General features: G+C 34.7%; 1 long non-coding RNA gene across 1 annotated transcript; it reads left to right on the top strand.

Annotated features, from left to right (window-relative positions):
* Positions 1-31,650: 31,650 nt before the first annotated feature.
* Positions 31,651-127,937, top strand: LOC129528263 (uncharacterized). The gene is made up of 3 exons (XR_008673495.2): positions 31,651-31,878; positions 48,493-48,626; positions 127,834-127,937. It is a non-coding gene; the product is annotated as an uncharacterized lncRNA (long non-coding RNA).
* Positions 127,938-144,179: the final 16,242 nt, after the last annotated feature.

The following is a 144,179-nucleotide window of genomic DNA, read 5'->3' as shown; positions in this document are numbered from 1 at the left end:
CGGTTTCCCTCCTATCAAGCCCTTAAGGAACTAAATCTAAGTTCATGAGGCTGGGATCCTGACACTGTACCTTCTCATTCCTAATTTTCTCTTCTAGAAGAGTGGGTCCTATGTAATCAACTCCAATCCACTGGTTGGTTGTTACCTATTGAGCACAACCGGTTTTGAAGCTCAGTGAAAGAAAGAATGATTCTATGTTTTGTATATATTATTGTATCCTTAGTGCATTTTACAGTGTTTGACAAGTAATAGAGACTGAAGAAATGAGTCACTGAATGCGTGCATAAATGGTAGTGCCTGGTAATTTTGTCATGGGCAGCCTTAAATCTGTGCCTCCCCTGCTATATAGAATCTCCTTGAACATCATTATCTGTGTGAATCTATGTATTTGTTTTCACTTTGTAGGTTCAAAGTCTTCCCTCAGCTCCCACTGAGTGATTATTCAATATATGGCCTTATAATTCCCTACTCCGTTTAATGTTTAGGACATTGTTTAAGCTGACATACAGGAAAATATTATGTCTCAGGTTGAAAATTAAATCTATGATTTCCCCAGGGAACTTGTGATTTTTCTCCTTAGGGATAATGACAATATTATCATTCACCATGTGAACACTTTGTTTCTATTTGAATCATCACTTAGTAGGAACAATTTCCAGCATCTTGTTGTAACACTCTTATTATTGACTTTCCATTTTAATTTTACATGCTGTTACTCTGCTATTTTATTATTTTGTTCACACGTATTTATTTTATTGTTTGCTCTCCTTTAAACAACTTTAAATTATCTGTGGAATATAGCAGGGAAAATAAAATGGAAAGTGCCTCATAATTTCTAGCATGTAGTAAGCACCCAATAAATGTTGGTTCCATTCCCTTCCCTCCCCCTACTATTATTTTCACTAATAATCTGTTCTCAAACAATATTTCCAGCTTATTTTCTAAACCTCTTCATGTGAATATGACACAAAATGTCTCATTTCTGACAATATATTGACCTATATCATTCCATAGACTCAGTCTGACAAATTCCAAAGGTCTAAAATATTAGGAGAATCAACTGAGGTAGCCATATATGACAAAATGTTTTCTCTTTGTACATCAGTGTAATTATAACAAAGGTTAAACATTCATTTTAACAAATCACTGATAACAAGGCTTAATTACTAATTGACAGGCCAGTCCATAAGAATTTGGAAGTCAAAGGTAGTATTGGTGTACTACACCCTGCATGGTTAGTGACTCTGCTCTGACTTGTGTTATCAAGTCCTTGGCTGGGAAAAATTAGGACAGCTCTCTCAAATTCCGTGGGAGTCTATGAAACTTCCAGTACTATCATGGCTGTACTTCGCCTCTCGCTGTTGTTAGCAATGTCACCATCCTCTGCAGCCTCATCCAAAGCATTGTATTATATCACATATGGCAGTTCCATGGAAAACCTACCAGTTTTCACCACTGGGTGTTCTAGATCACCAGGGAGAGTTCACAGAAATCCCTGAAGGAATGCCCTTCCTGCTACCTGGAATTTCAGTAGAGATGGCAGGGAATGCTTGCTTTCTTTGACTAGAAAGTCCTCCATGAACTATTTTTATTTTTAATAAATAGTTTTATCGAAGTCTGTGTCATTTTAAAACTGCACATATTTCTTTTTCTTTTCCTTTTTTTCTTTTTTTTTTTTTTTGAGATGGAGTCTCGCTCTGTCACCAGGCTGGAGTGCAGTGGTGCGATCTCAGCTCACTGTAATCTCTGGGTTCAAGCGATTCTCCTGCCTAAGCCTCCCGAGTAGCTGAGACTACAGGTGCGTGCCACCATGCCCAGCAAATTTTTGCATTTTTAGTAGAGATGGGGTTTCACCATGTTGGCCAGGCTGGTCTTGAATTCCTGACCTCAGGTGATCTGCCTGCCTCTGCCTCCGAAAGTGCTGGGATTATAGGCATGAGCCACCACGCCCGGTCAACTGCACATCTTTCATGTACAGAATTTGATGCGTTTGGACTGCATAGTCAGGTGAGTGCAGATATTTTCTGAAGTGACCTGATGTTTTCCCACGGGAAGGCAAGAAAAGAATAGGGCAAAGCTTACTCTGGTTTAGTCACCAAAGTCTTTATTCTAGTTTTTCCATTACCTATTCATTATCTTCTCAGAAATATCATCTTACCTTCCTTATTTGTTATGATCCTACTTGATGAAGGGGTCCTAATTCTTTTTTGTGTATGTGTGTATATTTTATATATACTCTTCACCTGTTATTGTCCATATATTATGCTAAACTCTCATTTTTTATTATACCAGCCTTCAATATTTGATAGGCAAGATGTTTTACATAAAGAGTACAGACATTAAGTATACAGTTTGAAGAGCATTAGTAATTCTATTACCCCAGAAAACTCTTTAATTTCCTTTTCTATGAATTTATTCATGTTGCAGCATACATTCAGAGTTTGCCCCCTGCCCCCACCATTTTTTTTTGTTTTTTTGCTATGTAGAACTCGAATAGATAAATATGGAAAAATATGTTTATTCATTTTCCAGCTGATGGACATTTGGTAGGCTTCCAGTTTGAAGCTATTGTAATAAAGTTACTATAAACATTCCAACGCAAGATTTTTTTGTGAATCTGTGATTTTCTTTCCTTGGATATGTACCTAGCTTTAAGAATTGCTGGGCTATATGGTATGTGTGTGTGTTTAAATTTAAAAGAACTCCTAATATTTTCCCCGAGAAAACTTTAAAGGGTTACACTGCAGGCAGCAATGTAAGAGATGTATGTTTGCTTCACACTCTTTCTAAGACCTGGTATTTTCAGCCATTTAATTTTAGCTATTCTAATAAAGATATATTGGTATTTCCTTGCAGCTTCCTGTGAATGACTTTGTGCAACATTTTTGAAGGGTGGGAGAGCTTAGTGGTCATTCGTGTATCATTTATTTGAAATATTTGTTCAGATATTAACTCATTTTAAATTTGATAGGTGTTCTGCACATCTTCTGGATGTGAGACCTTTATCAGATATATGTATTGCACATGTGTCTCCAGGTTGTGTCTTGCGGCTTCATTTTTTTAGCAATGTCTTTGATGAGAAAAAGTTTTCATTTAAGGCTGGACGCAGTGGCTCACATCTGTAATCCCAGCACTTTGAGAGGCTGAGAAGGGAGGTTGGCTTGAGCCCAGGAGTTTGAGACAAGCTGGGCAACATAGTGAGACCTAATCTCTATAAAAAAATACAAAAATTACCTGGGTGTATGGAATAAATATTCATAAACTGAATTCTATCTAGATATGTAGATAAAATTTTTTTCCCAGCAGGTAATAATGTGATTTCTTTTCTCCCAGGAAATAACCAACCCTAGATATGTAGATAAAATTCAGTTTATGAATATTTGTCTTTACAATTAGTTCCCTTTGTGTTCTTCTTGAGAATCTTTATGTCTCCTTATTACAAGATTTTTCTTCACCTGTAATCCTCACAACTCTGTCAGGTAGACAGATTTCATTTTAAATTCTACATCGATTCAAGATATAAAGGTATCTGTCAAAGTAATCCAAAAGGAAAATCTCAATAAAAAATACCAAAATATGAATGCTTTCAAAACTCTGAATGTTCAGAGTTTAAAAATACTCTAAACTAATATGATTTTTTTCAATATTTGTATAGAGATAGAGTGTCACTATATTGCCCAGGCTGACCTTGAACTCCTAGCTTCAAGTAGTCCTCCCACCTTAGCCTGCCAAAGTGAGGGGACAAATATGAGCCTCACTCAGCCTCTAAATTAATATTATTAATAAATGTAAAGTATACTAAGAGAAATAGAAAAAAGAACCACTGCTACTAGTTACATTTTTATGAGTATTTTAAAGTTTTCTTATAATTATTTTTGAAATTTTTATGAGGTAGTATTGTTTCTTGAGGTTGTTTTGATACTTACTGATTGATTTATTTAATTGCTTAACATTTTTATAATTTGTTTCTATGGGTGCACGGATAGAGGCAGATAATTTAGAGATAAAAAGTATCATATTAGAAATTAAAAGCAGTTTACTAAAATCAACTTTAGGGTTATAGATTAGGTTTGCATATGTCAAACTTAACATCTAGGCACACCTACACACAAATACATCTATTTCTTTGGTTCTTATGAAAAAAACACGCTCAAAATCAAATGCTAGTCTTTCAGAAAAATATGTTGTTAATTTAATTTGTGACCAATTTTAAAAACTCTTCCTTCTTTGTAAGACAAAATAATATTATAAATAATTCTTTTCAACTGAAATAATACCTGAGACAGAATTAGAATGTTAACATTTTTCTTCTAGTAATAAATTAACAGAAAGATAATAAGATTAAACGGTATTATAAAATGGTGTTAATATCATAAATGGTTATTATACAATACTGTATTTTATTCAACTTCAAAAAATCTTTACCATCTTCCCTTTCTTGCTTTAAAAATCTTGGGATTTATTAATGTATAATGGTTACATTTTTTTCATTTTAGTTCTCTTTGTATATTTATGGTTGATAATAGTTTTAGTGACTCCTGGATAGGGTTTTCCCAGCAGGTAATAATGTGATTATTTTTTTTTCTGCCGGGAAATAACCAACGCTAGGTCACCATTACTTAAATAAATAAGTGATTATATGGCTAAAGGGGAAAAAGAGATATGTGTTAAGAAGGGAAATTTTAATTTTTAATGATTGAAACATATTTTCTTAAGCTAATACAAAATGCTTTACATTTGCCACCTTTTTATTGAAAGTACATTAGCCTAAGTTCACTGCTGAGTATGTACCTAATGGAAGGAATAAATCTCTGAACACCACTGAGAGTACAAATTTGGTTTTGACTGGTGCAATATCTCAAGGTTAATAGGTAGAAAAGATATAATTTAATGCTAACCCTTCTATGTTGTTGTGTTGTATGGAGACATGAATTTTGGAATAAAAATTATCATTACATCGCTATTCTATTTATCGTTTCAAGTTTGTCAAAGTACATGATAATTTAAGTGATAAAATTAATTTTCCGTAGAGTCTAGATAAAAATGGAATTATTTGGAACTATCTGAGAATTCATTTTATCAGTGTCACAGAATTTAGTGTACTTCCTTGAACTAAAAGCTCAATTAATGCTGTATCTCCCCTTTATGATTCCAATATCCCTAGGGGCTAATATTGACATGTAATTTGCATAATTTAAAAACAATATAATATCAATAGTTTGTGATGTTAAGGCATCATAATTGTGAATATACTGATTGCCTTTACCTTTCTTTAAACTGTGTGTGGGGGGAGTGAAAAAAATAGATTGACTTTAAAAAGTAATTGTAAAGTGACTGTAAAGGGTCATAAAGAGCACTACTAAAATGCTGTACCACAGGTGTGCTTTAGGGAGTGATTTGTCTTTGGGCTCCAAACTAAACGATACATTTGACAGATCCTGTATACTAGTCTATTCAGAGAGGAACAATCTCAAGTGTGTTTTAGGATTTCGGACCTCTACCCTAGTGAACGCCATACTACAAACAGAATCAGCAAGCACTGACTTGGTGCCCTGGTGCATTATTCATGTGAATATTCTGAAAGAATTCTTACTCTGGTTTCCCGCTGTACGTTAACCAGTATCCTTCAGATGCTAAAACTGGTCCTTACTACTGCAGTCGAATGAGTTGAGAATCTTGCACTACAGGGTACCTGAATTACCCAAGTGATCCCGGGTTGGGGTGCAATGGACACGCTGAGGAAATGAAGCTCCTAGTTAACCTTTTTCCACAAGAAAATATCCACCATCATTTTTCTATACATTAGCTTTTTACATAAGGTTGTACACAAAGAAAAAATTCCAGTGTTATTTTTGAAAAGGGTAGAAACACTTCTTCAGAGCATTGACTAAAGAAGCATACAACAATACACAGAGCAAACAACTAACACATCATGAAGTATTGAAAAAGCCAAGCACTGATTCCTCTTACCTGCATATTTCGAAGTACATCGAAGATTACTGTACAGTTTCAAAAGAACATGTTTTCTAGTTTCTATCTCCAAATATAAAAATTATTTAAGTTTAGTAAAAATTGCCATCATGACCAGATATTATTCATATTAAATACAATTTAATAACCTGCGTTTTGTATAAAATTGCCATTTTTGTAAGTTAAAAATGAGAGGATGTTGACAGTTTTATATGGTTGATTCGAATACAGCTTTCTATGTTCAAGAACAGAGGTAAAATATGCACAGGAAGGAAAGTTATTCCAAATTGAGATAGTGAGAAACATTTGGGGAAAGATTCATCCATAAAATGACACATAGTGTCACAGCTATCCTTTATTTAGTGTGGTTCCTTAAATACGAGTGTGTTTCTGGGGTGACGGTTAGACAGCAAGAGAGGATGCCAGCAAAACTGAAAGCTAAACAGGAAGTCCAGCCTGATCATCACGGAGGTTTAGAAGGGAATCATAATGGACGGAAGATGAGACCAGGTTATGAGGTCCTAGAAAGACAGCAGACACATTAGGCTAGATGTGGTAGGAGAGAGAGCACTGGTGGAAGCTTTTTGATCCTACAATTTCAGACGCAGGTCCTGAGCACGTATGTAATTTTATTTTGTACAAGGGCACATATATAGTTTGGAAAATTAAAAGGAGGTTATGCAAATGCGTATAAATGTATACATAAGTACTATGTGTTCATCATCACCTTAACTTATAAACTTGTCAGCTCCATAAATGAAACAATTCGCTGGAGATATATCACAAACTTATCTCTGACAAAGACACCAGAATAAATATTTTCTTCTGAGTCTTTATTTTCAGAGGCTTGATATACCTTTAAAAACCATGCCTTCTTTTTTATCTCCTTACTGTAAAATGTTGAGATTCATCTTGAGATTCTTCATATTCAGTATTGTTTTTCATCCAGTCATAAAATGATATAAAATGTATGTATTGGACACAAAGTTTGCTAAGGTAAATAACATAAAAGGGAAGAATTAATGATAACAGCCTAACATTCAAAGGAGCAAACTTTTTCAATATGAATTTCGCAAAAACGAGGAAAGCAGTCTTAGAGCAGGAAGGTACATTTTTCTTAATTTTACAAATGTTCAATGCTAAGTGATTCAATAACAAGACTATTTTAAGGGAGACATTGAAGCTTCCTCAAGCCACTATTTTTTTAAACAAGAAAATAAGAACTCCTTTAACAAAACACACACACACAAACTGTTAATTTAAGTTGATATAAATAAATTTAAGTCAGATAATACAGGGAACGTATCTGACATCTTTTAGCTCTCACATTAAATTACTATATATATTTATGAAAAATCAAAGGTGATACTCTCATTATATGTTACATATTGCACAATTTATCTTTCTTATATTTCCGATTATTTATTTCCCTCTGTTAGCTTTAAATATTAAGACTATATGACTTTCTTATTATTTATTTTTCTGTTTCCTTAACTCCTACCCCATTCTATGTAAAATTCCTCTTCAGGTTTTACCAATGATTCAATAAAAGGGTAATAAAATTTTAAATGGATATTTTTGTGTATGAAAATCAAAAAGGAATAAGTAAACAAATAAAATAAACATTACTGACATTTAAAATTTTGTCAACAGGTGGCAGGTTTCATTTTTTCTTCTTTGGTGTGGTATATTCTTATGAATAAGTGAACATCCAAATAAATGAACATTACAGATATGCTGTGTCTCTAATAATTTGTTTAAAACTACCATGTACATGCATTCAACAGATTTCCCTGCTATCTCCCCTTACATTAGAAAAACTAACAGTGTTAGTAAAACTTGCTCCTATTTCTTGCTTTTGACACTAATGGGAGTTTTCAGTAAAGACTTCAGGTCCAATTGATGCATGAGCCTAGTAACTCTCCTTAATTGTGTTTGTAAATTCAATAGCTATTATAGAAAGAGACATTCCTGGCTGCACTTTACAAAAATTATTATACCTACTAGGTCATACTTTATTCATTCTTCAGTTCTATGTGTTTTAAAACTGTCTGGTGTTAAGAGTAACTCAGAAATGTATACTTGTCTCTCACCAACTTTGGGAGGTTTTGTTCTATCGTACGTTCCTCTGATAATTCAATGCATTTTGTCTAAATGTAACATAATGGTGTTCAGAGACGACTAAAAAGAATGGAACAGATTCTTTTTATATAAAAACATAGTATTAGAAATAAAATTATTTTGGAATTTTTTGAAATGTGTTCTTAATTGTAAGAAATAGAAAGGTGTTAGAGTTGCAAATTTATATAAATAATATTTTATATGAAACACTGACATTTTTTCCAACATTGGGGAACATTTTAAGTTGCAGATCCTCCAAAATCATTCTCACTGTCTAAATGTGTATCACATAATCCAAACTGAAATATAGACTTAAGAAAAAAGCATTTGTAATCTCGCTGTGTTAGAGAAGCATTGGCCACGTTGTGTAAACATTCACTTATTTTTGTGAATGCCTTGGTTGACGCTTCCTGGCAACTTCTACTAAGGCACTCATTGCCCCTTACCCTACTTGCCCTGTAGGAGGATCACCGATGTTGTTCTCTCAGCTTTTTATGATGAGCATTCGGAAATGCCTGATTACACCTTATAAGGCAAGCCGCAATGGAAGAAATGAGGAAGACTGGTCAACCTCAAGGCTTTTCTATTTCCCCAAATATATCATGCTTTGATTTCTACATCATGACACAAGGAAATCTGCTAAGCAGATTTTCTTTCAGAATTCAAAATTATAAGTAGCACTGATAATGGGATCATAAGATTGAAGCTCAGAGAAGCAGGAAAGAGAGAACAAAGAAGTGAGGTAGGGGGAGGGCTCGGTGGCTCACACCTATAATCCCAGCACTTTGGAAAGCCAAGGCAGGTGCAACACTTAAGGCCAGGAGTTTGAGACCAGCCTGGCCAACATGGCGAGACCCTGTCTCTAATTAAAATACAAAAGTGAGCCAGGCAAGGTGGTGTGTGCCTGTAGTCCCAGCTACTCGGTGGGCTGAGGCAGGAGAATTGCTTGAGCCTGGGAGGTGGTGGTTGCAGTGAGCCAAGATCAAGTCACTGCACTCCAGCCTATGTGACAGAGTGAGACTCTGTCTAAAAAAAAAAAAAAAAAAAAAAAAGTGAGATAGGGAAAAAGGGGATCTTATAAGAGAGTTTGTTACAGAACTAGCCACAGCATCAACACAAACGATCTGTTATTGCCAGGCTTCTACAGAGAGACTACAAGAAGGTACTCAGTGAGATGTGACAAGAGTGTAGCTGACTGCACATAAGATGAAGCATTGTTTATTTTTGCCAGTGGGTGACACAAGAGAGTAAGAGCAGCAATAGCACCAGCGTTCTCGTCAGTAGCAACAGATATAGGAAAAATAGCAACCCATCTCTGTGACAACACAAGTTGGATTTACCCTTCATAAGCCTACTCTGGCCAGAAAACAAAGATGCAAAAATCTGGACTGATACATAAACTGAATATGGCTCAAATTACTATTTGTATACATCAAATCCACTTTTACATTCAGGATATTAAAGTTTTACCAGAAAATAAGATGCCCTGAAGTTTTCCCTGAGAAGGGAAGAAAGATCCAGTTCTTACGTGTTGTTGCTAGTTGCAATCAAGGGCCGGCAAACTAGGCCCATGGCCTAGTCCAGCCCATGAGTCTGTTTTGTATGTTTCTAGATGATACCATTTATGTACTTAAAAATTGAAGAAAAAAAGAGAAAAATCTGTGATATATATATGCTAGGTTTCCTATAAAACTGAAAATACTGTATCTATATCTGTTTACAAAATGTTTGCCAGCCCCTTTTCTAAAACACTGTAAAAGGGGTTAGCAAACTAAGCCATTGCCCCCCATTACTGCAACTAGAGCAGAGACTATGTTTAATTCTTATCCTGTCTTTTTTTTCTACACACCCTTCAGCTGGTCTGAGTTGCTTGCCTTGTGGGGTGGCCTAGAGCTTTATTCCTGAGAGTCTGATAACAGGTTTTCTATATAAAAGAATCACTTTAAGGGAAGGAGAAGATTCTTTGTCCATTGTCTTCCGTGGTTACACATGAATTGGGAATTGGATAGGACTTAACGTAAATCAGGCCCAGTTTTCATTGCCTAATAGTGAAGATTTGGAAGCTTGGGGTCATTTTAGGGGGTGAATATTCACATTTGTTTGTTTTTCAGATTTGAAGTTTCTGGCTAATATTTTTTTTTCAATCATTTATTGAGATTTTGAAATATTTATATCTCGTCAGTTTTAAAATATAAAGCCAAGTTTCCTGACTAATTACAGTCTACAAATGTGATAATTTTCCTTTTCTTTTACCCAACAGGTTCTGTGCTCTGTCTTTCCTCTAGCCCTCAGCTTAATACGTTGTGACCAAGGCAATTCAAGGAATTGTCCCAGGTAAGGAGAAACTATTCTTAATATAGACTTTTCCAGCCTTCTTACATTCTCTGTTTGGAAGAGAATAATTAGCAAGTAGCATGGGAGAAAAGTAGAACTCAAATCCTATCGATATTTATTTTTTTGGTAAAGATAATTTTTTAATATGGTCTCCCCTAGAACAAACCAAAATTTGGGATATAAAATGTGGCTTTTGATTGCTTTTCTCTACAACATTGAGTTCCATATGTTTGGGTCTTTCCCTTTAGGAATATTATCAGCTGTTACTAATGGAAATCAAGGTAATAGTGATTTAAACAAACAAAGAAAAATTTATTTTTCCTACCTGATAATTGTGTAGGTTGGTCCTAGCTGGCTTGTACCCCACCCTTCAGGTATGTCTCAATATACATGTTGACATTTTACCTTAACAGCATTGCCTTAGCCAGGTGCAGTGCCTCAAGCCTGTAATTCCAGCACCGGAGGCCCAGGCATGAGGATCACTTGAGGTCAGGAGTTTGAGATCAGCCTGGGCAACATAGCAAGACCCCATCTCTAGGGAAAAAAAACTTTATTTTAGTTAGGGGGGTATGGTGTTGCAAGCCTATAGTCCTAGCTCTTCAAGAGGCTGAAGTGGGAGCATTGCTTGAAATCAAGGGTTCAGGGCTGCAGTCAGCTATGATCACACCACCACACTCTAGCCTGGGTGACAGAATGAGACCTTGTCTCTAGAAAAAAAAAAAAAAAGAGTATTGCTTTATTATGAAAATTGACACACATGATCACATTCCAAAACAGGAAATTGAGGTGTATGAGACAGAAATACTTATTTTTACCTAGATACAACTAAAATTGTTCCCAGAAGCCCCCAAAAGATTACCTCTTACATATCAATTGCTTAAGTCACATCACTTAAAAGTCACAATTATACTGTTCTTTTACAGGGGAGGAGAACTGGTGGAATGAGTACCTGGCAAAAGGAAAGCAGTTGTCATGACTGGCCAAGACTAAAGGTAATTTACTGCCTAAGACAGGGTTAGAGGCTAGCCTAAAAATTTGGAATATTGTTACTAAGAAACAAAGAGTGAGCCAGGTACGGTGGCTCACACCTGTAATCCCAGGACTTTGGGAGGCTGAGGTGGGTGGATTACTAGGTCAGAAGTTCGAGACCAGCCTGGCCAACATTGGTGAAACCCTGGCTCTACTAAAAATACAAAAATTAGCTGGGTGTGGTGGTGGGGGCCTGTAATCTCAGCTACTCAGGAGGCTAAGGCAGGGGAATCGCTTGAACCCAGGAGGCAGAGGTTACAGTGAGCCAAGATCATGCCACTGCACTCCAGCCTGGGCAATAGAGTGAGACACCGTCTCAAAAAAAAAAAAGAATTAACGAGTGAATGTCTGTTCTGTAGGGTCTGAATCAGCAAAAAATTCCATTCTGAGTTCACTGGGTTTATCTCTTGATATGTAAACATAATGTCTTCAAAGTAGATAAATCCCATTTATGTTTTGTCAAAGCCTTCCTGGTAAGACAAGAGTCATAGTGTAAAATCAGAAATAGATTGACAGTTAAAACTGAGAAACAAATTTATTATTGTAGCCATTATTGCTCTTTATCTGATGTACTAAGTCTCATTGATTTAGTGGTTGAACAACCAAACGATATCATGAATTTAAAAAAATGAGTGTTTCTCATTTCAGTTTTTTTTCAAAATATTATACCAATTACTATGTCTTAATGACTTCCAAGTGACAGGCACTATAACTTTAAACTGAGAATTGTATTTGAGGATAATTAATTTAAGAGCTTAGTTAATTTTTCATCATTAGCACATCCTTTGAATTGTTTCCTTAATATGAAGAAAATGAACTTATTGATCTTATATTGTCACCTGGATACCTTTATGATTATTACATAAAACTCTCTGAGTAACATTTCTGAACATGGAACTACATTACATGCAACAATTAAAATCTGACCTTGGCTTCACCACCCTTAGACTTTGTGCAGAGTTTTTCTAGGATAGACTCATGCCATATTTTAAGAGATATGTTTAGACATAGACTCAGTTTGTGTTTGATATTTTAAGGCAATTACATGTTAAAAATATATATTTTAAAAGTTTTTTAATAGAATAATTATACTTTTAATGAATTATATGAAGATACATAAACTTAATGACTGCTTTCAGAATGTTTTCCAAATGTCTTCAAGTAACACTTGAATAATGTTTAAAATTCTTTCATATGTTATATAATTTTCTCCTCCTGATATTTACATGTGTCTGAAACATGTAACTGAAGTGTATTATTTAGAAATATTTAATTTGTTGATGATGCTAATATATACTATGGTTAAATTCATATAGGGTGGCAGAAAGCCACATAAAATGGATACAGTATTAAAGTTTATCTTAGTGGATAAATGTTAGCATTTTAACAAATAATTTTATCTAAACTCTGCCTTGATTTTTATTAAGTAACATTTAGATAGCTGCTATTTCCTCAAGTTGTACTCACATTAATAGTATTTGTGTAGTGGTTAATTTTGTGTCAAATGACTGAGTTAAGGGATGCCTGGATAGGTGATAAAGCACTATTTCTGGATAGGCCTGTGGTGGTTTCTAAAAGAGAGTAGCTTTTGAATTAGTAACTGAATAAAGGAGAATCAGAATATCTGTCTTCACCTATGTGGGTGGCCATTATCATAGGCAGAAAAAGAGAGAGTTTTCTGTCTCTCTTCTTAAGCTGGGACTTTCATCTTCTCTTCCTCTCAGACACTGAAGCTCCTTTCAAGGGCCTTTGTACTTCAGGACAGCATGAGCACCTCTATCTCTCTCTTTGGCCTTGGACTGGAAATTATATCATTGGCTTCCCTGTTTCTTAGACTTTCAGGTGCTCCAGCTTGCAGATGGCATTTTGTGGGATTTTTTTTTTTTTCGGCTTTCATAATGACATGAGCCATTCCCAAAATAAATGTCCTCATATATCTAAATCTATATCCTAGTTTTCGTTTCTCTGAAGAACCCTAATATAATTTGTCACATGGAGACTGTTTTAGTTTATTCCTGTTCTGTAACAAAATACCCGAGACTAGATAACTTTTAAACAACCGAAATTTGCTTTTCGCAAATCTGGAGGCTGTATAGTCAAAGATTAAGTTCCAGGAGAGCTCTCTTCCTGGCTCTTGCAGACAGTCACTTTCTCACCATGAAAAGAAAGAAAAAGAGGAGAAGAGAAGAGAGAATCAATCTTCCCCTTCTATAAGGCATAGTCCTATGGACTTAGGACTCCATTCTCTCCTTGACCTCACTTAATTACCTCCTAAAAACACAATCTCCAGATATAGTCAGATTAGGGGTTAGGGCTTCAATATACGAAGTGTTGGGGAGGAGGAAAAACATGAACAAAAATAATTTGAACATATTCTAATCATTTTTAAATTCAGTTGCATAAGCATATGATGTGAAATATATTTAATTATAGCCAAAAAAAAAAAAAAAACTTGTCGAGGGTTTTTCTCTGATACTGAGAAACAGATTCAATATCTATGGGCCTGAGTTTAATCTCTAGTAAATTAGGGAAATGGAAAGATCTTAACCCATTTTACAAACATTTGGACCACATTTTCTGAAATAATTTTGAAAACCTCTTTGCCCACCTGTATATTGTCAGATTAATATCTAAAACATTTAAAAGTTTTAACAGTTGAAAACAAAATAGTTTCTTCCAGTTTTAAAACTGTATAGGCATAAACAATATTACTAAAATATTGATATAAATATTGGTTCTGCATATTTATTTTATTTCATTTGAGAAAATTGTCTACAAGGTTATCTAGTCAGCAAAGCCAGTCCCAACTGTAAAATATGATCAATAAATCAAACTTATTTAAGACAGAAATTAAATTTTACATTCAAATAAATATATTAATAGGTGTTCTCATGACAATTATCTCATCTCTGAATTCTAACATAGTGAAAAGAAGGAAAGAAGAGAGGAGGGAAGGAAAAGACTATGTCATAAGTTTGTCACTTGGAGGGAAAAACAAGCCTGCTTTATAATATTAATGACACAAACCTTTTTTCTTTTTTTCTTTTTTTGCTGTATGTAACTTGTCATCAGGGTTTACATATTCACAATTGATTCAGCCCTTTTTTTTGTGTTCATTCATAAGGTTTTATTCCTAGGGATGTAAGGACCATTGTAAAATGTCCCATGAAGGACATTATGTCTTTCTTTTATGAGGTGAGAGACAGATATAGTGAAAGAAAATTACATCAAAACTATGACATGTCATCTCATCTCATTCAAAATGGCTTTTATTCAAAAGATGAGCAATAACAAGCATTGGTGAGGATGTGGGGAAAGAGGAACGCTCACACACTGTTGGCAGGAATATAAATTAATACAACCTTTATTAAGAACAGCATGGAGGTTCCTTTAGAGCTACCATATGCTTGAGCAACCCTACCACTGGATATATAGAAAGGAAATCAATATATTGAAGAGATACAATAGCAAAGATATGTGTCAACATAAAGAGTTGAACTCGGTAAAATATTTGAAGAAATTTTCTGAACCAATGACCCCTGACACAGCCCTCTGGAGATCCTGAGAACATATTGGGGGAAATTCAGCCCCCAATATTTCACATGGATCCTTTTCTATTTTCCCTAAGTGTTGGCTGGTCTGAGAAATAAAAGGAAAGAGTACAAAAGAGAGAAATTTTAAAGCTGGTTGTTCGCGGGAGACATCACATGTCTGCAGGTTCCATGATGCCCCCAAACCACAAAACCAGCAAGTTTTTATTAGTGATTTTCAAAAGGGGAGGGAGTATACGAATAGGGTGTGGATCACAGAGATCACATTCTTCACAAGGTAATAAAATATCACAAGGCAAATGGAGGCAGGGCAAGATCACAGGACCGGGGCAAAATTAAAATTGCTAATGAAGTTTCAGGCACACATTGTCACAGATAACAACTTATCAGGAGACAGGGTTTGAGAGCAGACAACCGGTCTGACTAAAATTTATTAGGTGGGAATTTCCTCTTCCTAATAAGCCTGGGAGCGCTACGGGAGACCGGGGCTTATTCCATCCCTAATCTACAACTGTAAAAGACAGACGTTCCCAAAGCAGCCATTTCAGAGGCTTCCCTTAGGAACACATTCTCTTTCTCAGGGCTGTTCCTTGCTGAGAAAAAGAATTCAGCAACATTTCTCCTATTTGCTTTCGAAAGAAGAGACATATGGCTCTGTTCTGCCTGGACCACTGGCAGCCAGACTTTAAGGTTATCTCCCTTGTTCCCTGAACATCGCTGTTATCCTGTTCTTTTTTCAAGGTGCCCAGATTTCATGTTGTTTAAACAATTTGTACAGTTAACGCATTCACCACAGGGTCCTGAGGCGACATTCATCCTCAGCTTAGGAAGATGACGGGATTAAGAGATTAAAGTAAAGACAGGCACAGGAAATCACAAGAGTATTGATTGGGGAAGTGATAAATGTCCATCAAATCTTCACAATTTATGTTCAGAGATTGCAGTAAATACAGATGTAAGAAATTATAAAAGTATTAATTTGGGGAACTAATAAATGTCCATGAAATCTTCACAATTTATGTTCTTCTGCCATGGCTTCAGCCGGTCCCTCCCTTCAGGATCCCTGACTTCCTGCAACATAACATGCACCCATGGTGGTCAGAATACAGCTTAGTTTTATACATTTTAGGGAGACATAAGACATCAATCAATACATGTCAGATGTCCATTAGTTCAGACTGGAAAGTCTGCACAGCTAGAAGCAGCAGTTACCAGGTTATAGGCAGATTCAAATGTTCTGATTAGCACTTTGTTGAAAGAGTTATTATTTAAAGACTTGGTATCAGTAGAAAGAAATATCTTGGTTATGATAAGGGGTTGTGGAGACCAAGGTTTTATCATGGAGTTGTAGCCTCCAGGTAGCAAGCTTCAGAGAGATAGAGAATAGAATGATGGTTGCCAGAGGCTAAGAATGGTACTGGGGAGATGAGATAAAAAAGGTTTGTCTAATGGCTACAAAAATACAGTTAGATCTGTTAAAAGAAAACCTTCAGCTGAATTAAACTTAAAGGAGTTTAACTGAGAAATGAACGATTCACAAATTGGACAGCCCCCAGAATCACATCAGATTTGAGAGACTCCAGGGATGCCTCCTGGTCAGAATAAATTTATAGACAAAAAAAGGGAAGTGACATACAGAAATCAGAAGTGAGGTACAGAAATAGTTGGATTGGTTACAGGTTGGCCTTTGCCTTATTTGAACACAGTTTGAACACTTTAGCAGTCTATGAGTGATTGAAGTATGACTGCTGGGATTGGCCAAGACTCAGCTATTGTTACAGGCGCATACTCCTAAGTTAGGTTTTCAGTCTCGTCTGCCTATTAAATCAGCTTGCAGTTCATCCTCAAGGACTCAAATAAAGAAGTATGGGGTCCTTCTCAGGCCATACTGTGTTTGCTTTAACAGGTCAAATGAATAAGTCCTGGCATTCAGTAGCACAATAATAGGGTGACTATAGTTAACAATAATTTATTATGTATTGAAAACAAACTAAAACAGTAGAATTGGAATGTTTCTAACACAAGGAATTAATAAAGATTTCAAGTGATGGATATCCTAATTACCCCGATTTGATTGTTACACATTGTGTTCCTATATCAAAACATCACATGTACCCTATAAATATATACAACAATTATGTACCCATAAAAATTTAAAAATTGAAAAAAATTAAAAATACATTGAAAGGAGAGGCCATAGAAATAAAGAACTGGCAGAACACAGGTAACTTCCTGGGTAGACTAATTTTTGAAAAAGAGAATATCTGAAAGGTAGTGATCTAATAATAGATTTCCTTACATTTATCTGAGCCCATTTACCTATTGGATGTCTTCTTGTACCGTGCTTTGTATTCAAAACCCAATATAAAGATGCCTGATATAAAGAACATTTTCTAGCATTAAATTCAAACAGTTGTCTTCATTCTTCCTTCTATGGTTTGTAATATCCATATTTACTAATAGTATCCTGAATGTACATATTAGGTTGGTGCAAAAGTAATTGTGGTTTTTGCAATTTAAAAGTAAATACTTAAAAGCCAATCATAACTGTATGGTTCCCCCATGCCTAAATCTTACCTCTGGGACAATATGATGAGAGCCTATGATGCTACACATAATATCAGAAGCAAGAAATGCCAAAACCAAGAATCTGGGAATTTGTGTAGAAAAGAGACTCTTGTCTCCCTCCCTTTCTGAGAGTCTCCTTAAAGAAGGGATGGATGGGTAGGATCCTGAGTTTTCACTCTAAGTCCTTTGGAATGTAAATAAATCTCTTCAGTAAAAAGAAAAGACCCATCCTCTTCAGCTTTATAGCCCCAGGGATTTCTCCTCTTTCCTGGATCTTAGTCCCTTGAAATGCAATCATCTCGCCCTGGGGGTCTCCAGTTTATTCAGCCTAGGTATGTGTCCTACTAAGTAACATTTGACTCTTGGGTAGATAGAGGAAAGTTGATTAATCTTTTGAATCGAAGCAATTAGTTTCACCAGTAGAAAAACAAAGGACTGTAGTTCTAATCCTCATGGTATCAGCAAAGTAAAAGGTTCATGAGGGTGAAGAAACCAAAGAGTCTCTATTTCCAAGACTCAGAAGGCTGAGTCTTTTTTACAAGAACATTAAGAAATCTAGGAAAGATTTATTTTCCCACACATATATTTGGGGCCTACTGTTACTAATCTGATGTGTAATATCTCATTTAATTTTTAAAGCCATTTTATGAAATTGGCACCTCTTAAATAATAGGGAAACAAAGCGGTTTTGGAAAGTAACCTGCCCAAAATTGAACCATTAAATAGTAGTATCATTCAGATAAACATTTCATCTGCTTTCTGAAACTATAACTGCTTACATGCTTATGTATTCCTGCATTATGAGATTAAACATTAATAGTGCATGATCAGTGGCCATTAGTGAAATATATGCGTGTGCGTGTGTGTGTGTGTATATATATATATATAAAGATATTAAGTGAAATACACACACACACACACACATATATTAGCAAAGCTAATAAGCGATGGTGTAATTATAAAAGACTGATTTTTATATTTTCCACAGAAGAAATATCATGAGAAACAAAGTAAATGTTAAGAAATTAGGTGAAGGCCTGGCATATATTTATGTACCTTAGTGTAGAAAGAAAGTGGAAGTGTAGAATATGACAGGTGCTGGAAATTAGAACTTGTGCAGCCATTTTGAAAGTATCTGACAATGCTTATTCAAATTAAACATTGACATGTGCAATGACCCAACTGAGGGAAACCTGTGAGGTTTCACTTGGGTTCATAAGAGGGCATGGATGAGGCTGTTCACAGAAGTAGTGTTTGTAGCAGCTGGGAGTTTGCGGGTGCAATTTAAGCAAGCATTCCTGAGAGAAAGAATAAGTAAAAAGTGATAGATACTCTGCAATACTGCTGTCAAAAGCAGACTAGTTGTATACACGTACACTTAGTTACCTCTTTAAAACAAAGCTGTGAGTAGAAAAATAAGATAACACAGACAATAAATGACTTTTCTCAAGTCCACCTGAAAGAAGTTAGAACTTTTGCTCCAAATCATGAGATTCTTCAATAGTCCCTTTCCTTATTCAAATAAATAGCTGCTTTTATTTTTAAATTGAACCCTTTGTTTTACCTCTCATGCTAGTGAGAGACAGGACTAGCTGGATTTCCTAGGCCGACTAAGAATCCCTAAGCCTAGCTGGGAAGGTGACCTCTTCCACCTTTAAACACGGGGCTTGCAATTTATCTCACATCTGACCAATCAGATAGTAAAGAGAGCTCACTAAAATGCTAATTAGGCAAAAGCAGGAGGTAAAGAAATAGCCAATCATCTATTTCCTGAGAGCACAGTGGGAGGGACAAGGATCAGCATATAAACCCAGGCATTTGAGCCAGCAAGGGCAACACCCTTTGGGTCGCCTCCCTTTGTATGGGAGCTCTGTTTTCACTCTATTAAATCTTGCAACTGCACTCTTCTGGTCTGTGTTTGTTATGGCTCAAGCTGGGCTTTCACTGCCGTCTGTCCACCACTGCTGCTGGCTGCCGTCGCAGACCCGCCACTGACTTCCATCCCTCCGGATCCAGCAGGGTGTCCGCTGCACTCCTGATCCAGTGAGGTGCCCATTGCTGCTCCCGATCGGGCTAAAGGCTTGCCATTGTTCCTGCATGGCTAAGTGCCTGGGTTTGTCCTAATCAAGCTGAACACTAGTCACTGGGTTCCATGGTTCTCTTCCGTGACCCACGCCTTCTAATAGAGCTATAACACTCACCACATGGTCCAAAATTCCATTCCTTGGAATCCGTGAGGCCAAGAACCCCAGGTCAGAGAACACGAGGCTTGCCACCATCTTGGAAGTGGCCTGCTGCCATCTTGGAAGCAGCCACCACCATATTGGGAGCTCTGGGAGCAAGGACCCCCCCAGTAACACTAGCAAGGACAGTTTCAAAGATCCATATACCTGAAACACAGAAAAAAGTCAATGAGCTAATGCAATGATATTTTAAATATATATTTAAAATAAAATCATGAGCTGAAACAGTTTCAGATTGCCAAATTAGATTCACACACTATACAAAGAGTATATTCATAATCTGATGTGTTTTGCTGTGATACATTAAATCAAGAGTTATCCCAGAAATGTGTAGGGGGAAAAGAAAGATCTTTTTTTTTTTTTTTTTTTTTTTTTTTTTTTTTTTTTTAACATGCATTGCTTTACTGATCATGTCAGGACTTGTGATTTGTACATTAGGACTGCCTGATCTTAAAACTCAGGACAAAATATAAAACTGTTTCAACTCCCTCACAAATTAGTTTTGATTTCATGTCTTTATAATTTATTTTCAATGTTTTCTTATTTTTTTAAGGTAACATTTTTACTGCCTATCTTCTTATTTTCAAAGTTTGTAGTTTCTTCCAGAAATTAAATTGTGTCGTGGAAAGACTGTTGGATCATCTAAGAAAATGACATTAATGAGTAGGCACCACAGAACATTGGCTGAACGATCATTTTAAAGGGACTTTATTTAGTGTACATCACAAAACATAGATGTGTTCTTACCTTATTATATGCGTTATGTCTTCCTGGAGTGGCATAACAACATAGGACCTCATGTCTTCCACTTAGTATTGGATGATACACTCACCACTAGATTATATAATTGCTATGTAAAACAGCTAAATTCACAAATAAAAGATCTCCTTTTCAAATTAAAACCAATATGCAAAATAACATCAAATAGAATCAATATTCAAAGTCACACAAAAAATATTTTAAGTTCAAATTATATGAGGAACTTCTAGTTACTATGGTCATTAATTAAATCTCCATTTATAAATGCTTCCTATTTAATGCATACAGACTACCCATACACAAACAGATGCACCCACACAATGTCTTACAAAGATATTGCCCTCATTCCATACATCTTTGGCTATGAATTTTTTTTTTTTTTTTTTTGAGACAGGAACTGGCTCTGTTACCTAGGCTGGAGTGCAACAGTGTGATCTCAGCTCACTGCAACCTCCACCCTGCAGGCTCAAGCGATTCTCCCACCTCAGCCTGCTGTGTAGTTGGGACTACAGGCACATGCTATCATGTCCAGGGAATTTTTTTTTTTTTTTTAGAGGCAGGATTTCACTATGTTGCCCAGGCTGGTCTCGAACTTCTGAGCTCATGCAATCTACCCACCTTGGCCTCCCAAAGTGCTGGGTTGCTGTCAATTTCATGGGCTATTCAGCTGATGGTTTATTTTGGCAATTCATACGATTTTTCTAACATTTACTAGCATTGAAGGAGCAAGAGCCAAACAGGAATGATTTTTTTCCAAAATCTTTCAATTCAATTAAATTTATTTAGAGGGGGCATGTTCATTCATTATGATAGGCCAGAGATCTTCAAAACCAATGACTTGGTGAAATAACTAGTTTTTCATAGTCTTTTACCAGAATATGTGGCAATTTGCCTCCTACTGCTTTCTTTTCAGGTCCACAACACTTTAATTCCCTAGAAAATCTAAACCCACTTATGAGATTATTTGTCACAATTTTACAATTAGGATCTTGATTGATTAAATGAAAGAAAGCAAAATAGTTTAACTTGGAATTGAAAACATTTGTAATATTTTAAGTTCTAATCTTTTTTTTTTTTTGAGATGGAGTCTTGCTTTGTCACCCAGGTGGGAGTGCGGTGGTGTGATCTCGGCTCACTGCAAGCTTCACCTCCCGGGTTCAAATTATTCTCCTGCCTCAGCCTCCCGAGTAGCTGGGACTACAGACACCCGCCACCACACCCAGCTAATTTTTTTTTTTTGTATTTTTAGTAGAGGTGGGGTTTCACTGTGTTAGCCAGGATGGTCTTGATCTCCTGACCTTGTGATCCACCCGCCTCGGCCTCCCAAAGTGCTGGGATTACACTAATCCATTTTTAAAATAGTCATTTTGCAATTGCCTGCAAAGTCTTGGAAAAGATTTGCTTAGCTGATGAGAAAAAGATATTTTCAAAATATCACATAAAGTATTAACCCTGAGCGGGTAGTAAAACGCACATTTATTATTTTTCCTTTTATGACTCCCTCTATTACATTCCAATGGGTTCGTCTTGCCTGCTGCACAGAAAAGTCAAAACACTGAGACAGTGGTTTCACAGCAGAGAAAGGGCTGAATTATCACAAGGTGGCCAAGTGGAAGGATGAGAGATATTTCTCAAATCCACTTCTCCAAAAACTCAGAGGATAAAGTTTGTGAAGGATAATTTGGCAGGCAGGGGGCTAGAAAATGGGTGCTGCTGGGGATAAAATTATAAGAATGTCACAACTACCTCTATGTGCTGATTTAGAGTCTGGGTGGGGGCCACAGGACTGGTTGAGTAAGGAGTCATGGGTTCAGATGGAGTCAGTTGGTTGCCAGAATGCAAGTTTGAAAAACATCTCAAAAGACAAATCTTAGGTTCTACAATTGTTGTGTTATCTATAGGCATAATGACAACGTTTCAAATCTTGTGACTTCTGGCTGCATGACTCCTGAGATGTAAGCAAGGTAGGGAATAATGGCTGGTTATCACTTAACTATGCATAGGTCTTAGTAGAATTCAGGCCCCTCCTGAAATTCAAACCATGTAGCCTTTTGTTAGTTTTACAAAGATGGTTTTTGTCCCTAAATGAGGAGAGGTGATAGTTTTGGGAAGAGAGTATTATCATTTTCACTTTAAGGTTAAAGTAGAAACTAAATTCCTCTCACGGTTAGGTTGGCTTATCCACAGGGGAGTTAGCTGGTGAGGTGAGAAGCAAGACAGAATCAGCAGTGTTAGATTTCTCTCACTATTATAATTTGGCAAAGGAATTTTTACTTCTTAAAATGTACACATATTGACATTTACCTCAATATTAGGAGGGTTATTAGATTGGTAGTGATCTATCTGTAATCACTGTTCTGCTTCCTATCTTCCTAATACTATGATTATAAAACGTATACTTACTGAAATAATTTATATGTGTGTAAATATATCTATATATATGTGTATGTGTATATATATGTATTATATACACTATATATAGAGTACATTCTCACTATATATTGTAATATATATACATATTATATATATATATATATATATATACACACACATACACACACATATATATAGTGTATTACTGGGTTGTTGAATTACTTTTTACATCTCGATTCCATATTTGTAGTTCTGTGAATCACATATCTAAATTGATTGTTTAGTTTTCCACTGTGGCTTTTTTTTTTTTTTTTTTTTTTGTGGAATCCATTCACTTTATAGGGGAAAGAAAGAATTAGAAAGAATTCAGGTGATCCTATAGAAGCCCTTTTTTAAGTGGATCTCTGGGTAAATAGATAAAACATTTGCTAAAGTGCAGAGATCATAAATACAAAATGTACACTGTTAGGTGGCCCTGGCTATAACATTACTCATATTATATCCATACTTTATGGACTTAAGAGGCACACCATCCTTCAAAATGTTGTATAAGCTGTATACATTTCCAGGGTACCAAATGGAAATGTTCCATAAAATTCCTGTCTTGTGTGCCCTTACCTCATTAAACCTCACTTGGAACTTTCTCTCCCCTGAGATACTGAGCCAGAGGACACCTACCAGAGGGGGTGGGGAGGGACAATGAGGCTCAGATCTCCTCACTTTTTCTCTTTATCCTCAAAAAGACTAGGAAAGCTTGAGTTGGGTGTTGTGGATCCTGTGAGTTTGATGGAACTATCTTGTACATTCTAAAGTCCACAAGAAAATAATAAAATAAATGCAGAGAGTTTTTAAAAAAGTGTGGTGATTGGAGAATTTAATTTGCCTGAAATAAAAGTAGGCTGTAAAGTACTATGTTTTGGCATAGATTTAAATAAATAGGCAAGTGGATATCTGGGCAAAATGGACAATTTATAAATAGATTCAACTGTATGCAAGTGTGAAATACATGACAAAAACATGTATACTAATGTAGTAGAAGCTAAATATGACATTTTATAAATTGTTTAAAACTGTGACTCAAGAAAAAAAATAAAGATGTACCACTACTACGCATCAAACAAAAAAATACTCAAGATGGGTTAGAAAATTAAGTGTAAAAAAATTAAGGAATCAAGTCATTAAAAAATAGAAGGAAATCTAGGAGATAACATGTACGTTTTTCAAATGTGAATATTTTCTTAACAAGAAATCTAGAAAACTCCAAAGAAAAATTACAGTTAAATTGGTTATGTGAAAAGATGCCTTAAGTCATATCATGTGTTCTCATTTTTCTTTCTATTTTATGTTCTTCGCAGCTAGATTCCCCATTCCTTGTGAAGGGATCATATTTTCTATAGCTTGTAAAAATCTTCATGCTTAGTAAGTTTTCTGTACATTCTAGGGAAGAATAACATGTTTGTGAAACAAAAGAGGGGAATTTTTATGCAAAAGAAGGCAATAGGTATGTCAAAACAGTTTTACAGCTATTAACATACATAATGATATATGATAGTACATAAAAACAACAAGTAAATTAATAACAATAATATCAAATGCATTATTTTTTGGATATGGCTGTATGTTGTGTTTAAATGTTCTCACTGTTGTTCATTTACTTCCATGACAAATTAAATCAGATTAACTACACATTTGTGAAAGACTAAATCCAAACAAGTAATAAAATTGATTTTGTTCGGCCTACTGAAGTAGGAAGGGGACCCTAGATCTGAAGATCAGCAGGAGTTTGCAGAGTGGTTTTGCTTTAGATTTTTCTGGGAAGGAGAAGACAAGTTATAGGTAAGGTAATTTTGAGTTGAGATTGTTTGACAATGAGGAAAATCATCTCACTCTATCAGCTGAAGAGGAAATGTTTATTTCTGTGTCTAGTCAATTTCAATGCTTATCTCTGTGTCTAGTTAGGACAACGAGTCCCAATCTCAGCTGATCAAGCATGAGACAAAGAATGAAAAGTTGTAGGGTCTGTGCTTGACCTTATCATCAGTTTTAGGAGAAGGGAAAAGGGCTGACTGTGTTTGGTCTCATCACAGGAAAGCTTTAAAGGAGTCATCTGTGAGTTTTGAGGAGTGGAAGAGTGGACAATGGAGGTTGAGTGTATTCTAAGTCATATGGGATGAATGGTTCTTTGCAGCAAGCCATTTCTGGAACACAAAAGAGGTGGAGAGATAGGGCCTTAGGAAAATTTGGGATTTCCTAACCATTCTTGTTTTCCAGAAATACAGGCTCAGCTGAAATTCATTATTGTCACATTCTATGAAAGAAAGTGACTCTGGGAGATATCATAAAGCCTTCTCATTCCTATTCGCATAGTCTGCAACTTAAATTCTTAAGTAACAGTGAGAAAGAAAAAATAACCTTTTATGTATAACCAGAAAAAAAAAAGGCATGGATGTAAATATGTGTTTTCCTAATACCATGTCTTTCATTATTTGCCTTTTTCATTTCTAAGCATCCCTAAGAACTTAATCTTTTCTTGAGGGAATCAAAAGATTCATTGTAATGACCTTTATCTGCCACAATTCTTAAGGAAATACATTTTATGGGGCTACATTTCTCTAATTTACTACTCTGTAGACATTAATTATTGTTTGTCTTTTTTTTAGTAGTTTCTTGATAAGTAATGTGATTAATTTTCCAGATGTGTAATAACTGTGAGTTATGCAATACACACACACACACACACACACACACCCCTGTATAAATGTAACTTGATATGGAGACATATAGTTAGAGTGGAAAGACTATTTCTTGGAAGAGATCAATATGTGGGTGATTGCCTAATCAGAGTTTATGTAAGACCTTTATTATCACACGCTCTCTAGAATGTATAATGAAACATCAGTGTAATATATTTGATACATCTGACTTATCACATAAAGGTGACAACAGCCATAAAGCAAATATCACACATAGAACGAAACATTTATTATCTTCTGAAATAACACAGCACCATGTGTTTACAAGGAAAAATAAATATATTCCCTTTATGATTGGTTTAAAACAAGTCACATTTTACTTGTTTTAATTTAACACCTCTTTGTGAGCACAATTGAGCTGCCATATCTCTAAAGAATTAAATAATGGATCAAGAAATTGCTGCTTCAAAGATTATGTGTTTACTTAATGCTGTGAGCAAAATCTTTATAGAATGAAAGTGTTCTGAGGATTATTGGTAGGGTAGTAGAAAGGTCACTAGATTGGGTGGAAGGATTTTGAAGTTTAAGTCTTTTCTGAATACCAGGTTTCTCATTTGCATAATATGATAAAAGCTACCTATCTATCCGTGTTGTTTTGAAAATTAAATAAATTAGTATGCTGTAATTCAATGGATCTAGGACACTGTCAATTGTAATTAGGGACTATCATTTATGTTTACTAAGAAAGAAAATGTGTCCCATAAAATATGAAGAAAGATTTCCTTACAGCTTTGAATTTTTATTTTATATATGAAAAACTCTTTTAGACTAGTTTTAATAAATCCTCTAACAATGAATATATTATTTTTTGTTTCTATAATTTTCTGAATACACTGAGATTTTTTTTCGTTTCAATGTGAAGCATAACGTACTATTTTAAAGGCAATTTCAATGACAAATTACTTCAACATACACTTCAACATAACTAATTTAAATAAAGCACATAATTTAATTGATTTGTCGACAATGTGAATGACAAAGACCAGATTTGGGCACATGCAATCAATGGGAACTACACCTGAGACAGCCCCCTGAGCAAGAGGAATTGTTAGGCATTAACAATTTTAGAAGTGATCCAGTTTCAGAGAGAATAAAATGGGTTTGCTGATATGCAAAATGTGGAATACTAAATACAGCTCTAAGAAATTACTAAGGAGTCAGTTCTAGGTGTGATATGGGCACGCAACTTTGAGCAAAGAACTTTAAGAATCATAACAATATCTAACTTAAATATTTATTGTAAGAATGATGTAGCATACTTTTATAATATTCATTTAGGGTATTTTCCATATGTTGTGCCATTAGTCCCTTGCTCCTCCTCCTAAAGGGCTTGCATTACATGCATTTATATTATTTGTTTTACAAATGAGGAAACTGAGCCACAAAAGCGGTAGGTGACTGATGACTCCATGCAGATACTAGATGGCAAAAAACAAGATTTGAACAAATATTGAAAAAGGATACAAATGAAGGCAATACTAGCTTCCATTTGACAGCAGAGTTCATTTTATTTCTGAAGTATCACAGTTGTCTTTAAACTGTATGTTAAATTATCCAAAATCTAGTATTGCAGAAAAAAAAATTGTGCTACAGTAGAAGCACATTGTCTATAGGACACCCTTGCAGTTTATCTGATTCTATGAGTTATTCTACAACTCTGAAAAGGAGTGTCTAGAGGTCAGTCCTGCAGTTTGTAGTTCTAATTATATGAATTACTCTATAACTCTGCAAATTACTGTAGAAAACTTTTAGCAATACAAAACAGTTCTCGTCTATAGACATGAAAATTCTGCCCTGCCCAATACAGGTTCAAAAGCCATCATTCCTCAATTGGAGAAGAAGCTAATTTTGCCTCCATATATACACCATTTTAATACTTGTGCTCTATAAATGTGCCTTTTATTTAGATTCTTATTTGAACCAATTATAAAATCCACCTCCACCTCGAGTTAAATAAAATATTCAACACATGTTTATTTCTATATCTTCATGTGAATTAATTTTTAGAATATTGTCTTTTAACACTAATGAGTAAAATATACTACTTTCATTTATTTATTGAACAAATAAATCCATGGATTTCTATATATTGCTTAAATCTATATTTAATTTATACCACATCTCAAATATGATTATGATAACAATTTGCCCAAGGGTTGATGTGGGTTAGGAACATGCAGTACAAATATAGTTTCCCACCAACTTTGTGACCCTGAAAACAAATACTGTACTTGCGAAACTCACAGCTAAGTTTTGCTGTTTATAACATTTACACGCTCAGTGGTAAAATGTGTACAATCCCCACAGGTCAACAATTTGCTTCTATCACACCTTGACCAGGCTTACTTCTTTACAGATGCATATAATTATTTGTATCTTTAAAATTAGTAGCACTGGTAATCCAAGTATCTTGAGCTGCATTAACACTATATTTTAGAAACAATAAAATAATAAAACATGTCACTGTGGATTATTATTACCAAGTTTAGGCAATTCTCATGCTTCTAATGACAACCTTGTTAAACATATAAAATAAAAACATTTAAATTTCAATTATCTGTGTTTTTTTTTTACTGAAAATGAGTGTTAAGCTTTAGCACATCATTGATTAAGACCTTTCTTCTTTTTAATTATTTTGTATTGGTAAATAACAATTGTATATATTTATTGGGTACAATGTAATGTTTCGCTATACACACACACATACACACACATATATAGTTATGTAATGTGGAATAATTAATTTAAGCTAATTAACATATCAATCACCTAACTTTTTGTGGTGAGACATTTGAAATTTACTCCCTTAACAAAAAACGTTTCTTTTTGACTCGTCCCTGTGATTTCAAGTTAATTGAATCACTATCACTTAGCTATCTGCTGAATTCAATCTAAACTCCAAAGCTAGTAAAAGGTGAGAGTGAGAAACCTGTTGTCTTTAGCACTAGAATGTAAGTTAATTATATTTAAAACAAAAATATTTAATTAAAAGAATATGAGATAATATTTAGGCTATATTGAAATTAATGAGTAAGCAAATTGCTATCATGGAATAAATAGCTATTTCTAGAGTTAGTATGGTAGCTAACATAAATGTATTTACTAATAAAAGATTTGGAGGCCCATTAGGTTCTCTGACACCTTGCCTGTCTTCTATATTTAAATCTTAATTTCCTGCAAGCAAACTCTTTGGATTGATTACAACAAGCACTTATAAGCAACATGCTGAAGAAGGTATAGGTGCAGAAAAGTGTGATACCTTTCCTCACTCATCATAAAGATCATGGCTGACACTGCTATTCAAAAGACAGGTTAGCAAAAGAAAACATAACAAATTGATTTAATCAAAGTTTTAGGTGACGTGGGAGCCTTCAGGTATGAAGATCCAAAGGACCAGTGAAAACAACCTATTTTTATGCTAGTTTTAATGAAAAACATACAGCTGTGTATAAATGGGATTGGACAAAAAAAGTTATGACCTAATGGTAACAGAATGAGGGGGAATGTCCAGCAGGGCCTCTCTGTTCAGATTCTTCTTGGCCTGTCTGTGCAGTTTTTAAAATTTTAGGTATGGGTCAGGACATTTATGAGGTTTTAGAATATCCTTTATAAATGAGGGTCATAGGACCTACCATCAGACAAGATAGGTCAGTGAATTTCTTTACGGCCAGTTCTTATACAGAAAGACGGCGGGAGGTTAGAGTGATGATTACAGGTTTTATGGCTGGCTTTGTGGTAGAGGGGATAGGTTCTAGTTTCTGTGACCTACCATGGGGAAGAGGAATTCTGGTTTCTGTGATTTGCTTCAGAGGAGAAAGAGGGCAAGAGACAGAAGACAGTAGAAGGTCAGAGAGAATTTCCCTCTGAGGGTTCTTCTGAGGCCTTCCAGTCTTTCAGTTCAAAGAACTCAGCATTTCAAAGGGTATCCTTTTTTGAGCCCCAGCAAAGAAAAAAATGTATCTTCATTTTGCACTCCCTCTTTTTTCTTTCTTTCTTTTTCTTTCTTTCTTTCTTTCTTTCTCTTTTTCTTTCTTTCTTTCTTTCTTCTCTTTCTGTCTTTTTCTCTTTCCTTCTCTTTCTTCTTTCTCTCTTTATTTCTTCTTTCTTTCCTTTCTTCCTTCCTTTCTTTCTTTCTTTCCTTTTTTCTTTCCTTTCCCCGTTTTCTTTCTTTTTCTTTTCTTTTCTTTTTCTTTGCCCCATGTGGCCAATTTCTTAATCCCTTTCCCAATTGCCCCATTTAATGGAGTTGAGTAGTTATCAAAGGAAGAATGCAAATTAAGGTACAAAATTTTCTTGCTGAATTCTATGCAGACATATATTTAAAAGGTAATTTACCTCTGATTTATCATTCTAAGACCATCGCATGTTTAGTGATCTCATAATGTATTAATTTGTTATATTTTACATTATCATGCCATGTAGAAAACAAGAATGCCATATATACATATATGTACACACCACACACATACATATGCACACCTATTTCATTTATGAAGCTTGATAATGTTCTTCAGTTGTAAGATTCAGATTTGATCAACTTACCTAAATCCCATATTTAATAAATTCTATATTACCTCTCTTATTCCTGGACTCCTATAATGAGTTCCCATGTTTTAAGAAACAGGAAAAAACCATTTTGTGCTGGACTCTAATAGTCTATGAAAAGTATCTGTCTGATCCTGCATATATTTGGAAGAGAAGTATATTTATGTGAAATATTAAAGCTACCCCCAAAGTAACAACATATCTATCTGCTTCCCGTATAAAATTAAGCCCATTTTCATTTTTAAAAATATAAATTGCTAAATCTTGAGGAAAAAATATATTCAGGAAAAATACATTTTATTTAAACAGATAATTTCTTAAATCCCCGAGCTTCTGAGAAAATAGTTTCAAATAAAAAGGTAGACAAAGGATATTTTAAGGTGAGGAAACACAAGAATGTATTGTTGTTCCTCAGTATGATATAATAAAAATATCTGTAACTGACTTATCTCTATATTGTCTTCCCCAGTATCCATGCTGTTTGAATGCTTAAATACCCTTCCCTCTCTTCTGAAAAGGCAATTTCAAAACTTCTTATATACAAACAAACTATTTTTCCCTTTTTATAACCTTTCACATGTGCAAAAAATATTGCCTTTCCTAATCTCTTTGATCCGGAAAAGTCATAACCAAGCACATCAGATAGTACCTGTTCATTTTGCATAGAGAAGGTATAAGTAAAGCAACATTTCATAGGGTCACTTATAATCTTATAAAATGATACATTCATTATATTGAAAAGTGTACATTCAGCCTTGTAGTTCTCATTTTAAAAAATATTTTATTTACTACATTGTCACATTAGTTAAGAGGTGAAGTACTTGAATAACGTGCTATCAGAGGAAACATTTTTGATGACTATCACTGTTTTGACATTGCAATAAGAACTGTTATATAAAACTAAGGCACAGGCTCATCCTGAATGCTTGGAGCTAATTCATCATCAACAGTAAACACTCGAAAAACAAATACATACAACTAAAAGGGCAAGACTAAGTCTTCTGATAAATTTTACCAGTAACTTCAGAGATAAAAGAATTCATCAGTAACTTTTGATGTTATAAGTAAGGGGCACTGAGTTTCCAAAAACAAGCGGATATGGATTCACTGTGTCTCATCCAAATTTCAATTTAGATTCCCACGTGTTGTCCGAGGGACCCGGTGGGAGGTAATTGAATCATGGGGGCAGGTCTTTCCCATGCTGTTCTCGTGATAGTGAATACGTTTTTTGAGATGTGTTTTTTTTTTTTTTTTTTTCTGAGACAGAGTCTCGCTGTCGCCCAGGCTGCAGTGCAGTGGCGCGATCTCGGCTCACTGCAGGCTCCGCCCCCCAGGGTTCATGCCATTCTCCTGCCTCAGCTTCCCGAGTAGCTGGGACTACAGGCGCCCGGCACCATGCCCGGCTAATTTTTTGTATTTTTAGTAGAGACGGGGTTTCACCGTGTTAGCCAGGATGGTCTCAATCGCCTGACCTCGTGATCCGCCCACCTTGGCCTGATGTGTTGGTTTTATAAAGGGGAGTTTCTCTGCACAAGCTGTCTCTCTTTGCCTGCCGCCATCCACGTAGTAAACGTGACTTGATCCTCCTTGCCTTCCGCCATGATTGTAAGGCCTCCCCAGCCACATGGAACTGTAAGTCCATTAAACCTCTTTCTTTTGTAAAATGCCCAGTCTCGGGTATGTCTTTATCAGTAGCACGGAAATGGACTAATACACACACACACACTCACACACACAAACACACAAACAAAACAAAACAAACAAACAAAAACCCCTAATTCATGATATGGGAAATGTACTCCTTACCACGGATGGAGAATAACTCAAGGATTACTGTGTTTTAAGTTACTCTATTATGGCCTAACAGCCCGAAAGCTCATTTATCAGGAATGTGTTATAGTAGCCTATTTAAACGTATCCAAATGATAGATACTCTGTTTCTGTTTTTAGAGTAAATGGATGACTGTAATAGTGAAAATTACATCTCTTGCTTCAAAGTCTTCTGGGAAAATGAGCTATCACAAGTCTTTAAAGCTGTCTATTCCTTATGGCTTCCTTATCCCTCAAAATTTATTTTATTAAAGGTCTAAGCAGCTTTAAAATGTTAAAAATGATATTTTATAAACATAATACCGGTGCAAGAGTAAAGATATGTGTTTTTGGTAATTAAGACATGATCATGTTTAAAAGATAATTTGAATGAATATAGAATAAGTGATTAGAGCTTCATGGATGTGGGAGAAAAATTTCTATGATAATAATACTATTTACATTGAAATTATGATAATGAAAGTTTCACATTTTAATAGTTATTATAAATATTAACTATATAATATGGTTCTATAAGCATATGTGTATATACTCATTAATCATTATGAAAATATTAAATTTGCTACTTACAGAATGAACTATTCTTCTTCTATAATGGTCAATCTTTTAAAGAAATTATTATTTATTGGTAAACAACACTTTGTAGTCACCAAAATCTAAATATTGAACAGTAATAAATGATGTCTAGCACCTACAGAAAACTTCTTGTAAGAACTGCAAAATTTTACACCTAATTTGACTCAAGTTAATTTTATTGTATGTTTACATAGGAGAATATCAATGTGTATATAAGTGTTCTGATACCAATACGTGCATTTCAATAGATACTCTAAGACTTATTTATTTATAAGTACAAATATAATACTTTTAAGAAGCTTACTTTTTCTTTGAACATAAAATAGTAAAAGCACATGAACTATTTAGCAATAAAATGAATAAAAGAAAATGCAATAGCTTTGTTTAGCAATTAAGTGATTAATTTTTGATTAAGTTTTAGAGACAGTAATGGCTATTACTCTAGCAGAAAAATAAATTATTTTGACCTGTAATGTACTAAAAATGCTTCTTAGAAGAGAGTGTATTTTAGCTTTGACTTAAAAAGCATACTGCTTGAATGCATGTGAATATTCTTAGATAAATGTAAAATCTAAGCATCAATAGCCATTCAAACTTGTCACATATATCATGCAAAAAGGAATCATGAACATTGAGTAAAGTTGTCAAGTTATAACCAAACATTCTTGCATGCAGAATGCATGTCTCTTTTTCTTTCTGCACCAGCATCTAAAGCATCATTCATGGTGTTTTAATGTGTTTTATTTCTTGGATTTTAGTTTTCCCTTGGGGGGAGAAGGGAAATTTTCCATTTGATTCATGCAGTTGTTCAAAGTAACTGATAGACAATGACACACACGATGACATTCATGTCCCTAAGTATCATTTATTCACTTGTAAAGTGTATAAGAAATTCATTTTAAAAGCTCTGTGATGTAACTTCATCTATTTATTTCTGGTTATAAAGTAATTACTCAAATTCCAGATAAGTTTCTACCTTAACTTTTCTCAGAATATGTACCAGCTAGGAATTTATTCCGTTTGCTTGGTGAAATGGGTCTCATAGGTCAGGAATTATTTTTATTCTGCTGATGCTGTTGTTTTCTCTCTGGATTTCTGAAACCATGTAATATGTCCTCGTTTATCACTGGTTTTTTTTTCTCTTATTGTGTTTAGGAGACACATCTATGATGTTTCATATAGGAGCAGTTTGCTTATTTTCATTACTGCATAATATTCTACTGTTTGAATAAATCATAATCTATTTATGCAATCTGTTATTAATCAACATTTAGGTTGCTTTTAATTATTTTGTTGCTATTGGTTTTGCAAATAGGGTGCACAGATATGCACAATTCTACTGGAAACATACCCAAAGTGGAATTTTTGCATATATTGTAGATATGTGGTCTGAATTAGTATATGCTCAATTATTTCCTAGACAAATTGAGGCAATCTCTACATTCCTACAAGTAGGTACAAGCATTGCAAGTATTCTACTAGTTTTTGTTTTTGTTTTTTGTTTTTTTTTTACAACACACTATAAATAGACTTTTAAATTTGATCCCTTTGGTGCAGTGGTAGCTAATCAAAGTTGTGCTTATGTACTGATGAAGCTCAGCATGATTTTTATTATTTTATTGTATTATTATTGTTGTTGTTATAGAGACGGGTCCTACTATGTTGCCTAGGCTGGTCTCAAACTCCTGGGCTTAAGCAATCAGTTTGCCTCAGCCTTCCGAAGTGTTGGGATTACAGGTGTGAGCCACTGCGCCAGGCCTGAAACTGAGAATCTTTTTACCTTCTTAATAAAGACTTTGTTATTTCTTTAGTGAAGTGAGCATTTAAGTATATGCCTATCCTGTGGTGTGTGGTTATTTGCATTTTATTCTATTGACTTAGTGATATTTTCAGTGTATTCTAGATTTGTCTTTTGTCTACTATATGAATGGCAAAAATTGACTCTCCTTCTCTCTGCTTTGCACTTTTCACTTCCTATTGGAGTCTTTTGGTGAACAGAAGTTTATAATTTTAATGTCATATAACTTATCAATATATTCTTTTTTATATTGGGCCTTTTGCCAAAATCTGCATGTATTATTTTCTGTCTCTTTTCCTTTCTGCACCTGCATCTAAGGCATTATTCATGGTGTTTTATTGTTGTTTTATTTCTTGGATTTTAGTTTTCCCTTTATAGTTTCTTCTATAATATTTTGAGGAAAGAATAATGCAGCCTTAGGAATTTGCTATCTTGGTAGAAAATTGAAAAAAAATAACATTCATTTTAGAAAATTAACATGGATTGTTCATCTGTTCTGTACCAGGTTCAGGAATAAATGTTGAGGAAGTGTCTTTATTTCAAAATATACCTTCATATAAATGTACTTATAGAAAAAGACATATACAAAGAAAAAATAATGACACAAGTGCAATAAAGATGTTTGCATGTGTGGGGCTGTAGAAGAACACCATTTAGCCAAACTTTTTGAGGTTGGGATGTTTGAAAAACTTTCTAGAAGGTAAGACTCCTCTTGACTTTAGACTTCATGACACTTCTAGATGTTAGTCTTCAAGCTGAAGAAGCATTGGTGAGGAAGCAAGTAGAAAATTGGCTGGAGTTGTCAAATACCAAGGCAAATGCAGAAAACTGAGCCCTGGAACATCAAATATTAGGCTTGATTCTTTTAATTTCTGTTAAGAATACATAAGTTTTCAATAGATATAATTAGTCTAAGTGTACTAAGATTCAACAGAAATAGTATTAGGGCGAATAAGAATCACTTAATTTCTAAATCCTTGTTTATCCATTTATTTTAGCCATTAGAAACTATTACTGAGGTAGTTGTACAGACTTTTACAAATCCTATTCAGTTTGACTTTCTCTGGAGCATATGCCCATTGTACATATAATTGTTTGCATTGCTCAGTCCCTAATTAAGAGGTAGCCATAATGAATTTTCACTGGCATTTAACTGATAACAGGGTAATACATGAAAGAAGAAGGAGCAGAAGAATTCACATTCTTGCTACTAGAATGCCTGACTATTAGCGTTGAGGCTATGATTTGGGGAATCTCATTAGCAATAATGGCGCATTATATTCCCTAAGTAAAAGCTGCTAATCAGTCACCCAGTTAATTACAAAGCTTCCTTTTAGAGTAATTAGTGAGAAATAGCCTCTCATTTTTAGTAAAAATGACTCAAGAAAGATAAACTATATTCTGTGAGTCTGCTTGTTACTCCGTCTCTTCCTGCTACTTTGATTTTATCCAAAATATCCCTTAACAAAATAAATATACACTCCAATTAAATTGTAAAATTTTAAAGAATCATGACATGTTCTAACTTACACCTAGTTCTCTCATAAACATATATAAATACCTTAATTTTTATATTTTCAATTTTAAGGAATACAATGAAAGCAGAAATTTTAGTGTTATCACAGTGATTGAGAAAGGCTGAAAGATGTTAGTTCAGAAGAACAAAAACTGTTAGAAATATGGTTGTGAACTTCACTTTAGAACAAAAATTGGATTTGAAAAGACATCAAAAACATATATGAACACACCAGGGGTTGATTGTGTTCTCTACAATCTTCAGAAAAACATCAAAGAAAATCTAACAAGCAACTTCAAAAGCCTGTTAGTCTCACTGCAAGCTGCAGTTCAGGGAGAAAGAGCCTGTTAAAGGCCTTATTGAGGAAAATGACAGTATCCACAGAGAACATGAAGAGATTGACCTATAAACAATTTCTTGAAAAATGTCACCAAAGATAACACAAATTTCACCTAGAAATTAAAATGACACCAAAGTGTACTGTAGTTGCAAAAGGTATAAAACAGAAACAAGAAATATAAACAGTTAAAGAGGGACTCAGTTCATTTAAATGGTGTTTATAAAAGATATGAGAGATTTAATATATGTTAACAAAGAAACAGGAGAGTGATTACAAATATTTAATTTAAACTTTTTGAAACAAACAAGATAAAAATAATTCTGATTTGAATTATAAAGATTTGTTGAATAAACATAAACTCATTGGTCTTTTCTATGATTCAGAAACTAAAAATGTAAAAGCATGCCAGGATTTCAAGGAAGACAGAACCTAAGTTATTTCTTGATGATGTTTTTAATTTTTTAAAAAATATTTTAACGATAAAAATAGGCACATGGCATTTCTTTTTAAAGAAATCGAAGGAACATACACAGTATAAGGAAAAGCATACATAAACAGTGTCAGACTTTTTTCTTGCCCTGAAATAACTCATACTAACATGTTAGTGAACATTATTTCATAAACAACCTAAGCAAAAACACATATACGTGATGAAGTCATTTTGTTAATACTATTGATGTGCCTTATCATTTGTTGAAAACATGATGGATTAGATGCTCTGGCATCTTGGTCAGATACCTTTTTTAAGATTCCAGAACTTTTCTCCAGACTGTCAGAGGTGTTGCATTATCATGGCTTAGAGCTGAGTACATCCCCAGGAATTGCTTTCCTTTTAAAGAAGCTCTTTTGCTCAAGGATTTACCCACTCTCCAAGCAAGAACTTCCCACATTCACATCTTTGATGTGTATGTAAGACTCTCACCTCAATTTGGCATATATCTAAAGGGCCTTCCAGGCTAAAAACTTCACACTGAGTCAACTGAGCCTTCAGTTGTTATTATATCATGAGGGATTTTTTTTAATATCCAATTCTTCTTTCTTCACTCATAAAGCACTTTTTTGGTTTCCTGAGAACAATGTCTGATCACCACCACCATGCAAACCTCTGCTTCAGAGAATGTTTCCTAGGCAATGTGCCCAGTAACACTCTACTACCAAGGGCAGTCCTCAGAACAGATTCTAAAGAAGCTCATGCATTGGTGAGGTCATATATCAGGGTTTTGAAATATTTGAGGAAAGAGAAAATTGAATTGAACGACTGGTGTTATACGATATTTATTAATTAGAAAAAATGTTGAGAAGACAAGGAGCATTAATCACCAATATAAGGCAAAGTTAGGAGGGGTCCTTACTAGCATATAAAAAGATGCTAATATCCTGCAGTTGTTGGGAAGAAAAAGATGAAGATCAGGCCTGGAACATAATAATAGGTGTCAGAGCTCTAGAAAATATTGGCTTCTCCACTTTGACAAGCCTGTTATTTCAAGGTCAGGGCTATGATTGAGACATATTGGGATTCTGGGGCAAGAAATAGGTCACCAATTTCAAGACACGTAAAAATCTTGACCTCTCCCCTCAAATATTCTGAAGCTCTGTGGCCTACAAAGATAGTCCACTTCTTGGAAAATGTCTATTGTTTTCCCTTTGTTGAAGGACGATGTAAATATTTTTGCCTTGCAAGAAAGCATTTGCCTGCCTCAGGCAGTAGCCCCACATCTTATTCTAATCACAAGACCAATAGCCGCTGTTAAACTACAGGAGATACCACCATAAATGTGCTGGATGCTGGAAGAAAGAAAATACTGCTGGGAATAGCTGCAGAAGTTACACAATATGTATCAACAGGAGACAGAGGAGAATGTACAGGGCTGAACCTTAGGGTACTGGATTGGGAGAAGGGGTAATCAAACATAAAGTTAGGTAAGGCAGAGTTTATTGATATGAAAATGCTCACCTGAATATGAAGTAGAATGTAATAGAATGTAATCTTCTGACAAGGAGCCTGGCAGATGGTTCTAACTTGTCAGTAGGATGGCTCTTAGAAACTTGGGGAAGTGATTGCAACTACAGATTGAAAAATAAATGCTATGATTTCCATAGCAGACGGTGAAAGAAAAAGGTCAAAATTCTCACAGAAGGTAACACGTTAGAGTGAATACATGATATAAGTTAGCAACACTAGTAACCAATTTTATTCTGTGGAAGGCCCACAGAGCATGTTATGTGGAGAGCCACTTATCAGATTTCTGGGCAACACACTAGTGAGAGATGCACTAGTGTTGTTGAAAATCCCAATGTTGATGTCTTCTATAAGCTACAATTGTTGATAGGAGATGTGCTTAAAAACTAGATTGTCTGATAATAATGACAACAATAGGACCTCAAAACAGTTGAAGGCAGATTTAGTGGAATTAAACTATCAGAAGCCAGGCAGAAACAAATACGTATTAAAGGGAAAAGCCAGAATTGCAGCTAATGGGGGAAGGATGTGGCCCACATAGAAAGAATCATGGAGAAGGTCCCTTGGCGTTCCTAGGGATAAGATAGAGACATAATCAATGAGAATTTCTCAATCTTAACTAATCAGAAGAAATCAAGGGTGGAAATCCCAATAGAAATCCTTATACCTTGCCAAGTTTCCAGATCTGAGCTAGTGTTCAGAAACAGAGGCCGCCGAGTGAAAGAAAATCTTGATCATGAGAAGAAAGAAATTGCAATGCCACTCAGTCCTTCCCACAAAGGACCTAGAAACATTTACCTGGATCCATACATGAGGAAAAGGAGTGCACGCAGATGTCTCAAGGGCTACTGAATATGGTGCCCAAGTTGACATTGATAACTAGAGACCTGAAAGGCCATATGGCCTCTGTGAGAATGCGCATGTAGTAAGGATAATATATGGAATTCTGGCACAGGTTCATCTCATAGTACGTTCCATAGGTGCACACACCCATCCAGTGGCCATTTCTCTGGTACATGAATTAGTACTTATAATGGGGTAACTTGGTAATTGGTAAATCTCCACGATGTTCCTTAGCCTGTGGTTAAGAAGAAGTCCAAGGAGACATTTCTAAAACTGCCAGTACCATAGCCAATAGAGTAAATTTTAAAAAATACTACATTTTATGTAGAATGACATATGTTAGTGCCACATACTTAAAGACCTAAAGGATGAGGTAAGAAGATGATGAAAGATGCTATGTTCAACTGCAAACTCTACATTCTGGTAACCCCAGTTACAGCTGTGTTACCTGATGGAGTATTTTGCTCCAGCAGATTTATGCTGCATTAGATGGATAGGATACTCACTAAGCTAGTGGATACATTTTTCAGAAATAGTTTGTCTTTACCTGGGGTAGACAATAGTATATATTTATGGTCTTACCACTGGGCTATGTTACTTTTCCTATTATTTGTCGTAATTCCAGTTCAGAGTGACATGGGACAATAGACATTCTACTGAGTATTACATTGGCGTATTGATAACATCATTGTAATGATACTGGATGAACAAGATATGGCAAGTGTGTTGAATGACTGTTAAGACACACACAGTCCAGAGAGAGGCCATTAAAAACTGTATGAAGACATAAGGCCTGCCTCATTGGTGACGTTTTTAGGATTAGAATAGTCTGAGGCATTCCAGAAAGTCATCTACAAGGTAAAGGAAAAATTATGCCATCCACACCTCTAACACGAAGAAGGAAGGACAATGCTTGGGATACTTCTCCAGTCTCATGAGGCAGAATATTCCACACTTGAGAATATGATTCTGAATTTACTGAATTAAGTGAAATATTTCCAAAGGGATAGCAGAAATGGACACTGCAGTGGGTCCAGGCTATGAAGCAAGCAGCCCTACCACTTGGGCCATGCGACCCAGCTTACTCTATGGTATAATTGTCTATGGTGGGAAAAGATGTCATACAGAGTTTACAGAAAGTCCCATTGGAAGAATGAAGGTTCAACAACAGTACGGTTCGACTAAAATATCTTACCTTGCAGAAGAGAATTATTCAACTTTCAAAAAGCAAATTCTGGCACTGTAGAGATGGAATGCTAAGCCATGGGGCATCAGGTGATCATACAGCCTAAATGACCTATCATGAACTAAATCATAAGGTTGAACAAGCCCAACCATGACCCACTGGAAAATGGAAGTGATGCATCTGGAATTAGATGCAAGCAGTTCCAGAGGCCACAAGTAAGCTGAGTGGCTGTAAATGGACCCAACAGCAGGGGCTCCTGTTCATCAATGCTGGGCTATCGTCACTACCAGGAAAACAACCAGGCACCAGATGGCATGAAGAAACAGATGAGTTCATTTTTAAATGTATATGGAAAGGAAGAGGAATCAGAATAGCCAAAAAGAAACTGTGAATAATAACTATGAAATAGTTATGACTATTCATATGACTATGAATAAAACTATGAAAGTTGGAAGAATTATACTAGATTATTTTAAAACCGATTGTAAAGCTATAGTACAAGTCACTGTGATATTAGAGTAAAATTTACATGGATAATTGCAACAAAATAGAAAGTCTAGAACTATAACAGTGGGCAATTGAATTTTAACAAATGTTCAAATGAAACTCAAGGGAAAAATAATTTTGTTATCAACAAATATTGCTGAAACAGTTGAATAGTCATATGCAAATTAATGAATGAATAACTAAATAAAACAAACTTCAACCTCTACCTCACACCACATAATTGTGTATATTATATACAGTTCAATCAGAAGTGGTCACATACTTAAGTATATAGCTAAAATTATAAAACTGATAGAAGTAAATGATAATTTTTTAGTGATCTTGTGTTTGGCAAAGACTTTTTAAGTAGGACACAAAAACCATAAACTGTTAAGCAAATGTCAATAAATTATGTTCCATCAAAATTAAAAGCAAATAGTCTTCAAAAAACACTGTTATGAAAATGAAAAGGCAAGCTGCAGACTGGGAGAATGCATTCGAAAAGCATATATCCACCAAAGGACTTTATCTAGAAAATATAAAGAGCTCTGAGAACCCATTGATGAGAAGTTTAATAACTTAATGAAAAATAGGCAAAAGATGTAAATAGACACTGTTCAAAGAGGATGTAAAGAGAGCAAATATATATATAAATCAATCTTAATATCTCTAGTCATTAAGGTAAGGCAAGCAAAACAACTACACACCCACCAGCATGGCTGAAATTTAAAAGATTGACCCTACCAAATGTTTATAAAGATGTGATACAACCTGAACTTTCATTTACTGCTAGTGCACACAACAAATTTGGATACAGTTTCATAGTTTTTTTAAAGTTAAACACCTACCCCATATCCCAGCTATTTCACTCCTAGGTATTTACCCAAAACAAATGTTATAAGTAGCTTTACTTGTATTAGTGAAAACCTGGGGGGAAATCCAATGTCCATCCCAGGGAGGACAGACTAACAATTGGTAAGGCTGCTTTAAAACCAAATACTTTGGTTGGGCGTGGAGGCTCATGCCTATAATCCCAGCACTTTGGGAGGCCAAGGTGGGCGGATCACCTGAGGTCAGGAGTTCAAGACCAACCTGGTCAACATGGTGAAACCTCGTCTCTACTAAAAATACAAAAATTTGATGGGCTTGGTAGCACGTGCCTGTAATCCCAGCTACTTGGGAGGCTGAGGCATGAGAATTGCTTGAACCCAGGAGGCAGAGGTTGCAGTGAGCTGAGATCATGCCACTGCACTCCAGCCTGGGTGACAGAGCGAGACTCCCTCTCGAAACAACAACAACAACAAAACAAATACTTTTAATCAATAAAAGGAAAATATTAACTATCAGTGATTGGAGACTGTACTGGGAATTGGGGAACAGGTAATATTTCCTAGGCAGCTGCAGGGAAGTATTACAAAAGAGCAACAGGAAATTTGTTGGGGTGGGGGGCATGAATGTTACCCTGATGATGGTAATAATCTCAAGGATATATATATACGTCAACATGTCCAAACTCATCCAATTGTACAATTTAAATGTGTTCAGTTATTGTATGTTAATTATACCTGAATAAAGCTGCTAAAATAACAACAGATTTTTCCACATTGCCTTTCATAAAGTATGTGACTACCACTTATTTTCTCGTTTGCCTTGTGAAAATTAGTTTTTCTAACATTAATTTATCTTGCAGAGTGTAAAGAATGCTTTTTTCTCATCTAAAGAATTTTAAAAATCCATAAGCAGGAAATAGATATGAAAAGACCCAATGTGTTCCAGGAGCTTTATATGTTTTAGTATGGCCCATGCACAATGAGAAGTTGAGGTCAATTGAGTTCAACATATATTCGTTAAGTGCCAGTTGTGTGCTGATAATTCTATCAGAAGCCAGGATAAGAATAGGAGTAAAAACGTTTTTAGTTTTACAGTTATCTACTATGTATCTAAATAACATATTAAGGATATGGCACACATACCTCCAATTCCACTAGTACCTTTATGCAATGAGTGCTAAAACCATGAGAAAGCCATAGAGCTTGCCTGGGCTGGACTAATAGAGAAATTCTTTCTTGAAGAGATAAGATCCGACTCTAAATATGAAGCAGGATTAACATTCACTAACTAGCTGACAGAATAAATGGTTTTATAAGCAAAGCAACATTTTACATAGGCCCCAAAGACCATAGTGTATCTTTTCACCTGAAGTAACTTTAGCAATTTTTAATAATATCATTCAAATTTTTATTAACCTACCTGTATGATTCCTTAAAGCATACATTGAAAAGGTTAGACATTGCTGGGCGCAGTGGCTCACACCTGTAATCCCAGCACTTTGGGAGGCCGAGGTGGGCGGATCACCTGAGGTCCGGAGTTCAAGACCAGCCTGACCAACATGGAGAAACCCCGTCTCTACTAAAAATACAAAATTAGTCAGGCATAGTGGCACACGCCTATAATCCCAGCTACTTGGAAGGCTGAGGCAGGATAATTGCTTGAACCCAGGAGGTGGAGGTTGCAGAGAGCTGAAATCACACCATTGCACTCCAAACTGGGCAACAAGGGCGCAACGCCATCTCAAAATAAAATAAAATAAAAGAAAGAAAAGGTTAGACTTCATCAGAAACACTTCCAGGACAGACTGGTACATGAATGTTATCATTCACATTATGATACTATCATTGAACTCTCAGCTGAGAGGGGCTTGATACCATATCTCAAACTAACTTTCCTTAGTGTGCATATCAATAGCCTGGTATAAACAAAAATGTACAGTAACTCTACACAGAAAGTATAAAACTTTATTGAAGAAAATTTAAAGGAAGCTAAATAAATGGAGAATATTTTTTGTTTATAGATTGAAAGACTAGAAGTTTATGTTCTTTTTAAATTGATCTATGAAACTCCAATGAAAACTCCAACATTTTCGGGGAGTAGGAATTGACAAGTTGATTCATAATTTATATTGAAATGCAAAAGGCCGAGGATAGCTAAGATATTACAAAGAAAGAACAAGGTAAGATACTAAGAGTGATATTAGGGCCATGGTTTTACCATTGGGACACTGGGGCAAAAATAAACCAATGGAATCTTTGAAAAGAATCGAGAGCCCAAAAGCAGACCTACCCACATAGGGCAATTATATTTATGTCCAAAAAGTAATGACATTTCAGATCAATATGAAAAAGAAATAACTTTCAATAAATACTTCTAGGACAACTGGGTACTCATATACAAAAAAGCCCAGTACTTAAGGCAATCTACCAAAATCTGTTCCAGGTGGAAAGTAGATCTACTTGTGAAAGGAAAAATAATAAATCTTACAGATGTTGTAAGTTAGAATAATACATAAAAATTTTCAGGACAGGAAAATAATTTTTAAATTGGACAAACAAAATAGTTTATCACAAAGAAAAATATCAGTAAACTTGAATACTTTAAAAATAAGAAATTTCTTCATCACGAAAAATAAAACAAGCTGTGGAATGGAATGGAAGAATATATTTTAATACATGTATTTAACAAGTTCATTTATCCAAAGCATATAAAGACTCCTGCAAATCAGTGTGAGAAAGACACTCAACCCAACAGAAAAAAATGAGCAAGCAACTTGAATCATCAGCTTTACTGAAGAAGACATTGAAATTGTCCAATGTCATTTATAAAAGGCAAAATTAGAATCACAGAATGACTGAATTTAAAGGTATGAGCAATACTAAGTTGTGAAGAGTGTGTGGATGTGATGGTTACTTTCATATGTAAACTTGACTAGGTTAAGGGGTGCCCAGACAGGTGGTAAAACTGTATTTCCAGGCGTGTCTGGGAGGGACAGAAGACATTAGCATTATAATCACTGGACTGAATAAAGATCTGCCCTCATTAATGAGGAAAGGAGAATTCACTCACTATTCTAAAGCTGGGATATGTGTCTTCTTCTGCGCTGAGACACTGGGGCATGTCCTGTGGCCTTCAGACTCTGGGACTTAAACCATCAGCTCCCTGTTCTCAGGCCACTGAACTCAGACAAATTACACCACTGGTTTTTCTGGGTCCTTGGCTTGCAGGTGGCAGATTGTAGACTTCTCAGCCTCCATAATTGGGTGAGCCAATTCCCATGATAAATTCCCTCTTATCTATCTATCCATCCGTCTGTCTGTCTGTCTGTCTATCTATCTATCTATCTATCTATCTATCTATCTATCTACCTACCTACCTACCTACCTACCTACCTACCTACCTACCTATCTATCCTATTGTTTTTTTTTTCTCTGGAGAACCCTGACGAATACAGGGTGAATAGGAACTATCCTGTAATACTCAAGTGAGAGTATATTCCTAGATACAGACATACTTCTCAAGGAGAATTCTTTTGTGGAACCATAATATAATTTAACACAAATATACATGCATGTATACTTAAAAACTATATAAAACTACCAAATTTTTAGATCAGTAATAATTGATATATGTTCAACATAAGACATTTAACTATACCATATTCATCTATTGTCTAAGATGACTGTTTAATCTCCAGAAGCATATTTTTATTTTATTATATTTTTATTGTTACAGGGATAGGGTCTTGCTGTGTTGCCAAGGCTGGTGTCAAACTCTTGAGCTCAAGTGGTCTATTATATATCCACACACACTCTTCTTGGTACACTTAAAATACATTCACTATTTGCTCAGAGAGACAACACCAAAGTCGCATTTAGCTGTTTTATAAAGCTGAAACTCTAGGTAGAGAGTGGCACTTCACAGCATGGTGATCTGTACATCATTTGATAAAGATATAGTTCTTCATATTCTAAAAGGTGAATTATGTGACTGTAAAATGCTCAGGATGTTATAGTAAAGGTAGCACAGCATGTGTAAGGCAAAAACTACTATCAGTGGGGGAAAATAAAGGAGGGGGATTAGAAGACAAACGAGTCACTGGAGCACAGGTGTGATCAACTCTCAGGGGAGGGATTGAGAGCACTTCTTTCTCTTCCCCTCTCTAAGCTTCTCACACTGGGTGACTCTGCTTTGCTTTCTTGAAGGTTTGACCTTTTCCATGATCTCCCATTGGCACGACTTAAGCGGACACGGGGCTGTGCAGTCCCTAGAAGCTGTGGGTCTTGTAGTTGGCTTCCTTCTGTGCTTGGAGGTTGATGATTATGAAAATATAGAGAATAGGCTTGTAGCTTCTTTGGCATCATATGTCATCCAAAACTTATCAGGCTTTTGATGTACTGTGAATGTAATGTATAGGAAAACTAGACGTATAAAAGTCTTTGGTCATTTCCTTAATAGCTTATGAGTGTATATTAGGCTGAGTGTGACCCCACATATATGTCTGCATCCCAACCCCTGGAACCTATAAATGTACTTTATATGACAAAGAGTGAAATTACTCTATATGAAAAAACATGTGATTAAGGATCTTGAAAGGAGAACATTATCCTATATAATTCACATATGCCCCAAATGTAATCATGTACATTCTTATAAAGCATGGCAGAGGGAGATTAGATGCAAACAGAAAGTAGAAGGTACACAGAGGAGAGGGTGATTGCACATTGAAGGCAGGAATTAAAGTGATGTGGCCACAGGCCAAGGAATGCCAAGAAGTGCCAGGCAGTCCCTATAATTCAGAAGATGCAAGCAATGGTTTCTCCCTCAGAACCTTCCAGAGGGAGCAGGTTCCTGCCAACGTTTAAATTTTGGACTTAAGGCCTCTAAGACTGTGAGAGAATTAGTTTCTGTGATTTCAAACCACTGAAGTTGTGGTCATTTGTTGTGGAGTGTTCTAGGCAATGAATACCACACTTAAGTCTTTTTCTTATCATCCTCGTCTCAACCTATGTTCCTACCCAAAAGGCTTGGGTAGGAACCCAGTAATGTTAATGTGATCTTTTTTTTGCTGGGTGACATTTTTGGCACAGTTTGTAGCCACAATCTCATCTCTGACTCTGAGTGAAGCTTGAAAAACATTGTTTACTATAAATTTTAATGAAAATGGAAGCTTCTGAAGGTGCAGTTTGCATTTTCAATCTTGCAAAGCTCTAAATTATTGGACTCATGACGATCATGAGCTGTACATCACACTCAGAGCAGGACTGCACTCACATTTCATTAATGCATGCAGACCAGCGAGCTGTAACCTGGATTTATCTCTCCATAAGTTTGTTTCCAGAAAGTGACTAGAATTGGCCAAATTAATCAACAGTGGAATTTTTTTCTTCACTTTCCTGTGGTTGTCTTTGTTGCCATACATACTGCTTTCAAAGTAAGGTGGACATTAGTTGAACATTTTGGGCCTGCAAAGAGTCATGAAACTTACAACCGGTGATACCTAAGTTAGCTCTGCCTCTTCTCTACTAAGTTAGTGCCACATAACACTAAGTTTAGTGCTCATGACACCAAGTTTAGTTTTTGTCATGAGTAGCATTCTGCCTCCAAGTTTCAAATTCTGTATGATTAAAAGTTAACCTTACTTATAAATGACATGAAATCCAAAATTTCAGTAGATTGAAGTAGGTAGAAGGTTGCTTGCCTCTATGCCTAGGTGTTTCTAGCCTAAACTTAGTGTCCGCCTCAGGGTTGAAGTCAGCTGCTCTGGCTACAGCCAGTTAGAATCATGGGACTGCCTATGCAACAATGGAAAGACATGGAAGGGGCATTGTTATATTTGAAGCCCTTTTGAGAAATAACGCACAAGGCGTCCAACTCTCAACCATCGATTATAACTTAGTTGCCATATCTGCTGATAAGGGAAGTCAAGAAATAGTGTTTCTTTCGTTTGGATATGTTCCCAGATGTATAATTTTTGTTGCTTTTGGGGAAAAAAAGAAATAAAGAGGACAAGATCATGGAGGTGGGAAGGATTGGTAGCTGGCATTTTTGCTTCAATAGATAATATCTTTAGCAAAAAGAGTTTTTTTCTGATATTGTCACCAGCTCCTACTAGATGTCCTTTGCTGCTTGTTTTATGTATTCCTATGCTTATATGTTGCTACCTGGAATTGCAACATGTTTTAAAATATCACCAAGTTTAGGGCAATGTTTATCAGATATAAAGGCTGCTATATATTTATGCCTTGCACTCCCCTGTGGCAGTGGAAGTGTGAAGAGCTAGATATAAATAAATATTCATGAGTGCCTCGGCAGACAAAATATATGACAAAAGTAAAGTGTGATTATAGTTTGAAAATATGCATGTAATGAAGACACAGCAATGACAAATGTCCATGGTTGAGTAAATATGAAGCCGAACAAATTGATTTAATAGAAAATATGAGAAAATATGTTGAGTACTTGAATGTTAGAATCACAGTATTAATGGATTTTTGACATAGCTATGACATTTTTTACTGATGGTGGAAGATACTGTCTTCCATTTTGTCTGTCAAGAAGGGAAAGTTTGACAGTATAAAGTAAGTTTGCAATGAAAGCTAACAATCAGGCTTTAGGCCATACCAATAGCAACTGATTGAGCTCTTAGGTGTTAACTTCAAGACAAACAAATGTATGTCCCTAAAGGGGGTCAGAAAATTTAGATCATTCCCAAGAAAAGCCATTATTTCTCACATCAAAAAAACTGCAAGCATGCAGAACCAATGGATGTAAGAACAATTTTGTCTGCTCCTTGCTCTTTTGAGCCCAAAATATATGGGTCTTCGTTTTTAGATTGCAATGGCCAAAATAAGAAATTGATATGATTGTCACCTTGCAGGCAACAGAGGAAACTTGAAATCTGTAAGTGTGATAAAAATTGCAAGTACTGTTGACTCAGATGTACTGAGAGGTTCACATTATCACTGCCAAGTCTGCTACGTTGCCTACAAAGGAATCCACACACCAACACCGGTAAGTCCATTATTAAGATGGGATCCTGGCACAGACAGAATATATTTGATTTGGTTCATCAGTGCTCAGTAACTGAAGTAAAAAGGAATTGACACATAACAGATGGATGGAGATAAATTGGTATTACAGTGGTTAGTGTGCTGACTTAGTAACTAGATTGCTATGGAACAAATTCTAGTTTTACCACTTTCTCATGTTGTTAACTTGGGCAAGAAACAACCAGTATAAATCTTTTTCCTCATAAGGAAAAATAACAAGTTTTCCTAGCACCATTTACCTGATAGAATTTCATAAGGAGAAAATAAGCTAACTCAATTAAAGCAATCTATACAATACCTGGCACTTAAAATTCAATAAAAGTTCATATATATATATACATATACATATATTAATTACAAGTTAGGTGGTGTGTAGGTTAAATAAAATGATAACATCTTTTCTACTCAATTATGGTTTTTCAGTCATAAATATAATTGTCATGTTTGTCATTATTTTCAAAACAATGATAGGAAGAAATAAATTATACTTTTAAGTAGCTCCATTACAACACATAATTATTTTCCACCATTACTTCATGAATCTCTCTTGTTTAATAACAATTCAACTTCCAAACTTTCTTATATTTTCTTTTTCAGTACAAAAAAATTAGAGCATGCACATGACTCTAATTCATACTTCTGAATGTTTATGTTTCATTCTGTTTTTATTCTGTTATTGCTTTGGTTTCACTCTGTCAGCAAATTGAAACAGAAAAAGTAATGGAATATTTTTGGAATCTGTGTGTCACTAATGTATCAGATTATTTTCAATTAAAAATATATTTATCTTTAAAGTCTGATACTTATTTTGGAATGTATTCATTTAAATTTTAATCACAAGTTAATTTTACTTGACGATTTCAAACAGTCTTTTTTTTTTTTTTGAGATGGAGTCTTGCTCTGTTGCCCAGGCTGGAGTGCAGTGGCGCAATCTCGGCTCACTGCAGTCTCTGTCTGCCAGGTTCAATTCTCCTGCCTCAGCCTCCCGAGTAGCTGGGACTACAGGCGTGTGCCACCATGCCTGGCTAATTTTTTTTTTTTTGTATTTTTAGTAGAGATGTGGTTTCACCATGCTGGCCTGGCTGGTCTCGAACTCCTGACCTCGTGATCCGCCCGCCTTGGCCTCCCAAAGTGCTGAGATTACAGGCGTGAGCCACCGCACCTGGCTACATGACAGTTTCAAACTAAAGTTGCTCTCTTTTATAATTATTCCAACTTTTTTTTCAATTTAATGACGCCTGACTTTTAAGTGGCGGATAACTGTTTTCAAACATGCCCTTCAGGATGCATTAAAACAGAAAACAGCAAGACCTTTACATATTTATTTAAAAATTCTAATAAAATGACTAATTTTATTTTTTGTTTTATTTGTATTTTTTTAAAGTTTATTTTAGGTTCTGGAGTACATGTGCAGGTTTGTTACATAGGTAAACTTGGGTCATGGGGGTTTGCTGTACAGATGATTTCATCATCCAGGTACTAAGCCTAGTACCTAATGGTTATTTTTTCTGCTCCTCTCCCTCCTCCTACCTTCCACCCTCAAGTTATCTCCAGTGTCTGTTGTTCTCTTCTTTGTGTTCATGTGTTCTCATCATTTAGCTCCCACTTATAGGTGAGGACATGCAGTATTTGGTTTTCTGTTCCTGTGTCAGTTTGCTAAGGATAGTGGCTTCCAGGTCCATCCATGTTCCGACAAAGACATGATCTTTTTCTCTGTTATGGCTGCATGGTATTCCCCGGTGTGTGTACCACATTTTCTTTATCCGATCTGTCATTGATGGTCATTTAGGTTTATCCCATGTCTTTGCCATTGTGAATAGTGCTGCAGTGAACATTCATGTGCATATGTCTTTATGGTAGAGTGATTTCTAGTCCTCTCGGTATATACCCAATAATGGGGTTGCTGGGTCAAATGATAGATCATTTTTGAGCTCTTTGAGGAATCACCATCCTGCTTTCCACAATGGTTGAACTAATTTCCACTCCCATCAGCAGTGTATAAATGTTCCCTTTTCTCCATAACGTCACCAGCATCTGTTATTTTTGACTTTCTGATAATAGAAATGGCTAACTTTACGTTATTGAATTTTACTGCTCCGCAGCCATCTTTCCTTGTCCAGATTTTTGACACTTTTACTTAGTGCCTGGTGATATTGGGAAGCTAATTAGAAACACATGATTCAGTTTTCTTATCTGTAAAATGGAGATAAGATAATACTAGTATCCACCTTAAAGCATTTCTATAATATATACACAAATTAATAAGAATAAGGAACTTAAATAAATGACTGCAAAATAGTGAACAATTATTAGATATTGCTCATTACAATTATTACAACGTGACAGGTACATTGCTAAAAGGATCACCTTTTAAATATCATTTTACAAATTGAGAATTAGGATTAAAAATGCTAAATGATATTCTCAAGGTCTTACAGTTAATCAGTTCTAAGATCTGGTTTCAAATTTATCCTTTGCCATCATAAACAGTGATTATCTTCAAAATTATTTGAGTTATTTCTTTCTATTTATATATTAAAATCCATAGAAGGTTCAGGTGGGAAACAAATTTTTAATAACTTATTTTAATATCTTTAAACAAGAACTATTGCCTAAAAGGGGGATATTTACATATTAAATTTAACTAAGATAATTCATATTAGAACTTTATCAGTAAAATAAGTAGTAAAATAATTTCTCCATGCTACAGTGTAATCTTTTTCAGGAATTTGAATGGCAGTGCAGTCAAAGTAAATAGGAAAAATTTTAAACTGCCCTTTAAAAGCCATGCATAATGACCTAGATACATGGGAATTCATTAAGAAAATCCTCACACAAAATTATTTATATTAATGATTATCAAATGTTGTTCTCTGGCAAATTGAGTTTCCTTGGAGACATTCTCAATTAAATACTAGCTAATCTCAGACACATCTTTTTTTAATGTGCATTATTTGTTTTAGCTTAATGGTCAGTTATGTAAAAACATGTTTGTTATGGTATTTTAAACACTATAATATTAATTTTGAGATTTTTTTTTACTTGTACATCTTGTGCAGTTCATCTCCAATGTTTGTATTATTTGGAGGCAACAGAGATTAGGAATACAATTGGTGATCATAAGGTGTATTAGGGTTTTCCAGAAAGATAGAACCAACAGAATGTATGAGAAGGGATTTATTAGTTTAAATTAACAATACTTAAAAACTTATATAAAGCCAATAGGTCTTATGTTACGAGATAAAGTAATAAGATAGGAGAAAACCAAAGATATTTGCTTAATATATGTGTATATATGCACAAATACATTCTTAACAAAATAGGGAGGAAATACTCATGACAATTACAGTCCTCAGTTATGTAACTGCTCACATGGTCATAGCTGGTATTGATAACTACCTTCTTATACTACCCATTCTGCATTCCATTTGCCTTGAGCAAGCACTTGGTTCTTTACTTGTCTTGGTGGCCCAAACCTTCATTCCTGAAATGCTGGACCTTTCCTAGTTCTGTCTTGATTGAATTGTTGTAGTTTCTCCCATTGACTTTAATCATAATGTGTGGTAACACTAAGTGATACCCTACGGGATTTCCTGTATTCCAGATATACTCTTACTCACCTTTATTGTGGAGTAATAGTCCAATGTCCCCTTGGTATTGTGAATCAATCTCCCCTGCCAACATCATAGTTCCCTTCTTAGCCGATTGTCTCAGAGGCATGAAAAGCCTTAAGTGCCCAGGTGCTAGTTGTAGGTTCCAGTGCAATGGAATCATTGTTGTGTCTCCTAGTAGAAGCATTTCTCCCTCTGGAACTGAGACCTCTAAGCCAACAGAACATAATAAGGTAACAGGAAGCAAACATTTTGCTAGTGGATCACTAGGGATAATGTGAGTAGTGTTACTCACATTTCAACTCCTTGATTCCTGGACCCAAGATTTCTGGATATGGGGGAAATAGTATCATATATTGAATACTGATGTAGAACTTATACTGCCTTCTGTTTATGAAGACTCTTTAAAGGTTGTATATGAAAGAGAATCTTGCACCAGGCCTGCAAAATATTGTCACCTAGGAGGTGCTATAATTGTAACTTAAAAGGATAATTCTTTGATTCTGTCAAGCCAGCTGCATCAGGATGATGGGGAGCATGGTAAGAACAGTGAATTGCATGAGTATAAGCCCACTGCCACAACTCTTTGGCCATTAAATGTGGGATACCATGATAGTGGATAAGGCTTCCATAAGTCTATGATGGTAATTTTTGCAGAAGCATTGTGTGGAGAGAAGGCAAATTCACATTCAGTGTGTCTATGCCAGTAAGGACAAAACACTGCCCCTTCAATGATGGAAGCAGTCCAATAAAATAAACCTGCCATCAGGTAGGTGGCGATCACTCTAAGGAATGGAGCCATATCAAAATTCAATGTTGGTCTCTACTGCTGGGAGATTAGGCACTCAGAAGTGGCCATAGCCAGGTCAGCTTTGGTGAGTGGAAGTCCATGTTGCTGAGCCCACGCACAATCTGTATTCCTGCTACAATGGCCACTTTGTTCATGAGCCTATTGGGTGATTACAAGGGTGGCTGGGGAAGGAGGCCGAGTTGTACCCACAGAAAGTGTTAGTTTAGGAAATTGATTATCAAAATCCTCCTCTACTATGGTCACCCTTTGGGGAGCAATCACATGAGACACAAATATCTTTACATATTTTGCCCACTGAGAGAGGTCTATCCACATACCTCTTCCTCAAATTTCTTTGTCACAAATTTTCCAATCTTGTTCCTTCTGAGTCTTTGATCATCTAGCCAAACCATTGGCTACAGACAATAAATCAATATAATCACATTTCTGGCCATTTTTCCTTCCAAGTAAAATGTGCTACGAGGTCTTGCCCATTGGGAAGATTTCTCTTCACTACTGTCCTTCAAAGATGTCCCAGAGAGAGAATGTAGTTCTCTGATTGTTCACGCTTAGGTCTCTGCATATCATGCAGAATCATCTGTAAACCAGGCCTTTGTCTTTTCTTCCTCTGTCAACTGATTATCAGGAACTCTCCATGAAGCCACTGGGAGAAAAAAAGGCAATATAGCAGGAATAGAAACTGGGTATTCAGGCCACTTCTTCATGTAATTTACCTGTGCTTTCCAGACCTGATCAGGCCCGATCACATATATACCACTTCTATGTGATGACAGAATGCTGCTGTGCACGCCCAACTTTATGGTTTGGTGGGTCAGATAACTTTCAGTTCATGATAGGCAGCTCAGGTTGCATGGTAACTTGGTGGCCCACAATCAAGAATTCAGTTTCTACTAAGGCTCAGTAGCAGGCCAAGAGCTGTTTCTCAACAGGAGAATAGTTATCTGTGAATGGTGGCAGGGCCTTGCTTCAAAATCCTAAAGAGCTCCATTGTGATTGACCTATAGGGGCCTGCCAAAGGCTCCAAACAGCATTCCAACCTATGAATGACGTCTCAAGTACCGTTAACAACTGCTGGATCATATGGCCCAAGGGCATAGCAGCTTGCACAGCAGCCTGGACCTGTTGCATAGCTTTCTCCTGTTCTGGCTCCACTCAAAACTAGCAGCTTTTTGGGTCACTCAGTAAATTGGCAGTAGTAATACACTCGAATTAGGAAAGTGTTGCCTCCAAAATCCAAGTAGGCCCAATAGACATTGTGCTTCTTTCTTGTTTGTAGGCGATGACAGATGCAACAACATGTCTTTCACCATAAAAGTGATATCACCACAGGCACTGCACCACGGGACCCCTAGATATTTTACTAAGGTAGAAAGTTCCTGAATTTTAGTGTGATTTATTTCTCACCTTCTGACATGCAGATGTTTTACTAATAAGTTCAAGGTGGTTGCTATTTCTTGCACACTAGGTCTAACCAGCATAATAATAGCCACATAATAGACCAGTATGATACCTCGTAAAAAAAAAAAAAAAAAAAGATGGTCAGGAATTTGCAGAATCAAGATTAAAAATTTAGTTCATAGGGGCAGAGTAAACTGTGACACAGGGCTGAACATTTAGTACACCACGAAGTATAGGTCAGTGAAGTGTATGGCTGGCCTTGCCAGCTGAAAGCAAATTGCTTCAAGTGGGCTTTATGAACATGTATGGAGAAGAAAGCATTTGCCAGATCAATAGCTGCATAGCAGGTACCACAGGATGTGTTAATTTGCCGAAGCGATGAAATCACATCTGGTACACCCACCGAAATTGGAGCCACCACTTGGTTAAACTTAGGATAATCCACTGTCATTCTCCAAGATCCATTTTTCTTCTGCATAGGCCTAATAGGAGAGTAGAATGGCAATGTGTTCTAAATCACCACCCCTGCATCTTTCAAGCCCTTGATAATGTCTAATTTCTGAAATCTTTCCAGGGATACAATATTGTTTTTGATTTACTATTTTCCTAGGTAGAGGTAGCTCTAAGGGCTTTTATTTGTCGTTTCCTACCATAATAACCCTCACTTCACAGGTTAGGAGGCCAATGTGGGGATTCTGCTAGCTTCTAGGTATGCCTATTTCAATTATGCATCTGGAACTTGGGAAATAACCACAAGATGGGTCCAGGGACCCACTAGACACACTGTAAGTTGGGACCGAGCTAAAACTTCTCTGATCATATGACCTTCATAAGCCCCACTCTCTGTGGAGGGCCACAGTGATGTTTCCGTTCTCCTGGAATCAATGATAGTTCAGACCCAGCGTCCAGTAATCCCTGAAAGGTCATATTATTTTCCCTTCCCCACTGCACAGTTACCAAGGTAAAAGGCCAGAGGTTCCTTTGGGGAAGGATGGGGAGAGACTAACAGCATAAAATGTCACTAGTGTATTAGAGTCCTTCCTTAAAGGGATCCATCCTCCCCTTCATTCAAGGAGTTCACGGTCTGTAAACTGGCTCAAGTCTGGAAATTAAGAGGCTGCGATTCTGTTTTTATGGGTTGACTTAGATTTTTATTCCCTAGACCTGGAAGTTTTCTGCTTATACAGATCAAGTTAGAATGTAATAGGCTTCTCATCTGTTTTACTTCTAGGAACACCAGGATTATTTCATCAACAACATAAGTTTACACAAGTCAGGCTATTCTGATTGTTGCTTTGTCTCTGTTGCCCATTACAGTAACAATGTCTGCCTTGCCTTTGGTAATTGAGTCTGCCAGTTGGCAACTTCTACTTTGGGGTACAATTATTTCTATTGCATTTAAATTTTCCAAATGAGTTACTGAAGTTTCTTCTGTAAGATCTGGCATACAGAGAAGAGCAATTACAAAACTCTTCTGGAATGCTGGTGCTCCTCTCACAAATTCATTTCTCAAAGTGCTACCGAAAGATGTTATCTTCTGAACCCTTGCAGTGTGAGTAGGTTTTACATGGCAAATCCACTCTAGCATTCCGATTTTCCTAAGCCTTTGAATCCCTACCCTTACATTAAACCAAGGGAGATCAGACATCTCCAACCCACTCCCAACGAGCCATCTTTTGATCTGTGTTTCATCCAACCAACCAAACTATTGGTGCTTTTTTTTCTTAACTCCCTGAGCTGCAACATTAAATGCATAGCAGGCCCATATCAATAAATTTGACCTAATCCAACTTTTATGGGTTTTTTTTCCACCATTATCCCATACCCTTAATATCCATTTCTGCAAGTGTTCCCTAGATTCCTGTTTATATACATTAAGAAGATCAAGTAGTTCTTTTGAAACTTAGTGCACCTCTTCATGGGTCACATTTTGTACCTCACATTTAGGAATCTGCTGGGACTCAGTCTAGTTATATGTGCAGAAGTCAAGGGAGTTGTTGGTGGGGTATGTCCTAAGGAGAATAAGCATTGTCTTTCCTGACAACTGCTTCAGGGGAGACCATTACTCTTTCATCAGGCAATGCAGGCTTAACTCACTCAGAGGTAGAAAAGCCAATACCACTGGGGCTGAGGGTGAGGGCACTGCTGCTACTAAGACCACTTCCCCTGACAAAAAAGACTCATCAGAATTCAGGAGCTCAATGTCCCCAGCTTCCTCAAGTCAAGTCCCCCCTGACACATCACCATTCCAGCTCACAGGATCCCATTCTTTCCCAATCGATGCCCCCACTTCAACAGTACACACCCTGCAAGGCTGAGAGTTCACATTTTGTTGTAAATCAGCCAATTGCAAGGTGAGGACTTGTATTTGATTTTAAGCAATTTCAACCCTGTGGCTACAGGAGAGAATATTCTCCTTCAGGGCACATTAGAATCTTCTAGGCTATTCATGTGCATCTGGAGCTGAGGATTCCAATTCCTGAGCTCATCCATTTCTTTCACCACATTCTCCAGCAATGTTAGGAGCAACCAACCAATGTCATTATATCCCTTGGTTTTCCACAAATGTTCGAAAGAATCCTGCAGAATCATCAAGTTCCTTGTGTCTCATAAGTGGTGAATTAGGAGTATCAGGTGAATTTATTTTGTGTATCTCTAGAAACAGTTAATGCCATGGATTATCAGTGTTCTCTATACAATTAGAAGTAGAGTCCTTAGCATTTTTAGGAAGAATCAGATTAGAAAGCCAAAGATATGCCAAAACCAGCTAAGAAAATTTATTCTTAAATTTCTAGAACTACTCCTCATACCCAAATAGGATCTGTAGGAAAGGATTTATTAGCTTGAATTGGCTCACACAATCACAGAGTCAGAGCAGACCCACAATAGGCCCTCTGCAAGTTGGATAACAAGAGAAGACAGTAGCCTGGCTCAGCCCAGAAGCCTCAGAATCAAGGAAGCTAGTGAAGCCTCCAACCTGAGACTAAAAGCCTGAGAGTCCCCAGGAGGCTGCTGGTGCAAGTCCCAGAGTCCAAAAGCCAAAGAGCCTAGAGTTTGATGTCTAAAGGCAGGAGGAAAAAAAGGCATCCCACTCTGGGAGGGAGAGAGACAGAGCAGAGAGTAAGAAATTTTCTGTTTTCCTATCGGTTTGTTTCAGCCAGGTCCCCAACCAACTGATCAGTGCCTGCCCTTATCAAGAGCAAGTCTTCCTCTCTCAGTCCACTAACTCACACGTTAGTCTTCTCTGGAAATACCCTCACAGGCATGCTCAGAAATAATGCTTCACCAGCCATGTAAGCATCCCTTAATTCAGTCACTTTGACAACTAAAAATTAACCAACATGTAAGTGTAGCTGGGGGGTTTACTAGCTGTGAAACTTTGAGTAAGTTGATTAACCTCTGGAACCCTAAATTCCTTACTCTGAAAAATGGGATCAATAAATGTAATGATTAAATAAGATAACATATTAGGAGGTGATATGGTTTAGTTGTGTCTCCACCAAATCTCACCTTGAATTGTAATAATCCCCACGTGTCAAGGACAAGGCCAGGTGGAGGTAATTGAATCACGGAGTGAGGTTTCCTCATACTGTTCATGTGATAGTAAATAAGTCTTACAAGATCTGAGATCTGATAGTTTTTTAAATGGTAGTTTCCCTACACAAGCTCTGTCTTGCCAGCCATGTAAGACGTGTTTTTGCTCATTCTTAATCTTCTGACATGATTGTGAGGCATGTGGAACTGTGAGTCCATTAAACCTCTTTCCTTTATAAACCACCCAGGCTTGGGTATGTCTTTATCAGCAGCATGAGAACAGACAGATGCAGGCAGTTTCTTGGTATATACTATAAATTTACCACTCAAATACCTGATTAAGGACATGCTTCTTCTATGATATATTCGGTTTAAATTCTTACAAATATGAAAGTATAGTAAGCAGAACAATGTCCCCCCTCCAAGATTCTTATGTTCTAACACCCAGAATTTGTAAATATAGTTTCTTATAAGGTAAACACTCTGTAAATGCGATTAAGAATCTTACAATGAAGTCATCTTGGATTTTCCAGGTGGATCCAATGTAATCCAAGGGTCCTTATTCAGAAAACAGTATGCTGGATGATCCAGGTGGACTCAGTGTAATCACATATGCCCTAAAAAAAGAAAGAGGAAGGAAGGAGAGTCAGAAAAAGAGATGTGATGATAGAAGCAAAAATCAGAATGAAGGCTGGGCACGGTGGCTCATGCCTGTAATCCCAGTACTTTAGGGGGCTGAGGTGGGCAGATCACCTGAGGCTAGGAGTTCAAGACCAGCCTAGCCTGGTCAATATGGTGAAACTCCATCTCTACTAAAAATACAAAAATTAGTTGGGCATGGTGGTGCATGCCTGTAGTCCCAGCTCCTCCGGAGGCTGAGGCAGAATTGCTTGAACCCGGGAGGCAGAGGTTGAAGTGAGCCGAAATTGTGCCACTGCACTCCAGCCTTGGCAACAGAGTGAGACTCCATCTCAAAAAAAAAAAAAAAAAAAAAAATCAGAGTGAGGTAAGGTGGTTTTGGAGATAGAGGAAGGGGCCACATGAGGAATACAGACAACCTCTAGAAACTGGAATAGGCAAGAAAATGGATTCTCTCCTAGAGCATTCATAAGAAAAAGTGGCCCTGCAAACACCATGATGTTAGCCCTCAAAACATCACACATTTCTGCATAACCATCCAGAGGAAAGAAAAAAGTCACCTAAAATAGATTTGTGGTGATGCTGCCATGTCTTTAATGAAGACTTCATTGTATTATTATTATTGGGAGCAATTTGTTTCCTTTGTGTCTAAGTTTGTTTGATAAATTATAGGGTGCCGAGTTAAATTTAATTTCAAATAAATGATGAATAATATTTTAGTATAAGTATACTCTATACAATATTTAGGACATACATATTCTAAAAAGAGATTGTGATTTTCAGAAATTTAAATTTAACTTGGCATCTTGTATTTTTATTTGTTAAATCTGGCAACTATATTTTTGTCAAAACCTTCTGCTTGCAGGCTTTATTCTGGGACTTAGCTTTGCATAATGAAAGTGTCCATTAAATTATTTTGTCAAATGAGAGAACAGTCTTTTTCCAAATATGAATTATGCACAAAAATACATAAGAATACTTGTAAAAGCATCATTATTACTAGATTTTGAAACATCCTTCACTCTTGTCATTAATTGTGAAAGTATCAATAGTAATAGTAGTAGAAACAATAGTGTTGGTAACAGAAATATTATGTCTCATTTTAAAACACTAGTAATTAAAAACTGCTAGTAATTCAAATTAGAAAAAAGTTCCATCTCTCCTCTTGGAAGATCTGTAATAGTGTGTTTAAGGATACTTTGTGATTAACACTTAATGTCTTTAGAAATAGTTACCATTCACAAGAGTTTGCCAGGTTTTCCTCAATGGTCTATAACAAAAATAGATAAATTGTATGCTGGGTTTTAAAGCAGAAAGCAATCCTCATTCATCATTAAATGAATCATCAAATATATTATTTCTGTTAAATCATCAAATTAATCACCAAAACTATTTATCAAAATCATTTTATTATTCCAAATGATTTTAAACTCACACCTAATTTATAAAATCATTTTATATCATTTAAATAGCAGTTTTAACTTATGTGAGACATTATAAAATTTTTTTTGTATAGAAGAGTTCAACTGCATTATAAAAAGTGAAAAATGCTACTTAAAATGGACTTTTTAGATGAAATTCTATTAAATATGTTGGGTAAACCTTTTAAATGTACTGAAGATACAACATAATCATATTTAGGTTAATCGCTTATTAAATTTCTTATGAAAAAATTTTTGTAGTAATGCTGCTTATAGTCATGCTTCTGTCTCTATTTATACCTATCTACTCTGTAAACACCTCAAATAGTAGATAATTATTAATTAATTTTTAAATGTAGTCAGTTACTTCACAAGGGAAAGACTAGGCTTAGGTTCATATTTATTATTAGCTTTATGAAAGCTATATGCCAAAGTTTATTATATATGTATAAAACGATTGCTAATATGTGGCCAATATAATCATTTTAAACTGTCTTGCATTGTCCATTATTTAACTTAGTCATATTGTCATTCAAATAAAACCAAACAGAATGGTAATTCAGTTGAAACTTATGCTATAAAGTTTCCATCAACTAAAATCTCTTTGCTCTGATATAAGCTTTTATAAAACCCTTAAATGAACATTTGCTCCCATTTGCTTCACATACTTAATAATTTCATGTCTAACTTCCTGATATGATGCACTTTATAATTTCATATCTAACTTCCTGATATGATGCTCCTTACATCCATCTCATTGAACTATAAAATAAATAAGAAGCATCCTTCTGGAAGCCTGGGGAAGACCTCTGTTTTGTTTATTGTAACAATGTGTCTACCACATGGGGATCACTGAGTACATCTGAAACCTGTTAATCCAGGTGTTATCCACACCTTTCAGAATTGCATCAATTTATGTAATCTGCCATGTTTATATATCTTATAAACTATCCACACCTTTCAGAATTGCATCAATTTGTGTAATCTGCCATGTTTATATGTCTTATAAACTACAGATATACCAAGTAATATAGGGTTTATGCAGCATCAAAATAAATCATTGCAAGGACACATGCTTTTCAGATAGTAAATTTGAATTGTATATTTTCCAACTTGCAGTTTATCTGTAAGGCGTATAATGTTCCAAATTAGGAAAAGTGAAAGTTCTATACAGGTTGCTGTAGAGAACCTGTATCTGTATCAGGCATCCAGTTGCTCTTAATGGCCAATTCCAAGACCTAGATCACATTTCCAGAAAGAAGTTGAATTGAATCACGTGGTGCTTTGTTCAGCAGCTAATTCTACTCAAGGCTTCAGTGATCCATTATTCTTTTTGTGTAAGATTGTTGAAAAGGGCTGTATAATCAGATGATATTCTGTGCATCACAGATTCAGATACAGTGCATCTATCTTTGAAGGCAGCTTTAGCAAACACTATGCTATATGTTGCATGTTAATCAAGGCAGCGAGAAGTCATTGTTATCTTTTATTAACTTAGCAATGAATGAATCTAAATACACATAGTCGTTGACTTACAATGGTTTAACTTAAAAATTTTTTGGCTTTTTAATGCTACAAATGTGATATGAATTCAGTAGAATTCATACTTTGAATTTTGATCTTTCCCTGAGCTAGCAAGATCAGTATAATACTCTCCCTTCATGCTGGACAGTAGCACTGAGCCACAGCTCCCAGTAAGCCACACCACCACGAAGGTAAACACTCCTTTCCAGGTTTTTTTTTGGATATTGTGGTTTGTGTTTTTGCATTCCATTATGTCTACAAAACGCCCATTTTGACTCAGGATATTTTCAATTTGGGATGAATTTATGCAGACATAACCCCTACCATAGACAGAAGAGCATCTGTGTGTTTGTGTGTGTGTATGTGTCTGTGCAAATATTTCAAATCTTATTTATAAATCCTTCATTTTATCACTAGAGCAATATAAACATGTTTCATGTAGCTTATCACTGAATCATTTACTTTTCTATTATTCCAACTGTTTTTTCCATGTAAGGTAAATAAAAAATTTAAATGAACTTTAAGAAAGTTTATTTCCAACTTTGGCAAAATGTAGGAACATATGTTTAGATAGAAACACTAGGAAATATTTCTAAAAAAACACCTTAAAAAAACCGTTGAGTAGGTAGTTTTCTTGGAGGAATCATTTGCATGCTATATAAAATGCCATCTTAAATGAGAAAGAATTTCCCACACTGCTCCCCTCCCCTGCCACACTCACGCACATGGGTCAAACACCAGTCACCATATCAAGTGTGATATCTTTGTCCTAGAAACAAATTTGGATTTAATAATCTTTAAGCACCATATGCCATATTATTTCAAACTAGCACAAGAGTTTGAAGCACATAATGTGGTGAAGGTGCAGTGAGTAAGGACAAATGAAGGAGGGCAGGCTAATGTCACGACAAAACCAACAGGTTCTGGAATTGGTCTAGCGGGTTTTGAATACCAGACACTTGTGTTCTTGAGCAAGCTTCCTAGCCTCTCTGTTCTGATATTTTGTCTTCATGTAAAGGGGATGATGTAATCAATCATGACTACATAATGAAACTTCAGTAACAGCTCTTGACACCAAGGCTTAGGAGAGCTTTCCTGATAGGCAATACTTTGTGTATATAACTAAATATCAAACTGCTCGGAGGGTGACAGGTGTTCTGACCTAATGGGACAAAGATAAAGGAAGCTTCACTTCTGGGACCTCCCAAGACCTCACACTATGCAACTCTCCTTTTGGTTGCTTCTGATTGGCATCTCTTTTGCAAAGGCAGATTTTGAGGATTAAAGATTTTGCAAATGAAGAGAATAAATCAGCTACTGGTATATCAGATAAGACGTTGTTATTGGGAATTAATGGAAGCCTCAAATCAAGCCATGGTAAAAATACTCTAAAATGATAAAACGCTTCCGGGTTGGGTGATTTAGGGCTTCACCCAATACGGAAGAGATGCCAATTCTCTTCCTTCACTTTGCTCTGTCATTCTCACATTTTTTTAAAATTACACCCAAAAAGTATATGAGAGAAAACCAATGAGAAAAATGTTAACCACTAGGAAACTTAGAAAAAAAGAGTATATGTCAACTGATAGAAAAAGTGAAAAGTGAGAAGCAGTAACATAAAACACTTACGAAAATTTTCTGTCTTTTCCGTCAATTGATTATTTTAACATCCTTTGAGATGATGCCTCCTTTTTCAACCTCTTTTTTTGTTCTTTTTTGTGAAAATTAATGAACTATTTTTTAGTACAGGTTTAGATTTATGGAATAATTTAACAAATAGTATATAGAATTCGACATCTTATTTTTCTTCTTATCAGAATATTTTTAGATAACTTTTTCAAATTAAATAGATTCTATGAGTATATAATAACATTAACTATATGCTTATAAAATGAGTTAATAGTATATAATTAATAGAATTATTAATATAATTAATGATATAGAGTTATAAATAAATAAATTAAATATTTAATTTGTTTTTGGCAATGGCTTCTTCCTAATAGAATTTAGAGCATTTTTTAAAAATAATTAAGGATTAAAATATAAATAAATAACTGCTTTAAAAAGCATAAGTAAAAAAAAAAAGACTCCTAGCAACTTCTGATATTGATTTTCTTGAGCCTTAAAAGTGTATAACTATGTAACAAACCTGCATGTTCTGCATAGATACCCCATAACTTAAAGTATAATAATAAAAAACCCTAAAATTTATTGTATTTTAAGGTAAACATTGTTCTCAATATTGGCAGTCTGTGTTTAACTAAATATTTGCCATATTTCATTTTTAGCAGACTAAGTTATTTGATTATTAAAAACTCAGTTGCAAAGCTGTTGAAATGTCGACTATCTTGAGAAAATTTATATTTATAAAATATTTTGAAAATTTTCTTCTTTTTTCCTGGGAAAATAGCATATATGTGTGTATGTGTATATGCGTGTGTGTGTGTGTGTGTGTGTGTGTGTGTAAATTATTCAAACCACAGACTTTTTTACAAAAACTATGAAAAAATGTATACACTTTCACTCATACTCATACACAGATTTGAAGTTGTAAACCAATGCATATTTGGTATGGGGTAGATTCTTGTTCTTTTATTATGAAAATAGTGTAGCAAACTATCTGCATCCTGATGTAGTGTTTAACTGAGATTTGTTTTTTTTTTTTTTTGCTTTTTTTTTTTTTTCCTTTTTTTTTATTATACTTTAAGTTTTAGGGTACATGTGCACATCACACTCTGGGGACTGTGGTGGGGTGGGGGGAGGGGGGAGGGATAGCATTGGGAGATATACCTAATGCTAGATGAAGAGTTAGAGATTTGTTTTTTAATCTTAGTTTTTTTTCTTTTTGAGACAGTGTCTCACCCTGTTGCCCAGGCTGGAGTGCAGTGGTGGAACCTCAGTTCACTGCAACCTCCACCTCCTGGGTTCAAGCAGTTCTCCTGCCCAGCCTCCTGAGTAGCTGGGATTACAGGTGCGTGCCACCATGTCCAGCTAATTTTTTGTATCTTTAGTAGAGATAGGGTTTCACCATGTTGGCCAGGCTGGTCTCGAACTCCTGACCTTGTGATCTGCCTGCCTTGGCCTCCCAACATGCTGGGATTACAGGCGTGAGCCACCGCGTCTGGCCTATCTTAATTTCAGCCAAGAGAAATTTTTATAATAAAATATTCTTACTCTTTAAAATAAATATATTAATCTTTAACTCTTTAAAGATCTTATTCTTTAAAATAAACACTTACTATATATAGTATTGTTTGATGAAGACATAAATAAAATAAATATTTTTTCCACTTGACTTAACACATTACTTTGATGGATTTGAATATTACTTTTGTGTTACCTCTTAAAATGAATAATAGAAGAATACATGTGTCAATTGATAGAACTTTTATTAGATAGCATTATTTTTATATTCTGAAAGATATTAATTTAATTATTTAATTGAAACTTTAAATGACATTTAAAGAAGTATCCTGTATTCATGCGACTAACCCAGGTGCTAATCATATGTATATTATTATTGGTTATTGAAAGCCATTGTCAATTTAATTGATCATATATTTATTGAGCTTCCATTATGTGGCAATCACTTGCTAGCCAATGAGATTACAATGAAGAACAAGACATGAATCCAAAACATGTTTACAATTTGTTCACAATTTTCAGCATTTAGTTTCACTTAAGTTTTAAGTGTAAATAAAAACAAATAAACAATATCGACATATCCAGTTTTCCCAGACTATTTGGATTAGGAATAAAGAACAAAACAGTATTTGCTTCATGGGAACACAGTTATCATAGAGGAGTGCACTATAAATGGTAAGCCAATTTATCATTTATCTTCACTTCCCTGCTGGATAGAGATATGCTTGTTATATACTCACTAATGCAATTAATTCTTGAGAATGTCTTATAAACAAAGAGCAGAATGCACTGGGTTCTTAGAATGAGTTTATATTTCAGATAATAAGTAGTCTTAAAAATAGAATGGATTTGACATCGGAAAGCCCCATTTATTTTTGAAACAAGGAATATAATCTATTTATTTGTAGTAAATTTCCTAGAAAAGCTGTGATCATTACTCAAGTACAGATTAAAAATTACTCAGAATAAAAATTTAAATATTCTTAGATTTATCTACTTAGTTTTCACCTGAATACTGCAGAATCCAGCCCAATTTACACTCATTCTCTTTGGGCATTCTTACAAAACTTAAAACAAAAACACTTCTCAATTTCGTATTTGCAGCTGATATCAGTAAGCTGGGAGAGGTCCCCAAATGCCAGTAGTGTTACTGGGGAATCCTTGCTCCCAGAGGTCCCAAGATGGTGGCAGGCCGCTTCGAAGATGGCGGCGGGCCAATTTCAAGATGGTGGCAGGCCTCGTGTTCTCTGACCTGGGGTTCTTGGCCTCAGGGATTCCAAGGAATGGAATCTTGGGCCATGTGGTGAATGTTATAGCTCTGTTAGAAGCCGTGGGTCATGGAAGAGAACCGTGGAACCCAGTGACTAGTGTTCAGCTCAATTAGGACGAACCTGGGCACTTAGCCATGCAGGAACAATGGCAAGCCGCTAGCCCGATCAGGAGTGGCAATGGGCGCCTCACTGGATCAGGAGCACAGCGGACACACTGCCGGTTCTGGAGGGATGGAAGTCAGCGGCGGGTCTGTGATGGCAGCAAACAGCAATGGTGGACTGCAAGCAAAAGCTCAGCTCCAGCCATAACAAACACGGACCAAAAGAGAGTGCAGTTGCAAGATTTAATAGAGTGAAGACAGAGCTCCGGTACAGACAGAGGGGACCCAAAGAGGGTAGCTGTTGCTGGCTCGAATGCCTGGATTTATATCCCGATCATTGTCCCTCCTGCTGTGCTCTCAGGCAATAGATGATTGGCTATTTCTTTACCTCCTGTTTTTGCCTAATTAGCATTTTAGTGAGCTCTCTTTCCTATCTGACTGGTCGACTGTGAGCTAAGTTGCAAGCCCCATGTTTAAAGGTGGATGCCGCCACCTTCCCAGCTAGGCTTAGGGATTCTTAGTCAGCCTAGGAAATCCAGCTAGTCCTGTCTCTCAGTAGCACCTCACCCCAGTCATTGTCCAGGGTCTTGACACCATCACTAAGAAGGAAATCAAGGATGAGTCCAAAAATAGTTAAAGTATGGAGATTTATTGCAAAGGGAAATGTACACACTCAAGAAAAGAGAGTGTGAGTAGCAGTGGGGCTGCTACATTTCTGTTTTTTTTTTTTTAAAGCAAGCTATGAAATATTTATGAAGATTCCTGAAAAACAGACAGAGAGTTCTCAGACCTGTGGTGCCGTTCATTTTTACATCAAATATGGATCCTCCTGGAACTGTTATGGTGCTGGTCGGTGTGTGATTTAGTATTAATGAGTGTATAATGAAGTCCGAGGAGAAACCTAGGTCAAATCCAGCAGCATGTTGGGTCCAATTGGTCTTAGCCAGCTTGGCCCATGCCCTGGTTTTTCAGAGTCATAACCAGCCCCTAGCTTATGTGACTAATTCAACAGTTACCTTTTCTCAGTCATGTGAAACTGCTGCTTGGAATTTCCTATTCTCCTGCAACCACCCTATATTATTGCTGTCTTACAGTGACTTCTGATTTAACTACCTCGGGTGAGGCCAAACTTCACAGGTTAAGGGTACAGTGCTCTACAGGACTGTTCTCACTGCACACACTAGCCACAAACTTGGGGTTCCCAGGGTCATCCTCACTTCTGACCAACTGACTATAAAGTCAAAGGTTCCCACTGGTCTCTTGGGTTTCATAATTCACTAGCATGACTCACAGAGCTCAGGAAAGCTCTATACTTTTGATTATAATTTTATTGTCACAGAAAGGATACTGTGACTGACTCACTGATACAATTCAGTAAATCCAGATCCCACATTATGCAACCCTCCTTTTGGCTGATTCTGATTTCAGTTGAAATAGTTGAAAGTTTAAGGCTGATTGGGCTTTTAGATGGAATTGCTATAAGTTGTACTATTGGATAATAAGAAATGTAGCTGGTCTTTGTTGATCCTTAGAGGTAACCTAGAATAAAGAATTTGGCTGGACTTCGTTCCCAGTTCCTTCAAAATAGCTTCTAAATCTGTAATTCCCTAAAAGTTGTGTCTTTGTTATTCATGTTGAGCCCTGGTAGTTTATGCTAATAAACTGACTCATGATGGGCTTCTAGATAATTTAAGCTAAGGAGATATTTCAGTATGGAGGCTAGTGATGTCAGAAAGACTAACCATGTGATTAGAGGATTGGGAGCTCAAGTCACATGACATGAACCTAACCTCTGAAGAGGGAAAGAGGGACTGGATTGAGTTCAGTCTCATGGCCAATCACGTATTCAATTATGCCTATGTCATTAAACTGCAGTAAAAGCTCTGGACTCCAAAGCTTAGGGGAACTTTCCTGTTTCGCAATATTTTGTTCTGAATTTCTTATTATACGACAGTATAACTTATAGCAATTTCATCTAAAAACCCAATCAGCCTTAAACTTCGAACTATTTCTGTAATCTTTAAATTATTTCTTTAACTGTTCTTAGGATCCTACCCATTTCCCCACCCCCACCTACTTTGGCAATTTGCCTTGATTGTTTGTCTGCACATGACTTCTCTGCCTGTGAAATACTTTCCACACCCATCACATTAGCTGCTTAGGTCCTTCCTACCTAAATCCATGCTGAGCATCATAGCCTTATAATTTATTCTTCATCTCTTTAATCTCCTCCCTTCAAAAGCGAAGTTCTCTGCTGCCAGCAGGAAATGTTCTTGTCTCCTAGAAAATCATCAGTACCTACTTATTGATACATTATATACCAGATTTCTTTTTCTGATTTTGGAAGTTCTTCTTTGGTCCATTAATAGAACTTTCCAAATATGCTTATCGCTCCACAACTTCATCCTCTACATGTTATTAATATCATGTAGACAATTGTCTTGCCTTAAAATTAATTCGATATTTATATATTTTCCATTATACTTAGTGTCTGAAGTTTATGTATTTTGTCTTATTTATCTTTGTATTCACCTTGAGTTTTAATAAGTTTACATGGCTATGCTATGTATGTGTTTAGATTAGTGTCTGAAATATGGTAACCTTTATTATGTATAGGCGTCTTTGGTTACCTAATTCTCAAAACTCGAAGATCAAATGTATCTGGTCTTTTTAATTCACTAGATGGGAGCATTTGCCAAGGCTCTGCACAATACAGGGTCTCTAAACTTAAAGATTTTAGATACTAAAAAGCCAGACATGATAAATGTCAAATCAATCTACAACTTTAGCTAAAACATAAACGCATATCCTTTTTCCCCATATATATAGCTCTGTATATAAATAATTCACCTAATATAACTCAAATTTTTTGAACTATTGAAAACAAATGTTCCCTTTAGACAGTGCCTAGTTTCATCACTTAGCTCATCCACCTCCTAGCCAAGGATCTCTGAGTGGTATCTGTTCCTCCTGTCTTTCTCTTACGATGCATCTCTGCAATCCATACATTAAATGATAGTTACTTAGTCCCACAAAGCCCATATACAGTCATAAGGTTCAGGACATGAAACTCCAAACTATGGCACCTTGACATATGAGAAAATAGCAGAAGCAGGAAGGTCTCTCCCACCTTTCACTGAAGCAGGTCATAAAACCTAGGAAGGTCACTCTCTAACTTTCTCCCACTCTCCTCCCCTAAAACAGGTCAGAAGACTTTCACTGGAGATATACCCTCCCTATGCCTGGAAGAAAGGAATATTCTTATCTCTGAAGACATTGGGAAACACAATAATAGCTGAAAAACAGGCCTTGCTAACTTCTCTCCAGTTTATTATTAGATGATACATTTTTATCCAATCATATTTCTCCATCACTACCCACTTCTCCATCAGAACTAGCCTTAAAATGCATAGGTTTACATATTTTTTAGTCTTCATTTCCACAGTTCCCTTGTCACACTAAAACTATATTAAGTAAATTTATATGTTTTTCTCTTGTCCATTTGTCTTTTGTTATAGGGGCTCAACCATAAACCTATAGAAATTGCAGTTTTTGTTATTGGTCATGAGAGTGTGCTGTCTTTTATTTATTTATTTATTTATTTATTTAATTTTAGAGATGGAGTCTTTCTCTGTTGCCCAGGCTGGAGTGCAGTGGTGCCATCGTGGCTCACTGCAACCTCCACCTCCCAGGTTGAAGTGATTCTCCTTCCTCAGCTTCCCAAGTAGTTGGGATTACAGGTGCCTACCACTACACCCAGCTAATTTTTGTATTTTTAGTAGAGACGAGGTTTCACCATGTTGATCAGGTTGGTCTTGAACTCCTGACTTCAAGTGATCTGCCCACCTCAGCCTCCCAAAGTGCTGGGACTACAGGTGTGGGCCACCACACTCGGCATTTGCTGTCTTTTGTGTTTCTCTTACTACCCTCCTTTACTTTGTCCTTTTGTCTTTATTTAGCATCTAACCCAGTCAATGTATTTTAACCTGTTAGTCCGTGGACTACATTAAAATAGTTTCAAAATTTTTTCATTGACATTTAACATTGGGTTCTATTATACAAGCAGGCATTCCAGTTAAATATCTAGATTCTACTCATTATACTTTCACTAGTATATGGGTATTTCCTTTTTATTGATTGTTATGGTTAACCACTTCACTGACACTGATCTTTGTGTTGTTGATTGATCCATTAAAAAGAGGAACCCCGAACTGTTATGTGAACTGTGATGAAGAAGTACCTCTCATCCCCACTGAAATGGTAAAGTCCATGAAACTGCAATACCGCCACCCAGTATCAGGACAGAAGAAACAATCAGAAAACAAAAACCTCAACAAAGTTATCTCAGAGAGGGTGGTCTTTCCCTACCCAATGTATTTGAGAAAAGCCCCTAAGAAATTTCACTGGTATTTATGAACCCTTGTATGAGTAGCTCTTAATACATCAAAACCATAAATCTGCCTCCATGGATTATTAGATTACTTTCTTTATTGTATACCAAAGATTTTTTTGACATCATGATATTATTTAGCATTTATTCTTAATATATACATAAATAATTTCATGATTCATAAGACAAAAAACACTTTTAAGAAAAAAAATTAAATAATGTAAAACCAGTACTAGCTTGTTAAGCTAGAAGGTTCAATTCATTTCCTCTAACTAGTGAAACCATGTGGACAATTTTATCCCTATCTGGACTCAACTCTTCTCTTCTTTTTAAAATCACACATTTTTCTTAAATTGTTTGCAATTTAAATTAGTAAATTTCTGCAGCTCTTATGGGATGAAAGACTTCTACAAAGATTGAATTTGGAATTGCCTCTTCAAGATTTTTTTTATCTAAACCAAATCTGAGTCTATAGAACTATACACAATAGAGGAGCTTTCAGGATGGCAAATAGTTTTCTATTTTGAAGAACCCATTTGGGTGGTCATATTCAATTAAGACAGGAACAGAGTTGTCACTCGAAAAATATAGGACTTCTTCGGTTGCCAAGAAAACTTCGCTGGATTTTGGACCCAGGAAAACTTCAGGTCCTCAAAAATGTGTCTTTTGTTATTATCATAGTCTCTTATCTGATAAATACCAAAGCTTTCACGTAGGAGACCTGATGAAGTTGTAAATTTTCTGCATCCTTTAATATTTGGAATTATTTAGAATTTCTGCATCCTGTAGATATAAATTGATGCAGGTACAGTATTTACCTGAAATATTAGAGCACTGAAAATGTTATACAGAAAAAACTGTTTTAGAATAGTTATAGAAATCCTCTGTGGTTTCTACTATTCCTTGTATTAAGAATTTTGTAATTTAAGTTTATTATTTCTTTTATTTATGGTTATTCAACCACCTCATCCACAGATATGTAATTCTTGGTGGATTCTCAAAGCTTTTCCTTCAGTGGAGAATTTACTACAGGTGACTCTAAGAAATAATATAGTTAGTCATCATGCTATTGCATACCAAGTGTGCAATATTCCAGATTTTGATTCTTAGCTGGTTTGCACTTGCCTTCAGCCCCAATTGGATCAAGGATTCATTTTCTAATTTTACCTATTTCTCTGAACCTCATTTATAATAAAATATCCTGACTAATCAGGTTTCTTGTTTCTAAATAGAAACTCTACTTAATTATAGAAAACATTTATTAGAAGGGGACTGGGTACCTCACAGGATTTATTGGAACACTAGAAAATTAAGCTGAAGAATTAGAAAGGATAAGGAAATGCTAGACGCTAAGATATGTATCCAAAATACCTTATGATTAAGATGAGGTTATTTGTCTATTACCTCTGCTTCTGACCTCAAAAGTGCTGACACCACTTGACACAGTATCATTTCAATAAATAATAGTGTCTAAGTAGCTTTCTGGTTTGAAAGATTTCTATATCTCTCATTGTTCCACCTCTTATGGCATTAATAAGCTTAACATAAGAGCAAAAGAAGGGATAATACATTGAAGGGGAAAAGACTGGTTTCATAAATGTTATCCATTGCTTAATTTTATTAAATGATGAAGCTTTATGAAAAAGTTAGGGAAAATATCTTAGAAGCTATTTGAAGTAGAAACACAATCATGTGAATGCAAGTTAGTTAAATATTAAAATCTCCATGTATTCCTTCTTCTATATTTAGGAGGTACTTAGAAGGCTAGCTGATTTGATGTTTAAATACTTCTTAAACCTCTTATCTAACTGCCTCGAGGAAAGTTCTAGTGCTAGTATATTTAATATGGCATGCTTTTCAATATTTCACTAGAATCACCTAAAACTCCAGAGAACTCACATTCTTTATGAGTCTCATAAATGGTGTCATTTTTAAGAGCACAATTTAAAAAGGCACATATGAGAATATAGTGATATGACAAAATCTGTCTAGGATATTCAAACAGACACCTAAATCTCCAAGGGGCTGGGTAGAGGTCAACATTTATACAATATTTATAATGAAGAGCCCAAGAAACATCTTTTCACTATTACATTTCATGTTCATCACTGCATTACACACCATGAAGCTGACACTTTTACTGGCTGAGGCATTACCACTTCAAAATCAAATTAGAAATCAAAAGCTTTTCTTCCCCACTTTGGTTTGAAAAAATAGTACCCTATAAAGACTATCAAATATCAAATAAGTATATTTCAAGTTGTGTGCTGCTTTTTTTTCTTAGAAATTATTAAATATTCAGTGACATAAATTCCCTGAAAATTCAGTGATAATTAGCTACTGTTAAACTTATACACACAGCTCTTGGACAAATCATCTTGTTATTACAAAGCAAAGAAATGTTGTTAGCCTAACAACACTGTTGGTCCATCACCACTCATTGCTTGATGGCAGATTCAGCCATTTTTACTCTTCTAAGTAATGATGTATAGAATGAAGAAGTGCAGAACATAGCAGGCACTCCTCTTTTTTTTTTTTTTTTTGGATTTTGTTTTAAAAATAAAGCCCCCTTAAAGCCAGAAGACCCAATTGCATCTTAGTCAGTCAACTGATTAAATGAATGTACATGAACGTTCTTTGTAAGGTTTAGGGTGTAAGTGGTGTGTAGATATGTTAGGGGGATACATACATGTGTGCCTGTGCAAAAGTGCACAGAAAATCATGATGGTGAAGTAGAAACTGTATTTTTTTTTTGTAGAATTCAGAAGATGTACCTTTAAACTTTAACTTCACTAAGTTTTCATCTTCCCCTCGTGATCAAGACATAACCTTCCACATATGTGTACATTAGTTTCTTAACTATACAATGCAAGTTATACCTATTTCATGAAAACAAGTCGAAAACTAGGTATTACTTAAGTGAAATTTGTTGTTTAGGAGGAAGTTATGTTAAAATTGTATGAAAATTCTGAGATTGAAATCCATTTAAATTCCATGTGATAAATAAAGAAACAGGGTACATCTCCTAGTATACTCTTTGGAACATAGGAGGTACCCAATAAATGTTATTCATTTTCCTCTTTCATTTGTCTCTGCAGACAAATCTCAATCTCACAGAATGGGTTTCATTAATTTTTATTGGATTTCATTAAATTTTGTAGTAACTATGTGAGTAATATATAAGAACTAAAATAAAAAATAAAATAAAATTATATTCTAAATTCTAATGATTTCTGAAATGTGAGGTATTATTATCATTGAAATTAAAGTCAAGAAATAATTATGGAAAAATGGAAACATAAGCCTGTCCTTAACATCAAAGAATCAAGCAAAATTTTCAGAATCAATGTTGCCAGACTCTGGCAGGTGGCCAAACGCTACAGCAACCAAGTGAAAGTTTGTCTGGGGCTGGGTTGAGGGGAGAGTGGGGAGTGAGTGGTTCGTGGATATGAGGTTCCCTTTTGGAGTGTTGAAAATATTATGGAACAACATTGTGAATACACTGCATTCTACTGATTCATACACTTTAAAATTGTAGTATGGAAATATGGTAATATGGAAAACTGTGTGTTTTATGTCTTTTATCTTAACCATTTTTCAAAAAGACACAATATAAATCAAATTTAAATAACCCAACATGTATTAAATAAATTAAATTCTGACTTAAAATCCAAATTTCAATTTTTTTCTGGTAAATTTTATTAAATATTTAAGGAAATTAAACAAAAATGTTAAACAAGTTTTTCAGACAATATGGAGTAGGGAAATAGTCTAACTTGTTTTAAGATGTCAACTTAATCCTCATACTGATCACTGATATAGCAATACAAAAGATATTATATACTAACATTCTTCATGAATGTAGATCTAAAAATTATTAAGAAAATGTTGTCAAAATAAATACAACAATATATGCAAAAAATAATATGTTATGACCATGTTGATCTTATCTTGAGATTATGAGGTTAGCTTAATATTTTTAAATTATTCAATGAAGATCCTCATGTTAAATACAAGAGAAAAAAAATTTAATAACCTAAATAATTGCAGAGAGAGGCATATGGAAATACCCAACATTCGTCATGAAAATAAGGCTGTAATATAGGCAACTTTAATGTTTGACCTCAAAATATAGCAGTGAGTTTATACTCAGCAGTCAAAAAGGCAGGACAATGTCAGAAGGTAGCCACTGGCTGCCAAAATGAATGGGGGCTGTATTCGTTTGTTCTCACACTGCTGATAAAGACATACCTGAGACTGGGAAGAAAAAGAGGTTTAATTGGACTTACACTTCTACATGGCTGGGGAGGCCTCAGAAACATGGCGGGAGGTGAAAGGCACTTCTTACATGGTGGCAGCAAGAGAAAAAAGAGGAAGAAGCAAAAGCAGAAACCCTTGATAAACCCATACAGATCTCGTGAGACTTATTTACTATGGAGAATAGCACAGGAAAGATCAGCCCCCATGATTCAATTAACTCCCCCTGGGTCCCTCCCACAGCACGTGGGAATTCTGCTAGATACTATTCAAGTTGAGATTTGGGTGGAGACATAGCCAAACCATATAGGGGCTATCACTATCATATAAAAAATCTTCTGAGAAATAAATCAAGGGTCCATATCTCTCTGTCTTTCTACACAATCATTAGAAGCATGAACAGAAAAGCCAAATAAAATGAACAGCATAACAATCACCAGCATTTGAGAAGAATATCATAAAGGAAGTGGCCACATGCAAAAACTACAAGTCAAAGCTGAAAAAAATTAAATTAAATTAAAGATTGCTCAAAAACATTCTAATTACTGTCTTATGCAATGCAATTTTTTTCTAATTACTGTCTTATGCAATGCAATTTGCCAAAATGCTTCTGAATTGTTTTTATTACTTTATATAAAATATAAATGTATATAAAAATAAATTTGTTTTTCTAATGCATATTAGGATTAATTTGAAAATATATGAATTGTGATCTCTCAGAGAGTACTGATCAAGTAGATAATAACATTATACTTTATGTTAAATGCAACTTATTATGATGAAACATTAATTTGTTAAACAGAACTCAAAGTCCACAAAGTGACTATGAAGAAAAATTAACTTTGATTAGTTCACCTATGTTTTCTAAAAAATAATATCCAGTTAATATACAGGTTAAACTAAAAAAATTGAAACATTTCAGTAATATTACACAGATCAATTTTTATTTATTTATTTATTTATTATTATTATACTTTAAGTTTTAGGGTACATGTGATCAATTTTTAATAGAATTACAAATATTGAGTTGGACTTCCTAAGGATTATTCTGCAGGCTAAAATGAAAAAATAAAAGACTGCTCCAAGTATAAAATAATTACAAATTTCTGTACTGTAAAACATGTTATGAACAAATTTACAAGGTAAATATATACATGCATATACACACACACATTCACACACACACACATATATGGGAGGAAGTGTGATGCTTATTTCTTAAAACAAGTTGAGCTCCCTTATCTCTTGCTTTATTTTCAGAAAAAGTTGCTGTGTGTATATTAGGTTGGTGCAAAACTAATTGTGGTTTTTGCCATTTTTGCAATGACCTAATATATATTCAGTTATAATATATTCAGCACATATAATATAACACATATGTATTGCACATGTTATATATTATGTGTTATGTATTGTGATGTGTTATGTATTATAATACATATTACTATATATAATGTAATATGTGTGTATACACACATGTATACATAGACATATACATTCGTTGATTCTTTCCTCTAGTTATGTTATTCTTACTATGCATCATGACGTTAAAATACAATATTTTCTTTCACTTTTTGGTAATTGAATATAATAACTTTAAAATCACTTTTTAAATAAAATATATTTCAATATATATAGATTCTTTGGGGTCAATTGCATTGTCAAAGATTGGTAAACAATCCATTGTCTTTATCTCAAGTTGAGCCATAACTCCCTAATCTGTCTGGTAAATGCCAGTGATTCGGAGTAACAGTTTTTAGTGAAAAAGTGCTGTAAATACTATTTGTAATTTCATTAATGTTACCTTTCTGATTTTAAAATTTATTTTTTCAAAAGTTTTTTCTATTAGAAGCCAGGCTGGTCTTAAACTCAAAATCCAAGTATTTTCTCCAAAATCAGGTACTTACCCTCTGATTTTAACCTATTAACTCTTTGCAAATCCACCATTTGAGCTTTGCATTATTAGCAGATAAGTTGTCTTCCCACATTGTCACTCTAAAGAAATTCGTCTGTTTATTTTTAGATTTTATGTTTCCCATATGGTGAGATTATATTCAATTTTTCCTACAAAAGAAATGAGAATATCCCCAAAATGCAAAGTTGTGATAACTCTGTTAAGTTTTAAGGATATTGCATGTCTGAAGACATTGATTATATCCTTAATCTTAAACCAGTAAATCTTTAATGTGCTTAGGTAGAGGGCCAGCTGCATATGAATTATTTGCAACCATTATTAACTCATCATCAAAAGAAGGGTGAAAAGAAATAAGTTTTCTTTTTTAATAATCAAAACCTGCTCTGTGTTTCCTGCCGATAAAAATGTAGCATCACATTTTTCAGGGTAATACAGTCATAGAACTAAATGTTATCATCCAATAGCACATGGCACTGACAAACCAGAAGAAAGTCTCCAGTATAGCTGAAAGACGCTAGGTTTAAAAAATTGTCAAAAGCTTATGTCCATGAGGATACTTTATATATTAAATAAATGGTCTATTGGCTAACATTATAAGTTATGGAAAAGAAATAAGTAAATGTTGATTGCTCCCCAATAAAACCAACATGCATAGTTTCTGTTAATTATAATTGTAAAGCATATTTTACCTCTTTGAACATTATTTTATGCCTCTGTTCTTAATGTCTACAGGCTAGAAATCTAGCAAATACAATTCCATCATTATTCTGATAGACACTGATAGGATTTACATAGTTTTATTATATTTCATTTTCACAACCACCTTGTTAGCCCCATTTGAAAGCTGGAGAAAAAGGTCAATAAAGCTTCAGTGGTCTGAAGCCTTAAGGTTCATAGCTAGTAATAGACCAGAATGTTGCTGAGGAGATAGATGGCTATCTATTGCCTCCTTTGTTGAAGTTTGGTGGTCAAAGCATTGCATAATCACATAAGCCATTCAAAGCACTGAATAAGTATTTTCAAAGGCTCATCAGAAAGCCTATAATGCCCCCATATGCTTTTCTGAGTATGTTATGTATGCCTCACTATCAATATACTGTGAGAGCAGCATATGGTTCTTTGATGGAATGTAATGGAAAATGACAGGCTGTTTCAAGATGTTCCATCACCAATTTCATGAATAATGCATTAGAGTAACAGGTATAATCAGTGTCATTTAAGTCTTCAGCCTCCAGAGAATCAGCAGCAGCATGCAGAGGAACCAACGATCAGTTTTGATGTTTTAAATGCGTATTTTTAAAAAATGTTATTCTTTATTATTTGTTTTCCTTGGAAGCAAGGATTTTCTAATGCAGAAAAAACAAAAGGAAATATAACACGTTAATAATTAAAGTTAAACTTGATTTACACCCCTTCAAGTTAAAAAAATAAAAATGTTTAAAGATAAACATTTTTAAACATGTACAAATTAATTAAAAATTGTGTTAAATTTTATTGTAAGAGTCACTAGAGAAATGTTTCACAAAGAGTTATTGATATAATTGTTAGAATCCTGAAGATATAATACTTTGTAACAAGTATTAAGCTTTTCTACCAGAATGAACTCATATAAAGTATAGCATTAACTCTAATTTTGTATTCATACCTATTTTCCCATTTATGGGTTCCACAAAACATCCTTCTTGAATCTGACAAAATCAGTATGGTTATATATTTTAATAGAAGTGTAGATAATAATGTTAAACTGTAAACTTTGTTAATATAAATTCCATTTCTAAAAATGAGACAGATGACATGAAATTGCCTCACAACAATCTAAGAAGTAGCTAAAGCAATTCTGATAGTTACTGCATTTTTGGCTTTGGAATACTGCCTGATTAATCAGAAGAAGGAGGGGATTGAGTTTCTGTTTTACGAATAAGCATGCAAAATATGATTCTCATCTTTTGGTATACGAATCACCTTGTATTTTCATTTCGACGCTTCCTCACAATGCTTACAACGAGGCTTTGCACATAATATGCTACGCAGATATTCAGTTAAATCACATTAAATGTAAAGGTAGATAAATTTAGAAAGATAAAGGGAAGAAAAGTAGAAAATAAAGGGAATAAAGATAGAAAATAAAGGGAAAAAGTCATACTTTCTGTGATTATTGATAGCTCATTCATTAGAATGGGTACTTTTAGCATTAACAAATTTAAAAAGCAATATTTCCATACCCACTTTTCCAAGTGTTGTATGTATTTATTTATTTATTTAGAGACGGAATCTCACTCTTGTCGCCCAGGATGGAGTGCAGTGGCACAACCTCGGCTTACTGCAACCTCCGCCTCTTGGGTTCAAGCTATTATCCTGCCTCAGCCTACTGAGTAGCTGGGATTACAGGCGCCCGCCACCATGCCCAGCTAATTTTTGTACTTTTAGTAGAGACGGGATTTCGCTATGTTGGCTAGGCTAGTCTCGAACTCCTGACCTCACATGATCTGCCCGCCTTGGCCTCCCAAAGTGCTGCAGTTACAAGCATAAGCCACTGTGGCTGGCCCCAAGTGGTGTATTTTAACAACTAATCACATCATAAAAAATAAACAAATCGTATGGTAGTAACCATTTAAATAAATTTTACAAAGTAATGTTTTTCATCAAACCAGTTGATATCCACAAATTGTATAATAGAAGTTAATAATAAATCTCAGAAATCACTGGATGTAACATTTTATATAGATCTTGTAGTCTACCTCTCCCACCTAGGTATAAATCTTCTTTAAATATTTGTGAAAACACTTTCAGTGACAGTTTACTCAGTGACAGATAGCTCACTCACAAGTTGTATGCTCCTAATTATAAAATTCAATTGTCATCCAAAATTTTACCACGAATAAATTGAGATCTTAAGAGGCCAAATAAATTCAGTTACATAGCTGTGTCCCACACATGCATAGACATGGCTATGATTGCTGGCAGAGAGAGGCCAAACGGATCATTTCTCAGACTTTCTTATTCATAGTTTCGTGGTGGATTATTTTATTTCCGTGGTAGGCAAAGCAATGGCATTCCACAGATGTACCTCCCCTAATCCCAAGAGTTGTGAGTATATTATCTTACATGGTAAATGGAACTTTACAGGTGAGATTAAGTTGGATATTTTAAGATAAGATTATCCTGGAACCCATTGTAACTAAAAGCAGCTTTATAAAAGTTAAGTCAAGAGTATCAGTCAGAAAAGGTGATGTAATGTGCGATGCCATGAGCTAAGTATTAGACAGCTTCTAGAAGCTGGAAAAAAAGACAAGGAAACATATGTTCCTCTGAAACCTCCAGAATGAACACAGCCTTGCTGGTACCTTGATGTTAGTCCAGTGATAGCCGTGTCAGAGCTCCTGCCCACTGAACTGTAAATCTCTGCTGTTTAAGCTGCAAAGCTTGTGGCAATTTTTTAGAACACCAATAGGCAACAAATATCTTTCCCACCTTCCCACATCAACCCCAAACCATCTTTCTTTACTTATACTGTGATACAATTAAGCAGATTTAATAGTCATTAAATATATTTTATTCCCTAGTAAAGTCTACTGCTGGAAATAATAGAGGAAAAGTCGAAACAGAAGTCTTCTTTTGTTGTTGTGTAGCTCAGATTTGTTATTCACAAGTAAGTATAGTTTTCAAAAATGCATGTCACCTAAGGTTGGGGGGGCATACTTGCTAGATATGCCTGCCTCTGTACGCTTCTGTTTTCCTTTGACTTCTGAGACTACTAGAAGAATTATGAGGTAAGGAATGTGTTCTGTTAGGATTGGTAGCATTGCTCTGGCTGAAATTGGAATATATTAGGGAAACACTTAGTGCTTATTGGATAAACTAATTCATCCATTTGTTCAGCAGGTAGTTATTCAGTACTAGACATCACAGATAAAATAGCAAAACACACATAAACAGCATCACCATGGAGCTTATAATTTATTAACCTTATATTGTGCATTAATATTAGATAAATTATTCACCCGGTTTTTAAAACAAATTTTCCTTTTTCATGTAAGTAAATAAAATAAATAAAACTTTATAGAAGGTGTTTTTAATTGTTGATTTCTGTGGCAAAAAAAATAGATTTGTAAATTTGCTGTAGTACTGCTGATTCATTAGAGTAAATAGCAGTAGGCACTGAATTGAATTCTCTCTCCACTGAAAGTCAATTTAATGTTCGAAAATTTTTCTACAAAGTAGTGTAGTTAAAGCATACATTAGTTATAATTCAAATTCTCTTTTGATGTATTTTAACTCTTAGCCATAGATGATCACAAGTTTTTCAAATTCAGATGGACTTTCTAAAAATTATTTCAAAATATTTGCCATCCTTTTGTACTTTTCAGCATTTGTCTTCAAGTAATTCAACTTTGAATTTAAAATTATATCTTTGAAGAAAAGTAGTACTCTTTTTTACAGAGTTCCAAAGTTGTGTTTTGCACATAATTACTAGTAACCTTGGAGTTAGGACTAAGATACAATTGTCCAAAATGCTACCCTACCAATGACTAATTGGCTTGGCTTTTACAAACCCAATTATATAATTAAGGGCTTCATTTTGCTTATCTTTAAAATAAGAATCTTAAATTAAATGATCTCTAAGCATGACAGAGAAATTTTTTGGATAAATGAAGGCTTCTAAAATTCAATTTACATTCTTATTGAATTCAGTGTCATCCTGGTATCTACCATTTTTTTCCAATATGCTATAATAAATTTTCCTAGCAACTATATTAAATAAAACTAGAGTTAGAGTTGATCTTGACACTAACACACTGTAAATATATTCTAGAACAGGAAAGTCAAAGTCATTACCAATAATCTGGGAAATAGGATCATCCCAAGCTACCTTGTCTTTACCAATGACACAGACACATTGATTATTATAAAGGTTAATATTGCAATGAACTCCTCCAATACTTTTTTTTTTTTTTTTTGGTCAGAGTCTCACTCTGTTGCCCAGGCTGGAGTCCAGTGGTGCAATCTCAGCTCACTGCAACCTCCACCTCCCAGGTTCTAGCAATTCTCCTGCCTCAGCCTTCTGAGTAGCTGGGACTACAGGCGCACGCCACCATGCCCAGCTAATTTTTGTGTTTTTAGTTAAGACGGGGTTTCACCATGTTGGTCACGCTGGTCTCGAATTCCTGACCTCATGTAATCCACCCACCTTGGCCGCCCAAAGTGCTGGGATTACAGGCGTGAGCCACCGCACCCAGCCACCACGAATACATTTTGATGCAAACATTACACTTTATACACATTTGAAAACGTAGTAGTCAAGCCAAATGTGAAGTCTTTCATGCTGGTAAATAACTCAGGTTATAGATCCAGAGAAAGTACAAGGAGAAAAATACATATATATATATTTTTCATTGAGTATCTTCTAAGAGTATGAAAATAATTGAAACTACCTAACTATGGAAGACAATTAACAATGCTATTGACACAGTAGCAACTTGTTTTAATAATTAGCAGCATTGAGCCCAAAAACATTGTTGGAATCATTGCTAAAATCACCACAAAAATTTTGGAATCATGCACTAAGAATCACAAATGAGTCATATTCTTTTGCTATTATTTTGGGTTTGACTAAGAATGTTGGAGACAAATGAACTGTATTTGACCCATGAGGAGGTGTTTTTGATATATCATGTCTTTACTATTGGAGAAATAATGTTTTATTTTGAGCCTAAATCTAAGAATAAATATCAAGAAAAATATGAATTTGACAACAAAAGGATTAAAAAATATTGCAAAATGAAATCATCAGGTTAAAAAGGACATCAATGAGAAAAGTAAGGTTGTTCATAACCTCCACACAAGCTGTGCTAAATCTACTCCCTATTCTAGTATATATGCCAATATTGAGGTCAATTCCCTCTATGAAGTACAGCAACTGCATTATTGAAAATGAACTTGAAAATTAAATGTTGACCTGTTAGGTGGCACTTTGGATTTCTTGGCGAAATCCCATTACAATGTCAATCTAGACAAGCTACAGATTAAGATATCATCCTAGTAGTGGCTAGACCTAAATATCCAAGATTTAGAAGTTCCTACAGGAAAGGTTCTAAATTTGCAGTCATTTTATCCATTAGTAGTTAAGAATACAGAATATTTTAACTATTATATTTATACATTACTGAACATTCAGAACACATAAAAGTGTCTACAGCAAAAGCGACCAACTTTTTATTATAATACTGCATGCAAATACAGAAAAAGGCAACTATCATCTTGAATAAAACTCTATTAAAAACTGGACCTATACAAATTTTAATTTACCAATTTACAAGAACGAATCTTTTTTTTTTTTTTTTTGAGAAGGAGTCTCGCTCTGTTGCCCAGGCTGGAGTGCAGTGGCGTGATCTCAGCTCACTGCAAGCTCCGCCTCCCGGGTTCACGCCATTCTCCTGCCTCAGCCTCCCAAGTAGCTGGGACTACAGGCACCCGCCACCACGCCCGGCTAATTTTTTGTATTTTTAGTAGAGACGGGGTTTCACCGTGTTAGGCAGGATGGTCTTGATCTCCTGACCTCGTGATCTGCCCGCCTTGGCCTCCCAAAGTGTTGGGATTACAGGCGTGAGCCACTGCGCCCAGCCAAGAACGAATCTTAAATATTTAATAAGGCAAAATAAAATGCATCTGTTAATAATCAAACTTTAAAAATAAAGTGTCTTTCTGAGCAAAGCTATATGTTATATTTGACTACCCCCTACTGCAACTAAATTTACTGTAGAAAAAGAAAGGTAAGATTTGTAGAAATTTTGATTTATTTTCCCATAATTTATGAAGTTTTTCTTCACATAACATTTATTTTAACATTTTTACCTGACTCAAAGAAAACATCTCTCCCCTTCAATGGAAGACGAAATAACATTATTCCAGACAGGGTAGGCAACTTGACCAAGGAGACACAAGTGACTGGTGGTAGGTCAGATCAGGGCCCTTACAATACAGTCAGCACAACTTCAGTAGAAGTTTCTGAATGAATGCCCCACGTCTTATTGCTGTTTGTCTGTACGTCGTATGGAAGCCTCAGGATTTTCTGAAAAGAAAATTTATTTATATTAATTACGTTCTTTCAATTTTTAAAAATATATTCACCCTTTATTACTGCTGTGGAGTATCTATCTTTTTGTCACTCGGTTGCTATTCTTTACCTAATTTCCTCTTTCCTGTACATCTTGTCTAGATAAGAACATAACTTAATTTTTTTGTTTGTGAAATAGCCAATAATTTCCCCTCCCTTTCCTCAATCTTTTTTTAAATCCTACCTACTTGTTTAATATTTCCTTTGACATTTTCCATATCTACTTTTCCCTCAATAAATAGGAAAATTAGTAAACAAATTTTTATAGATTTTTTTAAAAGAATGAAGGCCAGTGAAAGCATCCATCATCCATTAGTTTTAGAAGCAGTGAAATTTAGAGTGAAAGAGAATGTCACCAGTGTGAGGAAAAGCAGAAATTGGTTGAAAAGGGATCAGCTTTTGAATGATAACCCATTTGGTTTTCATAGTCATAGAATAATCAATATAATACATTAATTGGTTCTGACTGAAATAGTCAACATTGTGTGTGGGTGTGTGTATGTGTATATACATATGTATGTGTGTGTGTATATATATATATAAATATAAAATCAGTATAGAATATCAAAATGTGTACACAGATTTTGCTAAATTACTTCATTTAGGTACAATTTACATAATAATCATGTTATGTTACATAACAATAACCGTTTAGTTGCACATTTAATGAGTTTTGACAAATATATACACCCGTATATATACAAATATATACACCCATATACATAATCAAGATATTGAGCAGCTTCATCAACATAAAATGTTTGTTTTGTTAGTTACATTTAAGTAAATTAAATGTTTTAAGTTAGTTCTATTCCATTTCTGGCCTCAGCAAAAACTGATCTATTTTTGTCATCATCAGTTAGATTTGTCTTTTCTGGAGATACATATGAAGTGATTCATAGCATATATACTCTTTCGTGTCTGGCTTCTTCCAATCAGCATAATATGTTTAAAATTCATCTGGTTGTTACATGTATTAGTAGTTTCATGCTGTTTATTAATAAGTAGTAATCAATTTTATGAATATCACATTTTGTTTAAGTATTTGCTAATTGGTAGATATTTGGGTTGTTTCCAATTAGGGGCCATTAATAAGATTATATGAAATTCTATGTTGAATGGAGGTCTGTTTTCATTTCTCTTTCGTACATACCAAGGAGTGGAATTACTGAGTGGCCTGTGTATATTGAACTTTTAGAATATGGCAATAATCTTTGATAAAGTATTCAATTTTATATTGACAGAAATATATGAAAGGTCCAGTTCATATCTTTACTTCTAAGCTTTTAAAATTTCATTCATTCTAGTGAGTGTGATACTGTATTGTGGTTTTAATTTATCCTTCTATAATAAATGAGGCTGAGCAACATTTTATGTGCTCTCAGTCATTTATATTATCTTTTTTGGGAAAGTTTATACCATTTTCAAATTACAGTACAAGACTGTTCCCCGTTCATGGCTTAGGTTTTGCCTCACTTAGTAGTGTTTTTCCAAAGGCCAGTGTTTGTTACTTTTAACAAATTTGTCAATTTCTAATTTTTTTCATTGTGTTCATGCTTTATGTATCCTACATAAGAAATCTTTGGCTATCCCCATGTTCTCAAGAATTTTCCAAAAACAATAAAAGACTTAAAAAAACCCCAGAATTCCAATAAGATCAGAGAAACTCCAAACAATATAATGAATGAATGAGTGAATGAATGAATGATTAAATAAAATGGCATGAGAGAGCCAAAGCTCTGAAAACCAAAATTAAAAAAATATATATTAAAGGATGTTGGATAAAAAAGAAACATTATATACTGAGGAATAATGAAAAGAGTGGTAGCAGAGTTCTTTGTGCATACCCCACTACCAAGTCAATGAGGGACAGCTTTAAATTAAAGTAAAAAAAACCTATAAATCCAGAATTTTATACTATCTGCATATATCTTCCAGAAACATAGGCAAAATAAAGGCATTATCTCACAGACAAATCATGAGATAATTAATTTTATTTAAACTTTATTATAAGAAATATTAAGGAAATTTTCATAGGCAGAAGGAAAATGATATCAGATAGAAATTAGGACTTCCACACAGAAACAGAGAGGGCCACGAACGAAACGTATGCTGACAAATGTAAAGTACATTTTTTGTTATGTTTAAACTTTTAAATGATCATTAATTTTTTAAAGTAAAAATAACTTTGAAAATTTGTTAAGTATGTAGAAGTAAACTATGTAACAATATTAACAAAAAACGAGAGAGCTAAAATGGAAGTATAACGTAAGAAACTTAGAGACTGTATTAAATGTGTAATAGTGTCTAGTGGCAGAATTAAGAGAATTTGATGAAGTAAAAACCTTTTTTTTTCAAGAAATCATGTTGGAACGATTGAATATAATTTGGAAAAAAATGTGAATATCAACTCTTACCTCTAATCATGTTCAAAAATCAATGTTATATGGATCACAGACCTGAATTTCTTTATGTATATTTGTAATCTGAATTAGACAAAGATTTAACAGAGAGGAAACAAAAAGCACACAGCATAAAAGAAAATCAATAAATTTGATTTTAATTTTTTTTATAATCCCCCCCTTTTTTTCCATGTAAGACTTTATTAACAAAATGAAAATAGAAACAATCAGGTATGTTAAACTTAATGGTGTTAATACTAGCTTTCAACAACATAAATTTCAGATTTATGCTGTCAATGAGTGAGGATCATTTTACAAAAAAAGTCTTTGCTAAGCTTAGAAATAGAATTCTGAAGAAAACATTTAACAACTTTTTAATCAAATGACAACATAGAAAAATAGAAATTGAAAACTCTTCCTTCAGAAACTAGAAGTCCATTACCATGAAAAAAGAATACCTGAATTATCCTGAGAATGGACTTATTTTCTTACAATTTTAAAAAGTAATTTCATTGCTAAAAAGTAAGAAAAAAACTTCAATGAAACTTTTAGTTGGAAGAAAAGATGTCACAGCTACTCATACAACATTTCACCCTGTCAGAGTACCAGAAACGGAGGTGATAGAAAGGCGATGAGCAGCATAAGACACCTCTTAGAACTTAATGCTGAAATACTTTTATGCCATTTCTGTCTTAACTCTGAAATGGAATGAGCAGTATTTTAATAAATATGTTAATTATTTATAAGTTCTGAACAACGTGTTAATTCATAAGTAGTTTAATGTGTCATTCTGAAAGAGTTTTATTAAGCTCAAAGTCTCCGTGTTTTATACAACACTTTCTTATTTCCACTGCTACCTCCTAATACCATATCTCTGATGTTCTAATGAAACTCATTTGGCCCCTCAATTTTATCCTATCTATTTTCGTGCCACCTTTTTTTTTATTAATTTAATCTCTTCTGGACACAAGTGTCTTATACTCCTACTGAACACTGCCATTATTATATTTTAATGGTCTTGCTTAGTCACAGTGCTTAAGCTCTATACGTTATCAGGTCTTTGTTTAATTATTCACTACTGCTGCTCCTGTCAAATGGTGAAACATACAGTTTGCAGAAATAGCATGTAACAGTTCTTGCATCTATGCCCTCATCTATTTCATTCAACAGATTGGCATCCCTGTTGTTTTCACTGCTGCTTCTGGTTTTATTTTCCTCCAAAGTCTTATATATATTTTATACCACATTAATTGGTCTCTTCTCTGCACTTTTTAAAGTGATATTTGTGCTATAAAAATATTTAATGCAATTCTATAAACTTTTCTCTAATTTGAATAAATGTAGGTGTCTTCTAGGTAAACAAATTTTGTGAACTCATTGAGGTCAAGAATTTTTTTTTCATATACCTATGTTTAACATACAGAAGATATTTTATAAATTGTGTTTTCTTTATTTAAATTGCTTATAAATTATTTTTTCTCTGCTTTCTTTTTATTATTTAAATATTTACCTTGTATCTTCTACATGCAATCCTTTAATGTGAAAACTATGCAGTTGAAAATATGAAAAATTATTTTTAAGACAAAATTAGAGGAATGAGGTAGTTATAAGAATGCTTCAAAAATAGACATATAATCTAAAAATGTAAGTAAATACTTTTATTTTACAATAGCATCAAAAACAATAAAGTATATAGGAATAAATTTAACAAGTGAAGTATAAAGATGCACTGAAAACTATCAAAAATTGTTGAAATAAAGAAGATAGAAATAAATTTAAAAATATCTAAATACATTTTAAAAAGTCAAGCTTCTATAAATCAAACTTAAAGTTGTTAAGATGGCAATATTCTGCAAACTGATTATATTTAATAAACTTGGCACAAACACTATCAGAATCCAAAGTGAAGTGTAACTAAAAGCTAATTCTAAAATTTGTATGGAATGGAAAGGGACCCAGAATAGCCAAAACAATCTAAAAAGAAGAGGTAAGAAGGAAGTCTCACAATTCCTGATGTCAAAACTTACCACAAAGAAACAGAATTGACACAAGATTAGCCTTGCAGATCAGTGGGGTAAAAATGAAGAGCCTGGAAATAAACAAAATTACGTTCATGCTTAAACGTAAATATTTATGTCCAAAGAGTACTAAGACCATTCAGGGTGCCAGGAATAACCTTTTCAGTAAATGGTGCTGACAATTGGAAAGCTATATGCAAACGAATAAAGCTGGATGCTTACTTTATTCTATATTAACTCATAATTAACTCAAATTGGAATAAAGACCTAAATAGCAGAGCAAAAACTATAAAACTTTTAGGAGAAACCATTAGTGTAAATTTTGATGACATTGGATTTGACAAAGAATTCTTCAACATGACACCAAAAGATTGAGCAAGAAAAAAAAAAAAGAAAAAACCATAAGTTGGACATCATTTAAATTAAAAGCTTTAGCGTTTCAAAAGATAGCACCAAGATAATGAAAAGACAGCTTATAGAACGGGAGAAAAGACTTGCAAAACTATATCTAATAAGGGAACTGTATCTAGAATATATTTTAAAAACATATTTCAACTCAATAATATAAAGAAAAAAATAAAAATGGACAACGTATCTGAATAGATAATTCCTTAAGGAAGAGATAAAACTGTCAAAAAGTATATAAAAAGATGTTAATATTCGGCCGGGCGTGGTGGCTCATGCCTGTAATCCCAGCACTTGGGAGGCCTAGGCAGGTGGATTACCTGAGGTCAGGAGTTCGGGACTAGCCTGACAGACATGGAGAAACCGTCTCTACTAAAAATATACAAAATTAGTCGGGTGTGGTGGTGCATGACTGTAATCCCAGCTACTTGGGAGGCTGAGGCAGGAGAATCGCTTGAACCCAGGGGATGGAGGTTGCGGTGAGCCGAGATCGTGCCATTGCACTCCAGTCTGGGCAACAAGAGCGAAACTCCGTCTCAAAAAAAAAAAAAAAAGATGTTAATATTCATTAGTCAGCAGGGGAATGCCACTTAAGATCACAATGAGATACTGTTTTATAAGCATTAGGGTGACTAGAATCAAAGTCGGAAAGCAAGTGTTGAAAACAGTGCAACTGCTTTGTAAAACAATGTGAGTTCCTTAAACTATCAAATAGACTACCATGTGACCCCACATTTTCATTCATATATATATATGTGTGTATATACATATGTATGTATATGTGTATATATACATATACATATAACATATATATACATGTATATGTTATATACCTACTTATATGTTATATGTATATAAGCATATATAAGTATGTTGTATACATATATACATATGTATATGTATATGCGTATATACATATGTATATACGTATATACATATGTATATATGTATATGCGTATGTATATGTGTATATATGTATATGCGTATGTATATGTGTATGTGTGTGTGTGTATATATATATATATAGATATATACAAGAGAAATGACAACTCTGCTCACACAAAAACTTGTACATGAATGTTTATGGTAACATTATTCATAATAGCCAAAAGGTGTATTAAACCCAGATGATTGTCTGTAGACAAATGGATAAACAAAGTGTGCTATAAACACACCCTGGAAAAGTATTTGACCATAAAAAATAAATGAAGTATTGATACATGCTACACGTGGATAAACATTGAAAGCCTGATGCTAAGTGAAAGAAGCCAGTTGTACCACATCATTCTGTTCATGTGAAAGTCCAGAACAGGGAAATCTATAGAGGCAGAACGTAGATTAGCATTAGTTTGGGTGAGAAGGTGAAGAAAATGTTCAAAAATTGTCTGTGGTGATGGTTACACATATCTGTGATCACAGCAAAACTGTTGAATTGTAGATTTTAAATGAATTAATTGTAAGGTGTGTGAACTATATCTCAATAAAGCTGCTAACATAAATTAAAAGATAAGAAATTTATATTGATTAAATATTTCAAAAGTATAAAATATTAACCAATAAAAATAAGCTTAAAGGGTTTAAATACTACTCTTCACTCTGTTCCCCGGGGATTTCTACATAAATATTATGAAGATATACTCTGCCATGCAGCTTCGTATTTAATATCTGCTAATTTTGTAGAGAGGAAAATATGCAACAGTTGAGAAGACATAATTATTTAATATAGCAAATTCAAAATTCCTCAAGTTCTGAATTCAAGTCCTCATTTAAAATTGTTGAAAATACTCGAATTTATTGGAAAAAGGCATTATACAAAATTTAAAAAATAGGAGTTTGTTGATAGTTCCTTGCTGATTTTTATTTTGATAATCACTTATTCTTCTGCTTCTTATTTGGTATTAAAATACAAGAAATGATTTTCTGGGTTAGTATAAAAATGAAAAGTATTTGAAAGTATATTTCAATGATCAAGCAACTTGAGAGAGATTATGCAAAGCAAAATAGGCCAAGTTTGTTTTGTTTTGTTTTGTTTTCATCTCTCAAGGCCTTCACCTGGGGTCTGCTCATCTCTCCTTTACTCATGATAAGAATGGCTTCTTCTCATATATCAGTTCTGAGGTTACATATCATTAATATGCAAACCCTCACTGATCACACAATGCTTTTTCCCTGAGCGTCTCTCTTATAGAATTCTGATGATTTCTACATGGCTTATATAAGCTCTAGTGAATATGTTTATTCCTTTCTTCCTGATTACTTTTGAATTTCATTTTGCTATTTATGTGAATTATGACCTTGAGTAAATTATTTAACCTACCTGTGCCACAGCCTTCATCAGAAAAGTGAGAAATAAATATTGTTTGTTTCTGAAAATACCTTTGAAGGGAAATGGATTAATGTAGGTAAAGAGGTTAAATCATTGTTTGGCTCATTTAATAAGTCAATAAATGTTAGATGGTGTCACTATAGTTAGAATTATAAGATAATAATTTTCATGAGAAACAATACTATGTTCAAGACTTATAACCTGTGCCCATCTGACTAGCACAAATATTTGATACTTAGGTGAATTAATTATGTATAGGTCACCTTCACTTTACATGAGAAATATTCAACTGAACATCAGATTACTTTCAGTGATTCTATTAACAGAGTGAAAAATAGATGTAAATATTTTGTAAAGCTGCAGTAAAATGGTTGTTCAAATAATGCTACTTTTATAAATTGCACCAATCTCTCAGGAAAAAAATTGCCATATGTGTTCAACCTATTTAATTCTTTTAACTATGTTATTTGATTTTTGCTATTGAGAGTTCCCTATACATTTTATATATGAATCTCTTATCAGACACAAATTCATAGAAGTAGAGAGTAGTATACTGATTACCAGGAGCTAGGAGATGGGGGAAATAGAGAGATGTTGGTCAAAGGTACAAATATTCAGTTATGAGTGAGTTCTGGAGATCTAATGTAGAACATGGTGACTGTAGTTAATAATGCTGCATTGTCTACTTGGAATTTGTTAAGGGAGTAGATCATAAGTATCCTAACCATACACCTTCACAGAAAATGGAAATAGGTGTGGGAGCTATGGATGTGTTAATTAAATTAATTGGGGCAATCATTTTATAATACATATGTCTATTATCATGTTGTAAACATTGAATTTATAGAAATCTTACTTATCAGTTATACCCCAGTAAAGCTAGAAACAATTAAAAATAAAAATTATGTATTTATTTATAAATATTTAAATTTTTTAAATATAAATACTTATATTTGGTATCTATATCTGGTATCTAAAATAAAATCTGGTATCTAAAAAGCATGTACCTAATTATAAATTATAAATATAAATATATGAAAGCATATACCTAATTATAAATATAAATATCTTGGCAGATATAAACATATATGTTCCATTTATAACATAAAAACTGCATAGTAGATACAGTAAGAAATATAGAATAATAAATCATTTGGAAGATTATTCACCACTATTCCATATGATGGTTATCAAGGCTACAAAATGTCATATATGTTAAATAAATATTGTAATACTAAGTTTGAAAAGAAACAGAATACGAACCTTCAGTAACTGGACAAATAAAATTAATTTGAAACTGATGAAAACATCATTTCAAAAGGGTGTAAAGAAATACTTTAAAATTACTAAAATAGTTCAAAGTAGAGTGTTGTAAATTTGTGTAATTTTATTCTTCCTGTAATTCTTTTTAGAATATATGTATTTTTTCAATATAGAAAATGAATAAGCATATTATGCTTGAATTTATTTTAGTCAAACAATCTAACATTTTTCAAAATTAAAAATTATTTTACAACATCTAACTAATTTGTTGTTTTCTACATGAAGCGCACTTCAAACACACTGGGCTAATTATAACTTCTTAATTCGACTCAGTATTTTCCACATGTGGAAGAAATAAAAATAAGCCTTCTGTTTAAAACAACAGCAGTCTCATGAGAAAATTCAGTTCCTTTTTGGTGTATTTTATCTGTTCTACTCAGTTTTCTTGATTTTTGGTTAATAGCTATGACTTCCATTTTCTTGATTTTTTTTAACTACTTTGCACCTGATTTGGCCTCATTGCTCTATTTTGATAGTTAAATTTGCATACTTCCTGACCACTGACTGCTGATATTTTTTAGGCTGGCTGCTGCATTTAAATTCCTGAGGTTCTTTTGTAAGGATACTGCAATTATGAAAGTAGAATATCTTTATTATAGAAAAAATATTATTTTTGACTGTAAAGAAATTTAAATCCCAACTAAACATGTGTATACTTTTATAATTTTTTCCAGTTTCTTTATCTACACTCACACACACACACACTTTTTTTTTTCTTTTTTCTTGAGACAGAGTTTTGCTCTTGTCGCCCAGGCTGGAGTGCAATGGCAGGATCTCGGCTCACTGCAAACTCTGCCTCCTGGGTTCAAGTGATTCTCCTACCTCAGCCTCCCAAGTAGCTGGAATTACAATGGCCCACCACTACACCCAGCTAATTTTTGTATTTTTAGTAGATATGGGGTTTCACCATGTTGGCCAGGCTGGTCTTGAACTCCTGCCACCCTCCTTGGCCTCCCAAAGTGCTGGAATTACAGGCGTGAGCCACCACGCCCGGCCCACACACACTTTTTGTATAGTTAATACCTTAATATTATTTTCTATTCAGTATGTTCTACCTATCATGGAAATAAAACTGCTTTCTAGTGAAGTTACGATATTTTGTATAAAAAAGTTAATGAATAATATAATCTAAATAAATTATTGAGTTGCTCTTCTTCTATTTGTATTATTTTACTCATTAATTTTTATACAATACATTGTAATTAGTGAACATTGTGGCACAGGAAGTTTTAAAATAATCTATAACTATGTTAGTAGAGGATAATTTAAGAGGGGATTTCCTGATGATCCTCTTGTCCAAAGTACTTAAATAGATATGACCAAATCGAGATTTTTTCCAGAAAATTTATATCTATATATTATCTTTTTCAAAGCATTTCCCAAAGCAGAATATTGTTTATGGTATATTTTTAATTTAATCTTCATTTCTTGGTTTACTAGTGAGGTTATAAATACATTCACGAGTCACTTGCTTTTTGAAGTTAATTACCCACAAACATAACTCATTTTTAAGTGTAACTTTCATAACACTTATTTTGATTTGTAAAAAATAATTTTACATTTAGAATGTCAAGGCCAGGTGTGGTGGCTCATGCCTGTAATCCCTGCACTTTGGGAGGCTGAAGCAGGAGGATTGCTGGAGGCCAGGAGTTTGAGACCAGCCTGAACAACATTGTGAGAACCTGTCTCTTAAAAATATATATTTTTTAAAAAATATCTGAGTATGGTGGCACACGCCTGTATTCCCAGCTACTCGGGAGGCTGAGGTGAGAGGATTACTTGAGACCAGGAGGCCAAAGCTGCAGTAAGCCATGATCGTGCAACTACACTCAGTCCGAGTGATCGAAAAAGACCCTATCTCAAAAAAAAAAAAAAAGTTAGAAAAAGACTATAAGCAAAATAAAGAAGATAGAATGTCAAATTTTCAAATCTCAAATCTTAGTAAAGTTTTTCTAACTCATGTGTTACATTTTATACTATGCTTATTAATTTGACATAAAGATGTTTCTATTGATCCAATTATAAAGCTAATCTTAGTGATCTTATTGCAGTTGCACATAAAAATCTTCTCTATCCGAGGAATAATTATCAATATGCTGTCTACAAAATTATGACTTCATTTTATATAATTATGACTTTAAGTAATTTTTTTTTTTTTTTTTGAGACAGAGTCTTGTTCTGTCGCCCAGGCTGGAGTGGAGTTGTGCCATCTCAGCTCACTGCAACTTCCACCTCCTGGGTTCAAGGGATTCTCCTGCCTCGGCCTCCCAAGTAGCTAGGACTGCAGGCACATGCCACCACACCCAGCTAATTTTTCTATTTTTAGTGAGACGGGGTTTCACCATGTTGGCCAGGATGGTCTTGATTTCTTGACCTCGTGATCCGCCCGACTTGGCCTCCCAAAATGCTGATATTACAGGTGTGAGCCACCGTGCCCGGCTGACTTTAAGTAATATTTATTTCAATATATTATTGGCTAAAATAAAACAATTGTACTTATAAATATTTTAGCAAATGTTACAATGATTTTATTGAGAAAATAAAACTTGGAATCTTCCATGATTTTCTTCTATATTTTTCCCTTCAAGTTTATCTACTCAGATCCATTTACTTTGTCCCAGTGTAATATTTTAACAAATACAATTTAAAAATGAATTTTAATTACATTACAAATTTCTCCCCAAGGCTTCCACTTTCTGAAATTTTCTTACCTATTAATTCTTCAATTTGAAATGATGTTGTTATTTTCCAATTAATTATTCTAATTTTTTAGAAACTTAGACATATATAAAAATGCATATAACCTATACCCACAATATTATTATTATTTTATGCTCTTTATTTTCTTAGTAATAGCAAGTTTTGAAGATATTCCCTTAATTGATCTGTTTTTGAACATGTTATTCCAGTTGCATTCAGGATTTTTGGTAAATGACTGCATTTTAGCTGCTATTGCCAAAAACAGTGGGTGAGTGGGTAATTCTGTGGGAGAATGGGTATGTTATACTTCACTCTCCTACCCAATTTACATTTTTGTCTCTTAATGTTATTTTGTATACCTTAAATATATATAATAACTAATTAAAAATAAATACGTAAATAAAAATAAATTGTGGGGAGGGGGAGCCAATATTGCTGACTAGATTCTGTCAGAAAGAGCTTCTACCACTGAGAGACCAGACCATCAACTGTACCAGTAAACTCTGAGCAGATCTACAGAAGGAGGGTGGATGAAGAGTGGATAGAGGGAGGACACAGACTCTGAGTCAGGAACCTTAGAACCTTGCACGGGGTTGCTGAGCACCAGGACTCATTCCTGTTCCTGAGTGGCTCCTGGGGAAGGGGTGAGTTAAAAAGGTGTGGAGTGATCCACTATCATCATGAACCTCTGGAATCCTAGCTGCAGGAGACAGCATAACCCCCATAGACATTTGAGCTGGCAGGGAGAGCCGCTTGGAGTTTTAGCAGGAACTGGACTCCAGCCTGTGCAAAGCCAAAGGGTGTGGTGTGGGAACAGCTACAGTGGAGCATTGCCGAGTACTCTCAGACTCCGAGGCTCACCATGCTCCTCTAGGTGCCTTTGGCATTTGTTGACAGTCAGACCTGTACAGACCAGGGCTATCTTGCCCACGGGATGGAGCCAGTCTGATCTGAACACCTCTCTCTCTGCCAGCCTCTCCCAGGATCCCTGCCTGGCCATACTGGCTTAGAGTGCAGCCTCAGATGCCTAACCAAGTCACTTCAGAGTGGCCACTACCATAGCTCATTGGCAAACTCCATGTAATAATCAGAGAGCTTTTGCAAATATGCCCTGGCCAGCATGAACATGCCCCAGCCTCCCTCTACCACTTTGCTGGTATGCACTCACCTGCAGCTTCTACCTACCGCTTTGTGAGTGCGCAGACTCCACCACTCCACCTCCACTGGAGCATGTGACAGAGAACAAACCCAACTACCACTACCCTGATGAAGGGCTTTTGCCAGCATTCCCCAACAGAGTGTTGTTTCCAGTGGACTGGGAACACCTTGGCCCTTGCAGCACAAGAGGTGCTTAACTTCGAGGAGCCAGAGAACAAAGCTGTGAGCCTGGAGCCTTCCCACAGGGTTAGAGCATGCAGCCCAGGAGTGCTGAGTTGAGCCTTGGCCCCCTGAAATCATGCAGAATTGAAGCCAGTTGAATAAAGCCAACATATATGACAGTCAAACTTTCAAGGTTATCAAAGAATATAAAAGCAATAGCACCATTTATAAGACAGCAATTTCAAAGATTAAAGGAACATCAACCTAAATAGCCTAAATATAATCATATATTTTTATATGTCATTTATGTGCATATTTATATATGACATACACAAAGAACTGCTATGATAGATAAAAATAAACAGCAGATGCAGTTAAGCAGTCAAGATTTTAAATCTTAACATACTTAATATGTTGAAGAAAATAGAAAAAAGGTAGAGAACGCATAAAAGATGGAGAGTTTTAACAAATAACAGAATCTAAGTGTAAACATTAAATTGATAATCTAGGACTGCAAAATAAAGTATCTGAAATTGAGAATTTATTAGGTATGCCTAACAGTGTAATGGACAAATCAAAAGGCCATTTTTTCAGCCTCCTCTATTAGTTTCCTCGCCTTCTGAAACCCTGTCCCAAAGTAAATGTCTCATTTTTCAGTTTTCTTATTATTGTTTTTTCTTTTTAGCACATATACCTCTTGGTAGCAAATTCTGTATTATTTAGCTTTCTTCAGCAGTCCTGCATAAAAAATAGCAACACCTCACCCCAACACTCAATGGTTTTCAACAACAATCATATTACATTCTAATTTGTGCATGTGTACATTGGTAGGTTGAGCTGACCTCCACCCTGGTAGGTTGCATGGATCTGTTACCCAGGGTCAATTCATGGGTAATCTAGTTGGCTCTGCTTCAGAAGCCAGAAGCTGGAGTGTCTCTGGGCCATGTGCTTCTAATCCTTCTTGTGGAACAGGTGGAGATGTGTGGCATGTTTCTGTTATGGTTATGACAGAGACAAAAATAGTAAACATGCATATGGCTTCTTATAGGCTAATATTTAGTATTGTCATGCTGTTGTAATTTCTGTGCATGTGATGTTGGCCAAAACAAATTACATGGCAGGGCCTAAAGTCAAGCAAAGGGAAGTATATTGAAGCCACAGATGGAGGAAGGAGTGAAACACTGTGAATCCTAATGAACAATTCTACTCCCTAGAGTGGGAGTAGAGCAGTGAAAATGAAAAGATATGGGACTTAGGTATGTGACAAATGCAACTTTACAAATGTGTATGTGTATGCACGTGTGTGCATGCGTGCGGAGAGGGGGTGGTAATTAAATAATTGGATAAATTAGGCTTAGAAAATTGACTATTTATGGCTGGGTGCCGTTGGCTCATGCCTGTAATCCCAGCGCTTTGGGAGGCCGAGTTGGGTGGATCACAAAGTCAAGAGATCGAGACCATCCTGGCCAACATTGTGAAACCCCATCTCTACTAAAAATACAAAAATTAGCTGGGTGTGGTGGTGCACACCTATAGTCCTAGCTACTCAGGAGGCTGAGGCAGGAGAATCTCTTGAACCCGAGAGGCGAAGGATGCAGTGAGCTGAGATTGTGCCACTGCACTCCAGCCTGGGCGACAGTGCGAGACTCTGTCTCCAAAAAGGAAAAAAAAGAAAAAAAGAAAAATTGACTATTTATGGAAAAAGACAGATTATACCTTAAGTGAATTAAAAAATAAACTTCAACTTCATATGTTGTAAAGACTAAACATATAAAAGAAAATTATACATTAAAAGAAATGAATAATATTTCTATTATCTTAAAGGAGTGGCATTTTCTTATAGAAACAAAAATCAATCAACCAGTAAATTTGAATACATTAATATTTGTGAATACATTAAGATTTGCAAATATGTATGGTCGAAAGCACCATATGTGATATAAAAAGATATGGAAGACTGTGGGATGATTTTTGCCACAACTGTATTAGACATGACTTCCTTTCATCCTAAGACTTTCATCTCTTCACTTCTTTGTCTGAGCCTATGGCCACATTCTCAGGAGAGGCTTTTGTTTGAACACAATTCTTTTTCATCCACTTTATCACTGCTTCATTTCAGCCAAATAGGTGTCTTAACATTAAGTACTGTATCAATTCATCTCTTGGCTCTATCAGTTGTTTCCTTTCAATTTCCTTTCAGGCTGCATCTTTTAGTCCAGTATTTTAGGGATCCTTGGCCAATATCTTCAAACCTCTTAACATTGTTTTTCTTTTTCTTTGCACTAGTAATAACATTGTATCTTTGTATCAATATGAATATCCACCCTAAAATCACTTATTTTAGCTTCTTGCTATAAACTCAGAAAATAGTGCCTCATGTTTAACAGAAAATGCACAAACTAACAATGAGAGACACACACAAAAGTGAGAGTGAGAGGATTAAAGAGAGATTTCCATTCGTTCAGTTTCTTGCCAATATTTAGTATGCATTCATATTATTCTCTTCTACTCTTCATCTCCTTATATTCATCACAGTTATCATAGCAGACAAGCAAAAGGCAGAAGTTTTGAACCAATCTGTCTACATATAAAAAGTGACTCCACCTCACACCTGCTACATTACCATTATACTGTTTTTCCATACTGTGATGGTTAATACTCAGTGTCAACTTGATTGGATTGAAGGATGCAAAGTATTAATCCTGGATGTGTCTTGTGGGGATGTTGCCAAAAGAGATTAACATTTCAGTCAGTCTACTAGGAAAGGCAGACCCACCCTTAATCTGGGTGAGCACCATCTAATAAACTGCCAGCGAATATAAAGCAGGCAGAAAAGTGTGTACTTAATAAACTCTCTCTCTCTCTCTCCATATATATATATATATTCTATTCTATTAGTTCTGTCCCTTAGAGAACGCTGACTAACACACACACCTTAGTTTCTTCATTTATAAAATAAAAATAGGATAATGTTAATATAAGCAGCAAATTAATACAGCTAAGCTGGAGTTGGAACACTTTCTATAAACAGTAAGAGCTATATCAATATTTTCTTTTTCTTACTATGATTGAGTCTTGTACTATTATTTTGTATGAGAGCATCCCTTATGTTTTAATCTGTATCTCAATCTATAGTTTCATTCCTAGAAATCTGTATAAATTATACTTTCTCCCTTTTATTATCTTTCCTTTCTCTCTTTATATTTTCTCATCAGAGTTGAAATTCCTCCGTTATACAGGTCCTTTCATTACTAAAAAAAAAGTCTCAATCACACATCACTTTCCAGTTTCCTACCTGTTGTTATTTCCTTCACCAACATTTTACATGTATACTTTTTACATCCTAGCTTTCCAAAACTCAATTCAATTTTCCTTTTTATCCAACTACTTTATTAAAATTACTCTCATACTGTCATCAAGAAACTCTTGATAAGTAAAGTTGCCATAATATTCAACATAACCATCCAGCAATTATGGTCCACTTTGTCATTGGTATAATGTAGTAAAGGTGGAATTAGTCAAACTGAGAAACACTTAGAGGGATATCACACATATCTTCCCATGTGTGGCTCAGAGAAAACAGCTTTACCAAATGTGAAGTGGTCCAGTACTACTCCCCTCAATTACCATAACAACATCTATCTTTTTATTATCTCTGACATAACGATTAACCTCTTAATTCTGGCTGTACCTTTGGGAACATGGTTTGGAAAGATATGGGGAAATCTGGCAAAGTCTCTGGCAGTAATAAACTTCAGTCACCTCTGGTCATTGTATTCCTTCCAGTGTGTTCTGGTGTGCTATGATAGGAGTCAACAGTATTAACATTTAACAATACAATGCATATTTTATTGTGTGTCCTCAAATTATGAGTCATACAAAGTAATATGTTCACATTACCAGCAAAAAACAGAAATAAAAATTATCCAATCTCAGCAAAAGATCCAAAGAACAAAAACAAAGCAATAAATTTAGATAATAACAGCAAATACATAACATCTATTATTGACTAGATATTGCTGTGAATACTGTTATTTATATACACTATTTAGTTCCTGACTAAAAAGAATCCATTCAGTAGGTGAACTATTTTTATGCTAATTTTACAAACGATGAATCTGAAACACAAATAATTTTCCCAGATCAAAAAGAACTTGTCTGTGGATAGCAAGATGTCCTACAATTCTCACTTGCCATCTTTAAAAGCAATCTTGGAAGATTCAATGCTCTTTCTTGATTGTGCTCTTCCTTCTGTCGATGCTGAGTTTTTTTTTCACGGAAACATTTCTTTTTCTTTCATGATATTGCATTCCCCTAATCTTTCTCTGCTTCTATGACTGCTCTTTCTCAGAGTCCTTTTCAAGTCTTCTAATTTTGTGAGCATATCTGAAATCCTGGTATTCCTTAGCATCTTTTCCTTGGCAGGCTTCTCACAATCCCCCTAAGGGATCTCATCATTCCAAAGACCTTTGTTACCATGATATAGGCTCCGACATAGATTTCTGCTATCCAGATGGCTCTCCTGATCTTCGTACCTGCATATAAAACTGCCTAATGAACAGGAAATTCAGGTTGCATTGGCCCTAACTGAACTCATTGTCCTTCTTCTCCTGCCCTTGGTGCATTTCATCTATTCACCCTTCCGCATGGCCAGTGCTAAAGGCTACAAAAGGGGGCACCATTCCAGACTTATCTCCCTCTATCTCTCTCACTGATCCCTATATCCAGTCAATGATGATGTTAAATGAATTTTACATCTCCAAGTTTATCCACAATCCTCACAATTTGTGTTGTGTTTCAAACTTTCATCACTTCTGCTCAGATTACTCCAATTTTCCTCAGTGCAATCCCTTTCTTGAGTTTGGCTGCCTTAAATTTGTGTTTTAGTCAGCCACTCACAAAATCTTTTCAAAATGTAAACATAATATATTCAAACCCCATGCTTAAAATTCTTTAATGAATGCTGTCGGTACTTAGGTGAGAATTTAAAGTCTTTAGCATACATAACAGACACATCTCTTGCTGTTGTTCCTCTTGAACTATATATGCAGCCAAACAGAGCATTTCTCTGACCATGTTATTGTTGTTGTTCACTTAAGTGCCCTTCACTTAAGTGCCTTGGAAATCTTTGCTACTTATGTAAAAATATCTGTTGGAGACTTCCATTTCTGGTCAGGTTTTTCCCTTGAAGTTTATTTAGTTACTAATCTATCAGGAAAGATATTCCAGGGGCTCCTAATGCTATTTAGAAGACTACATGGTGTATTGCCCATATAAGGAAAGTTAACGTGTGTATATTTCACTTACTAAATATACTGTAATTGTCTGTTTACTGATCTGCTGTTACCAGTGCATTCTACAATATTAACAACTTTAGTAGGATATTAAAGAAACGATATGATCCAAAACTCTATATAAATTCTACTTCAAAATGAAGGTAAAATAAAGATGTTTTGTCATCCTTAAAAATATTATCTTAGTGTTGTATTTCATGCTTAGTATTCCATATGAATAAACAATCAAATTTTTACCTGAATGAATTTTGTTCCCCAGAAATACAGCTCTATTTGGAATAGATTTATTCATAGTCAAGATTATAGTTATATTTTCCTATTATTCTACATTGTTCATTGATTAGGTTGTAGAAAATAGAATGTGTTTGTGTGTGTGTATATATATATACACACACACACACACACACACAAGAATATTCTGGAAAATTTCTAAATCCTGTAATAGTATCTTTTATAGTTCATTTTCTATCTCCTTTTGTTTGTTTTTGCTTTATCATTAATGGTAAAGACCAATCAAAATATCTTTAGAACTGGAATGATTAAAATTTAATATGGAGAATTGAGTTGTGCCAAAATCTTATGGTAAATCCAGTTTTGATAGTAAGTCAGACACACATAGGATGATGAAGGAAGTTCAAAGGAGTGAGACAGTAATACTACTAGATATATTTATTATACATCATATTAAATAAATATTTTATAGCTTCAGAAATATAACACAAACTATTTGAATATCTCAACATGTAGATTGGTCAAGGACATAATCTATACAATGTATCTAGCATTTCTTTAAAATTTAATATCTTTAATAAAATATTTTTTGTGCTACTGAACAAGTAAAAAAACAAAACAGAAAATTTTAGTGCTAGGAATAATCCCACATTTCTAGATTATAACTACTTTTATTTTCTGCAATATAGAGGATTCACTTATCACCCTATTATTAAGTAACCATATTCTCTGTGATAGAGAAATTTCGACAAAAGCATGAGTACATATGTTGGGAGATGAAAAAAATGTTTCAAATATATATATAAAAAAGAAAATTTAAAAATGCTGAGCTCAAATCAGGGGTCAATAAACATTTTTTCTAAAACGGGCAAGTTAGAAAATATTTTAGTCTTTGTAGGTCACTTGAGCTCTGTTGCAACTACTCAGCTTTGCCATAATAGCAGAAAGGGAACCATACAAAACATACATGTATGAGTGTGGCTGCGCTGTAACAAAAATGTACTTACAAACCGGAGGTAGATCAAATTCATCCCAAGAGTCTTAGTTGGCTAACTTCTCATTTAAATAGTTAAATTGGCTTTTATGTATATTAATTTGTTATTTGTTTTTATAAAAGTTGCCGTAGCATTTTTTCTCTAATAAAAATAGATTTATCAATAGATTTCTAAATCTGAATTCTAAATTAAAATTTAAATTGGTAAACTCTAGCCAGAGAAATTGGAAAATTGACAATATTATTTATAAACTATAAAATAAAGGTGGTAATATTGCATGGCACTTGAAATCTTTCAAAACCTGTATGCTTCGAAAATTTGAATCATTTCTAATAATAATATATTCAAAACCAATATGTTAAAGCATTTTATTACATTTTAAATATATTGCTTTTTCATAAATTAATAGCAAAGCACATTTGGGTAGTCCTTTAATATATTATTAAATTCATTCATATTTATGTATTAAATCACCAGTAAAACTTAAATGTAAATGTTAATTTATACATATATGTGGATTATAATATTTTAAATATAACTATTTTAGCCATTAATTAAAGGCAAATCTGTAGACAGAAAAAAAGCCTACAATTTACCTTAGAATTCTAACATATCTGAATAAAAATAAAAAAGTAGTCAAGATATTTCTCTCAAATTCTGTTTTACGCATTTTGTATGGGCAGATGTTTACTTAATTAAATTCTGTTATCTGAAATAACTCAAATTAATAAAAAATTATAGTTGCAATATCTAAAGTATTAATAAAAGTACAATTTCCACAATTTTTAAAAGGGTTGAATTTAAGATATTTTATAATGGTCCAAAATAAGTTAATTGGCATCCCACTGCTTAATTGGATGTAGATTTTTTAAATTTATAATTTTACCATAAAAAGAAGAAAATTAAGAAAGATTTCCAAGAAAAATACACATCTATGGAAACAAGGAAGTTAACATGAATTCAATTTCACTAAAGGGCCAACCTTTCTTAGTTTGTCAGATGCTACTACCTATCTTTATCGCTGAAGGATAGAGAGTTGCCTCAGATGGGTTGACAGAGTAACAGATTTGTCATAGAGGCAGGAACTTTGCTGAGATGACAAGAAATGAACCAAATTCTGGTGACATTTTTCTTGGCATGACAAATTCAAATCTGAAAGGAAACAAAACAGAACTAGTCTAGTTTTTCCCTATAGAACTTTTTGCTCATCAATTATTCCCCACAGGATTTGGTGAATAAGTGGGACTAGATACATCTGGGAACTGGGCTGAAGAGCAGAAATAAATTACTCCGATGTTTCATGATAAGATTCACAACGTCATGATCAAATCAAGAGAAAGATTTGCTCTCAACACATTTGAAATGAAGTGTAACTGCTGTTGATTAAATTAGTAAACAAAAATCCTGACTTACCTCTCAAGTTAAAGACATCAAACCCTCATTTTAACTTCAGGACAGAAAACAGCAAGTTCTTTGTGAGAAAACATTGTCTAATTCAGTACTCGCTGTACTATTATGCCCAACAGCTAACAAAATATTTTTCAAAAAGGTTTAAAATGTAAGAAGGAAAATGTCACCCATAATGAAAAGATAAAATCATATATAGAAGCACATACAATTAGTAGATATTGTAAATACTAAGAAAGGGCTTTATAATATAAATTAAAATATGTTAATCTATATACATACATATACACGCACATATATATATATAAAATCATACACACATAAAGGCTAAAATGTTAACATATCTCAAGAAGGGTTACTACAAGAGAAAAATAGATTTTATGAAAAAGAACTGAGTATAAATTCTAGAACTGAAAAATATAATATCTGGAATAAAGAATACCTTGGAATAAGTTTAGACATGATATAAAAGCGAAGTATTTGAAAATACTGAATCTAATTTAAGATAGAAAAATAGAAAAAATACAAAAAACGTGAAATAAATAGAAAAGTAAAAATGAGAGGATGGGCTTAAACTCAATCATATTGATAATTAAATTGAATGTAAATGGCCAAAATGTTCCACTTAAAAGGCAGATATTGATAGATTTGATGAAAGATCAAGATGCAATAGTATGTTGTATACAAGAACCATGTATTACATATAAAATAAAAATATTAAAATTATGCATACAATGCCAAAACAGATAATAAGAAAGCTCTAGTGGATATATAATTTCTGACAAGGTAGATTTGTATATAAGCAATATTTTCAGCACTAAATGGGTTATTTATTATATTAAAATGTCAATAAATCAAGAAGAGACAAAATATTTAAACAAAAATAAATGTAATAGCATAACTTTAAAATGCATGAAATAGAAACTGAAAGAAAAAACTGAAAGTAGAAATATAATCTGTAATTTTAATTGTAAATTTAAATTTTTGTACTTTAGAATTTGTAGAGAAATTAAATGAAAATATCTGTAAACATATGAAAGCCTTTTATAATATTATTAACCAAATTATTAATTTAATTGACTTCTGCTCTCCATAGCAGGAGAAAATCACATTATGTTCAAGGGCATAGGAAGTTTTTATTAATAGATACCATTTGGTGGACAATTAAAGAATGTCAGTAAAGTTAAATTTCTCCCTTTAGAAGGTACTTTTGCCCCATTTTTTATACTGTATCCCTTGATTGATGCTCCACTTCCTTAAGGCTGGGGTGTTTATGTAAATTATTTGGAATTCTTTTGCATATATATATATATTTTTTTTTTTTTTTGAGATAGAGTCCTGCTCTGTCTCCCAAGCTGGAGTGCAGTGGCACGATTTTGGCTCACTTCAGCCTCCACCTTCTGGGTTCAAGCGACTCTCCTGCCTCAGCTTCCTGAGTGGCTGGGAATACGCTCTCGTGATCATTCCCGGCTATTTTTTCTATTTTTTTTTTTTTTTTTTTAGTAGTGATGGGGTCTCACCATGTTGGCCAGGCTGGCCTGAAACTCCTGGCCTCAGGTGATCTGCTCGCCTCAGCCACCCGAAGTGCTGGATTACAGGTGTGAGCCACTGTGCCTGGTATTTATCTTTTGCCATTTATTAGTTTAGTCTTTCTTTATATTAATGTAAAACTATGGATATTTATTTTATACCTCGTGTTATTATCCAATAATTATTTATTTTCTTTTTCAAATTATTTCCGCTTTGGCCATTGGAAGCTCTCTCAGTTGGCTCTGAAGTTCATTCAGAATCTGCCATTCATTTCCTTAATTATTCATTTCAGTAAACCTGTTCAGCAACATCAGTATTGTTAAACAGTACCCAGTGGGAAACAACTTTAACAAGTAGAGTATGTAGTGTCCCATTTGCTTTAGTCTTAGAGACACTGCTAATTTTCAAAGTTACTTAGGTCATCCACAGTTTAGCATTCCATTCAGTAAGGTTGTTCACACATTTTCTGTAAAATTAACTTATTCTTTGTTACAGTCAACACTCCACGAATTTCCTTGACCTCTCTTTTTTTATTGCAAATTATATAATTTACACTTCAACTATGAAGTTTAATGAGTTTTGACATTTGCATAGTGTCAGGTATCCACCACTACAATATCACATAAAATAGTTTTGTTACCCCGAAATATCCCATGTTTCACCTATTCAACTCTCCTCTCCAATAAACCGTGGCAAACACTAATTTGTTTGCTGTCTCTATGGCTTTTACCTTTCTAAAATATCATATAAATGGAAATATACTGTGTGCAACCTTTTCAGGCTGGCTTCTTTCCCTTAGCCATATGCATTAACATTCAACCATAATTTTCATTGTTTGATAGATAGTTCCTTCTTTATCTCTGAATAGCATTCCATTGCATGATATACCACACTTAAAAAAAAAATTCACCTATTAAATGATACCTTGGCCAAGGCGCAGTGACTAGCGCCTGCAATCCCAGCACTTTGGGAGGCAGAGGCAGGCGTATCACTTGAGGTCAGAAGTTCGAGACCAGGCAGGCCAACACGGTGAAACCCTATCTCTACTAAAATTACAAAAGTTAACTGAGCATGGTGGTGTGTGCCTGTAATCCCAGCTACTCGGGAAACTGAGGCAGGAGAATCACTTGAACCCAGGAGGCGGAGGTTGCAGTGAGCCGGGATTGCACCACTGCACTCCAGCCTGGGTGACAGAGCGAGACTCCATCTCCAAAAAGTAAAAATAAAAATAAATGATATCGTGATTACTTCCAGTTTTTGGCTATTCTGAACACTACTTCAATAAACAGTCACATGCAGGTTTTTGTGTGGACATACATTTTCAAGTCAGTTGGATAGATACCTAATTATATTACTAGTAGATGCTATGATGAAGCCATGTCTACTTTTGTAGGAAATTACCAACCACCTGCAGCGTGGCTGTACCAGTTTGCATTCTCACTAACAAAGAATGAGAATTCCTGTTGATCTGTATACTTACTAGCAATTAGTAGTATTGTCGTTTTATTATTATGGCCTTTTGAGTTTGCTTTTTGAAATTTTAAATGTTAATTGAGGAATAATTTATATCTCGTAATATTCAAGAGAAATGAAAATATATGTCCACACAAAATCTGGTACGTAAATCCCCATTTTCTCTTCTCCTTTTGTTATTCCTATAACACAAATTTTTGGTATTTTGCCACGGTTCTTGTATACTTTTTAAAGAGCTTATTATTTGTTCTCTTTGCATTTCAATATGTGGTTGTCTTTGTGAATGTCTTCTGTAGCCATTTATGCCAGAGACTTCCAACTCTACCAGTGTTCTTACTTTGACTTTCCTCTTCATTTTGAGCCTTTAGAAGTAAGCCTCCTTAAAAAGAGTTGTGTCTCACAGGTCTTATGGTTGTAGTCCATTGTTATTATTCTATAGGTGGTGAGGCTGAAGGACATCACATTAGGTGAAATAAGCCAATCACAGAAGTGCAAACACTGTGTGATCTCACTCGTATGTGGAATCTAAACAAAAGTTGATTTCATAGAAGTGGAGAGTAGGAGAGTGGTCACAAGAGACTGGGGAGGGTAGGGGGGAAGGAGGAACTGGGAGAAGTTGGTCCATGAGTACAAAGTTACAGATAGACAAGAACAATAAGCTCTGGTATTTTATTATACAGTAGTGTGACTATAGCTAATAACAATGTAGTGTATATTTCGAGATAGCTAGAGGAGAAGATTTTTGTGTCACTTCAAAGAAATGATAAATGTTTAAGGTGATGGATATGGTAATTACCCTGATTTGATTATTACACAATGTATAAATGCATTGAAACATCACACTGTACCCCATGAATATGTACAATTATGTGTCAATTTTAAATAAAAATTAATTTCAAAATTAATTAAACTCAACGTTTAAAAATACTATTTTCAGTTTGTCCAGCTTTCTCTTGTTGTAAGGATGAGTGACAACTTCTAGGCTCTTTACATATCACAGCTGAAACCTCAAGTCCCAATACAGTCATGCATTATTTAATGAGGTGGATGCACTCTGAGAAGTGCATTCTTAGGCAAGTCATTGTGCAAACATCATAGAATGTACTTACAAAAACCTATACAGTATCACCTACTATACACCTACACTATGTAGTATAGCCTATGGCTCCTGGGCTGCAAACCTATACAGATTTTTACTATATTGAATACTATAGTCCATTGTAATACCGTCATAAGTACTTATATATCTAAAAAGAGAAAATGTACATTACAAATACTGTATTATAATCATATGAGAGCACAGTTATATATGCGGTCTGAGATTGACAGTGAAATGTTACATGGCACATGACTGTACCAGAATTTTTGTTTTGAATTATCACATGCACTTTGAATAAGAGGCAAACAGATAAAATTTGTATTTACCCAGAGATTGGCCATTTTGTATTCTTTTACTTTTTCTCAAAGATCCACTTAAGTATATATAAACAAATGATTAATTTGGCTTCAAGGGCTAGAGGTTGTTATTATTAAAAGAATTTAAATATTAATTTTGTAAGTCAAGAAAAATCAAAAGCTCACGAAATGGGAAAAAAATATCCAGCAGAAACAATAAAAATGACCTAATAAAATACATGTTGTTTGAATGTTGTTCTCCAAGTCTCTTAACTGATTATATTTTGTCTGCTGTGCATTCCAATTAATACTTTTTCTGAAATAGTTATGAATTGTCTAATATTCTGAAAATGTTATATTTTTTCTTAATATTCTATTCTAATCTGTTTTTAACCTACAGGGTTTCTTTCAGCTTTACTTAGATTACATTATTAACATATGACCCACTGCATTTCTATTTTGGGAAAGCATCCTTTTAGAGACTTTCTACTAGGATATCTTAAAATTCTTTATGATAAGGCCACCACCAGAAGAAATTATTCAGAAACAGTTTGGAGATGTGAAACCCTTGCCTAATGCTATCTTAGAGTGCCAAGGGAGAAAAGCATATCTTAATATGTGCTTGGCATATATTCAGATAAACCATGTCAAACAAGCTTAATTTTGTGTGAATCTCAAGACTTTTTCTGTGAAACAGCTTTCTCTCTACTACTCACTAGAAAAAAAACCTTTCCCTTACTTTCAGATATTACCCACCTTGCCTTTCCTTTTGCATTTGAAGTGTTTGGAAATACAGTCATAGACCACATAATGACGGTCTGCATATGCAACGGTGGTCCCATAAGACATAAGGTTATAATGGAGCTTTTATTGTCCCTGAAGACCTTCCATTGACACAAAACGTGGAGGTGGAAGACAGTGATATTGATGATCTTGACCCCGGGTAAGCCTATGATAATATGTGTGCTTGTGTCTTAGTTTTTAAATAAAGAGTTAAAGAAGTAAAATAAAGAGAGAATTTAAAAATAAGAAAAAACATATAGAATAAAAATGTTTTAAAAATATATTTGTACAGCTTACAAGGTGTTTGCATTTTAGCTAAATGTTATTATGAGTCAAAAGTTTAAAAAATTAAAAAGTTTATAAAGTAAAAAGGTTATAGTAACATAGATTAATTTATTATTGAAGAAAGAAAACTTTTGAAATAAGTTTGGTGTAGTGTAAGTGTACATTGTTTATAAAGCCTACAGTGGTGTATAGTAATGTCCTAGGCCCTCAGATTGACTTGTCACCCACTCACTGACCCACCCAGAGAAACTTCCAGTCCTGCAAGCTCTATTCCTGGCAAGTGACCAGACAAGTATACCACTTTTTTTTCTTTTGCACCACATTTTTGTTGCGCCTTTTCTATTTAGATGTGTTTATATACACAAATAGTTACCATTGTGTTACAATGGCCTTTAGTATTCATGAGACTAATATTCTGTACAGATTTGTAGCCTAGAATTAATAGGCAACATCATGTAGCTTAGATGTGTAGTAGGCTATATATATCATGTAGGTTTACATAAGTACACACTGTGATGTTTGCACAATGACAAAAATCAGCTAGATTAATTAATTGGAATGTATGCTCATCATTAAGTGTTATGTGACTGTATTTCATTTCTTCACCATTAAAATAAGTTACTAAACTCTGTAAAGTTTACCTGAAGATGCAGAATGTATTGTTCATGTTCTGCTGATAAGAAATTATTTGCTGAAAGCATTATAGCTTTTTAGTAAGCAAAGTCAGCTTAATTCACGTAGCTAAATGGAGTATGTGGTGGCTGTTCAATTTAGCCAATTAGTAGGCAACATCATTATGGAAAACACTGAATTATTAAATTTTGTTTATAACAAGGACAGGGGAGAAAAGATTATGAAACATTCTACTGCATAAATCTTACACTTCCAAAATGCTTCAAACATTGTGCTGTCTTATTGGTTCTTACAGGGATACAGTGGTTTTTAGATTAGTGTAAAATAACACACATGGCACAAGTTGATACTAGATTTATGTGTATATATTTTTTGCAGTTTATAAAGCCTCATAGGTGAATTTATTAGTATATTTTCGCCAAACGTGTTTGTTACGGAATGTCACCCAATACATAGGATTTGGTGATCACAGAAATAATATTCTCTTTACAAATTTACTTTGTATTTAATCATTAGCTTAATAAGAATATATGAAATATTTATTCTATGTTAAGCCACAATACAAACAAAAATGATAAACACATAGTTTCTGACTACAAAAGAAGCTCAAAGTCCAGAATTTAAAGCTGCCACTAAGAAGACAGAAGTATGTGAAAGACTATGCCTCTTATATTACATCTCAGTAAGGAGAAAATGCACTTAGAGTTTAATTTCTGAATATATGGCAAAACATATAACATTTTGATGAATTATTTTGAGAAACAGACATATAATTTAGGAAGGGATTAAATTCCTATTTCTGATATAGAGTTCCATATGGAGAACTCGCTATTACAATAATCCTTCTGCTATTTGTAATCTCTTCCATTTCTCTAGAGGACTGGTATGGTGACTTTAAAATTAAAAAAAAAAAAAAAAAGAAACAAGCTGGCTTGAGTTTCTCAACTTTTCCTTGTCTTGGATGACAGCTGTTTGAAGGAAATAAATAGGCTTCTCCACACCAAAAGGAATAAATAAATGGGATCTCCACCCCAAAAGTTTTCCAGGGATAAACCATGGGATGATGGCATTTTCAGTGCTGCTTGTAGCTCGGTGACTAATTTGTCTCTCAATTGTTCCAATCTCAGGCAGAGAACAAGCAGGGAAATAATTCATTGAGCCTCAGTTTCTCAACACACTGTCTCTCAATGTGTCTGATATGTCTAGATTTACTTCCTGGTCCCTATTTCCCTGAGATCAGATTAATAAATTGGCTCTTGTTCACAATTGCAGACTGGGACCAAATGAGAAAGGGATTCACATCTCTCACCTCTCTCACAAAAGATATGCATGAATTTTATCCAGTCCATGATTGGCATGGAGCTGGAGATCAATCTTATTCTAGAAATTTCTTCTTTCGTTCTTCCCTCTCTCACTGCTGTTGCTGCTGCTTAATGTAATTTTTTTTTTTTTTTTTTTTTTTTTTTGAGAGGGAGTCTTGCTCTGTCGCCAGGCTAGAGTGCTGTGGCGCGATCTCGGCTCACTGCAACCTCCAACTCCCTGGTTCAAGGGATTCTCCTGCCTCTGCCTCCCGAGGAGCTGGGATTACAGGCATGCGCCACCATGCCTGGCTAATTTTTGTATTTTTAGTAGAGATGGGGTTTCACTGTGTTGGCCAGGATGGTCTCCATCTCCTGACCTCATGATCTGCCTGCCTCGGCCTCCCAAAGTGCTGGGATTACAGGTGTGAGCCACTGTGCCCGGCCTGCTTAATGTAATTCTTATTCTTTGCCCAAGCACCAAGAGTTGAATCTCTATAAAGGCAAATTTGCTGTGCTTCCTTCTACTGAAGAAGTTTCCCCTAAGACTAAAGCATTCTGCTACAATAGTTAAGGAGATATGAGCTTTAACAATTTTTGTTCTCATTTTATAGACACAATTGAAATTCTAAAACAGCTGAATTTATTATTAGATTATTATAAAAATACAATTTTCAGTAAACAATTTGGATGGATTCGATTTCAAACCATTGTAATGTAGTCTTGTCTGTATATTTATATAGCACTTTTGTACATTTTAACTTCAATATCTTTAGAAATATATATGATTTGATGAGAAACTAAGGTATAGTGAAGTCAATCAAGTTCATTGTCAGTTCAGTCCATTTTAGTGCTATGGTTGAAGTTTGCGTACCCCCAAGATTCATATATTGAAACAGAATTCACAACTTGGTGTTATTACGAAGTGGACCTTTTGGGAAGTGATTAAGTCATAAGGATTTTACTCTTATTAATGAGATGGGCATCTTTATAAAAGTGGCTAAATGAAGCATGCTTGTCTCTTCTGCCACATGAAGACACAGCTACATGGTGCCATCGGTAAAGAATGGGCCCTCACCAGATCAAAACTGCCGGCATGTTTGTCTGGAACACCCCAGTACCCACAACTGTCAGCAGTAAATTTCTGTGATTTATTAACTACTCAGTCTAAAGCATTTTGCTATCGCAGCAAGAATGAATTAAGACATCTAGTCTTTTTTTTTTTTTCATGGTACTGTATTCTTGTACCAGATATCCATGTTGTTATTTGTCAAGTCTTCATTTGGAGTTAGAATAGCAGGGAAAAGCATACAAATATACCTTTATGAAATGAAGGAAAGGCAGATTTGCCTTCACCATGGTGAAAAATTAAGAACAAAAGTTTAAGCTGGAGGGTAGGCAAGACCTTTGGTGACACAAGGGTTGTCATAATCTAAGTATTTTGTTATTGTTGTTGTTTTCATCTCTGTAGCAATTGGAAAGCAATAAAGTCCTTTAAGCAGAGGGAGAGACTGGTGGTGAAGACATCAGCAATAAAATAATTTTTGTTGATGAATTATCATAGTTTGCAGGGTAAATAATTCATTTGATTTTTGTATCTTTAAAAAGTCATCTAAATAGATAAAATAATATGACAGCAAAATGTTTTTGGTACTGTTCATACTGCCCATTCCTATATTTATATAAATATTAAGATATGATAAGACAAATGTAAAATAGAGTTTTGTTTATTTTATCACTATGGATCAGAGAATGTGCACTTGTTAGAATGAGTGCTACTTTTTGACCTAATGTTTGAAGACAGTAAGAAGTAAAATAAAGACACTTGTTTTTTTTATTATAAATCTGTTAGACAAGTGCATCAACTCTGCTTCTAATTATTTTATGATACTTTATTATAACTAATATATTTACAAGACATACATATGTATATGTGTAAAAATACACAATAATGTGAGCGATTAAGAAGATACATTCAACTTATCTTCTGTAGAGAGTCCTTCCAATTCAGTGTCCTTTATTCCTTTATCTTTCTTAAAAGCTAAGATTCTTGGAGACAAGTAAATATTATTAGTAGCAAAAACAAGCAACAGCTGTTTTTTTATTTTTATTTTTTTGAGATTCACAAAAAAACCTATTTACCAAACATTTACAAATCAGTACGACCAAATAAAAATTTAAAGCTTAATAACAATTAAATATGGTGAACTAATTTTAAAAAGGTTGTTATTGTTTCTGTTAGTCTAGAAATAAGTTTAAAATAGTCTAATTAACAGAATAGGCTATCATTTTTCTTTAACTTCGGGAGATTCTATTTGCAAGCCAGGTTCTGCATGTGAGTTTTTAATATCATGCTCCTTTTTTATCAGAAGCTGTGGAGCCACTCAAGTTTTGTTAGCAGAGCTGAAAACCTGCAGTAAGCAACTCCGCTTCTGAGTGGCATTCATTCAGGGAGCATGGGCTGAGCATCTATTACATGCCAAGCACATTCTACAATCCAGAGGGATGAATCAATGAACAAAGTCATGTGTCTCCTGTAGTTTACATCTTAGTTGGAGAAGGCAAGTAAAGATATCCATCAGTATTTGCTGACAGTTATGAAGAAAAATAATGTGGGAAAAGGGGAATCAAAAAGCACAGAATGTAAGAAAGGATCCGATCTAGAAAGAATTATAAAAGTTCTTACTGACAAGGTGGTAGTAGAGCAGAGACCTCCAAATAAAAATGATGGACTTTAGCAGGGCAGGACAAAAAGCAGAAAGAACAGGCGTGGTTGCCAGCAAGTAATGTAAAATAGTGTAAAATAGGCCATTGTTATATTTTTGAAAAAAGGAGACAGTCTTTAAGATATAAAATATGTAGTTGTTTTTGAAAAAATAGACTACAAACTTTTCATTGTAATAATCCTACTTATTTAAATATCCTGTATTTGTCATTTCAATATAAGTGTATGTTTCACATACATTTGTACTATGTAGTTAAATATGTGGGCTTAAATTTCTTTTTGGGCATACTTTTTCTACCTTTTTTTTTTTTTTTTGAGATGGAGCTCACTCTGTCACCCAGGCTGGAGTGCAGTGGTATGATCTCAACTCACTGCATCCTCCACCTCCTGGGTTCAAGCAGTTCTCTTCACTCAGCCTCCCAAGTGGCTGGGATTACAGGTGCCCGGCACCGCGGCTGGCTAACTTTTGTATTTTTAGTAGAGACGGTGTTTCACCATATTGGCCAGGCTGGTCTTGAACTCCTGACCTCACGTGATCCACCCGCCTTGGCCTCCCAAAGTGCTGGGATTACAGGCGTAAGCCACCACGCCTGATTTCCATCATATTTATTAATTGAATTGTTGATTGAGAGGTAATTGCAGCTGTGAAAAATAATACAGAAAAGTTCCATGTACTCTATATTCAAATTCCTTCAATGGAAACATCTTGCAAAATTATAGTACAATATTACAACTAAGATATTAAGAACTATAGAGTTAAGATATGGAATATTTACATGAGCCACACTCACTTAACCTTCCACTTCCATTCACTCCTTGGCCCCTAACATTCATTAATCTGTTCTCCATTTCCATAATTTACTCATTGAAGAATGTTATTCAATTGCAATAGTATAGTATGTAACTTTCTGGATTTTTTTTTTCAATTGGCATAGTTCTCTGGAGGCTCACTTCGGTTTTTGTATGTGTCAGTTGCTTCTTTGTATTACTGAGAAGTGTTTCATGGTATGGATATACCATAGTTTGTTTACACATTCACCTTTTGAAGGATGTCTAGGTTGTTTCCAGTTTCATGCTATTATGAAAAAATCTGCTATACATATTCATGTACAGATGGGTCTTTTTATTTTTATTGAGATAGAATTAATATTAGATAAACTTAGCCACTTTAACGTGTAAACATCAGTGGCATTTAGTACATTTACAATGTTGTACGACCTCCAACTTTATCTGTTTGAAAATAATTTTACCACTCCAAAAGCAAACCCCATACACCTTAAGTGCTCAGTCCTCATTACCTCTCGCTACATTTTCAGGCAAACACCAATTCACATTCTGACTATAGATTTACCTATTCTGAATATGTCGTATAAGCAGAATAATGCAATATGTGGCCTTTTCTGTCTGGCTTCTTTCACTTAACATAATGTTTTAAAATTCATCCCCAAAGTACTTGTTTCTTTTAATGGCTGAATAATATGATTTTGTATGGCTATACCACATGCTGTTGGTTTTAAGTCTAAGAACTTTTTGCCTCACCTGAGATTCTGAAGAAGTTATCCTGTTTTATTAAAGATTTTTATGATTTATATTTCAAACTTAAATTCACAATCCATTTTGAGTTAACTTTTCTGTAGGGTGTGAGACAGGTCATTTTTTGTTTGTTTTTACTTACTGATATCCAATTGCCCCAGATTTATTTGTTGAAAAGGCTACCTTTTCTCCATTGAATTGCTTTTACACGTGTGGCAAAACTCTGTTTGGCTTATTTGTGTGGATTTATTTCCAGGTTCTGTATGCCATCCCATTGATCTATTTGCCTATATTTCTGCCATTACCACACACTGTTGATTATTATAGCTATATATTCAGCTTTAAAATTTGGTACCCTGATTCATTCTACTTTATTCTTCTTTTTACAAGATTATTTTAGGTATTAGCTATATGAAAAAGCTATATGAAAAAGCATTTGTCCTATAAAGTTTAAAATAATAATGAATAAATACAAAAAAATCTTACAGAGACTTTAATAGGAATTTTGTTAAACTGGTTTATCAATTAGGGGATAATTGACACCTCTACCATGTTTAGTCTTTTAATTCATAAAATAGTATATATCTCCTTTTATTTAGATTTTTGTTGACCTCTTTTATCAGCAAAGAGTGACTGATGAGGAAGTATGCAACACACCAAAAGTACTGCCTATTTGTTTCCAATGTATATAGGTATAAATATGAAGATATATGTGGGAATGGATATTAAGGGAGTGAGAAAATGATGAAAGGAACATAAAGTTAGATCAGAGCAAATGTATTGAGATAGGCCCACTAGGCAAAGATTCTTTATTTTAGCTTAAGGGGTTAGCAAGGATTTGGGTGTTTGGTTGGTTGACATGGGCTGAAGGATGGTCTACACTAAATGAAGTTCAAATGCCAGAAATACCTTGGAATACTGTCTAGGAAGGTATCTATTGGCTTAGGGCAGTTGGAATATTAGAGTGGGTTACCATGTAGGATGTGCTCACACACCCTGGGAAGGTCTGGAAAAGACAGGTTTTATCACAACTGAGATAAACAGATTTCTGTGGAGAGCCCCCAGCATCCTTAAAGAGCTCTGTGGTCCCTCTTCTCTGTAGTTCAGACTTTGCAGTGGGAACTGCTACCAAGAAACTAAATGTTAATGGGGATAATGGAATCTCTGGTGACAGGGAATGAATGACAGCACTTGATCACCGAAGACAAAATTGCTATGGTTCCTGTTACTTGTGTAAGAGCCAAAGTGGTGACTAGAATAGTCTGACTTGCAGAGGTCTATGGCTTTGGCTAGTTCATCATGATATTTCAGGAAAAGAAATAGATAGGCAGGTTACTAAGTTCTTAATTCATTGGTACAAGTGGAAGAGTCTTAGGTCTATTGAACAGAATTCTAAGTTGAATCTCCAAAACAGAGAGTCACGCATAGTCCCACAAAAATTCTCAGTGCTAGTTTACAATACCAGAGTCTTGAAATGAAGGAAGGTGAGGTACCTTCAGAAAGAAACGGGCTGCATGGTCTAAAACTTGCTATTCCTCTGTTGTCATCATTTTGCAAACATCACTATGGCTATCATCAATAAAAGCCAAGTGGAAGACACTAGAACTGCCGTGGCTAGAAAAATAGTAAGTCAAAAGCAATAAAGCATTCTCGGAGGGACTGCAGAGATGAGTGCCACCAGCAAGGGCTGAAGAGATGCACACTAATGATTCCCACCACATGTCCTTTCGACTTCTCTAGCTTGTGCAGAAACAAATGGATCTTGGAAAATGGCACTGAAATGTTGTCAACTTAATCAGGCAGTTTATCCCATTCCAGATGCACTGTCATATGTAGTTTCATTGCTTGAGAAAATTAACACGTGCCCTAGGAACTGGTATGGAGCTATTAATTTGGCTTTTTAAAATCTATACTTCTTAGTAATGACCAACAGAGGCAGTTTGTTTTCAGCTGGCAAGGTCAGAAATACACATTCACTGTCTTATCTTAGGAGTATGTCAACTCTCTTTTCCATAATTTAGTTCATAGGGACCTTGATTGCCTTTCTCCTCCATAAAACATTATGACGCTTCATTACATTGATGATATTGTGCTGATTAGACCTGGTGAGAAGAAAGTTACAACTATTCTAGAAATACTGGCAAGACATTTGCATGTCAGAGGGTGGGAAATAAATCTGACGAAAATTCAGGGACCTTTCATATCAGTGGAATTTTGGTCATATGTGGCATGTTGAAACGTCCCTTCAAAGGTAAGGAATAAGTTACTGCTTTTAGCCCCTCATATCACCAATAAAGAGGTAGAAGGATTAGTGGTCCTCTTTGGATTTTGGAGGCAACATACTCCTTATTTGGGTATGATACTAGGGCCCATTATCAGAGTGACCTATAAAGATACTAGCTTGAGTGGAACCCAAAACAACAGAATGCTTTGCAATTCTGCTGCTGTGCAAGCTGCTCTGCCATCCATTAACTGAGGAAGAGAAAAATTAGGCCTAGTTTACAGATGATTCTGTGTGATATTAGAGCGACACCAGAAAGTGCTCCAGCACTACAATGTCTTTCTGGAACATTCCTAATGAACAATGGCAAACAAAATTCATCCAGTTGGCAGAAATTTTAGCAGTGCACCTGGTTGTTCATTTTGCCTGGGAGGAGAAATGGCCAGAAGTAAAAATCTATAGCAATTCACCCCAGCATCACATGCAACAAATCTGCATGTGTGTCCCAACTATCTAAAGTAAAAGTTAATTTAAAAAAAAAGCAATTCAGTGGCTGTGACCAATGATTTGGCTGGATTACCACTGAATAGTAAGGAACATGGTTGAAAATTGGAGATAAGGAGTTCTGGGAACAAGGTATGTGGATACTCTTATATGAGTGGATAAAAATGTAGATATTTGTGTCCTATGTGAATGCTTGCTGAAGGGTGATCTGGAAGAAGAAGATATAAACAAGCAAGTGAATAGAATGACCTGTTCTGTGGAGACCAGTCATTCCCTTTCCCACTAATTGCCGTCATTGTGCCATAGGTTCATTAAAAAATGGCCATGGTAACAGGGGTGGAGATTATGCATGGGCTCAAGTACATGGACTTCCACTCATCAAGGGCAATTTGGCAACAGCCAGTGATGCATGCCACATCTGTCAGCAGCAGAGACCAGCACTGAGTCCCTGATATGGCACCATTCCCTTGGGCGATACGTTAGCTACCTCTTGGCAGGTTGATTACATTGGAACACTTCCACCATGGAAGGGGAAATGTTTTATTCTTACTGGAATAGACAGTCAAATATGTATTTGGATTCTCTGCATGCAATGTTTCTGCCAAAACTACCATCTGTACAGTTACAGAATGCCTTATCCATTTTCGTGGAATTCCCCACAGCATTGTTTGCAATTAAAGAACTGACTTCACAAGTGAAGTGTTCCAGTGGGCCAATGCTCATGTAATTCCGTGGTCTAACCATGGCCACCATCATCTTTAAGCAGATGGTTTGACAGAATGATCTCCAAACCTATTGCCTTTTAGACCACCCCAGTACGGGGGTTACACCCAAGACCCGTGACTGCTACTGCCTGACTGCTGCTGATGTTTATTCAAGGCTCAAGACCACTAGAATTAGCAAGTGGTGAAGCCAGCCATAACTTGGGTCTATCCCACTAGGGTGGGAAATTCCCTTCTGGCCCAGAGTGGGTCTAGAAGTGCTATTTGGGAGCAATGGCCTGGAATCAGAGGCTTTGGGATTTTGCCTGGTGCTGTTTTACTGTGGTAAGGCTGGTACCAGATTGCAAGACAAGGTCCTCTATTTGCTTTCCTCTCCTTCCCCCAGGAAGAAGATTTTCTGCAAACTGCACTGCCTGGAGCTGTAGGAGAGGTGACACAGGCAGCCTCGTGGCTGCCATGGCTGATGTGCTGGTGTGCATCCTGAGCCCACAGCCTCTGAGACCAGTGCAGCACTGTGGTTTGCCAAGGAAATCAGCTGTTACTCAGCTGTTACAAGCTCGTTGCCACTCAAACTTATTTAGGGCCCAAGACCACATTAGTCAGCTGGCGATGAAGTAGGCCAGGACTTGAGTTTACCCTGCTGGGGCAGCAGATTCCCTTCTGGACCAGGGCAGGTCTAGGAGCTCTGTTCAGGGGCCATGGAGATCTGTCCAGTGCTGTTTTACTGTGATGGGTCTAGTACAGGGTTCCAAGGTAACACTCCCTGCACGCTTCCCTCTCCCTCCATCACACAGACAGATCCTCTCTCTGCATTGCACTGCCTGGGGTTGAGGGAACGGTGGTGCAAGCAATGCAAGACTGTCCTTCTTAGCCTCTTCAATAGGTCTTTTATGATTATTCTGTTAAAACAAAGTACTGTAACCTCTCACCTGGTTTTTTAATTCTTGTGAAGGAGTTTGAGGGCATGGATAGTTATTCAATTTGATATCCCTCTTAGGGTGGTGGTGATCACTAGGGGATTCTATTAGGCCATCTTCAAGATGGATTATTTGGGAGATTTTTATATTATAAACTTAGTTTTCTTCAGAATTATACAGATATTCAAGTTATCTATTTCATATTGCATAACATATGGTAGATTTTTAAAAATAGTTCCTTTTATGTACCTTATCAAAATTATAAGTCCAAAAGTTGTAGGGTTTTCTTTTTTTTTTTTTGATGCTTATAGGATGTGTAGTAAAATCTCCTGTCTCATTCCTGATATTATTGCTTTGTGTTTTCTCTTTTTTATGTCTTTGCCAATCTTACTCTAAGATTAAAGTATTATGAATGATTTAAGAAATCACGATTTTAAATACTTTGTCTTCTTTTTATTAAAATTTCATTTCATTTTGCGCTTGTATTTATTATTTTCTTCTTGCTTTTGGTTTCTAATTTTCTTATTTTCTAGATTCTTGAGCTTGGGGTTTTGATTATTGATTTAAGACTTTCACTTTTCTAATTAATACACTTAGTGTTATGAGTTATCCTCTTTATATTCTCATTCAGTTCAGTGTGTATTTTAATTTTCATTTCTTTTGAAATTTGGGTTATTTATAAGTGTGTTACTTAGTTTCCAAGTGTTCAGATTTTTCCCTTTTTTTGCTCCCTTTGTGTTACTGATTAGCGCATTTCATATACTAACAATGATGCTCACTGGTAGTACTAACTCTTTTTAATTCAATCATGGTTGAAGAACACTCTATGTATGATTTTAATTCCTTGAAACTTGTTAATGTTTGTTTTCTGGGCCATAATATAATCTATATTGATAAATCCTTTATGAACCCTTCAAAAAATGTGTATTCCAATGTTGTTTGGGAGAGTATTTTATAAATGTTGACTACAGCCTGTTGACTGATGATATTGTTAAGATCTTCTGTATCCTCTGTGACTTTCTGTCTGGTTGTTTTATCATTTGTTGACATGTGGGGTTTTTGTTGTTGTTGTTGTTGTAGTTGTTGTTTTGTGACAGAGTATCGCTCTGTCATCCAGGCTGGAGTGTAGTTGTGCCATCTCGGCTCAACTGCAACCTCTGCTTCTCGGGTTCATGCGATTCTCCTGCCTCAGCCTCCCGAGTAGCTGGGACTACAGGCACGCACCACCATGCCTGGCCATTTTTTTGTATTTTAAAAATAGAGACGGTTTCGCCATGTCGGCCAGGCTGGTCTTGAACTCCTGACCTCAAGTGATACACCTCTCTGGGCCTCCCAAAGTGCTGGGGTTACAGGCGTGAGCCACTGTTCCCAGCTGACATGTGGGTTTTAAAATGTCCACCTATAATTGTAGATTTATTTATCTACGTTCTTTCTTAATTCTGTCTGTTTTTGTCTTACACATTTTGCAGCACTGATGTTTGATTTATAACCATGTAAAATTGCTGTATGTTCTTGGTAGATTGACATCATTTTATTATCACACAATGTCTCTCTCTATCTCTGATAATTTTTAATGTTCTGAAATCTAGTTTTTTAAATATTAGCATAGAGACATCTGCTTTCCTTTGATTAATGTTTGTGTGATATATCTTTCTCCATTTATTTTACTCTAACCTGCCTAGATTATTATATTTGAAGTGAGTTTCTTATAGGCAGCATACAGTTTCATCATTTTTAAAAATTCACTACCAATTTCCATTATTTAATTGTTGTGGTTAGACCATTTATATTTAAAGTTTTTGGTAATATACTAGTGCTTAACATTTCAAAAAATTCTCTTTTGTTTTTCATTTATCTGTTTTCTTTTTTTCCTGCCTTATCATTTTTAAAAATAATTCAATTTTGATTTTTCTGTGGTGATTTTGGGCATACTCCTTTGAGTGGGGTAGAAATCTTATCTTTCCTTGCATTTCTTTATTCCTTTATCCTCCCCTACTTATAATTGTCTTAAATATTTTCTCCATGTATATTTAGAACCACATCTAAAAATGTGATAATTTTTGCTTCACATATTAAGCACACTAACAATTTAGATAAGTGAAGATGGGAAGAAAGACCTATTATATTTGCCATATTTTTACTATGTTCTTTCTGATGTTCAAAGGTTCATTCTATTGTTTCCTTTCTGTTTATAAAATGTGCTTTACTCATTCTTCTATGGAGCATTTACTGTGACTAATAATCCTAGGTTTCTTTTATCTGAGAATATCTCTGGGCTTCTTTCACTTCTGAGGGATATTTTCACTGAATATAAGATTCTAGATTGGCAGTTCTTTTTTATTTCAACATTTGAGAAATATTATGCTATTTCCTTCTGGCCTCCATATCCACTATTATTCATTTTGTTTTGCCCCTATAGTCAAAGGGTAATATTTCTATGATTGCTTTCAGGATACTTTTTTCATCTTTAGTTTTTAGAAATTTAATTATGATGTATATTAAAAGGGTTTTACTTGGGTTAATCTTTTAAGGAATTTACTTAGTTCTTTCAATCAGTGGAGTTATATTTTTTGCTGAAATTAGAACATATTTAGTCACTATATCTTTAAGTACTTTTTTGCCCTGTTTTCCTTATCCACTCATACTTCAATAACACAAATGTTAGAATTATTTTCATAGAACCGGCCTAGCGCAGTGGCTCACGCCTGTAATCCCAACGCTTTGGGAGGCCAAGGTGGGTGGATCACAAGGTCAGGAGATCGAGACCATCCTAGCTAACACGGTGAAACCCCGTCTCTATTAAAAACACAAAAAATTAGCCGGGCGTGGTGGCGGGCACCTGTGGTCCCAGCTACTCAGGAGGCTGAGGCAGGAGAATAGAGTGAACCCGGGAGGCGGAGTGTGCAGTGAGCCGAGATAGCGCCACTGCAGTCCAGCCTGGGTGAAAGAGCGAGACTCCGTCTCAAAAAAAAAAAAAAAAAAAAAAAAAGAGTTATTTTCACAGACCCACAGGGTCTGAGACTCTCTTTCATTTGTTTTTTGTTTTTATTTTTTCTCTGTTGTTCAGATTAAATTTTTTTTTTGAGTTTAGTAATTATTTCCTACGTTCTCTGATGATGTCCTCTTTAGTCTGCCGAAGAGTTCAAATACAGAGCCTTTATTTGGGTTGTTGTATTTTTTATTTATAATATTTCTATTTTATTTCATGCTGAAACTTTCTATTCCTTTGCTGAGGCTTTCGGTTCTTTTCATTTCATTTGTCTCAAGCATGTTCATAATAGTTTGCTGATGCATTCTTACTCTTACTGCTTTATCATCTTTGTCAGACAATTATCCATCATCTTAGTGCTGGTATCTATTGCATTTTTAAAAAGTTATTTTGAGATGTTTCTAATTCTTGGTATGAACGTGATTTTCAAATAAAAACTTGACATTCTTATATTATTTTATGTGACTCTGGATCTTATTTCAATGTTCTTGGCCAGTTTGTTTTGCCGGATAAAGGAAGAGATGGGATATGGAATGATTTTGCTTCAGTACTGCCAAGTAGAGGATTCCTGTCTTCCCACGTATTCTCTGGTGACAGGAGGGGAGGCTCTTCACTACTGCTGAATTGGATGAGAGTTCTGCCCTCATGCAGTCATTACTGACATGTTGGAGTTGGGAGGGTGTACTATGGGTCAATGGTGATGAATGCACTGAATCCCTATTTGACCTTCAGTGACATAAACCAGGCAGATGCCTTATTACATCCTCCTAAGGATGGAAGTTCAGGTACTCCCCTGGGGCTTTGCTGGCATGGATTGGAGTAGAGCCACAGTAGTTTTCTGTAGTTTTTGTCTGAATTAGAACAGTTATTATCTAAAAATAATCTGTGTCTATGGTGTCCCCCTGTCTTCCTCATGTGGTTAGAGATGGCAAGTTTTTATGGCTTTTCTGTACATGTTGGCATTTCTGGGGTGACATCTTCTTTTTTTCTTTTATTATTATTATTATATATTTATTATACTTTAAGTTCTAGGGTACATGTGCACAACGTGTAGGTTTGTTACATATGTATACATGTACCATGTTGGTGCGCTGCACCCACTAACTGGTCATTTACATTAGGTATATCTCCTAATGCTATCCCTCCCCCCTCCCCCCAGCCCACAACAGGCCCCAGTGTGTGATGTTCCCCTTCCTATGTCCAAGTGTTCTCATTGTTCAATTCCCACCTATGAGTGAGAACATGCAGTGTTTGGTTTTCCGTCCTTGTGATAGTTTGCTGAGAATGATGGTTTCCAGCTTCATCCATGTCCCTACAAAGGACATGAACTCATCATTTTTTATGGCTGCATAATATTCCATGGTGTGTATGTGCCACATTTTCTTACTCCAGTCTATCATTTTTGGACATTTGGCTTGGTTCCAAGTCTTTGCTATTGTGAATAGTGCTGCAGTAAACATACGTGTGCATGTGTCTTTATGGCAGCATGATTTATAATCCTTTGGGTATATGCCCAGTAATGGGATGGCTGGGTCAAATGGTATTTCCAGTTCTAGATCCCTGAGGAATCGCCACACTGTCTTCCACAATGGTTGAACCAGTTTACATCCCACCAACATGTAAAAGTGTTCCTATTTCTCCACATCCTCTCTAGCACCTGTTGTTTCCTGACTTTTTAATGATCGCCATTCCAACTGGTGTGAGATGGTATCTCATTGTGGTTTTGATTTGCATTTCTCTGATGGCCAGTGATGATGAGCATTTTTTCATGTGTCTGTTGGCTGTATAAATGTCTTCTTTGGAGAAGTGTCTGTTCATATCCTTCGCCCACTTTTTGATGGGGTTGTTTGATTTTTTCTTGTAAATTTGTTTAAGTTCTTTGTAGATTCTGGATATTAGCCCTTTGTCAGATGGGTAGATTGTAAAAAATTTCTCCCATTCTGTAGGTTGCCTGTTCACTCTGGTAGTAGTTTCTTTTGCTGTATGGAAGCTCTTTAGTTTAATTAGATCCCATTTGTCAATTTTGGCTTTTGTTGTCATTGCTTTTGGTGTTTTAGTCATGAAGTGCGTGCCCATGCCTATATCCTTAATGGTATTGCCTAGGTTTTCTTCTAGGGTTTTTATGGTTTTAGGTCTAACATTTAAGTCTTTAATCCATCTTGAATTAATTTTTGTATAAGATGTGAGGAAGGGATCCCGTTTCAGCTTTCTACATACAGCTAGCCAGTTTTCCCAGCACCATTTATTACATTTATTATCCTTTCCTCTGGGGTGAAATCCTCTTAAGCTCCAAATCTAGAACAAATGAGACAAAGCCTCACACTATATTGTTCCCTGGTTTTGGCTAACCTGTGGGTCTGCCTTCTTCTCTCCAGCCTTAAAAGTCTTCCTATGAGTGTTTTCTATATAATATTCAGGGCTTTTAATTGAACTTAATAAGCAGGAATAGGAAAACGTTTGTCTACTCCATCTTAGAAGCATCTAATATTTTCATCACATTTGAAAGTTTATATAAGGTTTTAACATATCACATTGTATGGCACAAAATCTATTCTTTGAAAAAAGGGGAGAAGTAGAAGATGAAAGAATAGCAGAACTTCAAATGAAATTTTATACTTTTGTAAAATCTTCCATAACATGCTTTTTTTAGTTTCTGATTCCTGAAAAGTAGGACCCATTTGTCAAATTGTGAAACAAATACATTGTAGTTAGCAATAGAATTAAACATGAGTAATCTCCTTTAAATTTATCATTTTTAATATATCAATGCCTCACTGCTATAGATACCTGTTAATAAATAAGAAAAAAATTCTAGAACATTTTTCCCATGGACCGTCATGTTAGAGTTGATAATTTTGATCTTAATGTACTTTTCATGATTCACTTCGATTATTGGAATAGCAAAAGTTTCTCACTGGGAAATTGTGATAAAGTTTAGTAAATATAGCAATTGTGACAAGATAGATGCATGTTTTATCCTCTAAGATTGCTGTGATTAAAAAGTGATTTAACAAAACTCAATATTATAGAAAACTAGTATAATCATCTCCTAAATCGAATGACACTCAGGCTACAGTAGCTTGTGATATGCAAAGACCATTCCATATACTAAGAATGATGCCTGCTGGTATTCTTAACTTTCTCTTCATCTCCCTCCCCCAAACACAGTCTTATTAGTGAGATCATTTATCAGTTTTTTATATCACCTTCTATAGTCTATGTTTGAAAGACATAATATTTCAAATATTTGAAATTTATTGATTTATCTGTGTTCTTCTTGATTCCTGAATATTTTTTACACTAAATTATTTTTAGTGGAATAATAACCCAAATCTCTTCAAAACAGCTAGCTAAAGCTTTAACCTTAGACATGTTGTTTAACCTCTCTGGGTCTCAGATATCTTTTCTGTAAAATGAGAAAGTCAGAACAGGATTATATCTAATGGTTTTGTGCTTTAAGTTTTTTTTTGTCTGTTTGAATATGCTAATTTATTCTAAAACTTCCCATCAAGAGAGAAAGTTCTATTTGAAAGTTTTTTAAAAACTTATTGTATTTATGAAATATCTTCAGAATTCCAATTTTCAGATTTTTATCTAATTGCTCAAATGGTTGTTTGCTGTGTTTATTATATTTTTTTCAAATAACTTTTTAACTCAGTTTACCTACATCACTCTTGGTTCCTTAGCTTTTTGAACTCTTCTAATTTTGAGAAGATTTTTTGTTTTGTTTTTTAGTCCAGAGTAATGTCACATGTTTTTAGGCTCATGTGTGCATGTGTGTGCGTGTGTGTGCACAAGAGAGGGTGGGGAGACAGAGAGAGAGAGGAGAGAGAGAGAAAGGAGACTATAGGGAGCAACTATTCAGTTTTACCAACTTATGCAGCAAAGCAGGTTGACCAATGGTGGAAGCTGTTACAAACATTGGGGAAGCAGAAGTGTGATACAAAAACTGATAGTAAAAAACAGACAAAACAAAACAAAAACAAAACATTTTAACTCCTCTCTTCTTCTATAATGCGACTGGAACTCTAGCAATATGATTTACATTTAAAAGTACACCAGATATAAGGGAGGCAGCTGATAATTACACTTAGTCTCGCCTTTTCAATTTGAGCTGTTGGGCTGCAATTCTTCTCTGGCTCAGTGCTCAGGTGAGCATAAGAATGTGCATGCATATTCTCAAAAAATTATTTTATATCACTGAGTAGAAAAATAATGTGATAAAAGTCAGATATTGACTTATACTGCACATAGTGGGAACTCAATCAATATTTATTGAATGAATTGGTGAGTACTCAACTCATAATAGCATTGTCAGACTATGTATTTTTATTATCACAAAGGAAACTATATTCATGCTAAAAAGGAACCTATCTCAAGTTCCTATGATTTAAAACTGTGTATCCCTCTAAAATTCATACTGAAACCTAATCCCCATTGAAGTACTTTTAAAAGGTGGAGTCTTTTGGGTAGTGATTAAGTCATGTGGACTCTGCTTTCACGGATGGGATTAATTCCTTTATAAAGAGGCTTCAGTAAGCTACCTGGCCCTTCCACCACTTCTGCCACATGATAGCACAGCCTTTGTCTGTTTTTTCCCCCTCTGGCAGGTGAAGATGCAATGAGAAAGCACAGTCTTTGAAGCAAGAGAGAGCCCTTACGAGATGCTGCATCTGCTAGTGCCCTGACATGGGACTTTCCAACCTTCAAAACTGTGAGAAACAAATTTCCATTGTTTATAAATTACCCTACGGGAAGTATTTTGTTATAGTAGCACTAATAGACTAAGACAGAACTCAAGCATACAATTATATTTCAGAGTATATCAAAGTTGAAGTTGACAGCTTATCAAATTAGCCACCAGCTGAAGTGCAAAAAAGAACATTAAAATCATCTTTATTATCTTTGAATTCTCAGAAGCCTCTGATCTCATACTTACATTTCTTGAAATATATCTTTTTTTTTCCCTTTGAGATGGGTTTTCAGTCTGTCGCCCAGGCTGGAGTGCAGTGGCATGATCATGGCTCACTGCAACCTTGGCTTCCCAGGCTCAAGGGATCCTCCCACTTCAGCCTCCCATGACAGGTGCATGCCACCATGCCTAGATAATATTTGTATTTTTTGTAGAGACAAGGTTTTACCCTGTTGCCCAGGCTGGTCTCAAACTCCTGGGGTCAAGTGATTCACCCCCTCGGCTTCCCAAAGTGCTGGGATTACAGGCGTGAAACACTGCACCTGGCTAAAATATATCATTCTAGATGTAGAAATATGAGGAAAGTGTTGAGGTAGAATCATCCCACAGGAAGGACATTTTAAATTTGTTACAGTTGTCAAATCACTTTCCCCAAGCTGAATTTTTGTCAATGTAAAGGACCAAGGCTGGAGTAGAAGCTCTGTGGTTTTGGTGAGAATCACTGGACGGAAAGACACATGAAGATTACAGAAAAATATTTAACAGTCAAGAGCCTCTTAAACATTGGTTTCCAATGTATCACTCTCAACAGACACACATATGTACACAGATAAAATAAATTAAAAATGTAAAAATCTATAGAATGTATAAAATATTATAACTATCAAGTTAGTTTAGCAATATTACTGAATACGCAATGTAGAAAAATAGATGCATGTTTATATCTTAGTAATAAAGAATAAGAAAAGTGAGAAAAATACATAATGTTTAAATATCTAAGGTATCTAAATATCTAAATATCATTATATCTAAAGATAAATTTTTAAAATCTGTAATACCTATGCACTTAAAGCTACAAAACATTACAGAAATAATGTTAGATAAAGAATATCTAAATAAGTGAGGAGATATACTCTCTTCATGGATCACTCAATATTTTTAAGAGGCCTCTTCTCTCCAATTGAATCTCTACATCCAGTTGATTGCAGTCAAAATCCCTGCAGACTTTACTATAGCAGTAGACAAGCTGATTCTAAAAGTCAAACAGAAATGCAAAGGATCTAGAATAGCTAACAACATTTTGAACAAGAAGAACATAGTGAAAGGTGGATAGGATCTGATTTCAGACCTCTTTTCACGGAGACACACATTATTCTTCTCAGCCCTAGAAGATGGTATTGGGATTGCACAGTCTTCGACATTCTTTTGTGACTTCTCTGTTTCTTTTACTCTCTCTCTCTTTTTCTGTCATTAACAGAGGCAATGTTTACAAACTACAAAGCATAGACCTTACCTATATAGTTTGATGAGCTTTGACAAGTGAATACACTTATTTAACCAACTACAAAAAAAATAAAAAAATAGAATATTTTAATGCCCTAAAAATTTTCTCCGCATTTGTTCTTTTTCTAGATATTTGTTTTGGATATGATAGATCTTTTACAGCTCCATATATGTCTAAGGATAAAATGGCTAGTCTTTACAAAAGCAAACAAAAAATCTGGGAGTCTGATACAGATTGCAGTAATACAGAGATCAAATTAAAGAAAAATAATAGTTTAAGAATGTAGTCATACAACCCATAAGTATGGTATATATCTCTGTTTAAACCAGGGAATGACAGGCTTTTTCTCTAAAAATCAGAAATAAAATATGTAAGTATTGTGTGTCACATACTTTTTTCTGTCATAGGCAGATAGACCATTAGATGGACATGTATAGACATCTCCTTAAAATTAAAAAAAAAAAAAAAGTGCTTTGCTTGTGGACCACACTTAAACAGGCAATAGGCCAGATTGCTCTGCAGGCCATAGTTTGCCAACTTCTGATTTAGATCATTTTAAATTACAGTTTACAATATTTGTATTTTCAAGAAAATGGCCTTGCATGTCACTGATAATTGTATTTCTAAGATTACAATTTTGGCATTAGTCCAAAGGCATTGTTTTGAATTTAATTTTCTGTATTTCTGTTGCTAGTAAATAAAAAAAAAACAAGTTGCTATATCGATTTTGTGTCCCATACCTTGCTGAATCACTTATCACTTATAGTAGAGTTTTGTTCTTTACTTAGGTTTCTCTGCATACAAAAGTAAGTTTTCCATGAATAATGGCAATATCAATTCTACTTTTGTGCCTTTTATGTCTTATTTCCAATTTATTTTATGGGATAGAATCATGAAGCTAATAGTAAATAGAAGTGGTAAACTAAGCTACCTTTATCCTACCCTGATCTAATGGAATATGTACTAAACTTTAACCATTTATTATGATTCATTGTAGGTTTCTTCATGGATTTTTTTGATCAAATCGAGGTTGATTGGTTCTATTCCTAAGTTATTGAGAGTTTTTTTTTTCAAATCATAAATAGGTATTGGTTTTGTTGCAGGCCTCTTCTGTTTGTAATCAGATATGTTTGTGATTACAGTATATTCTATATGGTGATTTATGTAGACAGGTGTTTTGCATTGTTGTGGTAAGATTCACTTGGTCTTGATTTGTGTAGAGATGAGTTTGCCTTCTTAGTTCGGGAGTTATTGGCTGTAATTTTTAAATCTTGTAATGCCCCTGCAATTTTTAAAAATAATTGCTCAAATAAAAAAATTGTAATAATCTTAAATAATGTTTATTTTGGCAACAAAAATGAATTAAGAAATATTTTTCTTTTTTTCCAGAAAGAGTATATATATATATATATATATATATATATATATATATATATATATTTCCTTTTCATAAATGTGCACTGCAATTTATCATTTAAGTCATGTGGGCATTGGGTTTTACTTGTGAGAATGTTTCAGGTTACAAATTACTTTTTTCTAAATATACAGTTCATTATTTTGATTTTCAGTTTCTTCTTGACCCATTTTGTGAGTTATGTTTTTGCTAAACAAGTGCCTTATCAGCCAGGTTGTCTGAGTCACTAGCATGAAGTTGCTACTCTTTATTAAGCTTTTATAGAAGTTCTTCAGTGATTTCATTTATGATATTTGTAATTTGTTTTTTCTCTCTTCTTTTCTTGGACTAGTTTACCTATAGGTTGATCATTTTTCTTAATTGTTTGTGCTATTGTTCTTATATACTTTCTTCTACATACATTGGGATTAATATACTCAACATTTTTCTTTATTCTTAAAGGTGAAAATTTAGATTATTCATTTTACATATTTCTTCTTTTTAAATATAATTTGTAAAGGTGTAAACATTGCTGTATGGTTTAAACTGCATCTCAGAAGTTTTTGTATGCCATATTTCATTATTATTCAGTTTGAAATATTTCCTATTTTTTAATGTCTTCTACGTTAATTATTGTGCTATTTTGAAATGTGTTGCTTTATTTCCAAATATAGGGGAGTTTTCTAATTATATTTTTGCCAATTACTTTCCACACATATCTTAAATAAAAATGACCATACTTTGAAATTTAATAAGATATTTTCATGTTTTTGGTGAATGCTTTATGTGTGCTAAAGAAAATATGTGTACACTGCAGTTTGGTTTTAGTCTTCTAGGCATGATAATTAGGTTTATTTAATTGATAGCTTTTTCTAATATCCTCCATTCTTAAATTTTCTATTTTGTCCTATCAATTATTTGGAGAAGAACGTTGAAACCTTCTAGCTTTGTGTATTGAGTTCTTAATTCTATCTAATTGTGCTCCATTTATTTTGTTAAATCAAGTTTAGCTTAAAGCTGCCTCCTTACATATTTTAAGTTTAGCCTAAAGGTTTCTGTGTACATTTTGAACTATAACAAGTAGAGTTGTAAATAGACCATAGCCTATAGTAGGCTAGTAGTAGGAGGCTATGGCCTGTTTACATCTTCTCTTGTTATAGTTCAGAATGTACAGAGAAATCAATCATGGGGTTTTGGCCAATTAAATGTAGCAAGCGCCAACCTGCAATCAATCCCGCTGTTTTTATATCTCACTTCACTTTCTGTATCTCGCTTTCCTTTTTGAGGCTGTCCGATTCACAAATCGTTCATTGCTCAATTAAAGGTTTTGTTTGTTTGTTTGTTTGTTTGTTTGTTTTTGACGGAGTCTCGCTCTGTCACCCAGGCTGGAGTGCAGTGGTACGATCTCGGCTCACTGCAACCTCCACCTCCCTGTTCAAGCTAAGAGATGTTCCTGTCTCAGTCTCTCGAGTAGCTGGGATTACAGAAGCGCGCCACCACGCCCGGCTAATTTTTTTTTTTTTTTTTTTCAGTAGAGACGGGGTTTTACCATGTTGGCCAGACTGCTGTCCAACTCCTGACCTCAGGTGATCCGCCTGCCTCGCCCTCTCAAAGTGCTGGCATTACAGGTGTGAGCCACAATTAAAGGCTTTTAAATTTAATTCGGCTCAGGTTTTTCTTTTATCAAATTTGAAACTCTCTTATAGGCATTCACATATAAAATTGTGGTATTCTTCGTGAATGGATCTCTTTCCATTAAAAAATGTTCCTTTTGTTGTTGGTGGTGGTGGTTAATACTCCCCATCTTGAAATCTACTTTGCATGATATTAGGGTTGCTTTATTATGACTTTCATTTGCATGCAATATATTTCTACGGCACTTTTTTCTATCTGTCTTTATTTTTAAATTGTGTCTATTTTAAAAAATGTAGAATTGTGTTTCAAATTTTAAATTTTTTAATTTATTTAAAAATTGTGCTTATATTAAACAACATAGTATTCTTTCTTTTCCTCTAATTTGACAATTTCTGGTTTAAAATCAAGGGCAGGGTTTATTTAGACTTAATGAGTTATATTTTTGTGTCTTTGGAAATTTATGTTGGTTAATCAATAATTTAGTTATTTTAGTTATTGACGTATTTCTGCCTTATTGGACTTTTAGCTATGTGGTTTTTTTTGTTGTTGTTTTGTTTTTTTATTTTACATTCAACAAATTGCTTATGGATGGCTGGGCACTATGGCTCATTCCTGTAACCCTAGCACTTTGGGAGGCCAAGGCAAGAGGACTACCTGAGCTCAGGAGTTTGAGACCAGCCTGAGCAATATTGTGAGACCGTGTCTCTATATAAAATTTTTAAAGTATTTAAAAAAATTATTTATGGATTACATTATATATTAGGAAAAAGTTACAGTACACTTCACTTCTAGTGTAAGAAATCTATAATAGTACAAATTTTTTTACACTCCCTCAAGTTTTTGTATTATTATTGTCAAATATTAATTTATAAAGTTTTTGTCTTACTAAATATTATTTTTGCTTTATAGGACTATAACTTAAATAAATTTTAAGACATAGTCTTTTGCATTTACTAACATTTAACATTCCTATTAATCTATGATGTTTAACGTATAATGAATTATCCTTTTGGTATCATTTCTCTTTATCCTAAAGAACTTCATTTAATATTCTGGTAGTTCATCTCTATAAACAATAAATTCTCTTGACATTCATTTATATGAATTTTTTTGTCTTCAATTTTAGAGGATATTTTGCTAGATATATAACTTTAAGATGACAATTGTTATGTATTCTTTCTCTATTTTAGATAATTTTCCTCCGTATTTTTGGGTTTTATGGTTTCTTAGATTCATGATTTCATGTAAAAATGCAATTCGGAATAATTCAACTATTTTCATCATCACATCTATATCATTTTCCCATTTTTTTTTCACCTGATCTTTTGGAACTTCAGTCACCCATGTGGGAGATGACTTAATATTATCTCACAGTCCATAATATTATGCTTCTTTTTTCAGTCTTTCATTTTTATAGTTCATATTTTCTATTAACCTGTCTTCAGATTTATTAATTTTTTGTACAGTATTCGTTTTTCCTTTGATCGATTTATTTAATTTTTAAATTTGGCATTTTTGTATTTCAGTTCTATAATTTTATTTTGTTGTTTTGTTTTCAAATTTCTTCTGAAATATATTATCTCTTCAGCCATTGTAGTAGTAACCATATTGTCTAAATTTTATATTTATAGTAGTTATTTTAAACTACATTTTTACAAATTTTATTATCTATATAATCAATGAATAATCATCTATAGACCTATTTTATTTTCTTGATTTTAGGTCAAAATTTTCTGCTTTCTACATATTTTGAAATTTATTAGTCTATCCTGAACAGTCTCTTTTACGGATATCTCCTCCTCCTCCTTCTCCTCCTCCTCCTCCTCCTCTTCCTTATTTTCCCCCTCCTCCTCCTTCTTCTTCTTTCTTCTTCTTTCCTAAATCAAGCTTACTTTTAAACTTTATTCTAATAAACTTGTTTCACTGGAAATGAGAACAAAAATGCATATCTTGCCACTGCCTCTGACTTTTGACAGAATGAACAATTTCCAAATTTGATTCAAACTTAATTGACAGATCTGTCAGATGTATTCTATAGGAAGTCAAGGAACCCTCAACTAAAATATAATTTTTTATAGTTGTTAAAATAGGAAAACTCATCATTATATTTCCCCTGTAATCACACTGAAGTTATCCTTGAATTATGGTTCCTATGATACAAATTGATGGTGTATATGCTTCTTGCAATAGAAAAACTGTCAAGACCAATGAACACCTAGTGTTACTTGCACCAAGAACAGTAACCATGGCTCTTGCAGAACTTGAAGGTAAGTCATTAATTACTTAATTGCTATACAGTACATGGGTCCAGGCACTAGGAGTCGATCAAAAAGTGCTGTCCTTCGGATTTGTAATTGTTAATGGCACCTGCCTCCTCCATCATTCGTTTTCTCAGCTGAGACACAAATAAGAATATTTTAATTCATAGGATCTCATAGTACAGAGACTAATTGAGTCTTCTTCGTTGGACTAGAAAATCATATAAAAATCAAAATATCTGAGAAGAGTATTAACTGAATAGGATGGCAGAATTTTGTGATGCAGAGAAGAGGCTATGAATAAGTCACCTAAACAAGCAGGAAGGGAAGAAGACAATTCAAAAAGCCAAACTACAATGTCAAGACATTGGAAAACTCCCAAGTAAATTAAGACAGAGAGTATAACAGTTTAGATAGGCAAATGGAGAAGCGATTTTGGATGAATGTAAAAGACAGTGTACTGACTCTGGTAAGATATTTTTCTGTAGTACTTTATATGATGAATTTCCAAGCCAGCTCTGATGAAAGAACTGTAGACAGAGTGTACAAAAATGAGTTGACATTGCAATAAAAAGCATTAAAATATTTCCTTGTTGTCCTTGCTGAACAAATTTGTTGTACATAATTAAATTACACTAGGCCATCATAAAATGATTCTAAAATGTATATGTGGTGCCAAGAACTTATTAAGGACTTTTGGTGTGAGTGTAAGTGGGAAGCACTTAAAAGTATTAACATTTTCCATGTTTTTGTTCTTGGTCTTAGAGGAAAATCTGAAATGTGAGAATAGGGAAAAACCATAACAAAGGGGATTATTGTTTTCTGCTATTACCTTCCTAGTGTCTTTTCTCTGAGCACAATTTATTCATCTGTTGATGTAAAAGAAATAGGAAAAATGCTTATTTCAGAGCCTTAGGTAAGGATAGTAAGGTATCATTGAGGCAAATAAATTAGTATTGCGTGTTGGTGAGAGTTTTGTATTTTATTCGGAATTCCGCTTTTATATGGAATTCCTCAACTATTTCTTTCCCTTTTTTTCTTTTCTTTTTCTTTTTTTCCTTCTGTTTTCTTTATTTTCAGATGAAACTTGAGACAGGATATAAGATTAAAAGTAAATGTTCTGATTGACAGAGAGGTCTATACTGTTATCAGTCACCCATTATGTGATAGTTTATACGGTATTTTAATGGAAGCTTAGGGCTCTTTGGAACACCATTTGAGAATCATTGCATTTAAGAACCATCAAAATTGAAACTTAGATGTAGGTGGCAGACAACTGAAGATAAGCCATATTTTTAAGGTCAGATACAACACCCACACAAGAAAAATATATAAGAGAATCTAAGACCAACAGAGCCTAATAAAATTCAAGTTATTAGGCAGTGTTAACAGCAGTAATACACCTTTCCATTAAGGCCATTGAATACTAAGCAAATCCAGATTCAGTTTGAGAGCTCTTACATAGTATTTTGTATGGGCATGGCTGCAGAAGACCAGACTGATAAATCATATGAATTTAGAGAAATTATTGTAATTATGAATGACTGGAAATTATATGAGGACACATCATTGAAAACACATGAAATTTGTTGTGTCTTATGTCAAAGTAAATATTTATTATATGACACTATGTAGTATTGTTTTGATTCTTCCCTACAGTATCTTGGGGGTATTTTCCAGTTTGCTCCAAGAAGTATAATTTCAGGGCTTTCTTGTTTTGGTTTGTTTGTTTGTCTTTATTTATGTTATTTGTGGACTTTGTAAAAGGTTTTTTTGATGGTTATGTTCGTTTTGTTTGTTTTAACAGGGGTCAAAAGACTTTTAGTAACAAAATCATGTTTATTCCTACACAATGGTATAGAACTCATACACTGACAAGATTTCACATGTATATATTTATTGCACGCAGATTCCTAAGTATAAATAAGCACGTGAAGAAAAAAAACATAAAAGATCTCCAGTGTTCAAGCATGGAAATCAAAGCAAGGCATGAAAATAATTTGAGTGCCCTCAGGACTCAATTGTCCTTACAACAAAATATTTACTTTCTTAACTGGTCTTGTACTGGTTGTCAGTTTCCAAAAACAACCAATTTATTGTCATAAGCAGGCAGAAAGCAACAATTTTCAAAGCAATTTCAAACATGTAGTTAGTTTCCTGAATAATAATGTGTCATTATACTTCTAAACAATCCATTGAATGTCTTAGTGATATATTTTCTATAAAGTATTTAATTTATAAATTGGAAAAAAATGCCTTGGTATGGAGAGAAAAACAAGATCTTCTCACTCTTCAGTTACAACACTTAGACTTTTACTTTAAATGATTGAATTTAAATGCGTATTACAATATTTAGTGCTATCAAGTACCCCTATCTTTCCCATACATTTTTATACTCTAACACAATAATATTATTTTGTTTAATTTTAGGGAGGTAAAAGGATAATTGGCATACCTCCCCACCCCCAAGAGGAAGTTAAATGACTTTTGGTAAGAAACATGGTCTTTCCTCTTAATATGAAACCATGCTTCATATGAAACAGAGTGCTGGCAAATGAGGTTTTAGTTTAGAAAGTCAATGTACATATAAAATGTCTTGTGGTTCAAAGGCTGAAACCACAACTAGAAAGGAGGACAGTGAGAAGTAATTTTAAATTGCTTAATATTGAAATAAGCATCCTGGAAATATTATTGGCCTTTCTGATATGGTTTAAAATAAGTGGCTAGGGTGGTACCTCTGAGATTACAGAGTGAGAACCTCCATAAATCTGTTCCCCATTAAAAAATGGTAAAATTGTCAAAATTAATATTTTTGGAGCCCTAGAAATTAACCAAAACCTTGCAACTATTTGAGAGAAGTTTAAGGAAAACTACTGAACCTCAGTATGGAAGATTTGTGTGGATTTTTACCAAGTCACATCCTCCTACTTCATATCACCCTCTGTCTAGATCCACGGAAACGCTGAAAACCAGCAGCCTGGAAAACATATAAGCTGCAAATGTACCGACTTAGCAGCCATTGAGGGGCAAGCTTCTCAAAAAAAAAATCCAACAACTACAGCCTTGTCACTATTTGACCTGTCTTGCAGTTCCCTGAAAAAACCCAATTACAACTGTTATTGACCAGCTTAGAGCTCACTCTGGAGAGAAAGTCCTATCTTCAGGGCATTTTTCAAAAACAATCAGTAACAGTAATCCAACTTTATGGCTGCCTGAGGGCAGGATACCAGTTGGGGTAAAGCACTTGGCCAGTCTTAGAAAAGGAAGATATTGGGAGCAAGATGTATATTAGGAATTTTGAAAAACACGTGTATATTCACATATTACTTGGGATCTGGAAAATGAAGTGTGCATGTAGGGCTGGTTGAATGTCCAGGAGAGATGAGTGAGTCCCATCTGTCACCCTTAGCTAACAATTGGGACCTGTTTTAACTATTAAGGGAAGGCTAAGGCAAGAACATGAAATGTTGTCAACTGCTAACTATTGAAAATTATTTCAACCTTCACCCAGAGCTTCTTGGCAAAGAGTAAAAGAACAGTAATTCAAGGCATTTAATGAAATCACTGACCAATAATTAACTGAGCACTAATCTAACTAAAAAGAGATATCATTTGGCTAATATTATAGAAAATACAGATTTCACTCGTTAGTCCAGACAAGTCAATGAATGAATAAATAGCAGCAACAACAGCAAATAAACAATAAAAATTAGCCCTGAAAGGAGAGGAAATATAGTTTTCAGAGTTGAACATTATATTATCCATTTTAAGTCCTTGATTTAAAGCCCTGAGAGGAAATATAATTTTCAGAGTTGGACATTATATTATCCATTTTCAATACTTAATTTAAAAATCAAATTTTCACTAATGTTTCGTTAAGCATACACAGAAATAGAAAGTGTGTGTGGAGACTGAGGCAACTCCCTCTGAGACACTAATCCACCATGTTGACTTGTGATTAACTACAGTTGCGGGAAGGCTTGTGATTTCCAGTTTATCTATTGTTCCTTGTGTAAAAGTCCATACTTACCATAAATCCTTAGGTCCAAACAACCTAGATATAATCGCTCTTCAATTGTCCCACACATTTCTTCTGAGTCATGTATTCCCTTTCCTATGGTTATATAAGCCCTGGGTCTGGAGGGTAATGGTGAGGGGATCACTGTCTTGTCCTGCGGCTGCCAAAGACACAGATGCCGCTTGTAGTCGGAATTCCTTATTAAATGTTTATTTCTGAGCAAATGGATATGACAGCTTCTTTTTTCAGCCTCTCTGCTTCCTTGGACCTTCAGGAGTAGGTTTCCGTAGACTTGCCCACCAATGGAACAGTGTAACACCTATGAACCTATGAAAAATGTCAAGAAAAATTGTCCCTGAGAGAGCTCAGGTATTGGCCAGACTTCAAATCAACTATTATAAATATTTTCAAAGAACTGTAGGAAACTGTATCTAAATAGTTAAAGCAAATTATGACCTTATTGTCTTACCAGATAAAAATTATCAATAAAGATATAGAAAGTGTGTGTGTATGGGTATATATATGTATATATAAAGATTACCAATAAAGCTATAGAAAGTATATTTTCATTTTATTTCATTTCTGTGGTTCTTTATATATATAGTATACTATATATATGTATATATGTATATATACACACACATATATATATAAGTTCCTGTGGTTATATATATATATATATATATATATACACACACACACATATGTTATTTCACATGATCCTGTCATGTGCAACATGTATGAACCTGGATGTCATTATATATGTATATAAAGAACCACAGACATTAGAAAGTAAAATAACTGAAATGAAAATTTTACAAGAGGAACACAACAGCAAATTTGAGGTATAAAAAAATTAGCAAATCTGAAGTTAAGTCATTTGATATTATTTAGTCTCAGAAACAGAAAGAAAAAATAATTAAGAAAAATGGATAGAGCCTTAGGGGCTTGTGAGATACCATCAAGGGTATCAGCATATGCATAACTGAAACCCCAGAAAAAGAGTGGAAAGAAAAAGGGGAAGAAAGAGTATTAGAAGAACAAATAGCCAAAAATTTCCCAAGTGTGATGAAAACTTTAATATAAACATTTGAGAAATTCAAAGAACTCCAAGTATGATGATCTCAAAGAGATTAATGCCTAGACACACCGTACTCAAATTCTAAAAAGTCACAAAAAGGGTATCTTGAAAACAGCATGAAAGAAATGACACATATACAATTCCCAATAATATTTGAGCTTATTTTTGTATAGGGTGTAAACTAAGGACCTAATTCTATTTTTCTGTATGTGTATATCCAGTTTTGCCAATGCCGTATATTGAAGAGACTGTCCTTTTCCTATGATGTATTTTTGGCATCTTTGTCAAAAATCAATTGATGGCTAGGTGTTGGTGGCTCATTCCTGTAATCCCAGCACTTTGGGAGGCTGAGGTGGGAGGATTGCTTGAGGCCAGGTGTTTGAACCAGCATAGGCCATTTGATGAGGACCCATCTCTACACACACAAAAAAAATTTAGTGGGGTCTGGTGCTGTGGGCCTATAGTTGTAGCTACTTATGAGGCTAAGGCAGGAGAATCACTTGAGCCTAGGGATTCGAGCCTGCAGTGAATAAAGAAAATGTCATACATATACACAATAGAGTACTATTAGCCATGAAAAAGAAAATAAAATCTTGTCATGTGCAACAATGTGTATGAACCTGGGTGTCATTATGTTAAGTGAAATAAGCCAGGCACAGAGAGACAAACATATGTTCTCACCTATTCCCGAGATCTAAACATCAAAACATTTGAACTTATGGAGATAGAGAGTGGAAGGATGGCTTTCGGAGGCTGTTAAGGTTAGTCCGTGAGAGCCAGGGTTGGGCAGGGGGGAGGGTGTTTTCCCCTCTTTTTTTGTTAATCAGGCTAAATGTTTGCCAACTTTCTTTCTTTTTTTTTAAACTTCAAATAACCAACTTTTTATCTCATTGATCTTTTGTATTTTTTTAAAAAAATTCAATTTCATTTATTTCTGCTCTGATCTTTATTATTTCTTTTCTTCTACTAATTTTGGGTTTCATTTGTTCTTTCTTTTCTAGTTCTTTAAGATGCAATGTTAGAATGTCTATTTGAAGTTTTTCCTCTTTTTTAAGGTTGGTAGTTATAGCTATGAACTTCCCTTTTAGTACTGCTTTTGCTGTATCCCTCAAGTTTGGTATGTTTTATTTCCATTATAGTTTGTTTCAAGAAATTTTTCAATTTCCTTTTTAATTTTTTTTTTTTAATTATACTTTAAGTTTTAGGGTACATGTGCACATTGTGCAGGTTAGTTACATATGTATACATGTGCCATGCTGGTGCGCTGCACCCACTAACTCGTCATCTAGCATTAGGTATATCTCCCAATGCTATCCCTCCCCCCTCCCCCCACCCCACCACAGTCCCCAGAGTGTGATATTCCCCTTCCTGTGTCCATGTGATCTCATTGTTCAATTCCCACCTATCAGTGAGAATATGCAGTGTTTGGTTTTTTGTTCTTGCGATAGTTTACTGAGAATGATGGTTTCCAATTTCATCCATGTCCCTACAAAGGACATGAACTCATCATTTTTTATGGCTGCATAGTATTCCATGGTGTCTATGTGCCACATTTTCTTAATCCAGTCTATCATTGTTGGACATTTGGGTTGGTTCCAAGTCTTTGCTATTGTGAATAATGCTGCAATAAACATACGTGTGTATGTGTCTTTATAGCAGCATGATTTATAGTCCTTTGGGTATATACCCAGTAATGGGATTGCTGGGTCAAATGGTATTTCTAGTTCTAGATCCCTGAGGAATCGCCACACTGACTTCCACAATGGTTGAACTAGTTTACAGTCCCACCAACAGTGTAAAAGTGTTCCTACTTCTCCACATCCTCTCCAGCACCTGCTGTTTCCTGACTTTTTAATTATTGCCATTCTAACTGGTGTGAGATGATATCTCATAGTGGTTTTGATTTGCATTTCTCTGATGGCCAGTGATGGTGAGCATTTTTTCATGTGTCTTTTGGCTGCATAAATGTCTTCTTTTGAGAAGTGTCTGTTCATATCCTTTGCCCACTTCTTGATGGGGTTGTTTGTTTTTTTCTTGTAAATTTGTTTGAGTTCATTGTAGATTCTGGATATTAGCCCTTTGTCAGATGAGTAGGTTGCGAAAATTTTCTCCCATGTTGTAGGTTGCCTGTTCACTCTGATGGTAGTTTCTTTTGCTGTGCAGAAGCTCTTTAGTTTAATTAGATCCCATTTGTCAATTTTGTCTTTTGTTACCATTGCTTTTGGTGTTTTGGACATGAAGTCCTTGCCCACGCCTATGTCCTGAACGGTAATGCCTAGGTTTTCTTCTAGGGTTTTTATGGTTTTAGGTCTAACGTTTAAATCTTTAATCCATCTTGAATTGATTTTTGTATAAGGTGTAAGGAAGGGATCCAGTTTCAGCTTTCTACATATGGCTAGCCAGTTTAGCATATTGTTTAATTTCCATGTGTTCATGTAGTTTCCAAAATTCGTATTTTTATTGATTTCTAGTTTTATCTGTTGTGATCAGAGAAGATGCTTGATATTATTTCAACATTTTGAATGTTTTAAGCCTTGTTTTTTGACCTAACATATGGTCTACTGCTGAGAATGATCCATGTGCTGAGGAAAAGAATGTGTATTTTGCAGTCATTGGGTGAAATATCCTATAAATATTTATTAGGTTTGTTTGGTCTAGACTGCAGGATTAAGTCTGATGTTTCTTTCTTGATTATCTCTCTGGAATACCTGTCCACTGCTGAAAGGGCACTGTTGAAAACTAACAAGTAAACTTTTAAAATAGCCATTTCTACCTAATGTGGTGAACATTTTTATTTTAATTTTTGTCTTTTGGAGAAAATGGTTGTGTTTTTAGAAGCTAGCCAGAAGAATTATTGTTGTAATGTAAATTTCAGTTCAAGGAAGTGGGGAAATCTGTTCCAATAGAAGGCTATGAAGGAATATTTGAAACTTTGAACATATATCAAGGTGTGATAAACCCTTTAGAGGCAGCCTGTGGAATTTTGTATGAAAGATGTTTGAGAACTTTCTTATTTGATAAGTAGACTAATCTAATTGTCTTGCTAAATTTCTGAAGCAATTACTTTTTTGTCATTTTGAGTTCATTGAAATTAATAGGATATTGATATTTTATAAAGTAAATTAGTATTTGTCTTAATGCTATCTTGATAATACATAACATTCAGAGAAGTGGTAGAGACTGAGATATTATTGAGTTGAACAATGCTATATTTTATTGTCTCCCAATGTCCACTTTTGTAAACTAGCTCTGAAGTTTATTTACAATAAAGTTATTGTGGGTCTTCTGAGCCACTTACATTGTTATAGGTCTATATATTATATTGTATATAGTATATATTCCATCCCTTTGCAACTAGCAGGTAGATTACTTTGTTAAGGATATAAAATATCATGAATGTAGAAAGTTTTCATAATTTATATTTTAAGAATGGTGGAATCTTTTTTAAAACACAAATTTGAATACAAAATTAGAATAAAAATAGTAACATAGGAAAATATTATATAATATAGTGAATATTGTCATTGCTATATGTCTTTTTGGTGAATAATCTTTTAGTATGTGATGTTCCAAGAGAAAAATTATTTAATCTCCCCTACGACTAATCAGTGAAAACTGTTACAGTGTTAATGGAGAAATTTCTTCTTCTACAGTGAGGGATTTTTAAGCCAGCTGTCAAAACAAGAATTATATGTATTGTTTATAGAAACAGAGTTGTTTTCTTCCTACCTAGAAGGTCTATCCTCTTTATGCAAACTTGCATTATTTGAGTGCATGCTCTGTTTCTATCAACCTATATTATGTTTCTCAGCTAGTCTTTGAATCGTGGATTGCTTTTGTTTGAGAATGTTTGGAAAGGTTGCTACCATACAATAAAAAAGTGAAATTCATAAATGCCATCCTCCACTCTGTATTATCCTACTACATAGCTATAAAATTAAAAACCCATGAAGTTTCAAAATATAAATATGAGGTCAAACCATTTCAAAAAAGAATTAAGAAATAAATTCATTTACAAAACAACCGCCAGATATATCTGTTCACAGTGTTTATCTCCAGTGATGTTCCTTTATGGTTAGAGTACTTTAAGATAGCAAGAAATGTAGGATGTTACAACATCAGGAACAAAGAATTTTTTTTTTACCTTTAGTGATTTATTGATATTTATTCAGCTGAAACAGAAGTTTGGAAATCAATGTTTGGCAGTTATCTGCAGCTAGACTATAGCAACAACTTGTAAAAAACAGAACGTCCATAGACACCAAGATATTTGATAAGAGCTACTAAAAATGTTTTTTCATCACTGTCCTATGCAGTTTTTATTAATCAATTCTACTTTGTTTCTGGTTTTCATCAATTAGAAATCAATTTTAT

Source organism: Gorilla gorilla, chromosome 17 (genome assembly GCF_029281585.2).
Source record: "Gorilla gorilla gorilla isolate KB3781 chromosome 17, NHGRI_mGorGor1-v2.1_pri, whole genome shotgun sequence".
In the NCBI taxonomy this organism is placed as follows: domain Eukaryota; kingdom Metazoa; phylum Chordata; class Mammalia; order Primates; family Hominidae; genus Gorilla; species Gorilla gorilla.
Note: the sequence above shows the minus strand (reverse complement) of the source record. Positions and strands in the feature narration are given on the sequence as shown.